The sequence below is a fragment of the Camelus ferus genome, chromosome 15, assembly GCF_009834535.1.
Source record: "Camelus ferus isolate YT-003-E chromosome 15, BCGSAC_Cfer_1.0, whole genome shotgun sequence".
Lineage (NCBI taxonomy): Eukaryota > Metazoa > Chordata > Mammalia > Artiodactyla > Camelidae > Camelus > Camelus ferus.
The window spans coordinates 6,623,922-6,762,310 of record NC_045710.1 but is presented as its reverse complement, the minus strand read 5'-3'; the positions used below and the strand labels follow the sequence as shown (position 1 = coordinate 6,762,310).

The 138,389-nt window shown below is 41.8% G+C and overlaps 1 protein-coding gene across 2 annotated transcripts; it reads left to right on the top strand.

The window, feature by feature from the left end:
* Positions 1–28,332: 28,332 nt before the first annotated feature.
* Positions 28,333–114,203, top strand: NOL10 (nucleolar protein 10). Of its 2 annotated transcripts, none has more exons than XM_006191857.3 (21): positions 28,333–28,519; positions 30,560–30,605; positions 32,658–32,756; positions 35,190–35,267; positions 36,478–36,515; positions 37,781–37,917; positions 38,648–38,713; positions 40,166–40,226; positions 42,120–42,205; positions 43,528–43,606; positions 44,841–44,990; positions 47,857–47,923; positions 55,089–55,141; positions 86,991–87,117; positions 90,690–90,769; positions 91,096–91,194; positions 92,215–92,304; positions 98,675–98,848; positions 99,109–99,356; positions 108,481–108,583; positions 113,382–114,203. In XM_006191857.3, exons 1-21 carry the CDS (start codon positions 28,454–28,456, stop codon positions 113,499–113,501), a joined length of 2,067 nt encoding a protein of 688 aa, XP_006191919.1. In that variant the 5' UTR covers positions 28,333–28,453; the 3' UTR covers positions 113,502–114,203. The 2 variants fall into 2 exon arrangements, with proteins under 2 accessions (XP_006191919.1, XP_032352914.1); XM_032497023.1 differs by having other exon boundaries at positions 28,394–28,519; positions 30,574–30,605.
* The last annotated feature ends 24,186 nt before the right edge of the window (positions 114,204–138,389 follow it).

Genomic DNA, 138,389 nt, shown 5'->3' with positions numbered 1-138,389 from the left:
GACAGAAAGGTGACTTTTAAGGTCACAGCAGGATCACACTGCAATCCTATTGTGGATTTGGGATTGGCAGCTTGGAACTCCTAGCACCTGCACTCTGCATCACCGTGATTGGGACACTTGGGTACATTAGTCAGTCCTTGCAACACCTTCCTGAGGGAGGACACCTGAAACCGAGGGATGAGGAAATCCAGTGCATACAGGAAGGTTAAGTGGCAATTCCAGGGAAGGAGTGGCCTGGTTGGACATTGTTGTGGGGTCTCCGATTTTGGACTTCATGTGGTAATGCCATTCTTTCATCAGGGAAAGCATAATCTAGAGCTGAGAGCAGACCTCATTTACCACGAAGAGTAGTGATGCCCACAGAGGCTGCTTGAATTGCCAGGTGCCACACAACTGATAAATGGCAGAGCTATGAGTGGAACTCAGGTCCCTGATCCAAGTCCTGGGTCCTTCCCACTGCTCCTAGCAAGGCTGCAGGCCTGGGTCCTGGCTCTGGGAGAGAAGTCCTGCTTCCCACTTCAGCCCACGTTTCTGTAGCCTTCCACGTTTAGAACCAGTGACCTGGGTTCTCAGAGATTGGGCAACCCATTTAGAAGTGTCCCCAGCTATGCTTACAACCTTCTTCTTTCTATAAATATGGTTTCCTTACACAAGCTTGTTTCATGAAGTAAGAGTCAGACGCAAAATAACACCCGAACATCTGATTAAGAAAAGAATAAGAACTGTAGTGTTCCTTGTCTTACTCAAAATCTACAATCTTTCTGGTCTTTCACATTTTACGTTTCTGGTTAACTATTGGAATTTACAATTCTTGATATCTACTGCTTTAGGGGTTGCTTGATTTTTCTTCAAATAACCTTTTTACCTCCCCACTTGTAAAGGTATTTCTATGCTTCTTGTAAAGAATTTGGAGAACATAGAAAAGTATAAAGAAGAAAGTAAAAAATCACCTATATTTCCATGGTCTGAAAATAACCACTAACATTCAATTTCTCCTTGTTATTGTTTCATGTATATTCATATATATGGGCTTTCTGGCATGACTGAGATTATATGTTCTATATAAACTTTGGCATCCTGCTATGGATTGCTTTTTAAAGATAAAAAAATTATCAAATCTATCTTATCAGTTAAGGATAACCCAATGTCATCAGCAATTTACCACAGCTCAGAACTTGAGTCAGATCCATTTGATTTCAAAAGCAAATAAAGAGATCTTGTCGGTCAACTTACATCTTGAAGAGAGAGAGGAGAGAGAGAGAAACACCACTAACTTGCCCAGGGAGGGGTTTGATGTGCAGTTTTCAAAGCGATTATATGTACTTACCAGTTTTGAACTAATTTGTATTCTGCTCTCAAGTTTCCCTGTAAACTGAGCTCAATCTTTAACACAGAGAAACAGGGAGACATCAACCAAACATTGTGGAGCCCGATCCTTAGGGATGTTAGGAGGAAGTAAAACAGCGTTCCTACCCTTTATGGAAGAAAAACGGTTCTCTTGCTTATATCAGCCTGAAGCAATGCTGCACAGCCCATATTCAGTTTCTCCGACCACCCCCCACACTCCCAAAGGCTCTGAAATCTGCAGCTAAAGGACTACACATTTAAGTGCCTTCACCATCACTTTTAGAATAACCCCAGGTTATGAAAAAAAGTTCACAGACACAATCTTGAAAGAACCCAGGTCATAAAGAATGCCACCTCTTCCTCGGAATAAAGGCTGGGGAGGAAATGCCATCAGCCATGAATCATTTCTAGCTTGCTATTAATTTGGCTTTGGCTAGATATTCCAGAAATATTTATGCAGCTGGCACTGGTTCTGCATTGAGCCAGCTGAAGTGTGCAGGATGGAACAGTCCCATCAGGTTTGGGAACCAGAAGGATGAAGCTGGCCTAGTTGGTCTGTTGTCCACTGGCCCCTCCCAGATGGCACCCTCTTGGACCTCTTTAGTACAACACGGAGACAGCCCTTTCAAAGATGCTCTTTCCAAATTAGCGCAGACACATAATTCCACCTACAGTCATCTCAGGTGGATTTTTCTAGGCTTTGCTGAGAAGTTTTTCTACAGGGACAGCTCTCTAGTGGAGCAAAATGTAAGCCGAGTTGTCCCTGAGTGTCAGTGTGGTGCTGTAGAAAGATTATGCTTTGGAATCAGATAATCGGATAAGCTGCTCAAGCTTGCTGGGCTGCAAGGTTCCCCTTTGAAAAAAGGAGGGCAATTAAGCCGCCTTTTAGGCTTGTTCTGAGGATGAGAGCAAATGGCATTTGAGGCACCAAAGACAGAGCCTGGGAACTAGTCATGCTCAGTAAACATTCCTTTCACCTCTCACCCCCCTCTCCTTTCTTAGATGGTCTTTGGGGTTTCACACATTACTTCTGACACATTATCATAATCCCTGTGTCACCCAGCATCTTTCTCCAAGAGTCCAAAGGACTTTGATCTAGGTGGACAGTGTCCTGATGGTGGTCATTTTTTGGTTGGAGAAAATAAGGTTGCAGAATTCTCATGATTCATTCACTCAAGTATGGACAGAAAAGAAGAAGTCTCCTGTTCCTTTCCCTTAACAAGTTTTATTTTTTATACCCCAGTATTTGCAAGCTCCTGAGGGATTTGCAAAAAATAAAAAAATAAAAAAAATCAGTTTCCAGACCTATGGTAGAGCAAAGCAAGTATGGTAAACAGAATTCTGAGCCGTCCCAATTCACTAAGGTATGAATACAAAACACTGAGCAGGATGTGATCCATGCATAAAAGTAAGATATAAACATTCAAGAAATGCCATGATCCTCATTTCACAGATGAGGAAACAGGCCCAAGGAGATGAACTGATCTGATCAAGAGCGCAGTTAATGGTAGGCCTGCGATCTGAACTTCATTCTTCTGAATATTGCACAATAAGGTCTAAACTCCTCCTCTGCTACCCTGGCCAAAGAACTAGCTCCCAGCACACTATCTGGAGCCAAATTCCTGGCTTTTCTACTCATCAGCTGAGTGAACCCATACTGTTACTTGAGTTGAGCAGGCTGTAAAAGGGAGATAATAATAGTTTCCTTCTTAAGATCATAGGATCTCACTTACATGTGGAATCTAAAAAAAATGACATGAGTGAACTTATTTGCAAAATGGGAAATAGACTCAGGCATAGAAAACAAACTTATGGTTACCAAAGGGGAAAGGGCTGCAGGGGGGATTAATTAGGAGTTTGTGATTGACACATGAAAAATAGATAACCAACACAGGCCTACCGTCTAGCCCCAGGAATGATAGTCAATATCTTGTAATAACCTGTCATGGAAAAGAACCTGAAAAAGAATAGATTTATATATGTATATATTAATATATATATATATATACATATTATATATACAATGTATAACATATATAATATATAATATATATATCTGAATTACTTTGCTGTTCACCTGAAACTAACACAATATTATAAATCAACTATACTTCAATTTAAAAAATAATCAATAATTTAATCAATAATAATAATAATAATGTAATAGTTCAATCAATAATAACAATAATAGTTCAATAATAATAATAATAGTCCCTGCCTTATAAGGGTTTTCTGGGGATTAAATGATGTGACGGAATGACTGGTCCACATAAGTCATCAGGCAAAATATGCTCTGAGTATCAGCCACTTTAAAAAGCTCCACTCCTCTCTGGTTCTTTTTCTCCCTTTGTTTCCAAGTTCTTTTTTCTGCTTACAGGTTTCCTTTGGAAGACACTGATTTTGCCCTGTTGCAGACACATGACCCGCCTGTCACTCATGCATTCAGTCACTTCAAACATGTCTTTGATGTAGTTAACCCAGTAGGAAGGAGCATTCAGCAAGTGCTTGGGGAAGAATCTCTGGGCTCCAGCAAAGAGCACCCGCGGGTGTTTCCAGCTCTGCTTTGGCATTCAGAGGATCTGGCCTCAAGTCTCAAGTTCTGTCCCGTATTAGCTGTGCCCTTTCCAAGTACCCAATCTCCCTGTACTCCAGTTTCTTCTACCTAAAAAATGAGGAGGTCAAGCTCTTTCTAGAGAGTTACAATGAAAATGGAATGAGATGCTAGTATGCTGGTTTTTTCCCTAGAGATTTATAGGCTTCAGGGAGGCAGGGACCACACTTGCTTCATTCTTTGTCAATGTCTTAGATGCTCAGTGAATATATTTTGGATCACCTGAAGCAAGGAACCTAAAAGCTAGAGACAGCCTGGTGAATCCAGGGAAGCCAAGTGGGAATTTTTTTGCTCTTCTAAACCTATTCTATTTTAGAAGTTTCAAGTGTTTTCAAAAGGTCATGAAGATACAAGACTGTAAGTAATGGGTATGTATGTTAAACATGAGTGACATCCTTGGTCACTCAATTATGCTTATAAGGCTGAATATCAGAGACAACATATATGCCGGACAAAAGGGGACTGGACAGGTTAATAATGGTATAATCATGCTGTTGTTAAAAATGTTTTGGAGGAATATTAAATTGCATAAGAAATAGTCATAAAATTTTAAGTGGAAAATCCACAATGAGGATTGCAATTTTGTAAGAAATCATATGTAAATCGAGTAAGTGTAATACATAATCTAGATCTATCTTAAATGGGAACACAAAGGTATCAAGATGTTAAAAGAGGCTATTGCTGGAGACTGGGACTATAAGTGTTCTCTTTTCCTTTGAGCTTTATATTTTCAATTTTTTAATAAAACAAGTGACGTTTAAAGTAAACACAAAATAGTAGTACTAAAATTGACAGCCATCCAGAGACCCAGATGCCAATTACTAAAGAGCATCAGTGTCTACATTTTCCACCTCCCATCTCCAGCTCTGAAATCTTCCACCGTGTCACTGCTTCTGCCCTACCCAGCTTGTAAGCTCAAAAAATCAGAAAGAGACTGCCTTCTTTTCCTTCGTTACTTTTTCCTGATCCTAATATTCCCTTGTGTATCTGAATATTCCCCTGTTCTCAGAAATGCAGAACATGATCAATATTTTGTTCCAGGAGGCCAAGTAGTTCAGGCAGAGTTAAAGAACTTTTTATCAGCTGCATAACCTTGTCTCTAATTATTCAACCTTGCGTGATGATCCGTTGTTTGCTTCCTGACTGCTAAATTTTAAGTGCCTTGGATTACCTTTTCCTTATTGTGTATTCTTCATCATCATCATCATCATCATCATCATCATCATCATCATCATCATCATCATCATTATTATTATTATTATTATTATTATTATTATTATTATTATTATTATTATTATTATTATTATTATTAATTTTATCTGCCCCCTCATCAAGGAACCTGGAATGGGCCTGGCATATAGCGAACATTCAAAGGTTTAACTATTGAGTTCAGCAAGTATTTGTTGCAACCAAAAAAGGCTCTCTTAGCTTTATTACAATCTTTTAAAAACATGAAGTAGAATATTTTCTTGGGTTCCATGCCATTCTGTAGTTCTTCATTTAAGTAACTTCCTAAAAGCATGCCCTACGGGTTCTATCTCCAAAGTGTGTCTTGAATCTGTCCACTTTACTTCTTCCCTTTGACTCTTCTAGGCTATTATCATCTTTACTTTCATCTTTTGTAGTGGGTGGAACGGTGCCCCACCCCATCCCAAATTCATGTCCTCCCAGAATCTCAGAAGGCACCTTATTTGGAAAAAGGGATTTTGCAGATGTAGTTAGTTAAGGAGATTGAGACAACCTCATATTGGATTTGTTAGGAAGAGGAGAGGACACAGACACACACAGGGGAAAGACCGCGTGAAGACAGAGGCACAGGTTGGAACCACGCAGCTGCAATTCAAGGGCGCCAGGATGGCTGGGAGCCCCCCACAAGCTGGAAGAGGCGAGGAAGGATTCTCCACCAGGGCCTTCACAGGGAGCATGGCCCTGCTGATTCCTTGATTTCGAGCTTCTAGCCTCTGGAGCTATGAGAGAACATGTCTCTGTTGTTTAAACCTTCCAGTTTGTGGTACTTGGCTAAGGCAGCCCCAGGAAACTAATGCATCTCCCTGCAACCCAGAATGGTAGTTTGCAACACATATCAGATCAGGTCATTCCTCTGCTTAAAATCCTCTAATCATTTGCTATTGCTCTTACTTAAAATAAATCCCAAAGCCTGCATCGTGGCTTACAGATGGTCATGACTGGTGCTAATTTCAGTCAACTTAGACATACCACCCACCATCCTGCTTTTTATAGTGGTCTACAGACCCCAAGTAACTCCCTCTCATTCCTCAAAGATTTTAGCTCCTCACTCACTGTCATCCCATCCCTTCTCATGTCTTAAATGCTTGGTGGTGGCACCATATACTGAAGTGATTCCGGCCACCCCTGGTCTATCATTACCTTGAACCCTTCTTCTTCAGTGATGGTGTCCATCTGCTCTTTACTCCAGGGTCTTACCTGGATGCTATCAGTACCACCGACTGTGACCCCTCACTGGTCTTAGTGCCCTGTGTCTCACCCTCTGACCACCGACCACTGGAAGGGTGAATAATAGAAAAACTGAGCTTTCCCTGTTGCCCAGAGAGAAAGAAGCCTTTCCCTTCCTCCCTTTCATTAGAGCATTTGCTGGAGAAAAGAATATTTGTAAACACTACCTCTGTCCCTTTAAGATGTGTATAAATCTTTTTAAAAGCCCTGGCCAACATAATAGCCCAGAGGTGTTTTTCTTAAAGGCCTAGGATCCACCTCTTTGAAATGTAAACATCAAAGATGACACCTTCCTGTTTACTGCTTGTCATAGAAATTTGAGTAGTTTTATTTTTCTTTCCAATAAAGGCAATTAACTAACACAGGTGGCTACCCCAATTACCAGGTGAATTATTTTTTCCCCAACACAAACACTCCCATTTTTCCACCTTATTTCCCTAGTACCCACCTGTCCACCCCACTGGGAGCAGAATCCATCAGTCCTGCCATTGGATCTCTGGCTGTTACCCTGTCACGCCCTTAGAGAAATACAGTCATTAGAGAAATACAAACAACTGCAATGAGATACCACTTCACAGCCGTTAGGAAATAGCTATACAGTACTATTTACAATAAAAGACATGGAAGCAACCTAAATGCCCATTGACAAATGACTGGATAAAGAAGATGGGGTATATACACACAATGGAATATTACTCAGCCATAAAAAAGAATGAAATAATTCCAATTGCAGCAACATGGTTGGACCTAGAGATTCTCATATTAAGTGAAGTAAGTCAGACAGAGAAAGACAAATATCATATATCACTTATATGTGGAATCTAAAAAAAATGACACAAATTCTACTTACAAACCAAAAACAGACTCATGGACATAGACAATAAACTATGGTTACCAAAGGAGAAAGGGCTGGGGAGAGATAATTAGGAGTTTGGAATTAACAGATACACATTACTGTATATGAGATAGATAAAACAACAAGGACCTACTGTATAGCACAGGGAACTATATTCAATTTCTTGTAATAAGATACATTGGAAAAGAATCTGGAAAGGAAATATATCTATGTGTGCATAACTAAAGATAAAGAAATAGCTATAATTAGAAAAAGAGGAAAACAGCAAGTGTTGATGAGAATGTAGACAAATTGAAACTCATAAATTGTTGGTGGGAATATAAAATGGTGCAGCCATTTTGGAAAACAGTTTGGTAATTTCTTAAACGTTAAACAGATGACCAAGCAATTCCACTCCCAGGCATATACTGAAGAAATTAAAACAAAATCCACACAAAAGCTTGGACACCATTGTTAAGAACAGCATTATTCATAACACCTAAAAAGTGGAAACAACCCAAATGTCCATCAGCTGATGAACAGATAAATAAAATGTGACCATATCCATGTGGCGGAAAATTATTTGGCAACGAAAAGGAATGGGGGTCCTGATGCATGCTTCAACAGGGATGAACCTTGAAAACATTGAAGCCAGTCACTAAAGACTATATGTTGTATGATTCTCTTTACATGAAATATCCAGAATAGGCCAGTCCATTGAGGCAAAAAGCCGATTAGCAGTTGCCTAGGTTTGAGGGGAGAGTAGGGAATAGGGGAAGAATTGGAGGAAAATGGAAAGCAGCTACTATTGGGTATGCAGTTTCCTTTTGGGGTGATGAAAATGCAAAATTGATTGTGGTGATGATTGCATAACCCTATGAATATACTAAAAAAAAAAAAAAACCCAGTGAATTGTACAGTTTAATGGGTGACTTGTATGGTATGTGAATTATTTCTCAATAAAGCTGTTAAAAAATAGAAACAAACAAAGCCGCCCAAGCATGACCTACCTGAGAAACATTTCCAGATTCTTGTTTGGATTCTCATCCTGCCTTCCCTCTCCCATCCCGCTGCACAGCTTTCAGTGTGGAAGCCTGCAGTCCCTCTGTCCTCCTGGCTGGACTGGGTACTACCAGAGGGCAGGAATCATTCATCACTCTTCTCTGCATCTCCAGTGCCCAGCACATGCCTGGCATACAGTAGGTTGCCGGTAAATGTTTGTTTAATACGTGAATTCTTATCATCCTCTTGATATATATTATGATGTTTCTAAAATACACCAATCAGATATTTAATGATTTGATAAATACATATGTTCATTGCCATAATCCCTTGATTCATAAACAGTGATGAACATTGCTGAAACTGATTCTGAGAACCATGCTCTAATTAATAACTTCAGTGGTCAAGAATGTCAGATCCTCTGAATACTTGACCTCTAGTTTGATCTCAGCACTCTGCAGCCAGCATTTTGGGGAGCAGGCCACAGTGTAGGTGCCTGGAGTGCCTGGGGCTTGGCCCTGAACTCCCCAGCCTAGCTGCCCATGCCCTGGCTGGCCCTCAGCCTGTAGCCAGATCTGGAGATGGTCCAGGTCCTCTCGTTAGACCCTGCTTCTGAAACACCTCTGTGCCCCTGGTGTGGGCACAGTGTCCACATGGACTGGTCCTCAGGACGGCTTGCACTGTCGGTATTCCACCTGGCCTGGTCCCCGAGACCTGTGCTTAACCAGCAGGCCTGCAGGAGGAAGTTTGCAGGTAGAGGCAGGAGAACACAGGTGACAACGGTGGAGGAAGTGGCCGGTCCTGTCATCCTTGTCCTTTCCCTCCACTGAGAGCCTGCTGCCAGCCAAGAGTCTATGCCCCTTGGCTGCACCCGCAGGGAGGACATTGTGGGTGGTTATTAGGGTTCAAATGAGGCTCCTGCCTGGCGATTTCTTAAAGAGGTTTTAAAAATCCCTTTTAAAACTCCTGATAGCACCTGTGAAAATGTATACTGCTCTGTACAACCTCCTTCTCTCTCTGTGGATGTATTTGGTGAGAGTAACACGGTGATAGTAACCATTTGGAAAACGAGCTCTGCGATCATAGGGAATTTTAAATAAGAACGTTATCAAGGAGCAATGATTCTCAGTACACATAACCGCCTTGGAAGAGCAGCATGAATTTCCCGCAGGTCTCTGCTTTCCGGAAGCCTGCTGAACCTGTCGGCAGAGTGGAGCAGGTCATATGTATCAACTGACAAAGCGGGGCTTTCCAGGTGTTGGTGAAACTGGTGTGTGCAACCTCGAGAGAGTGCTGTGGGTCTGGGTTGGGTATGACCCTGAGTCATGTGTCCGTGAGTGTGGAATGTCCTTGGGGACCCTCATTTCATCTCCACCCTGTTTCTGAATCATCTCTTGGATGGCAACCCAGCCCAGCCCACTCCGCTCACTTCCTGCTTTTCTGCACCTGCTCTCCTCACTCCTGTTCCTCCCAGGGTGCTCTGGGTCCTCCCTCTGATCCCAGGGCCTCAGGGCTCCCTGGAACCATCTTCCAGGGCAAACACACATTCCTCCTTCCTGCTGAGTCCTTCTATGGGGACACCCGTGGGGAAATCGATGCTGCCAGAATGGATGCCTCCACATCAAACCGTGAAGCTCCTGCCCCCAAGGCTCCAGCAGACCACCAGCCTCTGCTCCTGGGAAGGAAAGCAGGAAAGCAGACACCTGTGTGTGTGGTGATGTGTCCTTGAAGATGACCAGGGCCATCAGGCAACGACCTGTGTCTGCCTGGTTCACCCTGAGGGCAAAGCAAATCAACAATAAATATCCCTTGAATGGGGAGCGGGGAGGGTGTAGCTCAGTGGTAGAGCTTGCACTTAGCAAGCACGGTCCTGGGTTCAATCCCCAGTACCTCCATTGAAATAAACAAATAAAGTAAACCTAATTACCCCTCCAAAACAAACCAAAATATTCCTTGAATGAATGAGTAAAACGTCATTATCTGGCCCCTCCCCCTTCCTCCGTGAGGACTCGGGCACCTAACTTCTGTCCAGTCCAAATGGGGTGGCCTGAGTGTCTCCATGGACATGGTCCATCCCCTGCCTCTAAGCTCTTGGGTCTCCTCCACTCCAGGGACTTTCTCTTTAGTCCTTGCAGCGGCCTACTCCTGTGGCCACGCCCTGTATCTTGTCATCACCTGAAACTGCTCCACCTCTGAAAGCTTAGATACCAGTATCCCAGTCTCCCTCCACGGCCGGCTGGCCTTCCCACTCCCCCTGCCCACCTTGCTCCGGCCGCAGTCCCGTCTGCGCGGCACGCGCAGGCGCACTCGCGCGCACACGCGCCTCTGCTTTCTCCCGCTCTGTCGCCTCCTCCCGGTCTGGCTTCTTTTCCTGCCAAGCCTGACCGTCTGAACTTCCCTCTTATCAGCACCTTTGATTCTGTCATGTTCGACTCGTTCCATGAGTCATCTCCACCTCGTTTCAGCAAAACCGTAACCTACTTGAAGGTGAGCCTTCCCACCGACATCTGGGCAGCTGCGCAGGGCGGGACATGGCCCCACAGTGCTGCCCTCACACTCTTGGCACGTGGCCTCCTTCCCCGGGCTGTTCCTTCCTTTCAGTCACTCACCTGTTCATGCTTTCAACAAACGTGCATTGAGCGCCTGCCAAGGGCCAGGGCTGTTCAAGGCGATGGGGATAGGGTGGTCAAAGCCAGGCCGGGTCCTGGCTTTCAGAGACCTTCCCTGCTGGTAGGGGACGCAAGACATAGAGAAATGACCGTGAAGGTGATTTAGCTGGGTTAGCATCGCTGTTCTGCTGGAGTTGCTTCCTCGGGCTTTGCAGTCATCATTATGTAGACGACCTTGCCCCTTGCTTGAAAAAAAGTGCTGCTCTTGGATGCCATATCACATCTCATTCTGCCGGTCTGTGAATTCACCACCCTACATTCCATCACCCCACTGCAACCTTTCTCTTCTTGTGCAGAGAATGTGAATGTCCTCCTCTTAGAGGAGTGCGTGTGCACCGACTCCCTGTGCTACCCCCAGATCCTCCCCATCTCCCCTACCGTCGTCTTCCGGTTTTCCTTTATCTCACACTGTCACTAGAGGATCCTTCCCCTCAGCCTGTGAACAAGCTCAATTGTCTTCTGTCTTTAAACCACCCTCCTTGGTCTCCAAGCCCCACTCAACCAACCCCAGTCCCTCTTCTTCCTTCTAAACTTCCCAAAGGGAGCTCCTCCGGGTCCTTGTATTGTTTGCTTTACGAGGGTGAGGTAATTAGGTTTATTCATTTATTTCTGCTTGGAGGAGTACCGGGGATTGAACCCAGGACCTCTTGCAAACTGAGCATGCGCTCTGCCACTTGGGCTATACACTACCCCGTGTTCATGTCTTGACGGCCATGCACACACGTTCCCCTGACAGTGGGGGACCTACTGTGTGCTTGAGCCTATGCTCACTGCTGGGGCAACCCCAGGGCCACGACAGGCTTATATTCTGGTGTGGAACGCAGGTCACAGGCAAGTAAACAGGTAAATAAGAATGAGAAATTCACCTATTTTTTAAAGTTCTATGAGGAAGGTAAAAGGGGGGTAGTGATACTGGGAGCAACTGGGAAAACCCACTTCAAAGACGGCTTTCCCTGGAGAACTGACAGGACCTGAGAGCATACAGTGGCCCAGATATGTGAGGGGTGGAGGAGCAGGCAGGGACAGGAAGAGCCATGCCTGGTGGGAGGAGCCTCCCGGCTGAGTCAGGGACAGCGTGTGTAGGCGGGAGCCTTTCCCTCCTCAGCCCACTGCGTTCCGACTCTGCCCTCCCCACTTCCTCAGAAACAATCCTTCCCTCATTTGGAAGCCCAGGAAACAGGTGCAGTCATGTTTATCAGTGCTCTTGCTCCAGGTAACCTTGATGAATTCTCTCCTCTGCAATCGCCCTTCTGGGGACTTGCACGACTCCATCCTCTCTGTGGTCCCTCATTTCCAGGCTCCCTTCTCTGATCTCCCTTTATTCCTGTTGTCCCCAAGACTCCATTCTTTCCCCACTCTCTTCTTGCTCTACCCTGGAGGTTTATGATTTGGGGGAAGTGGGGTCTCAGACACCTTTGATTCTCTGTTGGCTCTCTCCTCTGAGAAAAAAACAAGTGCACATTACCCATACATAGGATTCTTTTCATATGATATTATCAAGGGGTGTGTGGGTCCCCCTAGTGTCATGGTCCAGATCAAGAAGCCTCGTCTATACACTTTCCTAGAGAGATTTCATCCACTCCCACAAGACCATCTGTTCTTCATAACTTTAAAAACTTGAAGTGTAGTGAAGAGGGAGGGATGAATGGGCAGAGCATAGAGGATGTTTAGGATAGTGAAACAACTGTATGATATTATTATAATGATGGATTCATGTCATTATACATTTTGTCCATACCCACAGAATATACAACACCAAGAATGAACTCAATGGGGAGGGTATAGCTCAAGTGGTAGAGCGCATGCTTAGCATGTGTGGGGTCCTGGGTTCAATCCCCAGTACCTCCATTAAAAATAAATTAAATAAATAAACCAAATTAGCTCCCCGCCTAAAAACAAAAACTAAAAGGGGAAAAAAAAAAGAATGAACTCTTTAATGTAAACTGTGGACTTTGGGTGATAATGTTATGCCAATATAGATTCATGGATTGTAACAAATAGAGTATTCTGGGTGGGGGGGATGTGGACAATAGGGGAGGCTGTATGTGTGTGGGAGCAGGGGATTTATGGGAATTCTGTCATTTCTGTTCAATTACATTGTAAACCTAAAACTGCTTAAAAATTAATATCTATTATTTTAAAAGATGACCTTAACATGTATACAGAAAAGAGAACAAATTATAAGTATACAGCTCAATGAATCAGTGGTGGAAACGCTCATGGAACCATCACCCAAGTCAAGAAGTAGACGATTAGTAATGTACCAGAAGCCCCCTTTACCCTCCCCCATTTGGTGTTTCCTCCCACTCACCGAAGGAAATGCCTCTCCTGACTTCTAATACCATTGATTAGTTTTGCTGATTATACATAGAATCACATACTATCTACTCTTTTGGTGTCTGGCTTCTTGAATCCTACATTATGTGTGTGGGGTCGATGTTTTTGGGTGGAGGAGTGGGTCATTCATTTTAATTGGTGCACAGTGTTCATTGTTGGGTTATCGCAGTGCATTTTGGTGGACTTCTGTCTCAAGTTCTGGGTTATTAGGAATAATGCTGTGGTGAACATTCTTGCATGTGTCTTTCAGCGAGCAGGTTGTGAGCACTGCTGTTGAATGTGTATCTAGGAGTGAAATTGCTGAGTACTGAGGTTAATTTGTATTTAACATGTGTAGATAACTCTAGTTTTCCAAAGTGATTGCACTAATTCACACACCCACCAGCAATGTGTGAAAGTTCCTGTCACACCACATCCTCATCAATACTTAGTATGGTCAGAATTTAAAATTTTTGCCATTCAGACGTGTGTGTGGTGACAGCTCATTGTGGTGTTTTTTTTTTTTAATTTTTTATTGAAGTGTAGTTGATTTACAATGTTAGTTTCAGGTGTACAGCAAAGTGATTCCATTACACATGTACATACATACATATATTTTTTCTTTTCAAATTCTTTTCTATTATAGGTTATTACAAGAAATTGAATATAGTTCCCTGTGCTTTATAGTAGGTCCTTGTTGTTTATTTCATATATGGTTATGTGTGTCTGGTTGTGGTTTTAATTTGCATTTCCCTGGTGACTAATTATATAGAGGACAATTTCATGTGTTTATTCATCATTAATGCAGTTTTTTATTGGATTTTTTTTCATTACTGAGTTGTAGGAGTTCTCTGTACATCCTGATACCAGTCCTTTGTGAGATATATGTTTTGTGAATAATTTTCTCCCAGTCTGTGTCTTGCTTATTCATTTTCTTAACTATGTCTCTTCATGATTAGAAGTTTCTAAGTTTGATATGGTCTAACTTATCAATTCCTCTTTTATGATTAAGGATTTTGGGGACCTAAGAAACCTTTGCTTGTCCCCCAAGTCACAAGAAATTCTCCTATGTTTCCTTTTAAAACCTTTATGGTTTTAACTTTGGTGTTTAGATCTACGATCTAGTTTGAATTCATATTCTTTTGTATGAGGTGAGGTTGAACTCAGGGTCTGTTCTCCCCATATGGATATCCAGTCATCCTAGCGCCATTTGTTGAAAAGAATTTCCTCTCCTCACTGGATTGCCTTGGTGCCTTTGTTAAAAACCAGATGATTACATAAATTGGGGTCTATTTCTAGGTTCTCTGTTCTTTCCCATGATCTGTTTGTTGATTCCTACTCCAGAAGCCCTCTATTTTGATTGCTGTAATTTCACAGTATGCCTTGAAATCAGGTAGTGTACAGCCTTTTTTTAAAAAAAAAAAAAGTGTTTCGAAAAAACCTTTTGTATCATAACACATTTTAGAATCAGCTTGTCAATTTCTACCCAAAAAAAATCCTGATTAAATTTTGACTGGAATTGCATTGAATCTATAGATTAATGTGGTGAGCATTTTTGTCTTAGTGGTAAGATCTTGAATTATTTATTTATCTCCAAGTTTTCCCACATCCCCCCTCAACCTGCTCTTGTGCTGTGTACTATCATGCCCGACCCTGAAACTGGGAGGCACCCTTAAGTCTGACCTCTCCCTTAGCCCTAACAACAATCATTAAAGCCTGCTGATTTTCCTCCTCTGTCCCAACTGCTACTATGCTGGTTCAGGCCTTTCTCATGACTCACTTAGATCATTGCAACACTATTTAATTAGCTGGACCCCACAAATGTAGCTCGTACACCAGCCTCAGAGAGACTGCTTTTGCAAATCTGACCCTGCCACTCTGGCTTGAAACTCACTAGCTCCCGGATGAAGTCCCAGTTGCCTTAACTTGAAATGTACCAGTTCATAATCCAGCTCCTTCTTACCTTTTCTGCTGCATTTCCTGATATTTGTTTGTCCCTTACGTTTTCCAAAAGCCTCCCCACACCCTAAATGAGTTGGGGCCCCTCCCTGATACATCCATCATGTCCTGTACACAGAACTGGAAAAATAACACAGAGTCCCCTTGCTCAAAAATTATTAAGAATTCAAGACGGCAACAGCAGAGTTTTAAACCAGGTCTGAGGCTTTTCGGAGCATGGGGCCCTGTGTGACTGCACGGGCCCTTTGCACGTCCTACACTTGTCATTGTCTCTGTTCCTCTGGAGCAGGAATCCCCAGAGCTCTGACCAGCCAGGGCAAGTCATCCATGAAGTGAGTTGCTTTCTTCCAAAATCAATGGCTTTTGTTGTTGTTGTTGTCGTTGTTGTTGTTGTTGTTGTTGTTGTTTTTAAATAACCTGATTATGTTGAATGCTCCTAGAAGTTAGAACATTGACTAATATTACAATCCAGCTGCTCCATTCTGAAAACTGAGTCAACAAATGATTATGTTCAGTGAGACCCACTGAGATCAGGGCATTGCAGGCTCTGATGGAATGTATTTGCTACATCAGCCAGTAGTTCCATCATGAAGGTGGAGGCTGTGATAAGCTTTCAAGTACAGAGGTCACTGGTTTGTATTCTGTGTAGTATAATTAGCCTGTGCTCATTCTCAGTAAACATTTGTTCTTACTCAAAGGATTCTATATGGTAAACACTCCCCAGTAGCTCCTTCAGACAGACTGGAAATGCTTGCACGTGTATGTTTGGTATTATTTATAATGTGTAAGTGTGTGATTGAAAGAGGAACTGTGCAGTGAGGTAGCATCCTACGATGTGGGGCGAGGTGTAGGGTGTTTATTGTGGTCTGGTTTGGGGCCCAAATCCTAGTGAGGGTCTTCATGGCCAAGTGTAAGAAATCTTCCTGTCTGTCTTACTGCCAACTTCCCTGGCTTGATTTCTCTTCCTCCAGAACTCCTTGGCCATGTGGACTATGTCCTATGCAGACATATTCCTATTGTGCACAAGGTCTGGCAATAGTTCCAGTAAATGTTTGGCTGATGAATGAAAGATAAAGGACGAAAAAAGGAGAGAAGGAAATAGAAGGGAGGTTTCAGGGTTGGAGTCTATTATCTTAGGTGGAAATAAGATAACGCGTATTACCACTTAGAGCACCACCACCTAGAGCAGATAAGGAAACAAAACACAACCTTACTTAATCCAAAGCTCAGCTTAACTTTGTCCATAGTGTAGACAATAACACATTCTGGTTCATTTAAGACAGTTAAATGCCCATATTATTAATACTAATGACAACAATAATGAATTTATTTCAGTAACACTTATGAAATATTGTTTTCTTAATAACATGCATATAGCTTCTACCATTTTAAATTTAGTTATTCATTCATTTATTTATTCAACGGACGTTGAATGCCCATTTCATTTTTTTAGGAGTGTTTTAAGTTGTGATATAGTTTTACTATCGTCCTATCCATATTCTTTTTTTTTTTAAATTGAGGTATAGCCAGTTTACAATGTGTCAATTTCTGGTGTATAGCATAATGTTTCAGTCATACATATACATACGTATATTCATTTTTATATTCCTTTTCATTATAGGTTACTACAAGATATTGAATATAGTTCCCTCTGCTATGTAGAAGAAACTTGTTGTTTATCTATTTTATGTATACTAGTTAATATTTGCAAATCTTGAACTCCCAATTTTTCCTTTCCCGCTCCCTTCCCCCCAGTAACCATAAGATTATTTACTATGTCTGAGTCCGTTTCTATCTTGTAGATGAGTTCATTCATGTCTTCTTTTTTCTTTTTTTAGATTCCATATATGAGTGATATCATATGGTATTTTCTTTCTCATTCTGTCTTACTTCACTTAGAAACTTCACTTAGCATGACAATCTCCAGGTCCACCCATGTTGCTGCAAATGGCATTATTTTATTCTTTTTATGGCTGAGTAGTATTCCACTGTATAAATATACATCAGCTTCTTTATCCAGTCATCTGTCAATGGACATTTAGGTTGTTTCCTTGTCTTACCTATTGGGCTATTGTATACAGTGCTGCTATGAACATTGGGGTGCGTGTAGTCTTTGACATTGAATGCTTATTACATGTCCTAATGAGGGGATAGATTTCCGTGATCAAGCATTCTGCAGTTTATTTCACCAGTGGCCATTTGTGGATTTAACATATTAAAAAAGTTTATCTTTTTAAAGGTAAAAATATTACCTGGATATTCCTTTCTCTTTCTTTCCCAAGTTGCATAAATTGGACAAAGGGCATAACACAAGGTCGTGTGAATACAGAGGGCAGCGCCAATGTGCAAACTACATATCATCCCTGAAAACGTTCACATTATCTAATACACATCCTGGAATCTGTGAGCCAATTCAGCCCACAGAGAAACTCTTACATAGTAACATCTTATTTCTATATAATAATGTCATCTGCAAAGCATTTTCAATGCATAATTTCCCTTGAAACCTACCTTCCAGAAGCTTACAACCTAAAGCAGACATACTGACAAATGTCTAAACCATGCCTGACATGTAGTAGTAACTCAATAGATATTTGTCAAATGAGTGTATGAGTGAATATAGTTATAGGATATGTGATCAAGAGTAAAGAAGTGTTTAAAAAAAGAGTAAAGAAATATTAAAATAATACAAAAATTTTACAGGAAGTCCTCAAGGCATTTCCATTCAATTCAAACATGTTGTCTACAAGTTGTAGCGGCTGAATACATGTGTGCGTAACTAAATTTAATTTTTCAAATCTTTGCTGTGTGCCAAGAATCTGTTGCATGGAGAGAGGAGTGATTCTCTTTTTCCCTCATGGGAAAGATAACCTGTACTGGATGATGGTGGTGGTGGTGGTGGTGGTGATGGTGACGACAGCATGTGTTGTGTGTGGTGCGCAGAATTCTAAGATGACCCAATGACCTTCATCTTTGCATAAATCCCCTCCCTTGTGAATATGATACGATATTATGTTACATTACATGACAAAAGAGATTTTACAGATATAATTAAGGTTACTAACAGGTTGATCCCACCTACTCACCTCCTCACCTAAGAGCCCTTTAGAAGAGTCTTCTCTGCTGGATGACCCACCCTGGCCAGCCTCAAAGACAGCAAGTGTCACACTGTGTGCTGCTCCTGAGGGTTACGGAGGACCTGAGAATGGCTTCTGGGAGCTGGGAGTGGCCCCTGGCTGGCAGCCAGCAAGGAAACAAGGCATCTCCATCCTACAACTGCAGAAGACTGAATTCTGCCAACAAGAAGAATGAGCTTGGAAGCTGATTTTTCTCCAGAGCCTGTGGATCAGAACTCAGCTTGACCGACACCTTGGTTTCTTTCAGAGAACCCAGCCATGCCATGCCAGACTTCTGACCTACAGAACTGTGGGCTACTATTTGTTGTTTTAAACTGCTAAGTTTGTGGCCATTTGCTATATAGCAATAGAAAATGAATCCAGTTGTTAATGGTATTTTTAAGGTGTGGAAAATTCCTCTGCTGGTTATGAGGATACCTAAGTGATGATTCAGAGAAACAAGGAAATGGGTGGGCTTGGCATCCTGGGCTGCGAAGGGTGTGGTTAGCCATCAGGCATTTCAATATTCTGAAATAGGGTCTGATAGGCAAGAATGAGACCACAGGATCCGCAAGAGCCTGGAAGACAGAAACATGATCTTTGGTGATCACTTAGATTAACACTTTCCTCTTTCATTCATTCAACCAGTATGTTTATTTGTTGTATTCTCAGTGTTGCATATAATGGCACATACTTATAGCAGTCAGATGGAGATGGTCCCTGTTCTCACAGGGCTTACATTCTATTGAGCCTGGAGGAAACAGAGTATAAAAAATTTGAAGTGTCAAAGAGAAAAGTCACTTCAAGTGATAAATGCACGTGGATGTGATGGAGGCTCCTGGGGTTGGGAAGGGGCTGCTGTGAGGCAGAGAAGAGATCTGGCGTAGCAGGGTTGCATTTCAGCTCAGATCTGGATGCTGCAAAGCCACCAGCCATGAAAATGCTGAGGTCAGAGCGTTCTGACAGAAAGAACAGCAAGTGCAAAGACCCTGAGGCCAGAAAAGCAAGAAGATAGTGTGACTCCCATCACAAGAGAGAGAGACGTAGGCTGAAGACAGGTTGTGGAGGATCTTGCCGGCTTCAGGAAGGAGTTTGGATTTAAATGCCAGTGCACTGGGTTCTAAGCAGGGGAGCGAAACTTTCTGATGCGCTATTTTTTTCCCCTGATGCACTATTTTTAAAAGATTGCTCTGAGGGCTGTAGGTCAGCAGAGGAGTGAAAGCTGGGACATCAACCAGCAGCTCTGGGTAGACAGGCAGTCGTAGGTGGTGGTGGCAATGTAGAAATCTGGAAAATCTTTGTAGATAAAGCAGAAAGGATTTTCTGGTGGATTTGATTTGGCGAGTGAAGAAGTTCTGCTTACCAAGACAGGGAGAGCCAGAGGTGAGGGGCATCGTAGGTTCTGGTTTTCTAGGTGAAGCTGGGAAATCTATCCACAAACCTATTGTCATGCTTGATAGAGAGAAAATGAGGAATCAGGTTCTAGAAGAACCATGGTGCTTCTAGGGAACTCGATGGGCTTGGGGGGAAGGGGCAGGCTGCAAACCTCACAGGCTGCAGTGTGGGGTGCGCTGCCTGGCCAGGTGGGTGTGCAGGGGGGGTGGGGCTTGTTCCCTAGGCCCAAACCACGCAGGCCTTCCAAACCTTACTCAGTCCTAACCAATCCCTGCAGGAATCTGATGAGAATTCTGTGTCTCTTCCAAAGGAAAATGAACACATATACATATTTTGAGTCAGTCTGGGGGCGGGGGTTAGAACTCCCTGAAGCCCATCTAGGGAGTCCTCACTGATGGATCCCAGGTCAGTATGCTGAGCTAGGAGGGTCTGCAACAGAATCATCTAGGAGAAAGGCATCAAGAAAACTCACATTGACCGAAGGCCTGGAGTGCACGTGTGATGGACATTTATCATCTGCTGGGGATGGAGCCCAGGACCTTGTGCATGCTAAGCACATGCTCTACCACTGAGATGTACCCTCCCCACCAGGCATTTGTCATCTTTGACTGCCAAACATTTGACCCCACCTCCAAGTCTGTAGACCCAGTCTTGGTGCAGAAGCTGAGAACACCATATGTCTTGTCTCAGCCTCCCATGGAACTTGGGTATGGGCCAGTGACCTGGGTTTGGCTGGTCAGATGGAGACTGGGTTCTGAATTGGGATTCATCATGTCAAGAAGGAAGAATGGGTGCATCCTTCTTGGAGGTGGTGACTGTGTAGCAGCAGAAATGTCCAGTTTTCAAGGGTGGCAAACCATGGAGTCTGGATTCAGGGGCAATGGCAGCAGGGGCCTCAGTGGGAGGGTCCAGCTTCCCTTATTCCTTCTTGGTTTCTGAGCTAGCTTCCCTGCTTTCCAGAGGATTCTGTGAGTCTCTCAACAGCCTTTCTATAAGGTCTTTTTCCTTTTAAATTGAGCAGAGTTAATGACAGTTGTTTTCAACTAAGAACCCTGACAGATATTGGATGTAACCTCAGAACATGGAAAAGGACAAAGAAGCGGAGGCAAAGGGGAGGAAGAGGAGGAAGAGGAAGTGATTTACAGTCACACAGATGGGGTTTGCATCCTCCTCTCTCCTGCAGCCTGGGGCAGATTTGTTTGTCTTGTCTTGTCTTGTCTTGTCTTGTCTTGTCTATCCTTTTTATGGAGGTGCTGGGGATTGAACCCAGGACTTCATGCATGCTAAGCACATGCTCCACCACTGACCTAGACTCCCCACCCCCTTGTTTGTTTTTCTTTTTAAACTTTCAAACCTACAGAAAAGTTGAGAGAACTGTAGCTTCAATGACTCTCATACCCCTTACATAGATTGAGCGCTTAATAACCTCTTTGGGCAGGTTTCTCTTTTGTGAACCTGTCTCACTTTCCTCATTGGTAATCTTGGAAAATCAATAGTATATCCCTCATAAGGTTTTGGTGAAGGTTACATGGGGCAACTTGTGCAAAACATTTCACTTAGAATGCTGACTGTGCATTCAGTGAACTTTGGTGATTTTATTGTTATTAATTCTCTCAGTACATACATACAGAGCATCTACATGGGGTGAGATGCTTTTGAGGCATCAGAGATTTGATGATGTATCTTGCAATTTTGGAAGCTATGCAGATAAGTAAATTAAAAATTACAACAATAGACAGTGTTCTTTACCATTGAATAATGTTTAATCATGAAAGTGGAAATCTCAGACTCTCAATGTTAGCTTAACCTTAAAAAAAAAACTTTTATTTTGAAATAATTTTAGATGCACAGTAAAGTTGTAAATACACCGCAGAGAGTTCCGAAATACACTTCACCCAGCTCCCCCATTCTCCTCACCTGACATAACCATCGCGTGTTTATCAAAGCTGAGAAATTAACATTGGTACAGCACTATTAACTAAACTACAGATTTTATTCAGATGTTATCAATTTCTCCACTAATGTCTTCTTTCTGTTCCAGGATCCAATCCAGGACACCACGTTGCATTTAGGACTTAATTCTTAATTCTTTTTAGTCTTTTACTTAAAGATGTGCTAATGTAAACCTGGCTATAAGTTTATTATGCTTTTAGCTCTTGTATTACTATTCACTGAAACAAATGTACACAGTATGTTCATGCAAAAGTTTAAAACTTCAAGTAGATATAATTCAGACTATGGTGATTGCTATTGTTTGGATGAAAACCAGTTGCTGCTTTGCTGGATGAATATACAGCACTGTGATGGCATGAGTTCTTTTGTGTTCTTTATCCCTATCTGATTTATTTCTTCCCACCACCGTCCTTTATTTAATCAGCTGCAAAACCACAATAGGCCGTGACATCATTGGACTTTCACCTGGCTCCGGCCTGTCCCTATCATATTACTTCATACCATCCCTCCCCTTCTAATCATTGAACTGAGACAATAAAAGTAGTGGCACGTGGCATCAGTGAACTGGAAGCTCTAGTGCAAACTCGGCACTGATATGAGTGATAGTACTTTTCAGAAGATGCCAACCAGATAGTCAGAGACGCTTATATCGATTATTAAAAAGATTATTGTCGAAATAGGAAAAAAAAAAACCAAAATGTTATTTTGCAAGTACAACTGTAAGCCCCAATTTAAGAAACTGCAGTGAGATTTTATACCACGTGTGATGAGGACTTGGATTTTTAAGGGCTTCCAGGGGAAGAAGATGGATGAACAGGTTACTGAGGTGTGCAGAGAGAGGTGTTAAAAGTGCTCAGAAGAGAAGTTGCAAAGACTCAAAGGAGGTGTGAGAGAGGGTCTCGCATTTTTCAAGCTGTGAGTAATGCAGCTGGGAGAGCCTAGGGAGTGAAGGTGGGGGTGAGAGAGGAGACAGGAAACAGGCAGCATCAGGCACAGTGCAGGGAAAGTCAGAAGGGGCCGGCAGAGGTGTTCAGATATGTTCTAGGTTTGGGGAGAACCAAAGAGTTATGAAGTAGAGTGCTGACATCATCAGATTTCCCTATTGGAAAGATGACTTTGTCTCCTGTGGAGACAGATTTGAGGCAGGAAGACTAGAATACAAGGGTTGCAGTGGGCCAGGGTGGGAGAGATGAGGTTTGAACTCCTCTGGCTGTGGGAACAGAGGAGAATGAATTTGACATCTGAAAGTTAGAATCAAAAGGATTTCGAGATGGATTGGCTGTGGAGGTAAAGAATTGGGAGAGGAATCTTGAACGTTACTTGAAGGTTTCTGGAATGACAAACCAGTAACAGAGCATTTAAGGTTATTTGGAGTCTACAGCTTTCCTTTTTTCTTAAACAGTTTTTAGTGTTTTGGTTCCCAGGAGTAAATAATAATAACTATTACATAGTGCTTACTATATCAGCAACTAAGGGCTTCATATGTTTTGTGTTTTATTCAACCCTAAAAGCCCATTAACTAGAAGATGCACCATTACCCTATGTACCATTAGAAGAAAAAATTCTGTCAATTAAATATGCATAACACACAAGACACATCCTGATCTCAGGGATGTTAAAAATAGATATCCTGTGGGGGAGGTTACAGCTCAAGTGGTAAAGTGCATGCTTAGCATGCATGAGGTCCTGGGTTCAATCCCCAGTAAGTTCTCTAAAAATAAACAAACAAACAAACCTAATCCCCCCCAAAAAAACACTCCCCAAAACAAACAAACATAGATACCCTGGACTCAATGATTTACAGCACACACTCATTTTATCTTTACAACAGCCCTTAAGGTAGGTACTATTATGCTCATTGTTCAAATGAGAAGACAGAAGCAGAGAGATTACATAAAATTGCTCTATCCAGCCTCCATCCAGGTGACCAGTGGTAGAGCCAGGATTTGGACCCGTGATGTCTGCCTTTGAAGTCTGTACTCTTAGCTCTAAGCTTGGGATTGAATAAAGCACCATATTCAAGTTCACTACAGTCTAGGGACTGAATGCGTGTGTTAGAGATGAAACTAGAAGCACCTGAGAAGCTGCCCCTGCTTTGTCATGCTTTGTCGTTCCATCCTCAGGAGAAAGCAACCTTACAGTACAATAGGTCAAACCCTCAGGCCAGGGACTGTAGGGAGGGTGCTGTCCTGACACCAAGGACCGAGAACAGCTTGTTTTACTTGGCAGAAAACACCGTGTTCCTTTGAGTGTGGTTTCTGACTCTAAGCTGTGACATTTCTTGTTGGAGAGACAAGACGTATGAATGGGTATATTGGAAACAATAACCATCTGGCACAAAGCTATGTTGTTTTCAATGTTACCAAAGGCCAAAGTGTATGAAACAAAGAATTAGGACTTTGGGTCAGGATGGGGAGTGATTCATTAATTGATTCATTTTTTCATCAAGAAATACTTACTGAGACTGGGAAGGGCTGGGCTGTGGTTACTGTGGCTGAAGGGAGACAGCCCGAGCGGGTGAGGAGGTGGGGAAAAAAATTTACTGAGACTGTGCTCTATACCAGGCACTGGGTTAAGCCCAGGGAACTCAGAGATGAATTAAGGTCCAGTCCTGTCATCAAATCTAGATGGAAGGGGTGGTCAGACAAGTGCATTACAAACCACAAAGGTAATTGCCACGGACTTATTTCAAATCTTTCAAAATTATCCAAGGATGAGAGAGTGGTGAGGGTGTAGCTGAAACATGATGGTTCATGCGTGAATTGTTGAAGCTAAGTTGTAAACACGTAAGTTCGATATGCTAGTACACTTTTAAATATGTTAAAACTCTCCTACAGTAATAATAATAAAAAAGAAAATAATGGGTGAAGAACATGTTCAAAAGTAGCCCATCCCATGTTTAACAAAAAAAAAAAAAAAGAAACTTTATGGGCTCTTTAAAAAAAAAAAATGACATTTTAATTAGCCTTGAGAGACTGTGACTTAAGGAAACCAGAGTGCCCAAAGGAAACTGCCAAAAAGAGGCGTCTGGTAGAGCATGGCTTCCATGTTCATTATTTTTGTTTGTAGGACAACATGTTAAATTACTGTGTATTTTGGCTAATAAAAATCTGCAAAAAAACGAGGTATTTGTTCAGCACAGTGAAAGCACAAGAGAATGAGCAAAATATTCAAAAGGTGAATTTTGAGCAGCTGGTGGGATTTGGATATAACGAGATGGGGAGGGCACTCCAAGATCCAGATGAGCATCAGCAATGATTCAGAACCAAAATAATGAAACTGATGTTCATAGACAGATGGCGAGTCTAGAGGTCAGTTAGTGGGAAACAGGACTGCATAAGGTAAAGTGAAATGGTCAAGCCCTTTATTATCAAAGTTAGGAGTTGGTTTTATCTTTATATCTTATATCTAAAACACTTACATGGCACTTAACACATGACAGATACTGTTGTGTTTTACAGTCAATGGGCCTTTACAATACCTTCTTGAAAATAATAAAAGTAATATTTTTGTGCATAAAATTTTTCAAAATGTCTTGAAAGTCATTCTGCATATTTTGGAAAACAAGTGTTTTCTATTTTTTTAAAATTGAGGTAGAGATGATTAACAATATTATATTAGTTTCAGGTGTACAACATACTGATTCAATATTTTTATAGATTATACTCCATTTAAAGTTATTATAAAATATTGGCTATAATCATTGTATTGTATAATATAATCCTTGTAGTTTATTTTTTACGTAGTAGTTTGTACCTCTTAATCCGGTACTCCTATCTTGCTCCTCCCCTCTCCTCATTGGTTAACAACCACTAGTTTATTCTGTATGTCTGTGATTGTTTCTGTTAGCGTTTTCTATTTTTATTACTTGCTTAAAAGGTATATTTTATTATCTCTATGAAGCCCATGACCTCTCTCTACCTTGGCACACTGCCTCCCCAAGGACGATGGCAGTCCTGCATATTTTCTCAAAGAAAATCTCAGGCAGAGGGAGAATTTGGACTGGAACTTTAGGGACAGTTACAATGGGAACAAAATTGCTAAGCCCTGAAGTCCTTACTCTGCCATGAACAATATAGTTTGTGCTCAAAGTGATCCACATCAGTTATACATGAGTGAAGTGACTTCCAGTTTCAAAAGGACCCGTTTGCACAGTTAACCTGCACTTTCCCCTGAAGTTTCAACTAACTATACCAAGAATTCTTAAGTCCTCAGATCTGGGTAACAGGAAAGGCAATTCTCTATGTAATTGTATGATCAACACAGAAAGTTTGTGAACTTCCTGAAAATGATACTTAAGGGAGAGGCTAGGCCTGCCAATACTGTGAAACACCCACCTCAAAAGATATCAGGTTCAAATTCAGTTCTTATTTCCTTACTCAGTGGTTTGCTGGGGAGCCAATCTGCCCTTTTAGGTTCTTCTGGCTGGTCTAAGAATTAAATTGACATAGACATTAATAAGAGAAAATCAAACAAAAGTTTAATAACATATATACCTGAGAGAGACCCAGGAAATCTGAGTAATTCACCAAAATGGCCAAAACCCTCACCTTAAATACTATCTTCAGCTAAAGATTGAAAAGGTTATTTGGGGCAGTGGTTTGGGACTTCAAAGGCAAGGAAGGCAATTGACATTGAGATTAAAAAGCAAATGTTTGCTCCAAAGAAGACATATAGATGTCCAACAGGCACATGAAATATCGCTAATTATTAGAGAAATGCAAATCAAAACTACAATGACATATCACCTTACACTGGTCAGAATGGTCATCATCAAAAAATCTACAAATAATAAATGCTGGAGAGGGTGTGAATAAAAAGGAACCCTCCTACACTGTTGGTGGGAATGTAAATTGATGCAGCCACTATGGAGAGCAGTATGGAGGTTCCTTAAAAAACTAGAAATAAGATCCAGCAATTCCACTCCTGGGCATATATCTGGAAAAGATACATGCACCCCAATGTTCATAGCAGCACTATTTACAATAGCCAAGATGTAGACTCAACCTAAATGTCCATTGACAGGTAAATGGATAAAGAAGATATATGATACATATACAAACAATGGACTACTATTCAGCCATAAAAAGAATGAAATAATGCCATTTGCAGCAACATGGATGGACTTGGAGATTATCATACTAAACGAAGCAAGTCAGAGAAAGACAAATATCATATGATATCATTTATATGTGGAATCTAAAAAATTGATACAATTGAACTTATTTACAAAACAGAGATGGACTCACAGACATTGAAAACAAACTTATGGTTACCAAAAGGGAAAGGAGGGAGGGATAAATTAGGAGTTTGGGATTAACAGGTACACACTACTATACACAAAACAGTTAAACAATAAGGACCTACTGTGTAGCATGGGGAACTATATTCATTATCTTACAATAATCTAAATGGAAAATTATCAGAAAAAATATATGTACATACATATAACTGAACTACTTTTCTGTATACATGAAACTAACATAATATTGTAAATCAACTATACTTCAATTTTAAAAATGTATTAAAAATGTACATAAAATTGTTGCTAGAATTGGCATCTCTGAACCACAACCTATGGCTGTTTTATTAAACACCAGAAGAGAAGAGGAATGGACAATCAGACATTCAGATATTCTGTCAACATGCTGTTAAGTGTAGAGATGTTTTAGAAACATCCAGTGTTTGACAATTTTATTCCCACAGCTGTTTAGTGTTGCATAGGCACAGAGATGTCCCCTTAATCTGAAGACCCTAATCATCTGTTAGAGCAGTGTATTCCATTTGTATACCACAGCCCGTATTTTATATCATGGCCCACTATATTTGTGCATATATTCACACCTGCATCCACCCCCCACAAATGTATAATTGAAAAAACAGCTTCAAAAAGTAATACATAGCCTTATTACATGTGATGAAAAAGAAAAAGCAAATGCTTGGTAAACAACTGCTAGCTCTGGGCCTTGCATAGGCAATGGGACAGAGAGAGGAATTTTAACAGATTTTGCTGGGTTCCTGTCTACCACACCTAGTTCATACTATAGCTATCTATGGTGACAGCTCCCTTCTAGAACAGGTCTTCTATCTACATTCCTTTAGGCAGTCAAGGGGAAGGCCAAAGTTTCTCCTCAGTCTTTTGGACCTGTTTTTACCTCAAAATAATCTGCATGCCAAAGAGACATTTTGGGGTGGCAGATTTGGGTTCCCTACAGGATGAACCTCAAACAAATCCAGGTGAAAAATACCATTTAATACACCAAATTTTTAAAATATTTATTTCTAATGTAATGTAGCAGAAACACTGGCGAGAAAGGAATACACTTTCATTCTGAATTCGCTCAAAGGCCACACTCTCTCCATAGGTTCCCTGACGGAGCTCCCAAGGACCTGGTTCAGCTCATCCAACACCGCCCTCCCTGGGTCGGGAGCCTTTCCGTCCGAAAGACCCAGGCACCGGACCTAAGGGCTTCCTGACCCTCCCTGTTGAGAAGAGGGAGAGAAGTTTTTGGCTGTCCTCCATATTAAGGTGGCCCCCCGGCCTCTCTACCTCCCTGAGCCTCAAAGGCTTTCCTTCCAACCGCTGCTCTTCCCTAGCTCAGCCACTTTCCCTCTTCCGGGACCGGCGCTTTTCCCGCGCCCGGAAGTGCGTCATCAATCTGCGCCCCACGCCGCCGCGGCGCCCATGAAAGCGCTTGGTTTCTGATGCTGGCGTGCGCTGCGGGGAGAGGGTCCTGGACTGAAGCAGGGGTCTCCGACCCTCGGCGCCGCCGCCATGCAGGTCTCCAGCCTCAACGAGGTTAAGATTTACAGTCTCAGCTGCGGCAAGTCCCTTCCCGAGGTGAGTCCTTCTCCTCGCCGGGCAACCGCCCCTCTCCTCGGCCCTGTCCCGGGCTTGTTTCAACTGGGCCCGCGCCGGCCTCAGACTTGGGGAGGCCCGCAGGCGAGTGACGGTGCCCGGCGGAGCTGGTCGGTGCTGGGAGACGAGGACATTTCTGTCACCTCGGCAGAAGCTAGGCCTAGGAGGTGACCAGAGTCTATGAACTTTGCTTGAACTTTTTTTGGCTAAGTTTCTCTAGAAGAGAAGAGGTGTTCCTTTGGGTCTTTATGGATGTTCACAGCTACTGCCACACCGAGGAGGAAAACGTGGACAGATTGGATGGCAGATATTTATCTCCCGTTTTAATGCCCCCTTATCAGCTGTTTATTGAATTCCTGTTATATGCTAATTTCTGGAAATACAGCAGTGAAGAGAAATGCGTACTTTGAGTCTGCTAAATTTATGGTGTAGACGGCAGTATTTTTGAACCTTGCTGAACTTAACTTGATTTCGTGGAGTCTTAGGACGTCAGAATTGGAAGATGCTTGGAAAATCACTGATTCTCTTCCAATCTTTTCATGTTTAAAGTATGCAAAGGATCCAGCGAGGGGAAGGGTGACTTGTCCACTGTCAGACACATAGGCTCTGAAGCTTGGATTTTATTTCTTATTAACGACAGTCAGTCAGGCCACTCTCGAAGCACTGCCCTTGAGAGGAAACTTTGCGGAAGCTCATTTACGTTTTGAGACTACCTGTGAGATCGTTGATTTAAAACATGCCGCTTTCTTGCATGCTGGTGTGGGTCTGAGTCCTGCTCTAGGGAATCAGAATAAATGTAACTCTTCCTTGTGTCTGACTCTAAAAAGCTTTGGAGCCATGATTAAGTTCTTCTCAGAATTCAATTTAGGCAACTCCTTGTTCTCCAGCTGTTTGTCACACAACAGGATCTTTCTCATTTTAGTACTTTCATGCTCGCATTTGCTCAGAAGTGAATGCACGCAGGCAGCCGGTTCTGTGTTGGATACATGATGAACATGTCAGATAAGGGTCCCTGTTGGGGAAAAGAATAATAAATAAGCAAGTAGAAGAACTTCGGATACCGATAAGTGCTTTGAGTGCCAAGTGTCTATGAGAGCTGTTGTGGATGAAGTGTTCAGAGAAAGTGTTTGGACTGAAGCCTTCAGGGAAGGCCTCTCTACCAGAGGTGACATTTGAGCAGAAACTTGGATGATGACAAGGAGCCAGTCATGTGAAGATACAGGGAAAGGAAGAGTTTCAGTGCTGAGAGAACAGAAAGTGTAAATGGCCCACAGTGGGAATGCACTTGGCACACTGGAGAAACAGAAGAGGCATGGTTGTAGCAATGATGTGCTCAGATGCCAGGAGCACCCACCCCTCTCTGTTGTGGCAACAAAATATGTATTTAAGAATTGCCAGGTGCCCTTTGGGGGCAAAATTGAGGTTGAGAATCCTTGCTTTAAGGTAATCATAGTTGTTTAGTGCTTCATCATTGGCACCTGTTCAGGCAGTGGACTTCCTGCTAGCTAAAATGAGGTAATTACAGAACAAAATCTGGTATCAGTGAATATGACTTTTAAAAGTTTCATTTTTTTATTATCAAGTGTCAGCTATTTGGTTAGTTATTTATCTGGTTCTATTTTTTGTAAAAAATATATTTTTAAAGAAACTTTCTCCATTTAATGTTTTGCTTTTTAAAGTTTCAGTTAAATACAGTTGTTACATCTATTAATTATAACCCATAATATTTGAGGCTTACTGCTTTCCCTTAGATTGATCAGATGAACTAGTTTTCTCTCGTGCAAAACATAATAGTTCTAAAAATTTATTGTCTAGTATATATAAATATATACCAAAAAAAAATCCGTATACCAGGATACATTAACAGTAGGATTAGGATTATATAGAGAGTATTTTCATTTTCTATGCTGTATATTCCTGTAAGCTTTCAATTTTTTTAATATAAGCATGTGTTATTTTTGTAAGCAGAAAAACAGTGCGAGTAAATATGTTTGAAAATAAAGTCTCTTCATTTTCCTTAAGTGGCTTTCTGACAGGAAGAAGAGAGCCCTGCAGAAGAAAGATGTTGGTGAGTATTATTTTTTTTCATTTCAGCTACGTTTGTGGTCTGTATTATACTGCTTTTAACTCATTTATTGTTACCATATTTAGTGAAAGCTTACAAAGATGCAGTGGAATTAATATAGTAGAAAATAAACTTTTGCTCTTTTCCTTCTCAGGAAATGTTCTGTTGTGGTTGATACAGTCCTGTGGGTGTAGTGTTTAATTTTACCTACTTACATAAAGGTAATAGTGGCCTGTTACTGTTTCATGGATAATAGCAGAAAACTTAAGACTCACGGGTCAGAGACAGGGACTACATTACATGCACAGCAAATGGCATGAGTCCTAGCATTCTTCTCTTAGCTCCCCTTGCCCTGAGTTCCATGGCAGTACTCGGTGTGGCCCAGGTGGATGCCCTGCATGCAGTGGGCTTGTGTTGCAACTGAGGACCACTGAACTCGGGAAGTCACTGCCTTTAAAGCAAGCAGTAAGCAGGCCTGGTTTTTGTCTAGAGAAGGCTCACCTGTCAAGGTTCCCAGCTGCATAAATTCCCTGAGAAATGGTCAGGTTAGGGAGTAGCCAGGACTTGCAGTCTTGCTGTACCTAGCGAGATGTGCCGGAATGCAAGAGGTCCTAGAAGGACTGTCTCTCTTAATGGTTCCATGCTTGCTTTGTTTCCTAGTGTATCAAAATCTTTGTCCATCTGTTAAATCTACTTGTCAGTTTTTGAGATATAAAGACAATGAACATTTTCTTTCTGAACAAAGTAATTTTACATAGAAGACATGTGAACATGAACAAAAGAAGATCATTGTAGAAGATTTTGATTCTTTAAGTTATGATAGCAAGGAAGATAGGTTTGTAAGATTAGTTTTTAACTTAAATCATTTTGGACAAATTTCATTCAACTTTCTCTATTACAATTTGTCATATATGAAAGCTGACTTAGCTTCCCATATATTTTGTCCAAATTATTTTCTAAAAATCAAAGACCTTAGATATTAAAGCGTCTGGATGTGAGATAAATACCCCAAAGCAAACATCTTGGAAAAGTGCTTTATATAGTAGTAAAATTAGATAATTAAAACTTTAAATTGAAGGAAAACACTTGTTTTAGCAGTGCTTACTCATTTTGATTTCTACTGATTCTCTCATTCTACTTCAGTGTTCTAGTGTGAGAAAACAGATTCAGATTATTTGATGGAAAAAATTAATCACTGACTGTTCTAACCCATCTCAAAATTGTCATGTCTTCCAAATTGAGTAGGCCATTCCTGCTCAATTGGTTTGAATCTTAACGGATTGAATGAACAAGGCAATAATGTGTCATAGAGTGATAAACAGCCCTTGCAATGGGCACATTGTTAGAATAGCAACCAGCAAGAACCTGCACTTTCTTGTTGCAGGGAACCAGTTTTTGTGAGAGTACGTTGTGGTGTTTTGATCCCAGACAGATTGTTCCAAGTCTTCTTCTAGCCTGGATCCTCTTGGCTGCAGACCAGTGCTGCCAAAATTAGGCAGAAGTCAGCTTGGTAGCATTTGCTTATATAAACTTAAGATTTTAAAGGTTTAAACTTCTTTTTTTTTTTTAATTTTTAATGATGGTGCTGGGGGTTGAACCCACGACCTTGTGCATGTTAGGCATGCACTCTACCACTGAACTATACCCTCTCCCCTCCAAAACTTGTTATTATTTAGGAGAAAAAAGTGATAAAGATTTTTGTCTTAGACATAATTGGATAACAATAGTGGTTTAATGTTTATTCTGGTCTCTCTTTATCCAGGGCTTAAAACTGGATGTTTGATGCACTTCTATGGGCATTTGTTTTTTCAGTTAAAGATGATACTTTTTCCTTTTTGAAAAGTAAAAAGTAAAATAGTTTAGAAAAATAATGTATGAGCTAAGAGAAAACGTCACTGTGTAGTGAGCGGGGCTGTGTTGTGTGCTTTCCCAAGGCTTGGAAGCACTGGGACATTGTTGACCTGTTTGTAGTGACTGCTCTGAATACTTCGTCTTCCTGTGATACAGAATAAGCACCTGATAGTTAAACCAGTTACTTATTTTCTTTCTTTGTAGATGTCCGTAGAAGAATTGAACTTATTCAGGATTTTGAAATGCCTACTGTTTGTACCACTATTAAGGTGTCAAAAGATGGACAGTATATTTTAGCCACCGGTAAGCATCTTTTTGATTATGATATACATACATTTCATAGCAGGAAATGCTGTGGTGGGAAAGATCATTTTTTAAAAATTACCCTAATGTTTGATTATTAACATTTTTTAAACATGTGGAAATATTGAAAAAATTGTAGAGTGAAAGACCATTTACTTACCTCCTAGATTCTTCAGTAGTTTTCTGTATTTGCTTTATCATGTATCTGTCTATCCATCTCTCTGCCGTCCATCAATCCATTCTGGTTTTTTTGATGCATTTCAGAGTACATTGCAGATATTAGTATATTTCACCCTGAAATACCTCAGCATGAACATCATTAACCAGAGTTTAGTATTTGTTTATGGTTCTTTTTTTTTATAGGATAAATTTACATACAGTGGAATGCACTGATTTAAAGTATTTCCTTTGATGAGTTTGAACAAATGCATCCACTTGTGTAGCCCAAACCCCTCCAGAATGCAAAACATTCCTTTCACCCAGAAATCTCCTTCATGCCCCTCACAGTCAGTCCCTGCTCACACCCATACATAGCCAGCCACTGCGGCGATTTATTTTTTCACTACAGATAAGTGTAGCTGGTTTTAGAACTTTATGTAAATGCAGTCACACACTATGTATTCTTTTTGTGTAAGACTTACTTCACTTAGGAGTTCGTGTTTGAGGTTCATTCATGTCCTTATATGTGTTAGTAGTTTGTTCTTTTTTTAAAATTACCAAATAGCATTTCCTTACAGGAATATGCCACACTTTGTTTATTTAATGTTCATTTGATGAACATCTGGGCTGTCTTCCTATTCTGGCTGTTATTGGTAAGGCATTATGAACAATCTTGTACAAGTGTGTTTTGAGGACGTTGCTCTGTCATAGGGAAGGTGTATATTTAGTTTGATAACAAATTGCCAGATGTTTTTCCAAGGTGGTCAGATCATTTTATACTCCCACCAACAATGAATGAGAATTCCAGGAAAGGTCACTTTTATCATAATGATTTTCTCTATTGTGTACTAATATTTTTTGTATCACTAATATTTTATGTTAACAGTATTCATCTGCATCAGAAAGCCACAAAATATAGGGAACTTTTAATGTATTACAATTTAGAGGAGCATTTACTCAACCTTTTTTGGTTGTGATTTTGATACTTATATCCTGTGTATTGTCTACATACATTTTTTTTGCTGGCTTATCATTATCCATCTATATCTGTTTTCTAAGCACTTTCTTATTTGACAGAACTTTTATACATCAATGTGCCAGTCTCTTTTGTTCTGTGTCAGTGGTTGTCTCATTACTCACACTAGCACATTTCTTAGCCTCCAGTTTTATGTTCAGAATATAGATTATATATATAATATGTATATAATATAATTATATATTATATCTACTGTATATAGAATATATGTGTATATGTATACTGTATACTATTTTTAAATGAGATCTTGGGGCTTTGATCCATGGCAGTAAACATAGAACTTCTTCATTCCTTTCTTTTAAAAGTATGCTTTCTAGCTTTAAAGATCAGTCCTTTCCTGATTGCAAACAAGATAAACTTAAAAAAAAATACAAACATTATAGAAATATGTAAGATAAAATGTGAAAGGCCCTAAGATTGCACTTCACTGCGATAAAAGAAGTCACTGCTTATTCCTTTGCTTTTTCTGTGCAGGGTATGAGTGTTGCCACTGCTGAGTCTGACAGACGTGGGGGCACATTAGAAGCAGTACTTTGCAGAGCTCACCCGTGCTCACTGCACTCAGTCTCCCTTTCACTTTGTAATACATTTTGGCAGCTTTCCATATCAGTGGTTATAGGTCTGCGTCATCCTCTTTATGAGCTATAGAATGATTTACCATCATCCATTTAACCATTGCCCTATTAGTGGACATTTCATTAGCTTTCAGTTTTTGGCCATTTGTAAACAATACTGCAGTGAACATTCTTCATGTCTTTGGTACACTTGTGGGTGTGTTTCTGTAGAATAAATTTGTATAAGTTGAAATACAGGTTTAAGGTGTATAAACATCACATATTTAAAGAGATTGCCAGATTGTGTTCCAAAGAATTTTTAAAAATTTATACTAATCACCAGTGTATGAGAGTAGAACTTTTTTTGCGCCTCCACCACAGTGCGGATATTAACCATCTTTTCATCTTTGCCATTTGATGGACAAAAACTGTTTTATTGTTTTAATCTCCTTTGTTAAATTATTTGTGAAGATTATTAGTAATTTGTGTTTCATTTTCTATTACTTGCTTAGAAAAAGCATAAGAAAAACCTCTGGGGAGGGCTTCTTTTAAATTCTTTTTGTTCCATATGTGTATAATGAATCCTGCTCACCTCTAAACAAAAAGTATACTCAGCATATCGGCAGGGTGTTGATAGCGGAAAGTATGTTCTTTAGGTTTTACATCATGTAACTTTTTTTACAGGAACATATAAACCTCGGGTTCGATGTTATGACACCTATCAACTATCCTTGAAGTTTGAAAGGTGTTTAGATTCAGAAGGTAAGAGGTTAAATTCGAATTCATGAAAATAGTTTTTATATTTGATTGCTTCTCTGCTTTTTAAAATGTGAATAGGTTGTGTATTAGTTTTCTTTGATGTGTAACAAATTACCATAATGCTCAGGTTAAAAAAATCCATTTATTAGCTCATAGCTCTGTACGTGAAGTCCACCCAGGCTCTGCTGCATTCTGTGCTCAGGGCTGAACTGGAGGTGTCAGCCATTTGGGACTCTTCTAGGGCCCCTGGGCAGGTTCTTTTTTCAAGTTCAAATTGTTGGCAGAATGCAGAGTTTGTTGTGGTTGTCAGACTAGGGTCCTGTTTGCTGCTGACTGTCAGCCTGGGACCACCCAGCTTTAGAGGCTACCTGCCTTCCTCCTCACCTGGTGCCCTCCTCCTTCAAGCCAGCAACAGCTCACGGGATCCTTCTTGTGCTCTGAATCTCTCGGATTTTCCCTTCTCCCACCAGCCAGAGAAAACTGCTTTTAAAAGGCTCATGTGATTATAAATCTCTCCTTTGCTGTATAATGTGATGTAATCACAGGAGTGGTGTCTCATCACATTCACCAGGTCCGCCCACACTCTCCAGAGAAGGGGACCGTACAAAGGGGAAGGTCAGTGGGAGTCATTCTTAGAATTGTGCCTGGCACAGGGAGCAGGTTGAAAGGGGGAGGCTCAGGTACTTTCAGGTGGCCTCACGTTTGAGATGGAGGGAAGAAGTTAATGGGATACGTGTCCTCCTAACTTGTTTCTCTCTTTCTAAAATCAGTACAGGCTCCATGTGCCGCTAATCGTAACTGTTTGCACTCTACTTTTGTTTAACATGTATGTTATGAATTAGTAACTGTTTATCTTTTTTTAAAGCAATAATTTTTGTGTTTTTAATATCTGCTGTTTTACTTTGAACATCTCGGAAAAACTGTAGCAGAGTTTAGAAGTCATTATGTTTTTTGAATTTATCTGTTATTTGCTTCAGAAACAATAATTGATCTATATTAAGAAATTATAAAACTTTCAATTTTCCGTTTGGTGTTTTGGGGACAATATCATTTGGCAATTTTTTCTTGTTTTATGTAGGGACAAAAAAGAAAGAAAAATCCAGCATTTGTACATAGTATTTGTGTTGAATTAGAATCTTTGCTTCAAGTCTGTGTTTTTATTAAAAACATGAATTGATAATTGTATTTTTTCTTACTGTTTCTTATTTTACAGTTGTCACCTTTGAAACTTTGTCTGATGACTATTCAAAGGTATGCTTTATCACATTGGTTTGTACTGTCATATGCTCAAGAAATGAATGAGTGGAATTTATTTTTATGATATGTATTTTTATGATGATCCCATTGTTAAAAATGACTGTATAGTGAAATAAAACCTATCATTTATTTTATGAATATATTTTTAGTTTGTCATATGTTTGTGATAATAGTGATAGATGCAGCCTTTGGCCAGTCTAATATCAAAATAAATTTTCCATAGCATGTATGAATGAAGCCTTAATTATATTTTTAAGAATTGGTAGCAGTCATCTTTTTAGACCATCTTACATTCTAGATATGTGATTTTCACTATTGCATTTAAACTAGGGTTATTTGCCAGGATGCTTTCATTTTCTTATTCATATGTGAAAAGAAAAATAAAGTGTTGTATGCTTAATTTCCTTAACCCTGCAAATAAGTGGTTGTGGCATATTGTGAAACAGTTCGAGACACAGCTAATATATATACATTTTCTTTTCTTTCTGTTTTGGTGCCTTTAGTGTATCTTTCAACTCCTGTGGTAGTTTTCAACAGTTACAGGATTGTCTGTAAAGTGTCTTACCCAGTTTGAAATGAAAAATTTTTAGTGATGTCATACGTCATCTTGAAAGAGAACTGAATTTTCAGAGCTGACGTGCTTTATGTATTGTCTTCAATTCTGGAAGCTGTGGAGTACAGTTTATCCTTCTGCCTATTGTAGCCGTTTATCATCTGTTTTGGGACATGTAATTTTATTATGTATTTTCTCTAGATATTGATAACTTTGCTTTTAAATACCATTTGCAGATTTTCAGATACCTTTGTAATACATTAAAATCAAATTTATACAAGGTGTTTATCAAACCTTGTGTAATAATTGTGAGATTATTAAAATGTGCTCTTAAGTAAATAGAAAATTACTCATTGAAGTTTCTGAGCAGTGCCCTGCATTATAAAGTGCTTGTGCCAGACAAATGAAGGGCATTTGTTCTAAGTCTTTTTGGTTAGAAGGTAAGACTTGCAAAAAAAAAAAAAAAAAAAACCAGAACTACCTAGAATGCAGGAAGGTATTAAGTAAATAATGGAGAGGTTTGATTGTTAAACACATTCCTTAATCATGACGGTGAGTTGTATGTATCCACATGTGTGTTTATACAGAGAAAGAAGGAGGGTGAGAGAACAGAATTCTTCTTGCTTTGCCAATTGTAATGATGATGATGAAATAAACACTTTACCTAGAATCCTAAGCAAACAAACTTTTCTTTTTTCATTTTCAGATTGTGTTCTTACATAATGATAGATACATTGAATTTCATTCACAATCAGGTTTCTACTATAAAACCAGAATACCAAAGTTCGGGAGAGATTTCTCTTACCATTATCCATCCTGTGACTTGTACTTTGTTGGCGCAAGGTATTGGTCTAATCACCCCTTGTTTTTTCCTTTCAACTTCCCCAAGCAACTTCTGTTTTTAAAATAGAGGAGAGGGATTAAGAGAAGAGTCAGACATTATTATCCCTGCCTTTTGGTTGCTCAAAGGATGTTGTTCCAAAGTGATTGGCTCATTTAGGAATTACATCATTGATTTATAATAGCGTGGTGGTATAAATCTGGAGATACGTGGGTAACCTAATAGGGTAACGATGGTGTGAAGTCAGTATCTTAGCCTCATTGCGTGCATTTTAAAACTTTTTATTCTTAAATACTGCCTTCTTTATAAAAATAATACATACCCATTTTAGAAAATTGGGAAAAAATAAAGTATAAAGAGGAAAAGAATTACCCATGATTATGCCACCCAGAGGAAACCCTTATTAATATTTTGTTATTTCCGTGTAGTCTTTTCTTATATACACTTATAGATACATTTTGGATCCTGTATTTTCTGTGTTGTTTGTAAATAATATTCTACTTAATTACTTCATAATATTTCCTTGGCACATGGGTGGTTTAAATCACTTTTATGCATGAATAGACTCATAAACGAGATAATTTAATTTTAGGTTTAGAATGCATTCTTGTTACCAGTTTTACAAAGGGAAGTGATGCTTTTTGAGAGACACATATTTTGAAAAATTATATTTAGTTGAAGAAAAGTTCATTGTCATTTAATGGATTTTTAACTTTATTAATTGTTTTGCAGCTCTGAAGTTTATAGGTTAAACTTGGAGCAAGGACGGTACCTGAATCCTCTGCAAACTGATGCTGCGTGAGTATTTTGTTTTAAGAAAACTGCTGTGTTTATTTTGGCCAGGAGATGGAGCCAGATGCCCAAGCTGTTGTCAGATAATGTGCATTTCAGCAGAGCTCTGGGCAATTTAGGTAAAAGAGTAACATTGAATTTTTTCTTATACAAAAAATTCACTGAAAGACCTGGTGATGTCTTAAAATTTAAAACAGAAGTTTTTTTTTAGTATCTGTGAAAAATTTTAAACTCACCCCTAAAATTTAACTTATTATTTTTTTGCAGTCTTCTTTAAATTTTCATTCATAATTTAGTTTTATGATATTTTCTTTAGTGGAGAAATTTTGAATTAACTTAAAGTACCATCTTTTAATTTTTTATATTTTTGCTAGTGGACATTTAAGGTTTTTTCAGGTTTTCCTTTTATCATATGTAATAGTCTATACTTTAGTTTTATTCAGAGAAATCCTTCAGGAATGGCTCTGTCATAGTATTATTGCTGAGTAATAGCAACAAGAGCAGTGGTTGTTGAAAGCACTTACTATGTGGCAGGTACTATTCAGTATTTTATATATATTAGCTCATTTTAATCTTAGAACAAGTTACAGTTGGTACTATTATTATCTCCATCTTACAGATAGGACAGCTGAGGCCCAGAGAGGGTGAGTAGCTTGTTCAAGGTCACACAGCTTATACAGAGTGGAAGCTGGGTTATTTCTCATCTGTGTATTTGAAGAGCTTGTTGGTTTTTCCTTGCTGCTTTGAAAGGGATTTTTAAAGATTGGAGGAATAGGTAGTGATAAAAATGAGGTAAAGTCTTGGTTTTTTTTGGTTTGTTTGTTTGTTTTTTCACGTTGGCTTGAAATACTGTCATTTTCTTTAAAAAAAAAATGATAGTAACTTCATGATGCATCATTGAATAATAAAAAGTTAGCTGCTCTTTAGCTGCAGAATTTCCTGTTTATAGTAACAGCTTTTATTTATTGAGTGTCTTGTAAACTTTAGATGCTGTGCTGAACATTTTGTAGTTTTTCCGTTTAATCCTCACAATGACCATATGAGGTTGGTAAAATACCACTCTGCAGAAAAAGAAAATGAGCTTAGGTCAGTGTACTCCCCTCAAGCTGGTCACGTCTCAAGACTGGTGTAGTGACAATCTGTGCTTTCTTTGTCTTGGGAGAAAATATATTGAGAAGTTTATTCTCATGGTGGTGGAATAGTATTTCTGAAGAAAGTCCTTCCTTGTCTCATCTCCCGACAGATAGAGTGTTACCCTGCGGGCCCGAAGCTCCTGTGACTGTGTACCAGGCACTTAACCCTTTGATGCCTCTATGTTTTTCATAGGCTGATGAGTGAGACGGAATCTGCATGTCTTTCTCCACAGAACTGGGTTGACTGTTTCTTTAGAAAGTTTACTGAGTACCCCTCCCCCTAAAGTAGGTGCTGATCCTCTCCCTCATTGCTTTACTATTGTAGGGAGAATAATGTTTGTGACATAAATTCAGTGCATGGCTTATTTGCCACGGGAACAATAGAGGTAAGCATACATTGACTTTTTTTTTTTTTTTTTTTTTAATATTTGCTCTACATCTGATAACCAGTGCAGTTTTATTTAAAGACAGGGTTGCTTGGTTCCCAGGAGCAGGGTGCTGATGAAGCAACAAGTCTCTGGTTTGCTTTCCATGTGGTCCCACCGAGACGTGGCTGTTCGCCACTGCAGGCCATGCCCCTTATGCTCCGGTTCGGCCTGCTTTGGCGCTGACCATCGGGAGCTGGGTGCGAAGTCGCTGCTGGATTGCCTGCTCCCGGGGGGCAGCGTGACAGCCACCCTCGTTCATCCTTGGCCAGTACGTCGTGGAGTCCCAGCTCCCTGCTGCTTATTAGTTTTATGACTGAATTACTTTCGCTGAGGCTTATTTCTCTCACTGGTGAAATGGAGATCGTAACACTTAGCTTGCCAACTTTATAGAGGTGCGGGTGAGGGTCCCATGAAACAACCTGCATGAAAACATGACCAACTGTAGAGGTGTATAGGGTTGTGTTCTGCACGTCCCGTATAGGAGCATTTAGTAAACATGCATTTTCCTTTTAAACTGCAGTACCTTTGAACCAGTGTCCTTCATACTTGTCAACAGTTTTTCTAGATTTGCATGTTTTAATTACAACACTGTTAAATACTCATGGTAGAAAACAAAGGATAAATGTGTCAAAAAAAAAAAAACAAGAATAATTAAAAAAGTGCCCTAAGTGCCTTCCAGTCACCTAATCCTACAGCCAGAGGGAACTCTTGAATGGCTTGCAGTTTTCTCTCTTTCTTGTTTTTCTGTGTCTGATATGTTTTTTTAAAAGCTTTTCACAAAATTAAAATTATATTATACCGTGGTTCTTTTGCTTTTTTTGAAAAAATGGAATGGCATATAATGTACGTCTGTATACATTGGTACTTCTAATCACTACAAAGTTAAGCTTATTTTTTTAAACTGATGGATAGGATCCCGTTGTTTGAATGTACTGCAGTTTATTAAACTAGTCCATAAGGAGGAAGTTTAGGTTTTCTTTATTCAGATTGTTTTTATTTGGAAAGAGTAAGATTTGAAATGGGACATGAGGTTGATTTAATGGAAATGCATAAACCACGCTGACTGTGTTATAATACTGTCATGCCCAAGTCAGGCCATTGAAGCATTATCTTGCTAATTACTTCTCTTGGGATTACCAAGGGGAAATTTTAAAATAATTTTCTTGAAAAAAAGTAGTTTTTTTATTGAATAGAGTCCCTAACAGAGCAAGCTGGGCTGTATACCAGGAAACACGCTCTGTAAGAAAAGTTCTGTTTGAAAAGGCGTCTCTTTCACCAGCTGTTTTAAGACCAGCCCTGAGACATGTGAGCCGGGGGCAGACCCCCCCAGCCCAAAGGCTGGGTTCCTGGAATTCCTTGATTATTAGGGGCTTGAAATTTGGTATGCACTGTCGGACCAGACTTTAAAACTTCATTTTTAATTAATTTTTATTTTATATGTTGGGTTTTGATTTCTTCTGTGACAGTTATCGTAATAAATATATTAAATATTTAATACTGATACAGTAATATTTGCTTATTTAAATTTTCCCAGTTATATCAAAATAGCTTTCATAACTCCTCCCTATTCCACCCCACCAGCCAAATCAAGGTCCAGTCAGGGGTGGTCCATCACATTTTAGCTGTTTTTTCTTAGCTATTCTTTTTTTCTTTTTTCTATTTTTAATTATAAAGGAAATGCAACTCATGATGAAACGTTCAGCAGTTCTGAAAAAGGGTATACGTAAAAAGTTAAATTCTTATTCCCCATGAGGTAATCAGTGTTAATAAGGCTTTTTTTGTTGTTGTTATTTGTCAAAAAAATTTTCTAGTAGCAGCTATTATTTAAAATTATTGGGTTTTTTAATTTAGGGTCGAGTAGAGTGCTGGGACCCGAGAACGCGTGGTAGAGTTGGCCTGCTAGACTGCGCGTTAAGTAGCGTCACAGCTGATTCAGAGTAAGTAGAATTGAATTTGCAGTTTAAATATTCGTCACCTTCTGATTTAAACAAATGTCTCACTACTAAACTAAAATCAGTTGCTGAAGGATGAGACTCTCAAGACATATCTGTCTGAGATTGTGACTTTGTGATTGTTTTATGTAAAAATCCTTTCCTGTAAAAGCTCACTAAGTGGCTAAGCCAGTTGGAATTCCTTTCTGAAGTACTAGTGTAGAATGCCTTATTTATTTAGTTGCCGTGTCATTTTGTTAAAACAAACACACTGCAGGAACTTTTATTTCCAATTCTGTAGGATCTGGTGATGGAACCAGAAGTCCACCACTCCAGTTAACAGGCAGAAATACGTGCTTTGAATTTTGAGGTGGAGGGAAGCAATGTTTTTTGATATTTTTTTTGTTCCTGTTTGCTCATACCTACGTTTAAAACAATTGGAAAAGTAATTCACACTTGAGGGATGAAAACGTCTAGATGCTTGAATTAAGTAAGACGTATAAGCGCCTCTCCTTTCTCCACTCACCAGAGTATAGTAACTCTTGCACCTATGGTACATATGTTTTCAGATATTTTTATATTTTCGTATTAGTACAAATACGGATTTATCACTGTCTTGTCGGGTCCTTGGCATAGGATTAGTTGCTGTAATCAGCTCAGGAATGCCTTTTCTCTGGGGTCTTGATAGTCAGGGAAGTGTCATTTTACTAGTATGAAATCAGGACTGTTGTCCACTTCTGACTTGTCGTGCAGGACCCTGCCCACTGCAGAGCATTACTTTTGGTGCTGATACTCTTGGTTACTGAGTCAGAAGCATATTCCAAATGCATAGCCATGAACATCCATCATTCTGTTACGTTTAGAGGTTCTAGCTCCCCATTGGGGACTAGTTTTTATTTCAGCTTGACATAGCTGACTTTAGAAATGAAAATGGATATACCCATGCCCGAACATAAAATTATTTCCTCTTAAGCAAAAAAGGAGATGTTTCTGTAAATACCTTATCCTGGCTTAATCACAATAAAAAATATTGTCATAGTGATCCTTTCCCATTGGTTTTATATTTTCAGAAACTTTTTTTTTATTTGTAGCTGCTTTGAGAATACTTCTTACAGTTTTTAAAGACGATCATATACAGATTTTAAAGGTAGTTTATATTTATAAGTAATGGTAATTTTTTATTTTAAGAAATTTCGGATATAATTACCTTTCAAACAGAAGACTAAAAATGTGATTTTCCCCATTATAACTGAAGAGTAATAACGAATTTGTTACTTGGAAGGAGGTTTGGCCATATATGCATGGAACACAAATATTTTGCTTCGCAGGATCAACAGTTTACCAACGATCTCTGCTTTGAAGTTTAACGGTGCCTTGACCATGGCGGTTGGAACATCCACCGGGCAGGTAAATATGTTTAAGTTGGAAACTTCACACTTAAGTTACTATTTCAGAGGCGTGTATGTATCATGGGAAGCATCCACATATCTGTTCACTGTGGAAACAGAAAATGAGGCATTATTGTTTTGGCTGGAGTAGAGCGGGTACTTCAGAATACTGTGTTCTTTCAGTACCTTGAGAAATCTGGTTCTGGCCTGATGGTTGGTCTGAGAGGCTCTCAAGCTGGAGCTGCAGTGGGATATGCCTTAAGTGTTCTCTTGAGTGTGGTCTGGAACATAGTTTCCTGGAGTGTGTGGAACAGAGAGAGTTCTATGGTCAAACAAGTTTGGAATTCTGTCAGATTCCTGTCCTTCGAGATTTACAGTGCATTTAAATATATATTGAAGGCTCTGAGAATTCCTGTAGACAGGAAACGTGTTCAATAAATATTCCCGAAACTTATTTATCGAAGGGACCTTTGTTTTCACCTACTACTCACTATTCAGCACATCCTATACAGTGAGCGGTCAGTGGACCATACCTCGGCATTTGCATCTTCAGCATCTAAGGAGTCAAATGAAATAGCTTCAGAGATTTAATTTCACCGTTTCCCTCCCCTTCACGGCAGAGCCCACACACCTGTAAGTTTGTTCTGACCTCAGCACAGGTGTGAGCCCTGCTTCCAGTAGAGTTGCTACCTCTGTCATCCAGGGTCTAGAGAGGATCTGTCACCTGGGACTAAGTTCCAGCTTCACCAGGCCCCTTGCCTGTCGTAACAGGGCTCGGAAGAGACCTCCCCCTCCCCCCCCCAAAGTCAGAGCCTTGCCTCCACCATCTGTCTTGAATCTGCCAGGACTGCCTTCATTCTTGCTTCTGTCAGTAGCTGTGACAGTGCCTGGTACATAGGAGGCCCTCAAGGTGTATGTTTGTTGAATTCACAAATGATATAAATTCTTGTGGACTTTCCCTTTTGGTTCCTTTCTTAGTGTATCTAAGTAGTTCTCAATCTTAGTGTGCCTAGAAATTACTCTCAGGGTTCAATTCATAAAACCATGTATTGTGAGTGTAATTTAAGAGATTTTTCTGGAGTATTTTTGCTGTTTGACTTTAGAATTTTTGTACCCTGAGTAAAGGTGTTTATTGTGTTGATAAAAAGGTAATGAAACATATGGCAGCCATTATTCTAAGTTTTAAAAGTTTCTTTTTAAGATAAAATATTTAGTTTGCTTAAACAGAAATAACTCTTTTTTTCCCCCTTTAGGTTTTATTGTATGATCTTCGGTCTGATAAGCCATTGCTAGTTAAGGACCACCAGTATGGGCTGCCCATTAAGTCAATTCATTTCCAGGATTCCTTAGATTTGATTTTGTCTGCTGACTCCAGAATTGTCAAAATGTGGAATAAGAACTCAGTATGTATTTTTTGTTGTTGTTAAAATTACTTATTTGCATATTTTCCTAATTTTTTTTCTTTTTTTTTAATTGAAGAATAGTCAGTTTACAATGTGTCAATTTCTGGTGTACATCATAAAGTTGCAGTCACCCAAATACATGCATATATTTGTTTTCATATTCTTTTTATTCTAGGTTACTGCAAGATATTAAATAGAGCCCCCTCTGCTCTACAGAAAAAAAACTTGTTTATCTGCCTAATGTTTCTTTTCTTTCTGTTGCCTTTTTTGAATTATGTGGGTTCTTGAGAAAGAAATACTGGGTATCCATTTGGGAACTTAGTTGGAAGTTAGTTACTTCAGGATAGATGATACTCATATTCAAAGTAGTCAGGATTGTTTTCTTCCTGTTAAGACATTTTCCTGATTTGCTAAAACTGACATTCACTTTGACATGTTCAGTTAAGTAAGAAAGTAAATCATTGTTTAAAAAATTGATCTGTAAGAAACCCCTAGACCTTGAGGCTCTCTTACAACCTTAGGAAAGTTTTATGAGCCACTGCTGTTTCCATATTGGTATTATTATACACCTCAATTTCACACCCTTTCCCCATCGCAAACAATTGGATTTTAGATATGATACCTTTACAATAATTTAGTGTTTTTCTTAAAAACAATATTTTTTTAAGAGTAATTGATATTCTCTCCCCTTATAAAGTGTCCTTGAAAAAAGTAACAAAACCCTGTGCTGCTGACTTAATCTGCCTCTGCTTTTCCTTTTTCATTTTGAAACCTAAGTATTTTGAGAGAATAGTAAAAGGTTATTTCATCAACTGGGAAAAAATTCTTTCAGTGTAGCAGTTGCTTTTAAGAGTCTTTGCATTTGTTGATTACAAACTTAGCATCCTTAGTCAAAAAGTGTCACTTTTTAATATTCACTTTTGAGATGAAGGGGGTGGGGCGTCCAGCAGCCTCAGCACTGGTCACCAGAGGGTGAGCGTCAGTCTTGCCCGGGGGTGGGGAGGTAGGGGGTAGGCTCCTGTGCTCAGGGTGGAGATGCTGCCAGCAGCCCCGTCACGGGTCGACTGCTGATCAGAATCCCTGGCTGCTTGGACCATTACTTTTTTTTTTTTTTTTAACATTTTTGTTGAGTTATAGTCATTTTACAGTGCTGGATCAAATTCCAGTGTAGACCATAATTTTTCAGTTATACATGAACATACATATATTCATTGTCACTTTTCTTTTTTGCTGTGAGCTACCACAAGATCTTTGGACCATTACTTTTGTTTTTAATTTTCATTTTGTTAACTCTCTAAGTATTACCCTTACTTCATGCCCTGTCCTTTTCCCTCTGGATCTGTTGTGGAGATTCAGAGTTGTCCTTGGGGTGTGTGCTGTCTCTCAAGCCCTGTTCCCTTCATAGCTCCTGTGACAGTTTGTTAGGGAGCAGAGGGAGGGCTCTCACCTTTCCTCAGTTCTTGGAAGAATTACCCTGATGATCAGTCGCCCAGGAACTAACGTTACTCCTTTGAGCTGGGAGGGTTCTGAGGACTTTCTTAAGAAGATTCATGTGTCTTAGGCTCAAATTTTCTCAGCTGTTTTCTGATAATCCTAACTAATGTAATTTAAAACTATTTTTTGTAATACTACAAATAAAGACATTTTGTTTTTGAAAGTTCATAACATACTAATAAAGTAGAAGTTGTCCTTGACCTGCCTTCCATCCTGCCCAGAGGTCGTGACTTATCAGTGTGGATGTATCCTCCCAAGCCCTCTATCTGCTGTGTAGTTTTCCATAACGTGGATTTCTGTGAACTGTGGCACCTTTTCTTTTTTCTTCCATGCTGTTTTTATTATTTCCTTTTCCCCTTCCTTTCTTTTCCCTCTTCCATTTTTTGTTTCAATGAGAACTTGAGTTGAGAAGGAGGTAGCTGTGTGAGTTGCAGTGTTTGTTGTAAATTAGAATCTGGCTGCTGTTTTTCATTGAGCATGAAATTCGTTTTTTTATCTATTCCCCTCCTTTACCATGGAGCCTGTAATAATGAGGAGCCTCTAATAAGTGCAAGACCTGGCAGACATTTTCAGCATGAGTTCTTGAAATCATGTTGTAGTTGCCACAGTAAGTTGCATTTTAGCGTTGTTGTAATGACTAAATACGCCCTTCTGACCAACACCCAGATTACTTGGTTTTGCTTGACTTCCTTCCCATGTTTATCTTTCTCATCACCTTTTCCCATTTCCATCTTCTCATCTACTTTTTTATTTTACTTAACTTCTCTTAATTTTTAAAAATATAGCCCACTTCCCCCCACATTTAAAGCAAAAATATGTTAGCCTCCGCTGTGTAACAACTAACACTTTTCCTGTATTTGTAGGACTTTGTTTTCTATGTTCGTTATCTTATTTGCTCCCTCAGATCCTCGCGACCTAGGGATGGTGGATACGGTCTTCATCTTACCGTGCTGAGCATCTTTTTTGGTTTCTTTGAGGACAAGTTTAACTAGAATGTATTTTCCAGATTGTGAGAATTTTTTTAAGTTGATGTACAACTTTACTTTAAACTTTACCCTTTCCACCTGTGTAGACACTATTGTTAAAAGTTGGTATTTATTTTTTTGGGGTAAGTCACCTTTCCCCCTTGAGCCTCAGTTTCTTTGTCTCTAAAACAGAGAATTTAATAAACTGATAAAACGAATTCCCTTAAGAATCTTTTTAGATTCTATGATTTCAGTTGGGTAATTTTATTTTTTCACATAAGCGGGATGTAGTGGCGTTATGCCTCCAGTTTATTGTCTGTATATCACATTGCTGAAAGTTGTCTTCCTTCAACTGTTCTTTTTTTCCTTTAACTATTTTAATAATTCCTTTTCGCTTACTGTTTTAGGGAAAAATATTTACTTCCTTGGAGCCAGAACATGACATTAATGACGTCTGCCTTTACCCCAACTCAGGTATGCAGTACATAGCAACGGGCCATTCAGTGATATAATTACTGCAATACACTTTACTGGGTCTTAAACTCATTTTATTTCTTAAGATGGGTTTTGACTTGGTTAGGACAATTCTTGGATATTGTATTTATGTGGAAAATTAAGAACAGGAAGTGGTGTGGATGATTCAGAAAATGACACTCTCAGTGACTCAGTCGTCAGCCTGCCTAGCAATTAGTAGAAGCTGGTTAGAGTCTGTGGGTCGGTGGCAGGTGAGGTGCTATTTTGGTGTGCACTTTAGCTCTTTTACATGATTAGTAATTGTGAGTGGAAGTTGACGTTAGGGATTTGGAGAAGGCTGGAGTTGCCTGATGATACACAAGGCGTAATATGAAGCCACGGGTTTGGTGTATTCTATGTTGTATGCTGTTCAATAAATTACATGGCAGGTTTCAGGGTTTAACGATACCTTCCAGGCAAGTCCGTACAGAATTTGGGGGGATAAGAGAAAATGAGGACAGTTTCCACTCTTAGGCAGAGTTGTACTCTGAGTACAGATGAGCACGGATAATTTTGATAGACGGACACAAGGCAAAGCAAGGAAAGCTCTATCATGTTCGTACGCACAGAACTGAGATGCATGAGAGAGAGACGGAGGGGGTTCAGCCAAAGCCATGAGAGGTGAGCGTAGAGGAGGCCTGGGTTTGCCCTGGGTTTGGAGCGCCAGGTGAGATGTAGTCAGTGGAGTTGGGAGTGGTCCACGTGAGGGAACAGTGTGAGAAGGATGGGACAGGATGCAGCGCCATACATGGGGCTCGTTTGAGGGAGCAGAAGAGCCTCGTGTGCCAGTGCCAGGGTGGCTCTGGGAGGAGTGGGGGGTGCACAGGCTGTGAGGTCTGGAAACGGCCCACTGAACAGCTTGGCTCTGTGTGTGGTCAGGACCTGCTCAGACTGTGCTTTCAGAAGGCAGTTCTGCTCACCGTGTAAAAGGCAGGTCACTTTTGAACTAAAATGAGTAGGAAGTGACACTTTGAACTGAGATTGGGAGCACAGGGGAGAGAGCAAATTTGGAGAGAATATATTTTCTTGGAACGTTTGAATATGAGGAGGCATTGGGGCAGTGGCAGGGTCTGGCAGAGAGCCTTAAACCTGGCTGCCCACCAGCTTCACCTGGGAGCTTTTTAAAAAGTACAGATTCCTTGGCCCCATACCAGCTGTACTGACTCAGAGTGTCCAGGGGGAGTGTTATTTATAAAAGGCATCCCAAGTGATTGTGAATCCCTGCCCTGCCCCACAGCTTTACCCTGGGAGCCGCGTCCAGTGCACAGTGGAAAGGGTGGTCTCCAGAAAAGTAGGTCTGCAGACACAGAGTTTTAAGGCATGTAAATAGAGGTTATTGCAGAAGTGGGAGTGAAGGAGATTAGCGGTGGGAAAAGTGTGTAGAAACAAGAAGAGAGCAGGACCTGAGTCCACTCAGAGGGAGATGAGAAGGAAGAGCCAGCCAAGATGCTTCATAGGAGTAGACAGGGTGAAGGTACAGGAACCAACAGTTGTCGAAGAGAGAAGCTGAGATGGGAGCGATTCTGTGGGCATTGCTCAGCGAGTATGAGTATCATGGACATGGAGGCAGGAAGGAAAGAGCTCAGTTATTTAATGGTCTAAGTGATGGATGCTGTAATCTTAATTTTTCATTTCATCTTTTTATAACCCTGTATAGTTAGTAGTACATCTTTTCCTTCCCTTCCCTTCCCTTCCCTCCCCTCCCCTCCCCTCCCCTCCCTCCCCTCCCCTCTCCCTCCCCTCCCCTCCCTACCCATCTTTCTTACATCTTAAGAGATGGGAAATTGACTTATTTGCCCAGGGCTGGCCTTGCAGCCGGCGTGTGGCAGTCTCAGTTAGAGCCAGCCGTTCCCGATTCTGGAGCCCGTGCTCTTTCTAACTACGCAGTACTCTCTGGAAAACGATAAGAAACTCTGGATCCTTGTTATTAGCCTTTCATCTGTGACAGTTGGGAAGATTTTATTGTAACAGTGGAGGTGAGTCAAATCATGATGAGTTCAGGAATTAATTGCAGGTGAGGATGCTAGGGTTCTAGTTCTAGAGAATTGAATGGTCTAAAATGGGGTCTGGGCCAAGTACAAAGATGAGTAAAACCAGGTGAAATTACAGTTGGAACAAGGGTTTGGCTGGATTGAGGGAGTGAGAGTTTGAAGGGTGCAGATAATGATGAGAGAAAGAAGTTCTCTACCTGTTTGGGGCCACCAGCCACATGTGGCCACTGAGAACTTGCAGTGTGACTCATCAGAATTGAAATGTGCTCTAAGTACAGAATACACATCAGATTTCAAAGACACTGAAAACAAAATGAAGTAGATCATTAATTTTTTATATTAATTACATATTGAAATGAAAATATTTTGGACTTACTGGTTAATAAAATATATTAAAATTAATTTTACCTGTTGAAAAAAATTTTAATGTGTCTATTAGGAAATTTTAAGTCACGTATATGGCTTGTATGATGTTTCTTTTGGGCAGCACTGGTCTAGACTTGGAGATGTTTAACAGCCTAGGATGCAGATTAAAAGTCAGCCGCAGGCAGAGTGGAGCTTCATCTCCACCAGGTGCCGCTTTAATCTCACTGGAGGAGAGACGTTCTTCTAATATCAAAAATGCTTTTATCCCTCCTCATAAGAAAACAGTCATTCTCTAGTCTTACCTTTCATTCAGTCCATTTTCAGATTTCCCTGATTGTCCCCCAGATGCCTTTTTTCGTCCATTTTTTGGAATTAGGCTATAACCAAGGTTGTGTATTACATTTAGTTGTGTCTTTTGTTTCTTTCAATCCAGAATAGTCCCCCATCTTCCCCCCCCCCCCTTCGTGGCAGAGTTTTCCAAGATCAGGTCTGTAGTCTCGTAGGATGTCCCATGGATTTCTGTGATTGTTTTCCATGGTGGTTTAACTTGTTCCTCCAGCCTCTGTATTTTTCCAGAGTAGAAGTTAAATCTAATGCTCAGTGCACCGTAGGTTAAATATTTTGGCCAGAAGTGGTGCACAGGGCTGCTGGGCTCTCCGCGTCAGGTCGCATCAGTCATCCCAGGGCCAGGGAGGAGTGTGGTCGCTGTTTAGGTGACCACCAGAGAGCTCTTCGTTCCAAAGTTCACTTTTCTGGAAGGTGGAAATTTTAAGGGTGATGTTTTGGACAGAGGAGTGACTTTACTGTCAAATAACTTATAGGAAGTTAATCAAACATAAAAACTTGCTCAAGATTTATTTCATGACAGCGAGCCCAGTAAAGCAAGCCCCTCCACTGCTGCTTCGGGCTTTGGAGCCGAGCGCGGCTGCTTGGCGTGCTCTGCTGTCTTCCCCTTGCTTCCCGCTCCTTTCCCTCTGACACTGGCTGCCCTTTAGGGTTTTCACTTAATCACTAGGAGCTTAATCATATTTTAGAAAAGCTAAAACGTTCTTTTTTTATCTTCTCACTTACTCATTTTGGAGTAATTAAAGACAAATCACAATGACTGTTCTGTCATGTTTTTCTGATATTAAGGCTGCTCAGAACATTGAGAAATGGTTCTGCCTTCCCAGCTCCTTTCAGCTCCTGCTCTCTTTGCTCAGTCAGCCTTCTCCACATCAGGCAGCCAGGTCTGGGCGCTGCGGGAGGCCCAGCCTGCCCAAGGTGCTTGGGGACCCCCCCTGAGACCCGGGGAATCAGCATCACTGGTCTCAGAACCACCGGGAGCGGGAGATTTCCGTTCAGAAAGACCTAACTCAGGCTTCATAATTATACCCAGCCTGCTTCTCACCCGCCTTCCGTGGCTGCTGGCTGCTGTCTGGACTGTGAGATGTGACGTAGCCTTCTATTCTCTGTCCATCACCTCTCAGTACAGAGAGAAAGCTTTTCCATCATCTGTAAATATCCTTGGCTCCCTCTGTAGTAAAATCACACGCTCCACACTTACATCAGGAGTTGACCACGTGGGAAGCAATGTCCTGTTCCTCCAGCACAGGGCTGTTCTCACAACTTGTCTGCTCTGAGTCGCTCGAGGCTGTGACCTGATGCCGTAGGGTTTTCCTACAGAGCTTCTCAGATGTGTCTGGTGAGGGACCAGGGTTTTGTTTTTTGTTTTGTCTCTAAATTTCCAATCTATTGCAGATTGATACTTGTGTAAAATATAATAAAAGTGAATTACTAGGAAAAGGGTCACACATTTGCATCTCGCTGCAATGTCAGATTGCTGTACAGGGTTCTTCATACACTCTTCCTTTCAGTTTCTACACTTATCTCCCAGCTCGGTGGCATTTCTCAGACTGGCCCTGGGAGCACACTTCGGCAGAGAGCCTTGTTCCTTCTTTTCAAGTGTGACCTTCAAAGAGTCCTTTAGCCTCCGAAGCACATGCAGGCGAGACTTGTTCCGTGCATGTTTCTGTTTCTGGGGCGGGGGGTGGGGGCACTGTGGCTGCACCAGACAGCACAGCGCCTCCTGGGCGCTGCTGTTCCACACCACAGTGTGTTCTCTTGACTCCCAGTGCTGATGACCTTTGCCTTCTCTTTCACAGTTCATATTTTTATTGTTGAAACCGCAATAAATATCAGCATAAAGGAAATTTAAAGGGAAAAAGCCACAGTTCTAGAGTCTCTTCACAAGTATTACTCTTTTCGTTAGAGAAATTGTTTTAATTATGTGTTCATGTGTTTTAGATTGTTGTCCTCACACCATACATATGTATAATGTCTTTTGGTTTTTAGCTTGACATTATATTAAAAGCATTTTTCATGTTGCTTTTTGGTCTTTATATTTGTGCTTTTAAATGGTTTATTTGATTGTGCATGAAGCCTTTTCATTCTGTCTCCATTGTTACTGGAGTTTCGGAGCCTGTATTACCTGGGCTTTGGAGTCGGAATATCAGCTACTCGACTTACTAGTGCGTGGTGACCTTGAGCAAATGATCTGACTTTCTGGGGCTCCTTTCTTGTCTCTGGATGTAACATGCCAGCACAGTACTTCACAGTCTCCTCCCGTGCCTGGGATCATCTTAATTTCTGCTGAACTAACTCTTTCACTGGTTTGATTTTCCAGCTTCTTTCTTGTTAGGAACTTCTCACACTCCTTGGGCTTTGTAAGGTTGTTTGTTTTTCTCATTTATAGTTGGTTTCAGTCCTGACCTTCCCTGCTTTAGTTTGATAGTAGGCCAGCCTGTGTCATTGTCCATATGTGGCCAGGGGCTATCCTGCTCCATTGTAGAAAACAGTCTGCTGCACCCAGTCTGAATTCTCCTGTGTAATTAGATTAGAGCCTTTTCTGTCGGTTTGATGGGTTCGGTTATGTTTCCTCGTGGAACGCTCACTGCTCAATGTTCAGGACTGAGTCACTGAAGCTAAGCTTAGGGGGTGTCTTTGGCAGAAACCTTCTTTTTGGGGGTACTCTGTCTCTTCAGTCCCTACAACTTCTTTAATCACGTGCAGAGGTCTAGGAAGAGTTCTGGCAGTGTCGTTAGGGAAACTTGGGAACACATGTCAGTACAAGTTGTTACTTCCCATCACGGCCTCTGAGCATTTGTTTCCAGGGTCATCAGAAGTGTCCAGGGGAGAGATCTTATAGAGGCCGCAAGCTATGAAAGTGTCTCTGATTTTTTTTTTTTTTTTTTTGCTTTAGTTTAGATATACATTCTTACTTTCCTCGACTTCACTATCGGCTGTATGTATTTTGGTGAAGGTTGGTCCCAGTTAAGGGCTCGCTCCCACTTCGGAGCTGATGTGCACAACGTGGTTCTGCTGAGAGAGCGTTGATTTCCTGCTTTCTGGTTATTAGTTGCCCTCGTCTATCTCAGCGTTTTATTTCCGTAACAGCATTAAATATCATCACTTTTGCAAGCTTTTGTTTTAACAGAGGAGCAGCAAAAAGTACTTTTAAATCACAGAATCAAATCATTGTTCTTAACATTTAGTATATTTAACTATGATTATATGGTCTCATAATCCAAATGTCTTCCCTCTGTGGATTCTTCTATTGTATTTTACACATAGATTTTAAAAATAAATAAAATTGGGTTGATATGTAAAGGTACTTAAAAACAAAAGCTCTTCAGTTTGAATTATGGCTCTAAAATTTTCTAGCTTGTGATGGGACCCTCAGTACATTTGAGCTTTATCTTTTTGATCTGTAAAATAAGAATGATATTTCTTACTTCAGAGAGTTGTTGCGTGTTCACTAAAGTAAAATATGTGAAAGTGTTTAGTGAATGATAACGGACTCTTCAAATGGTTGCTGGTTTCAGTGTTGTTTAAAGTGCATCAGTCTGGAACGGGCTGTGAGGATTGGAGCTGCTTTCGGAGACTTTAGGAGAGGAGTGGCTTGCACACATGACACAGAACTGAGAACAAAACTGAGACATCTGAATACTCTGGTTCTGTACCAACGAATAATGGATTCATATGTTCTGTTGCTACTGGGGTTAAAAGGAAACCATTACTGAATGCCACAAATTTGCCCTTTACTTCATTTTTACTTTCTTAAAATGCCAATCCCCAGACTAAATTACTAACCACTCTTTTGGTTGAATCTGTTAAAGTTCCCTTGTGAGTGATTCATTTTGGTATAGTAAAGGCTGTTAGATTCTTTACAGGTCTTTTCTAGTGTAGCTACACACACATAGCCTTCCCTTTAAGTCGTTTTGTTTTCTATCAGGGTGTAAAGTTTAATTCAAACATTAGAAACTAGTTTGCTGTGACATTTTGTGGGAAATAGTTTACCTTGGTTCTTTAATTCCTGATTAACAGAAAGAAGGCTTCCTTTCTTAACTTCCTTATTTTTATTATAATAAATAGTGCATCAAAACTATATTTATGATTCTGAAGCATAAAACTTTCCCCCTTAAAAATGATGGCAAACTTTATATAGACCCGAGCACTTCATGGTGGGAACCGCCCAGTTACTTAGCTCGTACACCCGAGCATTTTGCAGATTGGGAAGCTGGTCTTTCTGACACTTAAGGTGCCTCACCTAGGAAGATCAGGGACTGAAGCCCGCGACCCGACCCCTAGGGTGCCTGGCTGCCAGCCTGGGTCTTCTGCCTTAAACACTGTGTTCTCAGCACCTCATGCATTTCAGAATGCAGAACATGTAGAAAAGGGTACTTTTCTTTTCCCCATGTGTTTACTGTTTTCACTGTGTTTATTTTTAGGAATGCTTCTTACCGCCAATGAAACTCCCAAGATGGGCATCTATTACATTCCAGTAAGTAATACAAAAAGGAGTTATGATAAAAATAGAACAAGCAAAGACACTGTATTTTTAAACTGGCTGCATTGAGGGACTCTGGGTCTGCATGTGGCTATGTAAGTTAGACACAGTGGTTCACTTGTAAATTCACTTTGCTTCCAGGAGGCAGTAAAATAATGCTTGACTGTTCTTTTATGGAAAACTACTTAATATCCCATTAAATTTTGATAGTAGAAATTCATCTTTATTCTTCAGGGTTACATTTTTGGTTGTTTATTTCAAAGGGTTTCAGAGTCTTAAACTTTCAGCTACTAGTGATCAAGGGATCTAGCCCTCTTAAATAAAAGTCTAGTACTTCCCCAGTCATCTCGTTGTAGTTTATTTCTTGTAAAAATAAGCTACATATGAAAGAATCTGTTAGATTGCCATGATCGGTGATGATGTGCCATTTACAGTCCTGTCCCTTTTTTTCTTTCTTAAAGAATTCTTCTCTTGTATGTCAGAAGCTTCCCTACCTTTACCTAAACAGAAAAGCACACAGTGCAAAGTTGGCATTAGATTACAGTCAGCAGACATCTCCATTTTCAAGGATTTGGGGAAAAAGGGTAAGAGGTGTGGGTGGTGAAGAGCAGAACTTTAGGGAGGTGAGCTCTCTGTAATCACCGTTAGCCTCCAGCTATGAAAATGCTTCGTATTTATGATAGCTCAACCATGTGTGTATTTCCAAAAAGTATTCTTGTTGCTGTTGACTTTCTGTGGTTTCAGGAAACTGATAATGTTGTTGAAAGCACTTTGAGATGTTTCTTCTGGTTGATAGTGAAATGAAGGCCATTCAAACAGCAGCTTTTCCGTTTTTCTAAATTGTCCTTTTTTTCCCTTTTCCCTCGGAGTCTCACAGATACCACTTCCATATTCCTTTCAGTTTATATCTTTCCTTGTCTTCATTGGATCACAAATATTTATTGATTGCATCAGCCGTGTGTCGGGCACAGTGCTATAGGCTAGTGGTATAACAGTGTATAGGGTACTGCTCCTTTCTTCAAGGAGTTCATTATTAGAGAATAAAACAAGAAAGTAGAAGATTTCAAGTCAGTGTGCTAAATGCTGTAACGGAAGTAAGAAAGGGTACTTTATTAGAGCATGTAGGAAGAGAGACACTTAACCCATCGTGGGACTGGAAACTGGTGGGAGGTGTGGAGGGTACTTGGAGAAACCTTCTCAGAGGAGTTGATTTCCAAGGAGAGACCAGAAGGATGGTTCTCTATCCTGGAGGAAGAGGGTGGGGTGCAGAATGGGAGAAGGAGCTCGGAAGTAGAGGGAACATAGTGTGCAAAGATAAGAGAGGAAGGATTCCACCCGACCAAGCTTAGGGCTAGAGGGATGGGGATGAGCTCCGCAGCCAGGGGTGGGGGTGCAGGGCAGGCTGTCCTGGAAGAGTTTTAAGCAGGAGAGTGATATGATCAGATTTGCATTTTTGAAGGATTACTTTGGCTGCCATGAGGAGAATGGATTAGATAGGATCTAACCTGGAAGCAACAAGAACAGGCCATAGCAATTTGCAGGAAAGCTGATAGTGCCTGGGTACCTGTGCCAGGCCTCCGTTTTCAGTAGCTGGAGCTTTGGGGATTCTGGGGTAATTTTAGAGAAGTCTGATCTGGCTGGCAGTAATTTCAGAGGTCTGTTATCCTTGAGTAGCCAGATGGCATGTCTTGGAGGTGTCCACTGATGAAGACTTGTGTACGTCACAGGTGCCTTCCCTCAGTCCTGCGTGACCTAGTCTCCCAGTGTCAGCCCCTTTGGGAACGTCAAGAGAGGCAGAATGTATCAGCTCCCCCGTACCCTTTACTTCTCCTCGGGAAGAGGTCTCTTTTTGTCTTAAGTGCTTATTACTATGTTTTGATCTTCAGCTACTGCCTGTAAGATGTTGATGTCTTGAATCAAAGATCCTTTCCCCATGTCAGAAGTGCGTGGAATCCACCAGCAGGAAGGGAGAAAGCACTGCCAGATAGAGCAGGGAGGCTGCCTCGGGGTCTGCTTCACTGACAGGAGCCGCAGGCTGAGAGTGCCTTGGTGTGGAGCTGGGCAGGGCAGTTCTGAGTACTTTTGCAGTAAGGCCATCTTATCAGCTTGTGCCAAGATGGTAGCAGAGGTTGGAAAGAATAGAAGGATTATTAAGGTTGTAAGATCGACCTGGTAATGGATTGGATGTGGGAAATAAGGGAGAGGAAAGAACCAAAGATGACAACCTGCTTCCTGCTTGATAAATGTGTGGACGAGGAGGTCACTCCTTGGATCCAGGAGGAGAAAGGGGAGTATTAAGCATATTTTCCCTTTGGTATTATGTTCTGCATTTTATAAAATGATCTTTAAAAGAAACAAACAAAATTTTATTATGCAAACAGTGTCTGCATATTCCTGTTTATTCTAAGTATTGCAAAGAATAAGAAAATAAAAACCACTCATTCCCACCTTGATCATCTTTTTTTTAATTGTTTTTTTAATAGACTTTATTCTTTTAGAGCAGTTTCAGGTTCATAGCAGAACTGAGCAGAAAATACAGAGTTCGCATGTAGCCCTCCCCATCTCAACATCCCTCATCAGTGTGGCATATTTGGTACAACTGATGAACCAACCCCACCTTGGTAATCTTATAAGCATTACAAATATTTACTTGGATATATTGCCTTTCATATATGCTTATAATGTTATATGTGTGAAGTCATCTTTTTTATACAAATTTACATTCTGGTTTCTTCAGTTAACAGGCGGTGAGAAACTGCCTTCTTGACAAATGTTAGCTTATCTCATAGGATCTTTTTAGTTTCAACCCTATAACTCAGATTTAACAGAGAGCTGTGGAAAAAAATCCAGAAACTGCTCCCAGATGACCGCGCGTGTGTGGACAGTAAGCGCAGATGTTCTTCTTGCTCAGCTGAGCACTGTGCTGCAGCTGGTACCTAGGGGTTCCCTCCTGACCTGCCTTTCTGCCCTGCTGCCTTGCGCGGAATGATGTTTACTAAAGTGCTGCTTGTCTTTGCTTGGAACCTACTCTTTGTGATACTCCTTCAAAACAGAGAGAGCCCAGGGGTCTGAAAGCCTGCCATTTTCCTAAGATTTTATCACATCCACCAAGCTGACACAGAGGTTCATTTGAGGCCTGTAGAACCAGAGACGTGTGTGTTGAATATATAATCCATGCCGAAGCTAGGGTCTTGGACTGTGATTTGTATTATCATCTTACGAAGCAGGTATGAAAATTCTGTGTTCCCTGCTTTGGGGCAGTACTAAAAATGAAGACAGCTTAATGTTCTTTTGACTTGTTAATTTTTGCCTTTCTGTCTGATGCCATCTTTCTTGAATACTTGAAATCTTTTTGGATTAAATGCAATTCCTGATTTACCGACTCTCTGCTACCTACATATCCCCATAGCAAGCTAGTCTTTGATGGCCAAATGGATTTTCTCCAGCCTTTCCCCCATTTTCTCAGTTCTTTCTTTTTTCCGCTCTTAGAGGCCAGAATCTGTTATTTTGTTTGTTTACTTGCTTTTTCAAAATGCCAGAAATAGTTTTTCAAGTTTGGTTTTCTCTAGATAGAATGTAATTTAATCGTAGATTAGTTCTTCAGCATTAACACCTTTCACAACTACGCAGACACCAGAGGAGATCCAGGTCCTGTGGCACCCAGCCTGGATCCTGCCAGTGTGCCTCACAGCGTTTCTGTTGGAAATGCTCCTGACTTCCAAGCCCACTGTGGGTCAGCGAGCGCCCGAAACCACTCATCACCAGATGGCTGATTGCTTGTGTGCTTGATAATATGTATGGATGTGTAAACTTGAGGAAAAGATAATTATTACTTGTTTAGGAAGTTATTTGAATTACAGTAAAAGTCAGTTGATTAAGGATATATGGCTTGGTTTGCTTTTTTTCTTTTTTTTTTTTAACATGTAAATTTAAGCCACTATAAAGATAATATGCAATGTCACTGAACCTAACTTTCAATATTGGCAGTTAGATTATTTTATTTTAAAATATTTTCTTGGGGAAAAGAATTACTTATGTTGTTTCTGTTGCAATGTTTTTATTCTTTATAGAGAATCAACAAAATGTATTAACTAAATAGTTTAACATTTATTATTTAATTTAAAATTATATTTTAAATTTGGAAAGTGCTTTTGGAGCTGGAGTACCACAGATAGGGCAGAGTTAAAAATGTAAAGGGTTATTGAACCTGCACGACTGCTTCTGTTTCTCTTAGGAAATAGCACTTAAACTTATCCAGCATAACATGTAAAACCTACAAGACTACCTTTGCAAATAGGGATGGTACATATTAAGAAGCATATAACCTCAAGAATACTTGCTTCACTTAATTGTAACACAACACACATATCCTCACAAAGGCATGTAAAGCCAAAGGAAGTGCAAAAAAATTAGTGAAATTTAGTCAAATTTTATGAAATGTAATGAAAAATTCAGTCTAATGAATGTCTGTAAGTTTCTTAACTCCAGTGAGTTACCACTCACCAACCTGAAAGGTCTGCGATGGAGCCCAGGTCTTCACTTACCATCACTGGGCTCACTTGCTGCTGTCTTCATGGGGGTTTAGTCTGGTGTAGGTCAGACACATGTGCTTCAGTCCTCAAGGGGGCAAGAGGTCAGTAAAGGCTGCATGGTTTGAGGGGTAGTCAGAGAGGTGCTTTTGAAATAAATTTATAGCGTCTGAAAGTCAGTTTTACAGCAAGTGCCATGAAAATTTTTTAGTAAATATGTGGATGTTTTTCATTTGGGCAGATTTTGGGTTTTTTGCTCAGTAAAGAGTTAAAAATGAGTATCATAGTCTTTTCATCAGTATTTTTTTCTCTATGGGCTTTTGTGACTAAAAGTTACTTAGGTATGAACAACTTGACTGCTCTGTCTGTGGTGAATTGAATTTGTTGGTCTTGTTCTGAACTCAGCCACTGTATTAGACTGTCTTTTATCAAGGTAGTTCTGGATACTTTTTGATCTTCCATTATGTGGTCTCCCTCTGAGATGGCATCTTTTTTTCAAGTCTAATATTTCAAATATTACTGCTCAGATATGGTTTGGCATAATTTTCCAGAAGGCTTAAGAATATAGCCATACAGTGCTTTCTAACAGCTGTTCCTTACCTTCACCTCTTAAGAAGGTAACATATTTATCAGCCGTCTAACTTGTAAATATGTCATTATAGTTTAACATTAAATTTGACAGTGTCTTAAAAATAAATGCTTAAATTCCTAGGTGGATGACTTCTTTGCTCTTACGCTGATGAGTATTTTTGTCTTTTCCTGCTTTTAAAAAGTAAATGTAGGGGACCAGCAAGTGCTGTTACTTATTCAGCAAGGCAGTAGTGGGCGCTGTGCAGGAACCGGGGATATGTTGATGAATAAAAGTCTTAATACCCTTCCTACGAGTTACAGATGGGGTGTGGGGTGGAGGTTGATGATGGACAGACCTGCTGCTGTGAGAGCCGCGGGGACAGAGCAAGTGCTGTGGCAGGAAAGGAAGATGGTTAGGGCAGCCAAGGGTCAGGTACTGACCACCAGTCCCCTTTTTTTGTGTCTCCTATTTATATGGATATTATCTTCCCCATTTTAATTTTAAAGTTTAGGATTAGAGACCTGGTCTTGTTTTATGATCACACTACACACCCGAGGACAAAATGGGGAGTGACAAGTGTGTCTCACAATGTCTAGAAAGAATGCAAATAAACAGAATTTTGGCCAACAGAGAAAGTTCTGCTTTTCCTTGCGAGTCAGTTGTACCGTCAGGCACCTTTTCTAAAGTACATTCCATCTGCACATATTTTAACTTTATCTCTAGGCAACAATTGACACAGTTGACCAGGCCTGCTTGAAATGCTGTGTCTGGCTCCTGGGACACCACATTCTCCTGGTTTTCTTCCCATTGGCTGATTGGCCCTTCTGTTTGGTTGTCTTTGTTGGCTTCTTCTGCTGGCTTGGGCAGGGCTTGGGCCTCAGCTTTCTCCCCTTGACCCAAATGTTAGTGAGCCCTGGGGCTTAGTCCTTGTTGCTTTTGTTTAAATTCTCTCCCCAAGGAGCTCATCTGTCCCCAAGCTCTGTAAGACCCATGTGCTGATGACTTCTGAATTTGTCTCCAGCCTTCCCTTCCCCTTGGAGCTACAGTTATATACCCACTGGTCTACTGGGCTCCTCCACTTGGATGTCTAATAGACACATTATATTTAATTCGTCCACAACAGAATTCTTGATCCCAGCTCCCCACCCCCCACCCCGTCCGCCTCCCATTTTAGCAGAGGCACCATCATCCATCCAGTAATCTAGGCTCAGAGCACAGGAGCCACCGTGTTTCCTCCCCACTGCTACCTCATGCCTCCTCATCCAGTCCTTCAGTAAGTTGCATCAGTTCTTTCCAATATTGGTTCAAATCCAGACATTTCCCAGTACTTCTGCTCCTACTACTCATCCAGATTACCATAATGGCCTCTTAACTGATCTTTCTTTTACTTTACTTTTACTTCACTGATCTTTACTTTTACTTTACAAAAAGTGAAAGTAAAAGATGCCCCATTCTGTTTTCTACACGACAGCCAGATTGCTTTAAAATACAAAAATAAAAACAAGACAAATCAGAATACATCACTCTTCTCCTCAAAACCGTCTAAGGCTTATCATTTTGCTTAGCATAACATCTTAACTCCTGTCATAACTTAAAATGTTCTACAAACAGGAAAAGCCTAAAACACAGGAGTCTCCATTTTCTCTCACTGGTCAGAGAGTAGATCTCTGTAAACCACGTGTCCATTCACGGGATCACCAAATGGTCAGAGCGTGAACCCAAGTCCCCAGGCAGTGCTGCCAGCAAGGGAGAGTAACTTCTAGATTGTGAATTAGCCAAAACCAAAACACGAAATTAGTAGAGAGGAAAATTAAAGTTAGAAAAACAGAGTCAGAAACGTTTGGCTGCCTTTTTGGATTCATCTGGAGCCAAGGCACAGTGCCACGCCTGGCTCCATCAGCCTGTGCGGGGTGTGCTTCTCTGGCCATGAAGCTCACCTGAAGCTGTCAGGTGGATCCGCTGGCCATCTTGGTGAGATCTCCAAAACTGTTAATGGGTAATTTTCAAAAAAAAGGTGGAATCATGACTTTCACATAGATACCAAATAAACATGTGGTAAAAATTTCACTTAACCTATTAAATAAGGGAATCAGGCACATGTCTTCAAAGGTGAAGTATAAAATAGCACAGACTTATGTTATACTGGGAGTGTGCACATGGACATCGATTGGCTTTTCCAAAGGTATGTCAGGACAGAGTTCATTTGCATGACTGTAGACACTGATCCTGCATTGCTGTCAGTTACTGACTACAGAGTTGTGAAGTACGTCCCGTAGAATCAGAATCAAATAGTCTTGTAAAAGTGCGCTCTAGACCAGGGGGTTGGCAAGTTGACTGGATATCTAACTAGACACCAGCTCCCTGTTTTGTAAGTAAAATTTTATTGGAACACAGTGCGCCCATTCATTTATTATGTATTGTCTGTGGCACTTTCTGACTAAAAAGGCAGAGTTGAGTAGTTGTGGCAGAGAAAGACCCTTTGGTCTGGAAGCCCTAAAATCTTCACCTGGTCATTTAAGAAAAAGTTTGTGGACCACCCCCATTCTAGATTATGCATAGCCTTCTACTGAAGCACAGACTTTTCCTTATGTTTATTTGTTATTTATAAATTTATATATAAATAAATTAATAAATTTATAAATAAGTAAATAAATGTGTATCTTTGTCCCAGTATAAAACATGGACACAGGGATATTGTTTTGTTCTTTTCATTGTTATATCCTCAGCACCTAAAACTGCCTATTACACTGTAGATATTCAATTATTATGTGCTGAGAAATTAATAAAATAAAAACATATGAGAGTAATCTGATAACCATAATTTGAAGAATCTTTGATAATGGTTATATATTTTGACAGTGGCTCGTCTGCAATGCTTTTTAGCTGTTCTTATACCACATTTGAATTTAGCATTGGCCTTTTTCTGCTAGTGAAGTAAACAAGTGGAGATCATGACTCAAAAGTGCCAGAATATGATTTTAATACAGTAAGATAAGGGTCGGTTCCTTCTCTGACGATTTGTTCTAATCAGCAAGATCAGAGAATCTTAGGGAGATGCACTCTTTGTGTTTGGGTGTGCTGACAGATTTCTAAAAGAAATGCCTGTCCAAAAGGTTTAATAGTGGTGCTGCTCCGAGGATGAACTCTTTCCTAGAAAAATATGAAAGTAAGGACATTTAGCTTTTGTTGTACCACTTTTGAAATTCATGCAAAAGTTGGCTTTGCCTCTAGGATAGGAAGGACTTGTCTGTTTTAAAGACTGGAAACCATGCCATCGTTTTTCTTCCCGTACTTTTTAAGCTGAAGTCCCTGGAAGTGCCATGCCTGCTGCTCCCTAAGACTTGCCTTTGAATCTGGACCATGATCAGTTCAGTTGATCCACTTAGATTCAGAACCAATACTGAAGGCTTTGTGTTTACCAGTTTGACACCAGAGATTCCCCAGTTGTGAGATCTCTTTGGCCCACTAGTGTATATGGAGATGGCCCCGCATATATTAGTGTCCATGTAGAATCCTGAAAGTGATTGACCATGTTTTCCTTTAAAATGCTCATTTAAACAGAGAGCTGTTAGACTTAGTGACAGAAGTAATTTTACTAGAAATTCCTACATATATTGCCAGTGACAACATATTCTCTTGGTTTAGGGAAGTAGAACCAGATGCAAAGAAAACTATCCTCTGGGAAATTTGCCAACATGCAAAGGATGTACAAGACACAACGTAAACTAGACAGATGGTTGCTGAAATGTCTTCCACGATAAAGGGTTTTTTTAACATGCTGTGAAGGAGCAGGGGAGGCTTTTTGAAGCACAGGACACTAGAGCAGGAAGGGGATTTTGAGGTCATCTGATGCAGCCCCTTAGTTTATAGCAGAGGAATCAAGTCATTGGTTCAAGGTCAATGACAAGTCAGTCGCAGAACTGGATCTTGAAGGTATTTCTTCATTCCATGTTGTTTATGAAAAGAATTTTGAAATTAGTCCTACCTGAGTTTGAATACTAGTTTTGCCACTTGTAAACTTTGTGACCTTGAGTTAAGTTACTTTTCCTATCTGAGCCTTAGTTTCTTGAGCTGTAAAAAAAGAAGGGTATAAGGCAGCTGTGTGCGATAAATACACGTTTTCAGTCATTCTTATGGTACCTGGTACGTAATAGATGTCCAGCTGATTATTACTGTAATACTTTCTTGCAATGAGTAAAATGGAATGGGTCCAGTGGCGAAGAGTATTTATACTTAGCATTGTACAGACCAGGGCTTTTATGTAGCTTTTAGGAGGAATGTGATATTGAGCAAAATAAAGATATACTGAAAAGGTTGTGACAGAATCATAGGTGTGAGTGAGGAAAGTGACTGTTCAGAAATATGATTTGGGATTGTTCAACCTGTTACATATATAAAACGTAGGTTAAGAAGGAACTATTGAATGTTGGTTTTGCTGTTGGTTATTGAAACAGAAAGCAGTGATGAAATCTGATTGTTAAAATTAAAAATCTAATTTTAATTTTATTTGTTTTAAGTTTTTTTGGGGGGGGAGGATGGGCAGTAGTTAGGTTGGTTGGTTGGTTTGTTTGTTTATAGAAGAGGTACTGAGGATTGAACCCAGGACCTCGTGCATGGTAAGCATGTACTCCACCACTTGAGCTATACCCCCCCCCAAAAATCTGATTTTTAAAAGTAAAGTCCATTTCCCCACATTATATCATTAAAGCACACTTTTAATAGAAAACAGCAAATTTCTGTTTTTTTTTTTAATGGTTAAATACCAGAAAAAAAGATGAAAAATTAACTATAGTCTCAGTCAGACACATTCTCGTGTTGTGGAAAAAATGTGTTAGAGCTCGGTGTTATAGCTCAGTTGTGACAGCAACCTGGATCTGGGTGAGAGACCAAGCAGCACTTAGAGAGTTGGAGAACTCAGGTTCATTACACCAGCAGGCCCAGAGGAGTTAACACTCCAAGCTCTGGACCCCGTCTGTAGGTTTACACAGGCCTTTATAGGCTGCCGGTTTTACACTTTGCAACATCATATGCAAATAAAGTATAACAGAAGTTGACCAACCAGGAACAAACTTGGTAGGAATAGACCAATCAGGAGTCAGAGTAATAACCAATCAGGAGTGAAGGGAATAACCAATCAGAAGTGAGCTCAGGGAACCAACAGAATTTTAAGGGTAAGTAAGCCGTTTCAGAGGCAAAAAGTGAGATAGAGCCTCTGGGCCAGGGAACCGGATGGTGCTGGCAGGAGAGTAGTGGCCCTGCTTAGGGGTCCTGCCAGTCTTTTTATGGGGCTTCCCGCCTCACTTGCTAATACTTCTGTTCCATTTTCTTTGCATTTGGGAATGTTTTAGTGGCTACTGATTAGATTTGCATGTAATCCTGTAATTATGCCTAAGTTTATACTCATTTAAATAGAAATCTTTCCAGGGAGGGTATAGCTCAGTGATAGAGTACATGCCTAGCATGCATGAGGTCCTGGGTTCAATCCTCAGTACCTCCCTTAAAAAACTTTATTTAGTCTTACCTGTGTGACTTTAGAACCTGGTCTCCGTGTAAGAAGTTAAACCAATGAAATTACAATTCAGAAATGGTAAATGCAATGGATAGAGTAGGAGAAGGGGAAAGATTTTTAAAAATATAGCTAGCAAGTTCAGAATGAGTGAGATGGCGCTTAGCAGCAGCATCTGTGAAAAAGATTTGGGGGGTTTATTCAGCTGTTAAGTCAAAGGAATAAATGTTACACAGAATGTTGGCTCTGATTCCACTTGTGAATGGAGTGGGGCAGGACAAGGTGGTACAACAAAGAGGTGATCTTGGAGATGTTAATGTGGTGAATGCTCACTGAGAAATATTTCACAGGCTGAGGATTAGAGAAAGGTCAGAAACGAGTTCAGGCATTGTTATCAGGCACCATCCAGAGAAGACATGTTTTTAGGATTTAGGGAAAGTAAAAGTTCATAAAAGGAATTCACCCCATGTGAGGTAAGGAAAATGAATATTAGAGTATGGAAGAAAATTTTCATTATTGAGTGTGGGAAGAGCTATCAAAATATAGGAGGGAGTGAAGGACTGACCTTTTAGAGCTTCTGAAAGGAAGAAAAAGACAAATTTAAATGAAAAATAAGACTCATTTTAAATTGAGTTCAACTTAGAGTTCAAAGATGCATATTTTTTAGATGTCTTGATTTATAATTATGCAAATGGGACATATGCTTAATTTTGTTCTCCAAGAAAAGCATTTTGAAGATAAAGCCAAGCCCGTAAGAAAGATCTGGAGGAATAAGACATCTTACAGAAGGTAATACACCTAATTTTACGGAGGAAAAAATGTGAGATACATACAGGCAGAACATGCACATTCGTGGAAGAGTTAGATTCCAAATTCCATGTATTATCATTACCTTTCCCTAGTTAATAAAAAAAAGAGAGATGAAAAGCAGATACATTTACTTTTAGTGAGCTTCCTTTCTAACCCAAGCTCACAGCAGATCTATTTTAACTGAATTTCATCTTATGTATGAAATTGCTTTATAAGGTGCTGTGATCAATTTGTAATTTTTCAGTTATATGTTCATAACTGTGAAATGGGAAGTAAGCCATAAATGCAGGTGGCTAATAAAGTATTCTGTTCTAATACAAACAAGTTGTTTGTGTCTTTTCAAAGGGGAAATGTGGACTTCCTATTTTAATCTAAACACTTTCAGGCAGTAACATAGTATCTGTGGCATTTTTCTCAACAAAGGAAATCCTCTCCATTTCCCATCACAATTTATTGGGTCACAAGAATAGCAGACACAGAAAGCATTAATGTGTGACACTCAGGAAGTAATTTTCTGAACATCCTGTCACATTTTCAAAAGTTAATTTCAGTTCTGGCTAGGTAAAAATGAATAATTTCCATATGGAAATATTGAATGCACGTATGACATTTATTTTATGATATTAATATGTCAGATGATACTTATTTTTACTTAAATGGTTAAACATCTGGCATGCCCATTTTCTTGAAAGTGAATAACAACTTCCTATTCAGATGCCAGTTTGTCAGTTTTGACTCAAACGTTGACCAAAGATCTTGTCTCCCATCTCTGACAGTTACCTCCATCTTGGCGCTTACCAAGTTGTTCTCTTTGTCAGCCTTGTTTTGAACAAGATAGAGTTGGAAGTAAATCTAGTATCCCTGTGTCCTCGTGCTGTGGTCACATAGGTGGTGGTGATAAAATATAGTGCTCACAACCAGGATTAGTTTTAGTTTCTGAGTTTGCCTGACTGCCTGAATCATGGCGCACTTTCTTTGATTAATATGCCAATCACCTACTGACTTTTGTTGTGTTTTGTTTTGTTTGCCTTCAAAATAAAAGGCAAGTTATACAAATAGGCAAGAAATTTGGGCTACATTCTCTTAAAAGGTCCAGCTAATACAGGAAATGAGAAGAAAATTCTAGGACTTCGACATTCTTTACTTGGATTCAGTGTTCTCTCCAATCCCAAGCAAGTTTGTCTTCTAATGCACGGGTACTAAGCTGTAAGTACCATAAGAGCAGGAATTTTGTGTGTTTTACTTTTTGCTGTGTCCCTGGTATCTAGAGCAGTGTCTCATACTTTGTGGGCTCTCACTGAATACATGCTGATTTGAAGGAATGAATATTATTGACATTTCATTAAAAAAAATTTGTTATGGAAAATTACAAAGTAGAGGGAAATATAACAAACCTCCATCTATCAAGTCTCCTTGCTTCAGTATCATCTGCTTTTCCTCCATGCTTTTTTTTGGGGGGGTAGTGATTTGACTTGTATTATTAGTCCTTTAAGTTGCTCTGGAAGTTTGTTGTTGAAAATTGTTAGATGGAAATGAATAATTCATCTTCACATTGGCTAGGTTGTATATTTACCTTCTTGAGGAACAGAACATTATTTATGGTTGGAAATAATATATAAATTATAATAGGTGTATAGAGAAGTTAGATCTGCTTATCTGTGTTTCTTTCGTATCTGCACATGGTTGTGTCAGTCAGTCAGTCGTTTACTTGTATGACTTTATTTTTTTACAGCAGTTTTTAAAAGTTCACAGCAATATTTTGTGGAAAGTAGTTTCCATATTCCACTCATACACACTTGTGCACGAGCTCACGGAATGTACACAGCCTCCTCCTCCATCAACAGCCTGCACCAGAGAGTCCATTTGTTATAACTGATGAACCCACATTGACACATTATCACCCAGAGTTACTGAGGTTCACCCTTGGTGTTGCACATTCTGTGGGTTTTGACAAATGTATGATGACATGTGTCCACCATTGTGTATCATACGGAGTAGTTTCACTCCCCGAGCCCCTGGCAACCACTGATCTTCTTACTGTCTACATTGCTTTGCCTCTTCCAGATGTCGCATAGTTGGAATCATATTAGCCTTTTCAGATTGACTTCTTTTACTTAGTAATATGCCTTTAAGATCCTTTCATGTCTTTTTGTGGCTTGATAGCTTATTTCCTTTTATTGCTGAATACTCTCCCAGTGGATGGATGTACCGCAGTTTGTTTGCCGTTCGCCTGTTGAACTTGTTGCTTCAGGTTTTGGCAGTTACCAGTAAAGCTGCTCTGAACATTCACGTGCATGTTTTTGTGTGGATGTAGGTTTTCAGCTCCACTGGGTAAATAGTAAGGAGTATGATTGCTGCATTCTCTGACAAATGTATGTTTAGTTTTGTAAGAAGCTGCCAAACTATTCTAGTGTGGCTGTATTCCCACCTGCAGTGAATGAGAATTCCCATTGCTCCATATGCTTGTCAGCTTTTGGTGCTGTTGGTGTTCTGGATTTTAGCCATTCTAATGGGTATATCATAGTATCTCATTGTTTTAGTTTGTAAATGTCATTTTTTCTTACATTGGTCACTGGAGGAAATCCCACTCTGATTTTTGTCTTTGTGGGCTTGATTTCATGGTCTCTGTTGACTAGTTTCCAGTTTGAGTATTTGGGGGAGCTGGGTCATTCATTGAAGAAATACTTAGTAGGCACCTTTCATATGCCTGCACTGAGGCCTGGGATATCAAAGACCTTTTATTTGTTGCCTTGGAGCTTATAGTTTTGTGAGGGAATAGACAATACAGTTGATAAATAGTTGTGCATACAAGGTCTTACAGCAGCGCATTGTCAAGTCACCTTCCCGTAGGCAGGAGGGTTAGAGGGAGTGCTGATACTTGAATTCTGAAGAACATACAGGAATGAACCCATGAAGAGGTAGGAATGTGGATGATGGAATTAGGGGGATCTTTCTGCACACAGGGAATTGAAACAAGACACTAGAGCCTGAGATCTGTTCAGTGTGCCTAGGAGAAACTTAGGTTTTCCAGGGGCAGGGAGGAGTAAGAGAAACAAAACTGGAGAGAGAAGGGCCTTAAATCTAATCCTTTTGTACTGTGTTAAAGTTTTTGCTTTTGATTTAAAGCAGAGTGGCATGCCTTTGAAGGGTTTTATTCAGGGGAGTGAGATCAGATATGTATGTAAGATTATTCTGCCTGTAGGCAAACTCATTCTTTCTAATAATTGTGCCGTATTTCATTTTATAGATATGTCATAATTTATTTACCTAGCTTCCACTTGGTATCTCTATCTGGCATTGGAAGCAGGGACAGGCACAGATTGTAATTGATCAGGGGAAGACCTGAGGGCTCCATCTAAGGCAGTGGCAGTGGGCGGTGAAGGAAGAGACAGATATCCTTAGGGTCTGGCGATCATTGGGAGTGGAGACTAAGACAGAGATGGGGGACTGAATGAATGAATGAAGGTACCATTCACAAAGATAAAAGCTACAGAAGATGGAGTAGATGCTAAAAAGGACCTTTGGAGATGTTGAAATGAAATTGAAATTTTCTCTCCCATGTGTGTGATTTTAAACTCTGAAGCTTCAGATAATGCTCAGCTGCTTCCTCGGAGGGAGTTGTGGTCTTTTGGTTTTTGGTTCATCTCAGCAGAAAGGATCAAAAGTTGTGAGTGAGTTAGATTCTTGAATTTTTGGAGAGAAAAAAGTTCTTTTATACTTTCTTAAAGTTCTCTTCTCAGTATCACAAATACCAATCAAGGTGTTCACGAAGAGCCTCAGTCCTGGATTCAATCCTGGATTACAGGCTGGTGCTCGCTCCTCTATCAAGATTATCTGGAACAATTGATGTTTTAGTTTGGCGTTGGAGGGGGCTTATTTATCACTTGATATCTCTGTCTGTATCTGTGCTTCTGTCCTTTTGAGGATGTTGTTTTAGTTTAGGAAAAATGCTCTATTTAAAAAAAAATCAAACATTGTAAAAATATATAACTTAGAAACAAGAAGCCCTTTATAACCACACCTCCCACTACCATTATTAACAAGATGGTGCACATTCTTTGCAGAGTAAAGTCAGTTCTCCCATCCCAGGCCTCCCCCCATCAAATACACTAACGTATTTCAGCAGAATTGGGATCTCATGATGCATACTATTCCAAAGGGTTTTTTAGTCACTTAACGTTATATTATTCTGATCAGATCAGATAAATATAAAGCAAACTCATTCTTTCTAATATTTGCACGTATAGATATGTCATAATTTATTTACCTAGTTTCCCATTAAAGGATATTCACCACTCATTTCTTTCAGTTTTTTAAACCAGCACTGTTCCATAGAACTTTCTCTGACGGAAACGTCTGATCTGCTCTGTCCAACACGGCAGCCACCAGCCATGTGTGACTGCTTTGCATGCCCAAGGAGCTGAATTTTACGTTTTATTCCATCTTAGTTAATTTAAATTTAAATAGCCACATGTGGCTAGTGGTTACTCTGTTGGGCAACACAGCTCTAAACTATTTCAGAGTCAAGTTAGGTCATCAAGCTGCTTGCTTGAATCGAATTACTTAGGCCTTCATGAGTTACAGTCTAGTGGTGTTTCTTTGATGCTTAACAGTTATATAAAGTTTCTTTTGTAAACCACTTTTAAAGAAATATTGTTCAGTGTTAGAGCTCCTTAAAGAAAGATCTATGAAATCCTTCTCGGGTTTAGTTCCAAGAAGGAGTTTCTCTTTCCAGACATATCAGCATACTTCTCCTTATCAAGGAAATGATATCTTTCTACTTTATTACATGTCTCCTTTTGCCTTGGTTGCCATGGAATCCACAGTTAAAGTTTTGGTTCAGTTACAGCAGGTGATGTTGTACCTCTCATCGCTCCTGCCACCAAACTGCATAGCTTTCTTTTTATTCTGAGTTGAAAGATTTCATTATGTGTATAATTTTCCTTGGAAAGCACTTCTCTTTTTAAAAATAATTAGATTTACATGAAGTTTTTGGAAATCTGTCCTAAGACTTCACAAAGAAAAAGATTGATAGAATATATACACTACTTCCCTCCCCTCCCACATACACACGCCATATATCTTACTGGGGAATCCGGCTTATCTTCACAGTGGGAAATACACATATTTAAACTCTGAAGTAGACATTCTGCCTAGAGTTGTAGAGAATTACTTGAGTACTTTATGGTTAGTTATATTTTATTCAATTATGAGTCAAAATTGAGTTCTTTTACCCTCTTGCTCTGTATAATGCTATACTTTGACTTTCTTTGGGAATATATGGGAAATCTTATTTCCCTTGAACTTGAAATGTATTCTTCAGGATTTCCTAGTTCTATGTGTGGCACCCTGCAGATAAATGTTAACTGCTAAATGGTGGCAAAATATTTTCTGACCCTCCTGGAATAGCACTGTTAAGGTGTTATAGCCTTAATTTTAAAATGTTTTGCTCTTCCTTTGTTTCTGCCAAGTTTCCATCCATAGATATTTTTAAATACTAAAATACTCTTAGTTTTACATGGACTTAAGAATTAAGAATTGGAAAGCATGAGAGTATGCAAAAAAATTATTAATAAATTCCTTTGCCTGTAAGGAAGTGGGGTAGAACCAGGAAACTGCTGATGTGGTTACCAGGATAACACACTAAAACCAGCTGTGTACCTTTTGGCAGGAATAAAATGACAAAACAAGATCTTGCAGAGTGCACATTACCAGGTGTGTGATCAAAAAGATAAATACATTCTCAAATGGCAAAATTGGCCTAGTGCCTTTAGCACCCATGGGGCTGTTGTGTGTGTGCATGTATGCAGACAGAGCCATCAAAGTTGAGCATTTTTAGCACAGTTAGGGGATTGGGAGAGGAAAGGGCTGAAAGTAGAGGACTTTAACATTGCTTAGAGTCATTGTATCTGCAAACTCTGAATGTGAACTTGAGGAAACTGTGTGGGATGTCAAGTGCAACATGGTGATAAACATCAAATGGTGATTTGCAGCAGAGGTGCAGAGCCAGACTCTTCAGGAAAGAATAAAGGGGAGACCTTGAAAGAAACATATTTTTCCTATTTAACTGACAGTGACTTTGAAAGACAGGGGCCATATTAAGTTATTCTTTCCTTTTTCTTGAGAATTGAAGGAACATGGAAGCTGGGGACTTTTTCATGCTGTTTAATGCATTATTTGTAGTTTTCATGAAAAGCAGATAGAAATGTAAAGCTTTTCATTCTAACTCAAATTAGAATTACTTAGATTAAATATAATACAGTTTTGAATACTTAAGAGAACTTTAAGAGATTTGATTTATGGAGACATTTCATTCATGGTTTTGAATACGAGTTTTGCTCTCTTAAGTTGCAGTGATCATTTGAGAGTCATTCTGTTTCCCCCTTTCTTCAATTTAGCACGGACTGTTTGGTGGTTACTAAGCTTGCATTTCTGAATGTCACCAAGCTCAAAGTCAGTAAAACTCCAGTGGATATATGCATTTCGTTTTCAGTAAATTGTTACTTTGGTTTCCCAGAAGCTTTCTTGATGTCCCAGCACCTCAAATAAATTTAAAAGGAGTGGTATGATTTTGTATGTCTTTTCTTTGGTGAAATAACAAAATAGGAGAGTCTGCTTTCAGATACATTTGTCTTTGTCTTTTCACAATGTGATTTTGCTCTGTTGAGGTGTGGATCTCTTTGAATTTGTCCTACTTGGAGTTGAGCTGCTTGGATGTGCAGATTAATGGTTTTTGCTTTTGTTTTTGTTTTTACCAAATTTGAGAAGTTTTTGGCCATGATTTCTTCAGATACTCTTTCTGTCCCCTTTGTATCTCTTCTTCTGGGACTCCTGTTATGTGTGTGTTCATCTGTTTGATGACATCCCACGAGTCTCTGAAGCTTTGTTCAGTTTTCTTTTTATTTCTCAGACTGGATAATCTCAATTGACCCATCTTCAGATTTGCTAATTCTTTCTTTTTTTTTTCCTTTTTCAGTTTTATTAGGTGAAATTATTACAGTTTGCACATATATGTTATATTGCATGTAAATACATATATACAATAATATACTGCACTTTTTTTTTTAGTTTACATATATGTACTGATCATTGTTTCTAAGAACAGATTAGAGCTTTAGCTTTTGAAACTTACATAATTATCAGGGGAATAAAGCCAACCACAAAAAAAGAATCAACAGAATGTGGTAATCCAATCATAAAGGACAGTTAAATGTGCTTACAACATATTCAAGAAATCAGTCATCTAAGTTACAAAAAGTAGTTCATTTGTATCATTATTATTATTATTATTATTATTATTATTATTATTATTACTTTAGATTCCACATATACGTGATATCATATGGCATTTTTCTTTCTCTTTCCAGCCCACTTCACTTAGAATGACGATCTTCAGGTCCATCCATTATTGCTGCAAATGGCATTATTTTATTCTTTTTTATGGCTGAGTAGTGTTCCATTGTATATATGTACCACATCTTCTTTATCCAGTCATCTGTTGATGGACATTTGGGTTGTTTCCATGTCTTGGCTATTGTAAATAGTGCTGCTATGAACACTGGGGTGCATGTGTCTTTTTTAGTTTTATTTTTCTCTGGGTGTATGCCCAGGAGTGGGATTGCTGGATCATATGGTAAGTCTATTTTCAGTTTTTTAAGGAACCTTCATACTGTCCTCCACAGTGGCTGCACAAGTCTACACTCCCACCAACAGTGTAGGAGGGTTCCCTTTTCTCCATACGTTCTCTAGCATCTATCATTTATAGACTTTTCAGTGATGGCCATTCTGGCTAGTGTGAGGTGATATTGTAGTTTTGATCTGTATTTCTCTGACAGTATTGCTGAGCAATTTTTCATATGCCTGTTGGCCATTTATATGTCTTTTGATCATAAATGGATGTTGAATTTTATCAAAAGCTTTTTCTGCATCTATTGAGATTATCATATAGTTTTTATTCTTCAGTTTGTTAGTGTGGTGTATCGGATTGATTGATTTGCATATGTTGAAAAATCTCTGCATCCTTGGGGTAAATCCCACTTGATCATGGTATATAAACCTTTTAATTCATTGTTGGAGTAAGCTTGCTAGTATTTTTTTGAATATTTTTGCATCTATATTCTTAAGTGATATTGGCTTGTTATTTTTTGTGTGTGATATCCTTGTCTGGTTTTGGTATTAGGGTGATGATGACCTCATAGAATGAGTTTGGAAGTGTTCCTTCCTCTGCAGTTTTTGGAATAGTTTCAGAAGGATAGGTGTTAACTCTTCTCTAAATGTTTGGTAGAATTCACCTGTGAAGCCATCTGGTCCTGGACTTTTGTTTGTTGGGAGGTTTTTAATTACTTATTCAATTTCAGTGCTGGTAATTGGTCTATTCATATTGTCTATTTCTTCCTGGTTTAGTCTTGGCAAATTGCACCTTTCTAAGAAATTGTCCATTTCTTCTGCATCATTGTTTTTGTTGGCATATAGTTGTTCATAGTATCCTCTTATGATCCCTTGTATTTCTGTGGTATCAATTGTAACTTCTCCTTTTCCATTTCTGATTTTATTAATTTGGGCCCTCTCCCTTTTTTTTTTTGATGAGTATGACTGGAGGTTTTATCAATTTTGTTTATCTTTTCAAAGAACCAGCTTTTAGTTTCATTGATCTTTTCTCTTGTTTTTTTTAGTCTCTATTTCATTTATTTCTGCTCTAATCTTTATGATTTCTTTTCTTCTACTAACTCTGGAGTGTTTGTTCTTTCTCCAGCTGCTTTAGGTGTATGGTTAGGTTGTTCAGTTGAGATTTTTCTTGTTTCCTGAGGTAGGATTGTATCGCTATAAACGTCCCTCTGAGGACTGCTTTTGCTGCGTCCCAGAGGTTTTGGATTGTTGTGTTTTCATTTTCATTTGTCTCAAAGTATTTTTTGATTTCCTCTTTGATTTCTTCCATGATCCATTGGTTGTTTAGTAGCATATTGTTTAACCTCCATGTGTTTGCATTTTTTGTAGTTTTTTTCTTGTAGTTTATTTCTAACCTTATAGCATTGTGGTTGGAAAAGATACTTAGTACGATTTCAATTTTCTTAAATTTGCTGAGGCTAGCTTTGTGGGCCAGCATGTGGTCGATTCTGGAGAATGTTCCATGTACACCTGAGAAGAATGTGTATTCTGTTGTTTTCGGATGGAATGCTGCATAGATATCAATTAGGTCCATCTAGTCTAGTGTTTTATTTAGGGGCTGTATTTCCTTATTGATTTTCAGTCTGGATGATCTGTCCATTAATGTAGTTGGGGGTGTTAAAGTCACCCACTATTATTGCATTATTGTTGATTTCTCCTCTTATGTCTGTTAACAATTGCCTTATATATTGAGGTGCTCCTGTGTTGAGTGTATATATATTTACAATTGTTATATCCTCTTCTTGGATTGATCCCTTAAGCATTATGTAGTACCCTTCTTTGTCTCTTGTAACAGTTTTTATTTTAAAATCTGTTTTAACTAATACAAGTATTGCTACTCCAGCTTTCTTCTGGTTTCCGTTTGCATGGAATATCTTTTTCCATCCCCTTGTTTTCAACCTGCATATGTCTCTAGCTCTGAAGTGGATCTCTTGTAGACAGCAAGGGGTCTTTTTTTTGTATCCATTCAGCCAGTGTATGTCTTTTGGTTGGAGCATTTAATCCATTTACTTTTAAGGTAATTTTTATTGCTAGGTGTGTTCTTACTGCCATTTTGTTAATTGTTTTGAGTTTGTTTTTGTAGGTCTTTTTTTTTCCTCTTCTTTTTGTTTTCTTTTCTTGTGCTTTGATGAATAGAGAAGTTCCTTTAACATTTGTTGTAAAGCTGGTTTGAAGGTGCTGAATTCTTTTAGCTTTTGTTTATCTGTGAAGCTTTTGATTTCTCCAGCAAGTCTGAATGAGAGCCTCGCTGGGTAGAGTATTCTTAGCTGTTAAGTTTTTCGCTTTCAGCACTTTAAATATATCATGTTACTCCCTTCTGGCCTGAGGGTTTCTGCTGAAAAATCAGCTGATAAACTTATGGGAGTTCCCTTGTAGGTTATTTGTTGCTTTTGTCTTTCTGATTTTAATATTCTTTCCTTATCCTTAATTTTTGTGAGCTTGATTACTATGTGCCTTGGTGTATTCCTCTTTGGATTGATCCTGTGTGGGACTCTGAGCTTCCTGCACTTGGTGACTGTTTCCTTTCCCAAGTTGGGAAAGTTTTCGGTTAGAATCTCTTCAAAAATTTTCTCAGGTCCTTTCTTTCTTCGCTTTCTGGGACCCCTATAATGCAAATATAAGTGTGCTTCTTATTGTCGCAGAGTTCTCTTAAACTATCCTCATTTCTTTTCATTCTTTTTTCTTTTGTCTGTTCTGCAGTAGTGATTTCCACTAATCTGTCTTCTAGCTCACTAATCTGTTCTGCATGATTTAGTCTATTCATGGTTCTTTCATTTCAGTGTTATTCATTTCAGAATTTTTATTCTTCAACTCTGTTTGGGTATTCTGTATATTTTCCAGTTCTTTGCTAAAAACTTTGCTTTGTGCATCTATACTCCTCCTGAGTTCTCTAAACATCTTCACCCTCATCATTCTAAACTTTCTCAGATAAATTGCCTATCTCCTCATCACCTATTTCTCCTGGGATTTTATCTTGTGCCTTGTTCTGGAAGATACTCCTCTGCCACATCTTGTCTGTCTTTCTATTTGTATTTTTAGGTAGGTTAGTTATGTTTCTTGACCTTGGAGAAGTGGCCCTCTGTGGGAGATGTCCTATGTGTCTCAGTAGTACACTCCTCTCACGTCACCCAAGGGCCAGGGTCGAGCTGGTCCCAGTGTAGAGTCTGGCCTATGTTTGTGGATTCCTTCCACAGGCTTTGGGACTATTATTTTCTTGTTTCTGGTATCTGCCCCCTGGTGGATGAGGCTGGACTAGAGGCTTATGTAGGTTTCCTGTCAGGAGGGGTCAATGTCTGCCCATTGATTGGTGAAGCTTGGCCAGACCTCTGGTGTGTAAGGCCCTGTCTAGAGGCTTTTGTAGCTCAGGAAGTCTGCTGATGGATGAGGCTGTGTTCCTACTCAGTATGTTGTTCGGCTTGAAGCTTCACTGCAGGCTGTTGGGTGAGGTTGGGTCTTGGTGATAATGATCCAACCAAGATGTCAGCCTCCAGGAAAGCTCATGCAGATAAACACTCCCAGAATGTCCTCCACCAACTGTTATGTCCCCTGGGTGAGCCGCAGCAGTCCCCTGTCTCCCCAGGAGAGCTTCCAAAATGAGCAGGCAGGTCTGGCCCAGGTTCCTACGAAATCACTGCCTCTGTCCTTGGACATGGTGCACATGAGATCCGGTGCACACTTCGCAAGCAAATGAAGTCTCTGTCTCCCCTAGTCCTATACGGCTCTTGAGGTGAAGCCCCACTGGCCTTCAAAACCAGATGTCCTGTGGTTGCCTCCTCCCACTGCCGAATCCTGGGCCAGGGAGCCTGACGTGGGGTTCAGAGCTCTCACTCCTGTGGGAAGGCCTCTGTGATTTAATTGTTCTTCAGCTTGCGGGTCACCCACCCGGGGGGTATGGGGCCTGACTATATTGTGAGCACGCCCCTCCTACCTTCTTTCTGTGGTTCCCTCTCTGTGTTTCCAGCTGAAGCAGATCTTTTTTGCCAGGCTCCAGTCTCTTTTCCCGATGACTGTTCAGCAGTCAGTTGTGGTTTTGCTGTAGTTGAGAGGAGAGGCGAGCTAGTGGTCCTACTGTTCCACCATCTTGCCTGGAAATCCATCTCAAATTTGCTGATTCTTTCTTCTGCCAATTTACATATATCTATTGAGCCTCTCTAGTGAATTTTTTATTTCAATTACTGTATTTTCCACCTCCAGAATTTTTTTTCATTTTTCAGTTTAATTAGGTAGAATTTATTTACAGTTTGCACATATGCAATATATTGCATGTAAATACACATATACAGTATACTGCATGTATTTTAAAAATGTACATATATGTACTGTTCATTATTTCTAAGAATGTTTAGAGCTTTAGTTTTTTAAACTTACATAGTCCAAAGGAATAAAGCCAACCACAAAATAAGAATTAATTCAAAAAGATATATACACCCCACTATTAACAGCAACATTATTTATAATGGCAAAGATTATCGAAGCATCCTGAGTGCACATCAATAGATGAATGGATAAAGAAGATGCAGCATATATGTGTAATGGAATACAGCTCACCCATAAGAAAGGATATTTTGCCATTTGTGGCCCTTCACAGAACTCTTTTTTTAATTGAAGTATGGTTGATTTATAATTCATTTACAGTATTTAGTTCTTTTTTAAAATTTCTATCTCTTTATTGATATTCTGTTTCATGAGACATTTGTTCTCATACATTTTATTTGTTCTTTAGACATGATTTTTTTGTTTGTTTTTTGGGGGTTTTTTGGTGGTTGTTGTTGTTTTTAGTTCTTTGTGCATATCTGTAATAGCTGATGTAAAATCTTTGTCTGGTAAGTCCAGTGTTTGAGTGTCCTCAAAAAAATAGGTTCTGTTGACTCCTTTTTCCCTCCTGTGCACGGGCCTTGCTTTTCTTTGCATGTCTTGTAATGTTTGGTTGAAAACTAGATGTTTTAGATAATGCAATTTGGGAGTTATGGAGCTCAGATCACCCCTACCCCAAGTTTATTGTTGTTGCTGTTTGTTTAGTGACTCTCCTGGACTAAGTCTGTAAAATCTGATATCTTTGTTATATGTGGCCACCAAAGCCTCTGCTTGGCTGACTTAATTGTCAGCTAATGACAGCTTTCCTGGAACCAAAAAGTCTCCCAACCTTTGTGAAGGGATCCTTGTAAACACAAGTTGGATCATGTCACTCCTCTGCTCGGACCCCTCCCATGGCTCCCATCTCACTCAGAGGAAAAGGTAAAGTCCTGCAGTGGCCTGTGAGGGCCCGTCTGATCTAACCCCCTACTGTCTCCCTCGCACCCTCTGTTCCAGCCATGCTGAGTTGGTCTTTGTGATGATCCCCAAACATGCCAAGCAGTTCTGACCTCAAGGCCTTTGCAGTTGCCAGATGTTCTCATGGTTTACTCCCTTCTCTCCCCCAGGTCTGTATTCATTTGTCACTTCAACATGGGCTTCCCCGTCCACCCCTCTTCCCCTTCCTGTCTTCTCCATCACCCTTCACTGCTTTATTTTCCCCTCAGCTCTTACCACTGTCTGTCATACTCTGTATTGTCTTTCCTTTGTTTATTTATTGTTCCCCTTTCTGGAATGTAAGCTCTTTAAAGGTAGATATTCTTATTTTGTTCACTGCTGTGTCTACAATGAAGAGAAAAATGCTGGATGGCAACTATTTATTAAATAAATGAATGGCGATCTTTGGCATTCTACTCTTAATTTAAGAATGAGGCACTAAATGTGATTGGAAGCTCTTTGTATGTGGTGGTCTTGCCTACTGGTAGTTTTCACGCTAACTCGTCAGCTAATGACTCCAGGTATACCTCGGAAATGACACAGGTTTGACTCCAGATTACTATAATAAAGTGAATATTGCAATAAAGTGAGTCACACGAATTTTTTGGTTTCCCAGTGCGTATAAAAGTTATGTTTACATTATACTGCAGTCTGTTAAGTGTGCAATAGCATATCTAAAAAGCAACATATACACCCTAATTTAAAAACACTTTATTGCTAAAAGAGTACTGACCATCACCTGACAGCTCAGGTTTGCCACACACCTTCAGTGTGTAAAGAACGCAGTATCTGCGAAGAGCAATAAAATGAGGTCCACGCCTGTATTAGAGGATTCCCAAATGTTAGCATCGGGAAGTCTGTCTTTGGGAATCTTTCATTTTCTACAGAGAATCCTCAGTTTCTTTCCAGGAATGTTAGGGGTTTAGAGCGGCAGGAATGGAAGCACAGCAACATATGCTTGGCTCCTTGCACTCTGGTTGCTGAGAAGGGAGCTAGGGTCACCCCGTTTGATGTGTAGGCTGCCATTTAATTGTGCTAATTTCAGCACCTCCGCTCAAGTCAGCTGTGTGCGTACCCACTCACGTGGAGCAGCTTTCCTTCACTTTCTCCAGAGAATTATCCTCTGGCTTCCTAAGGGGTGGTGGAACGTTAGGTACTCCTCGGCTCTATCATCTCCCCTCTTGTCAGGCCCATCTTCCCAGATACGTGGAGCCTCCCAAGTCCTCTCAAGGCCTCTAAGGGAAGAATCTACTCCCCTCTCTCTGTGTTACTCATCTCTGTTAGCACCCAGCATTTATACCGTGTTAGATCCCTTCACCACTGTATTTTCTCCTTTTGTTATTTTTTTGTCCTTGAAGGCTAATACTTTTTATATTGATTTATTGTCATTTTAATATTCGTGGGAGGGAGAAGAAATAAAAATACGTATGTAGGGTGCCAGTTAAGTGTTCGCTTGGGGTGTCCTGTCTCCCCTAACCCTTTGCGCACAGACACGCCAGGACCTCATGCTTGTTTGTACTCACAAGGTGTTCCGCAGATGAACTGTTGGTTTAATCAGCTGATGGTAAGAAAATGGCATAAACAGTCTTTTATTTCCCATTTGGCCTTATTTTATTATCATTTAATTTCAGTGCCTAAACTACTTTTCAAAAACTAAATCAAAATTGAAATCATGGCAGATAATAATTTATAAATATTTTAAAGTGCTGAAATTAAATTGCTCTTTTGCTAATCTGATGTTTAGGAGTGTGAGAACAAAGCGCTACAAGTAGAGTACCTTCAGATGACTCATAATTACTCATGCAGATGCATGTAAACCTGGATATGCAATTAGGCAGCTCATTATGTTGCAAATGCAATTACATGCGTAGATTCATGGCCACTCCCTCGGCTCACCCAGCTGTCTCTCTTGTCTCAGGCTTATGATCAGTTATTATTAAGCCCCAGTTGTCAGAATTTGAAAATACATGCTGGTGCTAGTGGTGCCTTTCAGCTAATAATGGAGGAAAAGTTTGAAAAGAAAATTTTCGTTTGAGTTTATACATTGCAGAGTTGGCAAAACCCCATTTTCCTTCTGGAGAGCAGGCTATCCATTTAGAAAAGTTATCATTAATCATAATAGTAGTTAATGATATTTACAGTATAGTATACCTCCATTGTCTCTGATCTGCAATTCTGAAATCCAAAAAGCCCTGATTTTATTTTTTTTTAATTAAATAACTCATTGGTGGCAAAACCTGACCTGCTTCCTTAGGACTCAGACCTGACAAGTAATTACTAGGCTCTTTCTAGTCTTTATTTATCCAAATCACTGGCGTGAATATGTATGGATTTTCGGAGAGTTATTAATATGTTTGATTATGGACCACTGCCCCAGACTCCCTGAAGATTTTACATAAATACAGTCTACATACAGTGTTGCCTTTTGAAAATGCAGAAAATCCTGAATTTCAAATGCTTCTTTGCCTCAATAGTTTCTGATAAAGAGTTAAGGCCTTATGGTAAGAGTAACAGATTTCAAATTAGATGAGTGTTAAATTCTGGTAAGGGGTGGAACTCCCCACCGCTTAGAGCGTGAGCTCTGGGCTCGCACTGCGGTTGTTAATTTTGCTATTCTTATCATTGTTTTTATTACTGTTCTAGTTCCAGAAACTGATATTTATTTTTACATTTAGAATGTCCTGAAAACAGTTCTGTAACAAAATAAATAGATCATTTACATGGTAGCTCAGTGGTAAAATTATTTTTTATTTCAACTCCATTGTAGCTTATCTGTTCAGTGGTGTCATTATAACCTAAATAATGTTTAAATTGAGTTTCTAGGATTATAGTGGTATAAGATCACTAAAAAGTAAAATTGATAATTCTTCTAACAAAGCATCTTCCTTATAATTAATAATGAGTAAAATATATATTAATTTTCTATAACATTAAATTCTATTTGGTATGGCAGTTGTTTTACTGAATACAAAATCATAACCCCTTACCATTTTTCAAGGCCTAGTTCAAATGTCTCCTTCAAAGATATATCTTGATCTCCTGCCTCAGCAGATAAAGGGCTCCCCAGAAACATTCTAGAATTTCTCTTCTGTGGCACTAATCACATTATGTTGTACTTGATTGCTTTCTAGACTTTATATTTGACAGTAAGCACTTAGCTTTTAGTAAGTTTTGGAATGAATGAGTGAAGTTGAGGAAATTAAGACTCACTAGTCCTTCACACAAGTGTTGTGTGTGAACTAACGTTTCCCATTTGGTTTCATTCTGCTACCTAATGTTACAGAGTATACTGCGCCTGGAAAGTAACAAATGTGAAACTCAAATATGTGATGAATGAAAATTGAAGTAAAATCTGCCTCCTTACATTTAGCGGGTCTGGTTGTATTCTCTGAACTTACAAGAATTCACCATTCTCTTTTCAGTGTTCACTCAGACCCACTTCACACTGTATGCTGTAATGCATTCTGAAAATTGTGTAAAAGAATATTTTTTAAAAATCAGCTTGGGGATCTTACATCTTACATACTTCTGTGTGTTCTAATATAATTATATATCAATTAGAGTTTCTCATGCATAAGCCCATTTGGTTCAAAGTTATTGTGGGGAAAAAAAAGTTATTTATTGTGTGTTGATACAGTTCTACCAAATGGAGTAATTAAGAATTTTCTTAGTTTTAAAGGTTTTTAAATTGTTTTTTAAATCATTAGTTTAAAACTCAAGATAACAATTTCATATTTAATTACCATTTTATATTATCAGTGATTTTCATTTTGATAGTAGGAAATATTCAGTAGCGTTAAAAGTAAATAGGATACATTATAGCATTTATACTGAATTAGTACAATTTGGTTCTTTGTCTCTAATAGTACTTTGTTGTTATTTTAATCCCCCTTGATCTGTTAAAAACCATCCATCCAGTAATCCTCCATACTTATTTTTGCCTTAGCACAACTTTGTGATGTGGCATAGTGGTTTTTCAAAAGTCAAATGGGGGCAAGGGTACCCTGCTCTATCAGCCCCCTAAGAATTTTAATATTCATTGTCTTTCCTCCCCACTCTTAGTCATATTTGTCCATTACCAGAAAATATGAGAATTTTGAATTTTTAAATTAAGCAAATATAATTAGCATCTTAAAGGTAGATTGTAATCATAGAGGCAGATGACCTTGGGTACGTGGCATGTATTTTCATGTACTTGAAACTTGGTTCTTCTGCCTAAACGGATTAGAGCAAGTAGATACTTGGCTGCATTTGAGTCAAGGCTTTCCTATAGCATGCTGATAAAGATTCTTTCCTGTTTTGGAGGATGGAGTGTTTCCATTTAGATTGATTGATATGATTGTCATTAAAGTTGCTGAGGGACTCACAGTATTCCTTGATAGCAGTTTGATGAGTCAGATATCCAATTCCTTACGTTTACTGGTGTGTGATTTTAGGAAATTCTTATGCATAAAAAGTGGAAGATCATTAACAAACAGTAAAAGTTTAAAACAGATCAGTCTTCATCAAGTTTCTGAAATAAAACTCTTATGGTGCATAAAAATGTAGACAATCAAGCGGTAAGTTTTTACTGCAGTATAGTATGTAGCAGTATAATGACAATACAGAAAACCTAGAAAGTTTTGATGTAGTAGTAATAGTATACGAGTTGTTTAAAAACATGTTGTCTTCAAGTTGTAAAGCCTGAATGTAAGAATAAATTAATATATTTTAAGTATTAGTTGAAAGAGGAATGTATTTATGAATAGAGACAGCAAAGAATTTTTACACAGTAGTTAGTGTTGTGGTCCTTATAGGAATATCAGAACTTTGCACATGGTTGACCCTTCCTTATTGGTTAAGCTGACCACTGTTTTGCAACTTAATGGTGGACCTTTGAGGAAAGCTCTAATGTGGATAAAACCTGCAGTTAATACCAGTTAAATCAGTAATTTCAACTTTGTTATGGTTATTCTGATATTTTTTTCTCTGAATAGGAAGTAGGGAAATGTGATTAATAAAATCAGCCCATTAGATTTAATTTTGTTTTTGATGGAAATATTTCCTCCTATAAAATTTAATGGCCATGAATTTGATTGCAGAGATTGTTTACCATAATCAGACCTGTCCCTGGAGAGGCAATTTAAAACAATTCCGTTAGAATCCAGATAACTAATCAAAAAGGATGTTGTGGAACATTATAAAAAAGGTCTATGTGAAAGTAAGATCTGGTCTGGTATTATGATATTCCTACCCCTCACCCCCCAAGAAAAGTCAGTAAACACAGTGTAATAATCTTTCCATTGTCTTTGAAGCCCATGTTTAAGACTGATGTAAGCTTTAAAGGTGGAACTACTTTATTATGAGGCCCTTTGGTAACCAGTGCTCCCTTGCATAAAAGGCAAAATAAATCTGACTTTCATCAAAAAGTGTTCTTATATCCAGTAGTTTTATGGTGAGGTATTTGAGTGTTTTTATCTGAATAAGGACAGTTAGAGAATTCAAAAAATACTTTCACCAAACAGGACCCTTTGAGTCTTAATAGTTTGTGCAATGAAATTCATGAATGTATTCATATGTGCTTTATATGTGAATGGATTTATTTATGAAACATTTATTGAACACCTACTACTTGGCAGGGAATGTTCTATGTACTAGAAATTAAGCACTTAAAACAGATGAAGCTTAAACCCTCCCAGGAGGACAGTATCTTGGATCTTACATTCTAGAAAAGTGCTAGTAGTGTATTTTCCTCCTCTCTAAAAGAGGAGAAGGTGGCTGTCCTCGGTTGTATGCCAGTATATGATAGAGCTTTGCTTTTGCAGATTTATGACTGACAGGAAGCAGATACCCTTGTAGTTGCAGGTGCCTAAACTCTGACTCTCAGAGGGTGCCCCATGGTTTTCCTAGCTTGCTCATGTGTTCATTCCAACCTGAAGTCCTTTCAGATATACTTACTGGGTACCCCAGCAGAGCCTGTTTCATCCAGCCCTCACCCGTCTCCCCCATGGACTCAGCACAATCTCAGTTCATTGCTTTAAATGCCTGAGCGTGTATGCGCACGCATAACGTCTGCTCAGCTAGGTTTTTAACACCTGGGGGGAGAAGAGAATGGTCGGGGACTTTGGTTTAGTGCAATGCTTTGTATGTAGGAGCAATTAATATCAGTATTTGTTGACTTCAAGCTACTGTCCTAAAATTGCTTAAGATAATAGCAATTTCTTTAAAGTGGTCTACACTGAATTTTTTTCAATGCCTTGCATTTCTTGAAGGTTTGTCTTTGATGGTCATTTCTGTTTTTAAAAATTGTATAGATTATACTATTAAGAAACTTCTTGATGGGACTTTTTAATGCTCATTAAGAGTTGTTTTTCGTGTTTATGAGCCCCATAGCCTTTGGTGGGAGTGGCGGGGTCACCTTCTCTAATCAGGCAAAGTAATATAACTAAATTCGAGTGGCACTATCTAACATCTACTTTTTTTCTTTTTAATGATTGAAGAGGGTATTAGGGTCTGTGTTTCTTTGTTATAACTCTCTTTTGCCTACCTTTCCTTCTCCAAAAAGGTTAAGCTAGATTTAATAATTTCCCTTACGAGTTTTGGGGTTTTTTTTTCCTGTATAATTGATTACTATCAAAATACATAGGCAAGCAGTCAGTGGAAGTTCCATTTTGTAAGAGCCCAGTGCTCTCGTTTCTGAATGCCTCCCCTACGAGAGAGGATTTCAGTATTGTGGCTTTCCCACTGAGTGTTCCTTCCTTTGGGATATGCATTGACCTCAGTGGGCAAAGCATCTGCTGGGAAAGATTTGTATCAAGGTCAAAAAAGCAAAAAGCAGTCACAGTATTTTATGGAACTAATTGAATTTCAAATTGAAGTATTCATATTTTATTACGTGGTTATAAATTCTATTCAACCCTTTGTTCCTCAGCCTTTCACTGGGACTAATTGTGGATCCTTGCAACCCATTTTAGATTAAATCTGAAGAATTCTATATACAGAAATTTAATTTTGAATGAATTAAGTGAAGTGGACCATATAAGATAAAATGTAATGATCAGGTAGTTAGTTGATAACCCTTAAATTTTACATTTTACACTTTTGTTTGTCTTGAGTGGCAAACTTTAAAAATCTGGTATACCAAGTATGCTTTTGGGGATGCTAGTACTGTTTTGAGTGAAAGAGATGATAGAAATATGGATGAATATTATTATTAGTACCTGAATTACTTGTATTTTCATAGTTCTTATGTAAGAATATTCACTGATATCATTGTATCCCAACCTGAGATTTTATTCCCTAATAAGCCTAAGTTCTTCCTACTTGGTTTATTCTCTTTCATTGTAGACTTGATTATGCACATTGCAGTTGTTTTTCAGCACTTGTGATAGAATCCAGGGTTTTAAAATTATATTTAAGGAAATTCGGTTGTAAAATAACGAGCTCCTAGTTGACATGGTGAGAGTGTACGTTTGCTAACCTTTTAATCTGCAGGTTTTAGGTCCTGCTCCCAGGTGGTGTTCCTTCTTAGACAACCTGACAGAAGAACTAGAAGAGAATCCAGAAAGCACAGTTTATGATGATTACAAATTTGTCACCAAGAAAGACCTTGAAAATTTAGGTAAAAAAAAAAATTATGAAATGTTTATTAACTTATTTCTACTTGGTTTTTTTTTTTTTCAGTTTTGAACATTAGAAATGATGGAGTCACACTTGTCTGATATTCCAAATCTTCTCTTTCTGACAAATCAGATATTAAACATAGTATGCATCGTCAAGTTTATAATCTATGCTTAGAAAAGATTCAGATAAATTCAGTTTACTGAAGCTTTTTGTATCTTAAGTGAGGAATAATTTTTTTAACCTACTACCTATGTATAGGAAAAACATCAGTCAAGGAAGCAGTGATTTTTTTTTTCAAGTATTATCTGAATATAATAAGATTTTGAGAAATTTCAGAAACTGCAAGTAAATGATTTTTGGCTCCCTTCTAGGTTTGCTTATTGAGAGATCTAATCCAAAACTTAGAACCCGTAGGTTGAATTCTCAAATACAGAGAACCTTAACAGTGAGCTAGGTTTAAAGAATACAGACAAAGAAATGTTTCTTAATAACCACCAACACTTAAATAGGGCTTACATGCGCCGGGCAATATTCTGAATGTTTTACATACAACTCATTTAATCCTCCAGCTATGGAGTGGATGTTATTATGATTTCATTTTAGAGGTAAGGAAATTGAGGCACAGAAGGATTAAAAGTATCTTGCGAAAATCTTCAGTGGTCGTAAATGTGAAGGTTAGAATTTAAACCTAGAGTCTGTGTTCTTAACTTGAGCCATACTGACCCCTCTGAAGAACAGATTTATCTTAGTTGACTAGTCCTAGTTTGTAGGATAATGAGAATAGATTTTACCAATCTTGTTCTATCGTTGGGAAGAGGCTACTTAGCAAATTGTTGAGAATGGGAAGACTTAGAGGAGCCATTCTCCACAAGTCTAGGCAACTTAGTTGTCTTTCAAACAAATAGATGTACAGCAGCAGCTGAATGGTTAAAAAATAGAATCATGTAACAGATTAATAGAGAGATTCTCAAACTTTATCTTTAACCTATATCTTACAGCACAGTTAATCCAGGCAGAATTATTTTCTACCATTTAACCACCAAAATAATCCTTTAAATTTGAATGTGTTTTGAAAGACAAGAGTTGTATTTAGCCTTTAAAAAAACGACTTGTGAGTGAAATAGGTGTTCCTACTGAAGTGGCTGCTTAAATGTCTGCAACGTGATTTTTGCAGTAGGTTTGTCACACTCACCTACATTCTCAAATTGGAGAATAAAAAGTCATTGCTATTTTGTGGATTTTTAAAAACTACTGTGTTTAGTGTATTTTCGGTGCTTTTTCAGTCTCTTTACTTTGTTTACTTTGGGTGAGGAAGGCAGTTATAAAGATAAAAAATGATAAAATACATTCATACTGCCTAATTTTAAAACTATGGAAATAGATATAGTATTCAACAAAGTAGTTATACTAGAAATTATTTTTAGGTAAATTAATATCTTTTAATTTTAAATGAGCCATTAGTTATTTTTCAACAGATTTTACCATCATATATAGAACCTTTAAATAACTTATGTGAAAGTAAAAATTAGGCCAAATAATTTCCCTTATTTCTTATGATTATAGCATTGAATACTTGCAAGTTCTGACTTTCCCCAGCTGTGCCCTTTAGCAGATCCTATAGCATGGTTTCGTGGACTGCTGCTTCTGTAAGAAGTGCTGGATGGGTAGCACCGTGGCTGATGTCATGGGTGTCAGAGAGAGGCTGACCTGGGTTTGCATCCGTCCTTTCCCACTGTATCTGTATGCCTTGGCCAGGTTTCTTAAGCTCATTATGCCTTGGTTTCCTCATATATAAAATGGCAATAATAATAGTTCTTACCCATAGGGTTGCCTGGAGAATGAATCAGATAATGCCTGAGAAGTACTCAGCACAGTATCTACACGTAATACATGGATGTTACCTATTACTTTAAGAGATTTGTGGCAAATAAGTTTGAGAAATGCTATGTTAAGCAAAGTTAAATCAGTTTCTTTACTTATGGACTTCTTTGAGCCTTCACTGTCACCCGACACTATAAACCTCTGGGAGGGGGAGGAAAGTATGAAACGTTTCCCAGACTTAATTGATCATAGAGCCTCTGCCTCCTCAAAGATGTCTTAGTGTTCTGTGCAGCCAATGATGAGAAAAGCTACCTGTCAGAGTCTCTGTTTAAAATTGTTTTAACGTGAAAACCTGCTGGTTTTTATTTATGACCTAACTTGGAATAATTCTGGGCCATGAAAATAAGTTTATATACTTGATAGAGGAAACACAAATTATAAATACCTGTGCAGGCAGCTAAACGCAGATCGCTATGCATTTGGACATTTCATTAAGGTTCAGCTCCCCCGCCCCTACCTCCCAACCCCGGCTTTAAGTTTCTACTTTGAAAATCCAAACCCTGTAGTTTTACTTACTAATGTTTCTATTAAAATTTTTTTTATTTTTGGGGGAGGGGGGAAGTAATTAGGTTTATTTATTTATTAATTTTTAGAGGAGGTACTGGGGATTGAACCCAGGATCTTGTGCATGCTGAGCACGCACTCTACCACTTGAGCTATACTCTTCCCCAAAACCCTGTACTTTTATTAACCTAACAAATTCTTAAGAAAGTATTTTTCTGACCAAGTCTTGTAATTACTTTTTGAGATTATCCTAATTTTTGCCTTTTGATGTTGTTCTATAGTGTATACTGTGTTGTGCATCTTTGTGATTTTGCCTAGTACATGATTTTTAGGTCTGGAGGGATGTTGATTTCAAAAATGTGGGAATCAGGGTAATATTTTCCTTGGAAACATAGTCACTTCGTGTTATACCAACTAAAGCTGCTGTTCATGTGAGTATATCACAGGTGGTCTTATTTTGAAGATGAATATTCTCATAACCTTTCTCTGTAAATATTTGCAATTTATAATTTCTGACATAAGCAGAGCTTTCTTATGTGATATGACCACCACTAATTGTGAATGAAATCTGCTTAATCTTGGACACCCTATGAAAGGTATTGTTTAAAACCAGGCTCCCAAACACTGATTAGCAGTGAATTTTTCATTTATCCACAATGAAGTATGTGTGTATATAGTATTTATTTTGATACAGACTTGCCAACTGTTCTTTCTTGAGAAAAAACATGCTCTTTCTACACTGTTGTTGTGACAGTGTTCTTTGGTTCTGGAAGTTACGGGTGATCACAATGGTCTTCCCTCACTGCCATCACTGTCCCTCCTTGGCAGTATAAAAGTTGACAACTCAGTGTTGATCCAGTATTATTTTTAAAATTGAACTGGTTTGTGGAATCCAAAAATCTTGAGAACCACTGGTATAGGGAGCTCCCCACCTTTTTTTTTTTAACCAGTCTGTCATAGTTCATAAAGACACTTCCATTGTTTTTATGCTTAGTGTTGATATTAAAAATAAGATGATATTGCTGAAGTAGGTTAAAATTTTCTTCACAGTTATTGAAGATTAATAATTCTAATCCTTAAATTTTTACTCAGAAGTGAAATTATAGTCAAATTGTCCATGAAAAATTGTTGAACTTTAATCGAGATTTCACAAGGGCCTGCCCTCTCCTGATTAACTTTTCCCAGGGCTCACACATCTCATCGGATCACCTTTTCTCCGGGCATATATGCATGGATTTTTCATGGACATAAGACTCTATCACAAGGTAAATACAGAACTGCAGTCGTTTAGGTGACTCAGGAGCAGTCTATAGCCATTTCTTTTTCTACTTACTTGCATTTTAGTAAAACATACCTAAGATTTGTAATAAGCATAAGACTCTATCACAAGGTAAATACAGAACTGCAGTCGTTTAGGTGACTCAGGAGCAGTCTATAGCCATTTCTTTTCTACTTACTTGCATTTTAGTAAAACATACCGAAGATTTGTAATAAGAAATCTGTCTATTCTTTGGCTTAATATTCATGGTGTATATGAAACATGCTGCTAAATACAATTCCCTTATTTTTAATTTTTTTTCACTTTGTAAAGGTGAAATTGATGGTAAATCCATTTGCTTATGAAGAATATAGGAAAGATAAGATTCGACAGAAGATAGAAGAAACACGTGCACAGAGAGTCCAATTAAAGGTAAATATTGACTCATTGTTGAATTTACTGGAGAAGAGCACTTCGTTTTCATTTTGTTTATTATTCAAAGAAAGCTGCCGTCCATTTCTTAGTTTCTCCGTCCTTAGTTTACATCTTTTATTAATATTTTTGGTATATTTTATTTGTTGTGAGGGTGGATACTCTACAGTTGTATCATTGTGGACTCTGTGCTAATGTCATTGTCGAAAATAATGCCAGGTGAACTGATACAGTCAGCTCTACAAAGAAAATCTGATGCTGTTTTCAAATAAGTTTAGATTTTGGAGTTTTGTGGCTTTGCTAATCCCATTTCTTACTGATACTTGCCCACATCTTAGGCTCGCTGCTTGGATCATGGGAAGACGTCATTAGACTATGTCAGGGTCCAGACAAGAGTCAGACCACACTAGTTCTATTAATAGAGGAATTTAATGTAAAGAATTGTTGCCAGGTATTAGAGACTGAAAGGGCGGAGACACTGAGGTATTGATAAGAGAGGCAGCGGCCGGGGCAGCCAGAAGGAGGCAGCCTGCGGAGCAGAGTCCAGACTCCGAGGAGGACGAACAGCTGGCAGTGGGGTCCTCCAGGTGGAAGGAGGCTGTTCCTCGGGCGAGTGGGAAACCGCAGACTGGGCTTTCCCTCTGCTGGGGCCACCTGTTGTCACCGAGGCAGAGAACTGTCGACGTGGGACGTCAGCCCAGCAGCATGCAGACGGGAAAGGGCAGACCCATCTCCTTCTCCTGCTTCCAGTCTTGATTAAGATTAACTACCATGAAATACAGTCACTTCTAACTGAGCATCGGTTAGAACACATACACCCACACTCATGCTTTCAGTACAAAAGACTTGTGACAGGTTTTTCCTTTTTCCAGATTATTTGTTAAGTTTTTAAAAGTGGTGAATGTGTGTGTGTTGGCCAGGGTAGACTGGGACTTGGAGGACTTTTGTTCCTGCTCTTTACTTTAACCTTTAAAGCTGAATTACAGGTGTTTCAGTACAGCTTTTTTTTCCCTCTACTAGAAATTGCCAAAAGTGAACAAAGAGCTGGCACTTAAATTAATTGAGGAAGAGGAGGAGAAGCAAAAATCTACATGGAAAAAGAAAGTTAAGGTAAGATCATAAGCCAGAGAAAATGTTGATCGTTTCTTGATATTTTTTGGATAATGACTTGTATCTTTTTTCTTTTCACTTTAAAATGCATTTAGTTTTCTTTCTTTCTTTCTTCCTTTCTTGCTTGCTTGCTTGCTTGCTTGCTTGAAAGATAGTATATGCTCAATATGGGAAGTTTGTAAAATAAAAAAGAATATAGTCACTCATACAATTCTGCCAGGGAAAGGCATCATTAATATGTTAGTGAATTTCCTTCCTGTCTTTTTCTGGTTTTTTTATTCATTTATTTTTATTAAAGTATAGTTGATTTACAATGTTGTGTTGTTTTCTAGTGTACAGCAGAGTGATTCAGATATATATGTGTATGTGTATTTTTTTCTTTCTCAGATTCCTTCCCATCCTTTCTGCCTTATTTCTCTTAAAATTATAAACTCTGATAGCAAGATACTATTGTATCATATTGTATATGTAAAATATTTATCCTAGTTCTATAAAACAACACAAGTGGCTTCCCATTTTATTAAAAATTCTTATAAATATTTTTGAGAGCTTCATATTCTATCTTGTGGATGTATTTTAAATTGTTTTTTTTTTCTGTTAAATATTTAGATTGTTTATTACTTATTGTCAAACTAGGTTTGTTTATAACTTTGGAAGTGACCAGTTTTCATTTAGACCTGGGACTATCGGGAATGTGCACTCTTACAAATAACCGCTGTCTGCCCTCCTTTACTGCTGTGGAATAGACCAAGATCAGTCATATAACCTCCATAAAGGTGACGCTGATGTTGTCAAGACAGGAGGAGATTTTTCTGATTTTCCCAAATATGTGAGGGCTTTCTCATTCCTCCCCAGTGCTGCTTGGATCAGGCAGACAGATGGCCAGGCTGGGCTCCTCTCTGGAATGAGCTGTAGAGATCAGCTCTCTCCTGAGAGCCTGCAGGACCTGCCCGGGTACATGGCCCAACCTGGTACCTGGGCCAGCGGTGTGGCGCTCCCAGGAGGCTCTGTGTGCTTGCTTATGCTTTCTCTGTTCTCTCTCTAGTTTTTAACCAGGTAAGTGAACGGGAGATAAGTGAGCTCTTCGTGTGTTTATTTTTGTACCAGTCTCCCCCACCACGGCAGGGGACTGCAGCTGAAGGGTCTTGTGTCTGGCCCCCTTACTAACTAGTTATGTTGTCGTGGGCGACCCTCAGCTTCACTGGGTCATAGCGTTTTCTTCTGTTAAGATGCCGTGATAGGAGCAGGGAGAGGCATTCTTGGTGCTGAGCTTTCTCAGTGGGTTCACACTCCCTGCTCCCTGTGTCATCCTCTGCTTCCTCAGCCTTTTGCATCTTCTCATCATGCTCTGTTATGTCTTCTTAATGTATTGTTTAACTCTTGGAGAAGCCTTCCTTACGTAAATACACGAGTAAATACATAGATGGCTTTTACGTTTCCATTTTTATTACGTGAGTAGTATGACAGTATTGAGACAATTACTTAAGCTTGTTATTATATAAATTTACATATCTATGTGCTATGGCTGTGCACCTTCTAATTTACATCAATGTGTTAAATGTATGTATATACTTAATGTATATATGTATATTTTTTTTCTTAAAATGTTTCAAATGTAAGTGCTTCCAGCTACCGTGACTTTCTCCTCAGAGTATTCACATTGATTTTCTCGTTAGCCTAGCCTGAGGAGGATTAGAGAGGTAACCTTTCAGCTTCGTAATGTCATTCTGCAAGTGTAATGAAAGTGATCTTTGGATCATGCCTTCCAGCTTCAGGAGGAAGAGAGAGGAGCTGATTTGGGCTGCAGATGTACTCAGGCCTGTCTGTGTTTTATGCTTATGAGTCTTTATTACATTTAATGTTACAGAGAGTAGGACACTTAAATTAAAATTTAATTTTGATTGTGTGTGCAGCGTGGTATACACACTTCAGGAGCCTTTTTAAAAGATCTTACATGATTATGAAGATGTGGGGAAAGCCCCCTTTCCTCACCATCCCCTCTTTGTTGCACAGACTTCTCTTGAGGTTAAGGGTGGCCAGAGATGTAGACCACTGGTGGTCCGTGCTGCACGGTGGTGCAGGATGGTGAAAACGACCACGAGAGCTGAAACCGTGCTCAGTGATCTGCAGGGTCAAAGGGAAAATCATGGTTGTCTGTACCTTTTAAACAGTTTTGGTCAGAACATTAATAGGGTCATCCGGTAAGGAACCGCCAGACGTGCACTGCTTCTGCTGCAAGTGCAAGAAGGAGGAGCCCTAGAAACCCTCATCTCCCCCCTGTCCGGCACCCTCATCTCCCCCCTGTCCGGCACCCTCATCTCCCCCTGTCCGGCAGTCGTTTCCCCTCAGCTGTTGGAAGCTGGAAGCATGGTGTTTGTGGCTGTGTAAACTGAAGAATCCTGCTAGAAAGTCATGTTTGTAAAACGTGCTCCTGGTTTGCTTTCTAGAGGCTTGCTGACCCAAATCAGACCCCTTAATCAGAGCTCAGTTTCTTTCCAGAAATACTTAAATATAGTCATCAAAAAATCTGATGCTGTTATTAGACAGTTTGTATGATTTTTTGTTTAACAGTTTTATCTAATTAAAATGACCTTAAAAACCATTCATGAATTAAGGAAAGAATCCTTCACTATAATTGTAAAGAATACTTGAAAGAATTGTTAAATCCATCAGCAATTCATTAGTCTTGCCTTTGAACTCAGCTCTTCAAACCCTCAAGAGCTTTAATAGCTCTGATAACTCCTGATTTGAAAGTCTGTGTGGTGCAGTTATGATCTGCTTTGGCTCCAACTGAAATTTCATGGAGGCAGACAGTGAAATATGTTCCCAGATATTGCTACCACTGACAACAGAATTAGATTCTAATAAGATGTTTACCGTTGAGTTGATGTTGGACCTACAGTGGCAAATGACTCACCGCATAATGTCAAGAAGCAGTATCTGGACCGTATCCAAACTTAGACATTTGGTGATAATAATTCTAATTGATTCACTTACTCTCTCAGCAAATACGTATTGAGCTCTCAGGGTGCAGAAGCAGAGGCATGCAAATGGTGACCCATTTGACTTGTAAGGGTCTGAGTAGTGGTTTGAACCACCTCTTTTTACAAGTGCCATTTCTTGCCTGTTGGCCTTTTCTACCAAATTTTCACTGTTGATTTGAAGTCTTTTATGAACGGACTTTCCTGGGATTCTGCAGCAGCTGAGCCAGGTATTGTCATGTCCCATCTGCAGGCCGAGTGGGTTCTGTGGCCTGGGGACCCTGGATAGATGTCTTAACAGCCTCAGGGATTATTCTGTACCATGAGCAGTTTGTATACAAGTCATTATTCATCTCGCTAGGGGAAACGTGTAATCATGCACAGATGCTGGGTCAGATTAGATCATTTTTAACATCCAAAATATTATTTTTAAGGCCTTTTAGTACCAATTAAAGATAATGTTTTTGTTTGTCAGCTATCCCTCTGTCCTTCTCTGTAACCCCCTCTCCTCCATCTCCTATTTTCACATCTCCTGACACTTGCCTTTCTAGCTGATTATTTTGGTGTAGAACTCTTGTCTCTTACTATTGCCCATAATGGTGCTTTTTGACTTTTTAAATGTTAGGCACTGCTTTTCGATAACCTTCCCTTCTAGTAAAGTTATCTTGTGATTTTGGGTAAGGCAGTATTCAGCATTTATTTGGTTACAAGTATGCAAATACTCCTTACCACCTGAGTTGGAGTCATATTTCCTGCACAGCCTTAGTCTTCCTGCACTGAGTAGTTGACTTTTTGTTAGCTTTCTGTGTAATTATCACTAGTTAATTCTCAATTCTTTACCAGTTGTCTAAATCTCATCTCAGGATAGTTATATGAAGATCAGTTGTCAGATTAATTTTACTTCTCCAAGAAGTCTCTTTGACATCTTCCTGCCAGCTCCATTCCAGAACCATCATCTTCAAATACTGGTTCTCAGCCAGCATCCTGGCAATTCGCTCCACCTCACGCCCATGTGAGACACAGATTATAAAGGACTTTCAGTTTTCTGAAGGAATATTGTTTCCAGCCCAGACAAGCATTCATTGTAGGGTATAGTGAAGAGATTTGCAAGCACGCACGTTCTCAGCAGCCGCAGCGACACGTTACCCCGACATGCTACTTTTCCTCAGGAAATTCCTTAGGATTTTCTCCTGCAGGATACGCGAGTCAGGCCAGAAGGAGGAAGAGTCCAAGGAAGTCCCTGGCGTTGGCTCTGTGCTGTGCTGGGGACCGTTTTCCAGCCAGAGACCCGGCCTGCAGTGCTGGCCGCCCAGCGGGCCCTTTTGCTCCAGGGACTTCGGTTCTTCAGTGCTGGGACATTTTCTTGGGGGAAAAAAAAATGTTTTAAGTAGTTTTTCGCTGCTGTGATCCATAGTCATAATCTTGAGTGGAAGCTCTGAGGTGGAGACAGGGCTCGTCAGTCCCTGTGTGCCGACCTGGCCGAACTGTTTACCTGAGGAGGTGCCAGATGGCAGGATCTCTTCAGGCTTTCTCTTGCCTGGTCAGATTCTCCTGCTTCGAGAGTGACGGCTTGGCTGCCAGGATTCTGAGGGCTGAGAACTATCATCAGGAGGGCTTGGGGTGTGGGGTGAGGTGGCATCTCAGCCCCTCGTGTCTGGATGCTTCCCTTCTTGCCTTGCGGCCCCCACTGGCCACCTCCTCCCCTCCAGAGAAGCCTGCGGTTTGAGTGGGTGGGTCCGTTTCATATCCTTCTCATCCTTAAGGGTTTGTGTCTTTTTTTAAGTCCCCTTTCTATTGTTTTCATGGGGTTTTAGTGAAGATTAGAAGGAGATGCTTGTGTTCAAACCACCATCTTTACTCAGAAGTCTGCATTGCCTTAATTTCATAGGTATCATAATATACTTCTTTGAAGCAGGGCTGTGGTATGAGCAATACTTTTAAGATGTTTTCCAAATTTTAATGGCAAGTAGTTTAGCATCTGTACATGTGTATGTACAGGGCAGGTGACGAGCCAGACACTTGTAAACTGCTGTAGAACATCGCTACTTACATCTCATCCTGCTTTTTTTTTTTTTTAAAGACAGCTGTGAAAACAAACAGACTAGGAAAAATCTCTGGGGGAAATATTTTTACAGCTAGGTTAGAAGAGTTTTTATTTTATATTTGTTCATCCAAGGCATACTTGTCTTTAGGCAGTGCAATTTATTTGTTTTAAATTAAGGGGAAAAAAAAATACTAGCAACATATTCTTTCTTAACATGTTTCTCTGTTGTTTATTAAATATGGTTATTTAATAAGTACAGTAAGATGAAAGAGAAAAGATTTCCCTTGGGTTTTGTATATGTATTTCTTTTAACCTAGATTCTAATAGCTGTTCATTTGAAAATATTTGGGTCTTCAGCAATATCACCTATCCTGTACTTACAGATAACTCCAGAATTTATCCATTGTAGCCCCTGCCTTCTCTCCTGAGACCCGGTGCCTCGTTGCAGGCACCTAATTGTGTCCGTCAGAATCCTGATGTCAGTCTCCTTGTGCCATAGACCTAACCAGTCTTAAACGGAACATAACTTCTTTTTTTTCCTGTTAACTTTTCTCAATCACTGGATTTTTTTTTCAAGACTTAAATTTTTTAGAATAGTTTTAGGTTCATAGCAAAATTGAGGGGAAGATAAGAGATTTCCCATATACCCTCTGTCCCCACACCTGCGTAATCTCCCCCCACTATTGAATATTCCCCTAGCAGAGGGGACATTTGTTACAGTCGGTAAACCTACATTAGCACATCCTAATCACCCAAAATTAAATGGCCTAGAGAGAAAAAAATGGATGAGGCTATCCTATAAGGGAAGGAAGTATCCCTTATGTTTCCAAATAACTCAGTTGGAGGCAGTAAACTTACACCACCAGCTCCCCACTGTGTTAATTCATGACTTACTATCAATGTGTAGTTCCTCTCCCAGTTTTCGAATATGCAGTCAAAAGATTCAGTAATTTTCATTCAGTACAATAGCTATGTTTAAAAAGCCATGTTTCAAACACATAAATTTCCTTGAAAAATGTTTTTGCATCAAAAAATTTTAATTGAAGAAAATTCTTTCTACTCTGTTAAGCTTAAAGTTAGCCCAAAAGACTCATTCTTAGTTCATTATGTGTAATGGCCAAGTAATATGTATTTTCCGTGAAATAGATTAATAGAATTTGTTTGTGGGTAAGAGATAAGGAATTAGAAAGTTCCGGAAACTGGTTCTAAAAAATTCTGTAATAATTTATGTAAGTTATGCCTTTTGCAGCTTCTTAACTTATTATTGAATGAACTGTTTTTAAGCCATCTTTCTGGTCAGATTTTATTGATATTAACTTTAAATTTTGCATTCTTTGTCTTACAGAGCCTTCCTAATATTCTCTCTGATGATCGGTTTAAAGTTATGTTCGAGAACCCTGACTTCCAAGTAGATGAAGAGAGTGAAGAATTTAGGCTTTTGAATCCACTTGTTTCCAAAATTAGTGAAAAAAGGAAGAAGAAGCTAAGACTCTTAGAGCAACAGGAACTTCGTGAAAAAGTAATGTTCTCTATATCATTTAGAATTTACTCCTGTTTGTTTAAAGTTTTCTGTCTAAGTTAGAAGAGTCTTTGAGTTAACTTGAACTGGAATTTGTTTGACCTTCAGCTTAGGACTATACCTTATTTAATTAAAGACGTTTTTTTCCTGATGCATGCAATGTCACATGCTCTAATGGGCTAATGCTGTTTAAAAGAGAATAATGGATCAGTGTTTTTGGTTGGGGGAAAGGAGCTGCTTCTTACTATTTTTATTTTCAGGAAGAGGAGGAAGAACCAGAAGGAAAACCAAGTGATGCAGAAAGTTCTGAGAGTTCAGATGATGAAAAGGACTGGGTTGAAGAGGTCAGGAAACAGCGCCGACTTCTCCAACAGGAGGAAAAAGTGAAGCGGCAGGAACGACTCAAGGAGGACCAGCAGACGGTCCTCAAGCCCCAGTTTTATGAGATCAAAGCAGGCGAAGAATTCAGAAGCTTCAAAGATTCTGCCACAAAACAGAAGCTAATGAAGTAAGTAATGCTGCCCTCAGTGGTGGCTCCAGGTGGTGGCCCAGCTTTCCTTTTCCTCGCCCGGCACCTTGCCCTCAGGGTGGCATTTGGATCTTGGGAGTAAATGTGAGGGAAGGACCACAAGGCCTGAGGGGAAATACGCTGGTCTCTATTGTGATTATTTTTAACAACGTTTTTGAGGTGTGGTTACATACATAAGATAACAGGGTCTGGCCCCGAGTATTGGTAAATACACACATTAGAGCACTTTTATCCTGCAGAAGCCACGCTCTTAAATTATAGTCGTAATTAAGAGATAATCACTTCTTTAACAAAAAGTTGTTTTTAAAAATTAGAATTTCAGTTACGTTTACACTCATCTTGGTTTACACGATTATTAAAAAGATCACTTGGAAATTTTGCTAGAAATTTTAAGCCTTTTGTAGATAAATTGAGAGATCCGAAAGAGTGGTATTCTGGAATAGTCAGATACAGAGAGGGAGAAAGTAGAATGGTGGTTGCCAGGGGTTGGGGGGGTGAGCCATCACTTAAGGAGGTACGAGTGTCAATTTGGAATGATGAGAACATTCTAGAAATGGATGGTGGTAATGGCTGCACAAGAGTGAGTGTCCGCTGAACTAGGCACTTAAAAATGGTTAAAATGATGTTTTATGTTATACATGCTTTACCACAATAAAAAAAGTCAACTTTAAAAAACAATATTATTTGGACAGTTACAGCTGTCAGGTGTCTAAGTTAGGAACAAGCTAGGTACTCAAGTCCAAAATGTGTGTAAGCTCTAAGTCGTGTAAGTCTAGGCTGAATATTGATACAGAAGATCTGAATGGGAATAGAGTAGATGATCTTGAAAGAAGAGCCCGGAGGCCTAGGGAGCCCAGGAAGATGGAGGAGGAAGAGGCGGGCAGGCAGATGAGGTGTTAGGTCGGCTGGTGCTAGCTCTGTACCTGTGCTTTTTGAGCTCCCAGCTCCCCATTTAGAAAAATGTGGTTTTTCAGACAGAGGAAATATCCGAGGGGGGAACTTCGATGGATGGGCTGAATTGTTTCTGGAAGGAGATATGCTTATTCATCTTTATTTTGCCAGTTTTGGCAAATCTGGGACACCAAATGTTGAGTGAATCCTTCACCTTAGATCCAGGATCATCTAGAAGTTCTGGTTCTGACTCACAAAAGTTGCAAAGAATCCAGTATCTTCTGAAGAAATTTTCTTTACCTGCCAGCCTCACTCTTTTATAACACCTTTCTTGAAATAGAATTTATGTAACATACAATTCACCTACTTAAAGTGTGCAATTTATTGGTTTTTAGTATATTCAGAGAGTTTTGTGCAACCGTCATCACTGTCAGTTTTAGAACATTTTCCTCATCCGCAAACAAAATTCCTTACCCCACTAGCATTTACTCCCATTTACCCCTGCCTCCCATCCCCAAGCAACCACTAATCTATTCTCTGTCTCTATACATTTGCCTATTCTGACATTTCATGTAAGTGGAATCATACAACAGGTAGCGTTTTGTCTGACTGCTTTTACTTAGCACAGCGTCTTTAGTGTTCATCCATGTTGTAGCGTATGTCAGTACTTCATTCGTTTTTATTGCCAAGTAATATTTCAGGGCGTGATATATATTGTATTCATTTATTTATCAGTTGATGAATATTTGGGTTGTTTGCACTTTCTGGCTATTGTGAATAGTGTTGCTGTGGACATTTGTGTGTAAATGTTTGCATGGACATACGTTTTCCTTTCTCTTGGCTACACACAGTAACTTTATGTCTGACTTTCTGAGAAACTGCCAAACTGTTTTCCAAGGAGGCGTCTCCATTTTGCATTCCCAGCAGCAGTGTGTGCATCCTCACTTTTTATGTAGCTGTTGTTCTTAGATTTTTACTTGGAGTCCTACTCAGAAGCAGTGAAAAGACTGCTTGTTTCCAGTGTTCCAATTCTGTGGGGTGCAGTTTTTTTATTAGATTATCTATAGGCTTTGTCTTGTTATTTACTTTATAACCTAGTTCCTGAATTAGTCCCTAGACCTGGATAGGCACTTGATAAATCCTTATTAAAGTGTGAATCTTCTGTGCCTTGGCTACATGTCAGGCAAGTCTGGAAGTTACCATTTCACGATCTGCTGAAAAAGAACTTATTTACCCCCAACCCGCTGACCAGGGAAACCTGGAAGCAGCAGTTTTCAATGTAACCATGGCAACAGAAAGTCATGATTTGGGGGTGGGAGGCATGACTTAACTCACGAACATTCTTGTTTTGCTGTGGGTTGTAGTAGGATATTAATGTAAAACACAAAAGGGTTGAAAATTTAGTATTTAATGAATAAATAATAGCTAAGTTAATACACTGCAATTACACATTCTTACTAAGTTAAGCAATTTTTTTGAGAAGAAGAGTTATCTAAGTGATGATACTTACATGAACTTAGAAGAAAAATCCTACTGCTTAAATAACCCCTTGGTATGAGTAGCCTGCAGTTTGCTGGCATTTTGGCACAAACTGCTTATTGAATTCTAGTCTTGATTGGATTATTTTGGCAAATCCTAAACCTTGCAATATTTTAATATTATTTAATGAATATTGAACTATTATCCTTCAGACAGTTAAAGTGACTCCTTATGTTTTTTCTGCAAGTCGCTACAAGGCAGTCAATAAAGCACATCAGAATCGGGTGTATTATGTTTAAAAGTACCCTTGAACTTGCCCAGCTTCAAAACTATTTCTATGAAGGGGAAAGTGAAGAATGAATCCTAAATCGGTGCTTGAGTGAGTTCTCTTCTTTGCTTGGCATAGTAACATGGCTTTAGATAAATACACATGTCTGTCAGCACATTTTTATATGCCTTACAGTACTTGATTCGTGAGTTTATTCATCCACCTGTCAGCCTCTCCACCCACCTCATCAATCAAACATCCATTGAGTTCTTTGTGTGAACAGAGTGCTGTTCTAGGCCCAGGGGATGGAAAGGAAAAGCCAGCTACTGTGCCGTGGCCTTGCCGCCCTGGTTGATGCTCTGTGACCCGGTCAGAGGTGTGGGGACGTGTCTAAGGAAGACAGGAGTGGATTTTTAGACATCTAAGGAAGTCTTTGTAAGAGATCATATTCAGCCTGGTCTTTTGAAAGAAAAAAGATGAGCACTGAAAGCAGGGTGGGAGAGATGTTCTTCAAGGCAGAGGGAGCGGCGTGGACGGAGGAGTGCTGTGTGAAAGTTGAGGGAAGAGCTCGAGAGCATGGAGGAGGTGGCCAGAGCAGAGGGTGAGCTCGAAAGCCACGTTGGTCCCAGAGCCAGGCCCTGGCTAGCCAGGGAGGGGTCGTGAGCTAAGATCAACATGATCAAGTCTATTCTGTCTCCCCCCCCCAATTATGTAAATACTTACACAGTAAAAGCAGCACTTGTTGGTTGTAGAAAGTAAAAATAAAAACATACAGATATAAAAAGCCCCTATTTTCCAGAAACTGTTAGTAAAATGCCTCAGTTTTAGAAGATGCAGGGAGAAACCGGGCACATGAGATCAGCTAACAAACTAGTTCCAGTGGGGAGTGATGAAAGCCTGAACTGCTGGGCGGAGAAGGGCAGACAGACTTAGAACCAAGTTATTCATAAGAAGGCCTAAGATGAGACACACTACAACATTGTTTGGTTACTCATTTAATATTAATGGAGAAATGAATAGTCAGGGGTGAGGTTGAAATGTCTAGCAATGTTGAGATAAAGAATACAGAATAAAAAACAAGTTTAAAGCTAAAAGTATTGAGCTGGGTGTTCAGCACATTAAGTCTACAGGACCCAAATGTGTTCCTGGTAATGTTCAGTAGACAAATGGAAATGTAAGAGGTGGCCCGGATATACTGGTTTAAGAAAGATACCAACGTCCTTGTGGGATTGAAACCACTGTGTTAAAAAGGCTTCCTGTAAGTGTGCTGAGGGAGATGAGGGCTAAGGGTAGAGTCCTTGGTTAACAACAAATATTTTTGAGTGTGTGATGAAAACCATACACCTCTCTAAAAATGTGCAAATGCATGCAAAGTAATACATATTGTAGAGGTGTCAAGAATATACCAATACCAGTAGCAATAGAATTCTGATGTTGGGCGCCGGTGAAGGAGAAGATGGGCAGTTAACATTATTGAGGAGTTGCCCAAAAGTTAGGAGGAAAACTGGAAAGAGCCAAGAGAATGTCATAGAGGTATGACACCATTGTCAGATGGAGCAGGGGGGCCCGCAGAATGGAAGCTGAACAAGGCCGTAGGAAGATTGTCTTGTTGGGATTCATGTCTCAGTCCTTCAGCCGTATGTCTCACTGCAGTGGATTGATGAAGGAGAGATGTAAAAACATACTGTGAATAATTAGTCAAGATGGTTCTTTTGAGCCATTTGGCAGTGAGAGGAATCAAAGCCATAACTTGGTAAGAAAGGCTTTTTAGGCTTGAGAGATATGACTTGTTAGTATGCAGAGAGAAAGTAACCACAGAAGGAAAGGGGAGAGGGAAGAAATGAGAGATTGGACTGAATGGGCAGAACTGAACTGAGTGAGCGATCGGGAGTGAACAGGGCCAGGAGCACCTGTTAAAGAGCTCTTCAGAGACAAGGGAAAGAAGTCAGGGTGGGTGGGAATAATTACAGTTATAGATAGAAAGACTGGGAAGTTCATGCTTGCTGGCTTCAGTCAGGAATCTGGGCACATGAGCCTCTCCTGCTATGTGGGGCAGCAGTGGTCTGCAACGCATAATGGAAGTGTTGGAGATAATCTGTTGGAAAACCCTGGAGAAAGAGAGCTTGGAATAACTTTCTAAATCAGTAGCTGAGGAGATCCCCTCTTCTTGGGTAATAAATACTGCCTGCTGGGTGGCCCTTTCAGTTCAGTTCATGAAAGCATTCTTTGAAGCACCTACCCTGTGGTAGGTCCTGGAAATGCAAAGATTTCTGAGCCACTTTCTGCCTTTGAGGAACTCACACCTTCTTCACCAGGTACTTTAGTAGCTCTTGGTGAGCCACTTACCATGTCTGCAACATTATCCACTCTGAATTAAACAATGATGGCCAGTTTTTACTCTTCAGCTAATTTTCCTCACTGATAGTGGGTAAGAACTGAAGGAATGCAGCCTTAATTTAATACAAGCATTTTTAAAGTCTAATTTTGAAAGCAGTTTAATTCCAAACCCACACTTTGAAAGACATAATCTTTTATTACTGAAGTAATATACAAGCATATCATTGTAATATACAAGCATCTTATCATTATCATATACAAGCATGTCATTGTTGTAATGCTCAAGAACACAGGGTGAAGGGTGAGAGTCTCCCAGCCCACACTCCCCCCCACCCCAAGGTAACCACTTTGGGTGTCCTTTTAGAATTTGGTCACCCTCGCGTATGCGCCCACTCACCTGTACAGTTGTAGCTCTCCTGTCTTTGGTGTGAATAGATCATACTGATCATGTTGCTGATTCACTTGCTCTTTTCATTGAACAGTAAATTTTGAAAATTTTTCTTTGTAAGTACATGGAGGTCTACCTTATGGCTGCATAAATACTTCCTAAGATGGTTGGGCCATAATATCTAATTTTGGATGTTTCAATTGTTTCTTGATTTTCTCTTCCTTCTTTCACAGTTATAAATATGTACACATGTGCAAGAGTTTCTTTAGAATATAATACCTAGTGATGGAATTTGCTAGATCAAAAGAGGCGTGTGAGCAATACGGCCAAGTCGCCCTCCAGAAAGGCCTTGGGGGCCTTTGCACTCTTGCCAGGGTGCCTGTTTCCCCACATTTGCAGCAGCAGTGGGTATTAGGAATCTTTTAAATTTTTAACTGTTCGGAAAGTTGAGATAACAGATCTCATGGTTGCTTGTGCTTACATCTCCTGAGACTTTGAAGCAACATTATGCAAACTGAAAGCACTGAAATAGTTTTCAGTAACTTTTGCAGTGTGGGTAAATATTTATCAAAGTTGTATACTTAAAACAAAGTACTTAACATTTTTAAGTGCTTAAAATTCACCATTTATCTGTGGATTCCATTTCTCCATTCTTTTCTTACTCCCTTTGATGTAGGTGGTTCCTTTCTTTTAGGTTAATTTAATCCTTCTCAGTGCTGTACTAAAGCAGGTGCCCTGATGTATATTTTCCACTCCCCTCCTTCCTTTTCCTCACCAAGTGATTTTTAAAACACAGTTGAAGAGCATTACTTTTTAAAATTTTTTCTTTTTTTAATGGAGGTACTGGGTAATGAACCCAGGACCTTGAGCAAGCTAAGCATGTGCTCTACCACTGAGCTCTACCCACCTCCCGAGGAGCGTTATTTTTAATTAAATGTTAGCTCATGTGTGTTTTAAAGCCTCAAAGAAGTGTATCATTCAGCCACCGTGGGGCATCTGTTGAGTATCTAATTTGATTTTTTCCCCTTGTAGTGTGTGCCCATCTTCCTTTTTTTCTTTCAGTAAAGCCCTACTGATAATTTAGGTTCTTCCTCAGATGGCCTCCCCATCCTGCACTGAGTAATTCCTCCCGCTTTTCACCTTCTAAAGCCTGAATCTGTCGTCTTAGCAATCCCCACAAATGTGGGGAGGGAGGGTGCAGGTTGTTCATCTTGTATCAGTGAGGATTTTTTTCCTTAAAATTCTTTGCTATCAATGACAAAGTAGCCAGAAGCCAGCCGACCTGAGCCAGGACAGGGAGAAGGGACAGGATGGGGCAGGCCAGCCCCTTCCCGCCTCCCACATGGGCCCACCGGTCCTGAGTGAATCACCAAGAAGGACGGGCAGGGTTTTCTGCCTTTTCCTCTTCCGTTACGGTAGACAGTTCTCAGGTGTCTGACTTCTTGACTCCTCTCTGCCGGAGTGGTAGCAGGCTGTGGAACTCTGCGTTCCAGAGCTGACTGTGAAGGGAGGGAAGTGGAACTTGCTTTCATGTAGAAATCTCTCCCTCGGCGTGTCTGATCTCTTGCCACGGCTCCTTCTAAAGCTCAGCTGTCTCTCCAAGGAGCCGAGACAGAACAAGTTTCTGCAAGTGCACGTCAAGGTACACTGAGAGGAGACCAGAGCGCCTGCACCCCATCACGGAGGAAATAGGTCATTCTTAAAAGAGTAGTGATTTCCCACAATTGTCTTGAAACGTCTTTTTCTTCGCAAATTAGTGTTTTCTGTGTACCACCTTGTCTCAGTGGCTCCAGAGTTATTCAGAATTAAAATCTCACAGTTTATAGCTCTGAAAGGAAAGAACAAAAATGAAATGGACGGCTGGAGGAATGTGCTTAGGCTGGCATGAGTCACATGCATGCTGGAGTCGGTTTACACTTCACTTTTGAATTCTTGTTGTGTTTTTTTTTTCAAAGGCAAAACCAAGTCTTGATTTCATTGTTTGTCATGTGGAAGCTTGTCATTTAGAATCGTAATACATTTCTGCAACAAAACTTTATAAATCAACCATGGTCTGACACACGCCTGGAAAGCAGAAATTCTTAGATCGGAATCCTGGTTTTAGACTCAAATCCTTATGTGGCCTGGGGCAAGGCATAGAACATCTTCCCTGCCTTTTTGCCATCTGTAAAGGATAAATACTTCTGTCTCAGGGATGTTGAAAGGATTAATTAGTTAGTCTGTTAAGAACTTTGAAGATGAAAAGTACTTTAAAAGTGCTTCTTAATAACATTATTGCTTAGAAAAGAGTGCCACTTTTATGCTAACCACTTTATGTCTCAAATTATATAAAGAAGGTATATTTAGTACTTACTGGTAGTCATAAACTAGAGCTAGATCTCTCAGAGTGTGAACATCAAACATTGGCTTCAGAATTTCAAAGGAGCATCACTCTTTAATGGATCATTTAGGAGTTGTGTTCTACTCAGTAATTAGTTACAAAGATGGTATTTCAGGAAAAATAAGACCCTTTCATACAGTGCACCCCCCTCTTTTTAATTCAACCAGGTTTTTCAAATACCAACTTTAAAAGGGGTGCATTCAGTTTTAAGTTGGTACAAGGAGGACTGGAAAGTACATTTACTGTTTTTTGAGGAGAGAACCAAATAGAAGAGAAAACCATATTCTTCTCTTCTTCCCTCTCCTCTCTCCTCCTAGTTTCAACCTAGGGATATGAAGGTGTTGCTTTTAGCCTTTCTAGAAGGATTAGAGCTAACATTAAAACTTACTGGATGTGTCTATCTTAAGGCAATAATTCTGTTTTTTCCCTCTAAACCAAGTTAACAATGATCTTATTTTATAATAAAACATTATTATAAGAACATGCAATGAAGTCCTGTATAACTGGTACAAGATTCAAGTTTAACATCTTGATTGTTGCAGATGGCAGTGAATTGCAGTTCACATACAGCAAACCATGACAGGGACAAAGATTACAGAAAGAGACCTTAGAAAAGCTAGGAAAACGTGATCAAGAAATGAAGTGAAAGTTAAATTTGGAGTAAAGTGTGTCAGAAAGAGGAATTCAAGGAAGAGATTGAAAGGAAAGACACCAGGAGAAGTCACAGTGAATAGGGCTGACTCAGCATTTACCCTCAGTGTAACTGCTTTTGTTTTCTCTGTGTAATCAGATGATTTCATGTTTCAAGTTGCTCCAACTGTGGGTGTTGAGTCCAGTCCAGTGAGCTAAGCCCGAGTAAAGGAAAAGTCAGAATCCTCGTAAGCACTTCTCTGTGGCTTGACTGGAGGGCTTCATTTGCGTTCACGCCTTTGTAGAAGGTGAATGAGTTGCTGAAATACTCACATACCTAACTTACGTGTGGTGTAAATATCAAGTGCTCTCGAAGCATAAGAGCCACTGACCATTGCAGAAAATTACAGGCTTCAGGAATATTACTCCTTGTATTTTGGCTTCAGAAATATGATTTAGTAAGGTAAGTAACAACCATTGAAATAGGTGGAACCACCACTCAAAATATGAAATCAGTGGGTGTTTGGGGCAGCCATTGTTTTCACTGCGCATCTATTGAGTATGAGTAATGACTGAGTGCTTGGGATTCTTTCCATTGATTGTGTTGTATGAATGCCATTTTTTGTCTTTACCACACAGGTAAAAGAGTCAATTCTAATTAAAACTTGTGTCAAATGGCAAATCAAAACATAATGCTAATTAACGTGTCATTCTCTTAAATTTCCTACAGTAAAACCCTTGAAGATCGGTTGAAACTTGAAGCAAAAAATGGGACATTGAGTGTATCCGACACCACGGTTGGCAGCAAACAATTGACATTTACATTAAAGAAGGTAAGTTGCTTTTTAATGTTCTTTTTTAGTTCACGGGAGAAAATTAGCCTTCCAGTCATGGTGTGTCTGTGTCTGACCTCAGAACTGCCTTCCCATGCTTTTCCCCTGCTGAGGAAGCTCTGTTCCTGTTCGAGCATCTTCCTTACTGCCAGAGCCCCTCCTGGGCTGAGAGCACACTGCTTGGCTTTGGCAGAGCAGGCCTGTCTCCGGTGTCCCGAGGGCCCTGGTGACCCCAGAGCTGGTACTGTTGCTGAGGAACCAGCAGCGTGATTTCTGGGTCACTGGGCCACCTGAAATGTGGCCTTGTAAAGCGGAAGTCCTGACCACATATGGCTTTAAAAGAATAGTTGAAGCTTATGTGGACTTCAAAGAAACTCAAGAACTGGTGAGTTCCTGACGTTCCTGGCGGTAAGAGCAGCTTGCCCAGGATGTGTCGTTTCAGAAGAATTTCTGTCAGTAGTAGGTCCTATTCTGAGCTGACTCACAAGAGTCGTTTCTTTAGCCAGTTTTAACGATGCCTGGCATGTATTAAAGGAGGAATCAGCTGGTTTAAATATTTGCTATTAACTGATGAGCGAAACTGCATGGTTTTATTCTTCAAAAAAATTTATTCTCATTTAGTTAGTTTCCTTTAATATATTTGTCATTGGGAGGGAAAGAATGACAAAGACTCCACCTCCATTTCTTTTTTAAAATTGAGATATAATTCACAGATAAAGTTCACCTCTTTCAAGTGTACAATTCCCAGTTTTTAGTATAGTCACTAAGCTGTGTGATCGGTACCACTATCTAACTCCGAACGTCATCGTCCCCCCAAAGGAAACCCCCTTTTGCAGTCTCCTTGCATACTCCCATCTCCCCAGCCTATGGATTTGCCTGTTCTGGACATTGTATATAAATAGAATCATACAACATGTTTTCTTTTGCAACTGGCTTCTTTCACCTTATGCTTTCAAGGTTAACCCATGTTGTAATATGTACAGGAACTTTATTCCTTTTTGTGACTGAGTAATACTTTGTTGTGTGGATATATCACATTTTGTTTGTCCTTTAATCTGTTGATGGACCTTTGGGTTGTTTCTTTTTTTCTTTTCTTTTTTGTTGTGAATAATACTGCTATGAAAATTCAGGTGATGTTTCCGCATGGACACATGTTTCTGTTTCTCTTGGGCCTGTACTTAGGAGTGGACTTGCTGAGCCGTATCATGACTGTTTACCTTTTAAAGGAACAGCCAGACTGCTTTCCAAAGCAGCTGCGCTGTGCGGCATTCCCACCAGCAGTGTGCACGGGGGCCGTTTTCCCATCCTCACCAGCCCTTGCTGCTGTCGGTCCTCCTTACTGTGGTCCTCCCGGTGAGTGTGAAGTGCTGTCTCATCGTGGCTTTTTGATTTCCATCTTCCTGATGACTAAGGATGGTGGAGCATGTTTTCATGAGCTCATTGGCCATTTGTATATTTTCTTTGGAGAAATGTCTGTTCAGATCCTCTGCCCACTCCCTTCTGATCCTTTGACAGTTCTCTGATGTCATCAGGAGGCTTGCAAATGATAAGAACATTTTTTTTTTAGTTAGTATCCATTATCTTATATAGATACAATAGAAAGAAAAGGCAAAATTAGAAGAAAAAATTGCTTTTTCCTTGTGCTGAGAACTCTTCAGATTGACTCTCTCAGCAGCTTTCACGTAGATAATACAGCAGCATTAACTGTAGTCGTCATGTATACGTTACGTCCCTTGTACTTATGTCTTATAGCTGGAAGTTTGTACCTTCTGGCCACCTTTCTCCAATTTGCCCTCTTTCTGTCCCCCAAAAGAAGTTTTTATTCTAAGTATAAGAAACTTTTCAGTTAAATCTCTCCCCGTTTAGAGCAAGTTTGCACTCTTTCACTTCTCACTTAAATAAACCAAAACTGGGTGTGTGTTCAGAGTAACTCACTGTGTATACCTGGTTTCTTAGCAATTTTCTGTGTGGTTTCAAACGTCTCCTGTTCCCCTCTGAAGTTCAGGTCGCCAAGTGGGTGGCGGGCGCAGGGCAGCTGTGGGGGCACTTCCGAGGCATCGGGGCCTCCCAGGCCGCTGGGCACTCCCTCTGCTGCTCAGATGAGCTTTCAGGAGGATGCGAGCACATTCCTTTCCCACCTTTTTTTTTAATGGGAAGTTACTGAATTGAATATCAGTTTGTAACTCATGGTAAAGTGAAAATAAGCTGGCTCTGTTTTTGTTTTTTTGGTTTTTTTTTTGCTAAAAACAGAAGCACTAAGTAAGAAACACTTAAAACAGCCTCATAGAGTCTGGCAGAGGCTTTGACACTGTCTTTGGGAACATCAGCTGGGGTTTGACTTAGGCCAGTTTTATCATTTGATTCATGAAATTTTAACTATTAAATCTTAGTTTTATTTAAGAACATTTAGGGTTTGTTTGTACATATATTTTCTGATACAGATCTCTCTTTATACTAGGCATGTGATACACTCAGGTAAAATCCCAAGTTTTCCCAGTTTTTCATGTGTACTTTCTAACATGTGAATCAAATGAAAGGAGAAAAACTATGCTTTAATATTATTTTTAAAATGAATCAGTCACATGACAGCGACATCTTCCAAATGCATCCACTGTTGAGAGAGAGGCTAAGAAGAGTTTTTTTTCTGGGCGGAGGCTTGTCTGCAGGACGATTGCTGCTGCTTGCAAGCTCCTGTGTGGGCTCCAGCCTTTGTGGGGTCCGTCGGGCAGGGCCTCCCAGAATGCACTCTGGGAGCCATACAGGGACTCCTGGAAGGTTGCTTTGCCAGCAGACACGTGAGGGAAATCTACGACTGGTGCCCATACTGGAGGCGCGTAACAGCCTCGACTCAAAAGCTGCAGCCCACCCTGTTTACCTTTACTTAGTGCCTCGCTTCTCATCCAGAATTATTTGGACAAGAAACATTTTTCTTGGAGATACTTTTTAACAGGAAGAAACAAAATATTAAGTAACCAGTGTTCACTAACTTTACAAGAGTCTTGATGACAGCATTATTTTGTCTGCTAAGGAGCGTGCAGTTTCCCTCGGGGTTTCTGAGTTTTCCGTTGATGAATGTGTACTATACCTGCTCTGTGCCATGTGCACAGACACACAGGACAAGACAGACGTGGTCCTTGTCACAGTCCTCAGTCTACAGAGAGAGGTACGCAGACAGTAACATCATTGTAGTGTGGTGAGGGCTCCCAGGGAGGACCGAGGGCTGGGACTGTCGGGGCCTGACCTGGAGGGGAGGTTGGGGGGTGGTGTCAGGGAGGGACACCTGTGGAGCCTACGTGTGTGAAGTAGCCGTCAAGGGGAAGGAAACTGTGGATCAGATGTAACCGAGAAGGTGCACGTGGAGCTGTTCTGCAGGGCCTCGTCAGAAGGGCGTGTTAAATTTTAACCTCAATCCTAAGAATTGCGGAAAGTTGTTAAAAAGTTTTAGTTAGCAGAAGATTGACATACCATTTTTATTTTTAAAAACTTACTGTGGCCATTGCAAGAGTAGCAGACTGAGGGGATGGAAGAGGAATGGGCCCCTGCGTGGTCCCCTGGAAGGACAGAGCCCCGAGTGGAGCCCAGGGGAAGGATGAATATCCAGGGCAGGCTTGACTTTGAAAAGGCTCTGAAAAGATGATGATAATCAGAAAAAGAAATAATTCTGTGTAAAAGTTTCCTAGAATAGGGTAATTCACCCCTTTGGTTTTTACAAATTGCTCCTTTCTCACAATTCCCTCACCTCCCAACTCGCTAACTTTCAAATATTGAATAATACTATCTGGAAGTAAATATGGAGACTTTCTCTTCAAGACTAAAAGACAGACAAATATTTTCAGGTGCATAGGAAAGTACAGACCATAGGCAGGCAGGCTGCAGGGGGTCTGAAAGGCAGTGCTTTTCAGCTTTAGAACTTATGCCCTTCGGGGGTCTTCCCAGTTTACCTCCTGTCAGCTCCACCAGCTAAGTTTGTTTGTTTGTCTGTTTTTGAGCTTTACAGTTAGTAGTTTTTATTATCTAAACCCTCAAATGTGTTTTTAAAACTGCACAACTCTTACCACCATCGTGGATTCAGCGTTGATACTCTTCTGAGAATTTCTGCTAAAAGTAGTGGAACTGTTTGGAGAGGAACTGGCTCTCCCCTGAGTGTTGAGAACAGTGCCTTTAACGCAGCCAGCCTAGAACCCACGAGCTCATCCCAGCCATGAACTTGGGACGTGTCTGCCTAGCATTTGATGGTAGATCTCTGCCTTTCAAGGGGAGTTTGATTTTTTTGGAAATAGCTGAAAATTCTTTGGAACCAGCTCTGCTGACTGGATGCTTTATCATGGGTGGGTTATTATACATTTTCAGTACACCGAAGTATTTTTTTGTTTTTAAGGTAATGTGAGTAAACTAATGAATGATGCTGGCTTAGAAACAAAAGACAGTTCTACAAGATACGTCGTGGACATTTTGAAAGCAGTAGCATCTTCTTAAGTTGGCTCCCTTGCGAGGGGCTGTACCTTTGAAAACGCCACACGAGTGTTGTGCGTCAGTTGAAAAGCCAGACTTTGTGGTTCACACTGATGTTTCCAGGCCCTTCTCTTGCCCCCGGGTTTAGAATTCAGGTTTTACTGTCCCTGTGAAGGTTGGCCCTCATCCTGCTGTCTCCGCTGGAGCAGTGTCCAGGGACAGGCCTCGCACATTTCTCCCGCAGCAGGACTGTGATTGGTGGTCGTGCTGTTGGCATTCTGGTGGTTACAAAAAAGGGGTGTTAGCGTTTTCTCTCCTTCTCTCTTCGCTTAATTTTCTCTTTTAGTCTGAACAGCAGAAGAAGCAGCAGGAGGCTGAGAAACTGCACCGACAAGAGAGGAAGACACTCCGTCGTTCAGCTGGTCACCTGAAGTCAAGGTCCCGGAGAGGACGGCTGTTCCACTGAATCTGGAAATGGTCCTCCACGCGGTTTAGAGGGAGCATGTCTCCCCTGGTGATGATCATTGAAGTGTATCAAACACAGACGGGAGCGCACGTTTCTGAAGTTCCACATAAATCCTGGCTGTGCCTACAGGGGCGGAGAGCTGGTCCCTGGCCCCCACCCCAGGTCAGACCGTCAGGCTGGTCTCCTGGCCCGCGCGGCACCCCCAGAGAACTTCTGCACGTTGTCGCTCCTGCGGACATTATTCTTTCCCCCTGGTTTTAATCAAGTAAAGCAGGTTGTTTTTTAACGTTGTGAAATGCACACCATGAAATGAGAGGTTATCCTGTGCTAAAAGCCAGTACGGATCGTCTTCTCGGAACTGTCTTTCTTGCACTGCCTGCTGCCATCATGGATAAACTGCCCAGAAATGCATTCCTGTCATACCTTCCCGTGGGCATTGGTCGTGTGTGTTTATAACTATATGCAGGCAGGGGTGTTGCTTATTTATGTGTTAGTTTGGGATTTAAAAAAAATTTATTTTTATACCAAGACAATATAAATTAATGGCAATACAATTGGAAACAAGAAGTAGAAGCTACTGGGTATTCTTTTAACTTTTCACAAGATTGAATACAGATTTTTTTTTTAATCTTTCTTAAGCACAGTTGGAGATATACTGGTGGAGAAAACATTTATAAAAATAAATGCTTTCTTTTGAACAGCTTTTTGGAGAGAGACCCATTCATTAAGTTAATTTGAAAATTAACTTTGGTTTTTTTAGTTTTGTAGGTGTGAGTGTGATTTTGGAGGTGCATTTCTTCATATACAACTGGATGGTAGATGAACTTGAGATGCTGTGAGCAAACAGGCAGATGTGTGAATTAACATAAACGGGCTGTAGTCACTGTCAGTGCCGTGGGCAGCCGGATGCAGGCCTTCCAGATCAGGCAGGTCCTCCCTTCTTTGTTTTCTCCCTCCTGTTTCTACGTTGTTCCTTGTCTCTTCAGGTCCCCCTTCTGCCTCTGCTTGTGTGCAGACTGGCCTGCTCCCCACAGCAGGCAACAGTGTGGGTCATATTGCTACCTCTGGTCTGAGAGGCAGAGTGTGTTTCCAGAAAAAAATGTGTGTGTGTGTGTGTGTGTACGTACAGACACTGTCACCAGGAAGAGGCTCTTGTTACCTGGGCAGCCAACCCAACCTGTGTCGTGGTACCAGCCCCTCCCCCCACCTGTTTCATTTCCTGGAACTTTCCTTTCTCAGCTTATCCCCTAATCTGTTCATGGGCCTTTCTTGTGACTTTCTTCTCTGTTTCCCAACTGCTCTGTTCAGGCTGAGAGTGTGAGAAGTTAAAGGAGGACACTGCCAGCTGGAGTTCTTCCCTAGGGGTTGAGGGTTGTGCTCCAGGCCTGGGGGTCAGGCTCTCCCACACCTCTACCTGGCCTTCCCAGACCCCTTTTTTCCCTCTTTCTTTGGGGTCCTCCCTGTGGTGTGGGGACTCAGTGCACCCTGTGTGAAATTCCAGGCGCAGCGGCAGCCGCTGGCAGGAAGGGGCTCACTGCCTAGGGCTCGTCTGAGTCTGGGCATTGGAGCGTCCCAGGTCTGAGAGGGTTGACCCACTCTGGATGCTTGGGACGCTGGCAGTGGGGCCAGCCTGACCCGGGGTGGGATCCAAGCCCTGTTGCCCACCAGTTCCGTAACCACTGACCATTTAACCTCTCTGAGTCTCATATTCTCCTGTCAGTGAGCCTGACACTTCATTTAGGTGAGGAGTAAACAGGGTTCGTCCGTAGTGAGCCTCTCACACAGTATGGGACCCGGGAGTGCCCGGTAAAGCATCTCGCTCATCAGCCACCCTCCGCTCCCCTCTGCACATACCTCGCTGAACTCAACGTGGTCTTTATAGTCTTTAATATCAAGGTTTTCCCGGAGCGAGGTGCCCTCAGCTTTTGTTCCAGGGGCTTCCTGAAGGGGCAAATGCTGTGACAGACATTCAAGAAAACCTTGAATAGACAGTCACAGGATACATCCTCCAGCCCCCACTGTCCCCCTGCTGATCCCTTGAACAGCCCCGCCTCTCCAGGGTGGAGACTCCTGGAGTACCTGCTATGACCACCATGTTTCTTTGAAGTCTTCTGTTTTAAAATGTTACACGAGTTTCATGCTCCGTAACTTCGCTGTTTTTCTAATATCTTCCTCACCAGCCCTGGGACAGGGCAGTGCTTCTCCCAGGTCTCCACCACAAGATGCAGGCGGGTGTTCGTGAGCTGGTAGGAGAGGCACCACCTAAAGATGGGCTTGGGTTTTATGGCAGGACCATCCTGGGCGTTACTGAGCGATGACTTCTCTAATCCTGCACCAGGCCCTAATCATTCTCTAGTTCCCCCGTCCTCATGCCTAAATTTCTTTTCCCCCAACTGTTAAAGAATTGAAAATTTCCCCCCCAACTACCAGAAGAAGAGAGGTTTCTTTAAAGTGGGAGAAATTCCAGCATGACTGCATGCTGCTAGGAATAGTCCAGGAAAAGGAAAAAGTGATGTCAGACAGGGGACAGTATTGGAGTGACACTGGTGAGTAAGTGTGGCAGTTGTTGCTGCTGCTGCGTAACAAATTACCCGCAAACATAGTGGCTTAAGATAACAGTTACCTAACAGCTTCAGTGGATCGGGAATTCAGGAGCGGGTTTGCTGGGTGGTTCTGACTCCTGGCCTTTCATGAAGGTATGATCAAGACACCAGCCAAGGCCACAGTCATCTAAAGGCTTGACTTGGGCCAGAGGCTCCCCCTTCCAAGCTCACGCCCACAGTTGTGGGCAGGAGGCCTCAGTTCCATGCCACACGGGCCTCTCCATAAGCCTCTGCTTGAGTGTCCTCCCTTCCCCCAGAGCAAAGGCTCCCAGAGAGCAAGAGACCAGGATAGCAGCCACAGTGCTTTTCATGACCTGGTATTAGAGGTTCCACATCATCACTTACACTGTCTCTGGTTTGTTACAAGTGGGTCGCTAAGTACAGTCACACACGGTGAAAGAGGAACTAGGCGCCATCTTTTTAGTGGCAGGGGTGTCAAGGAGGATTACAGATCAAGTACAGGGCACCCAGTTACATTTGAATTTCAGACAAATGACTTATTAGTATAGATACATATAGATACATCCCTAATATTACATGGGACATATTTAACATTAAAAACTCAACTTGTCTGAAATCCAAAGGTAATGGATGACTATATTTTCATTTGTTAGATTGGGCAACCCTAGAAAGAATTCGTAGACATGTTTTAGCTCCAACACGCTAGCTTGAGAGGGAACGGGTTTTAGAGCTCTGACCTCACACAGACACGCGAGGAGGCAGAGGACCAGGCAGTTCAGGCGGGCAGGCGACAGAGAAGCAGGTGGATGCAGAGCTTTTTTCTCACTGGAGAGGCCAGATTTGGGCCGAGGCGAGCTGCTTTCCCCGCTCACCTCGTCCTGAGCTTCTGTGCTTCCACACCGAGCACCTGCTTGGTGCAGAGCCCTTGTTCCGGGTGAGTGTCTTAATCCCCAGGAACCATCCGCCCAGTTCCTTTCTCTGCCTCCTACCCCGGGATTGTCTTTGGAGAACACCCAGAGTAATGAAACACGGGACACCGAGTTGAGAAGCCTGGGTTCTGCCTTTGCTTTTCTTCTGATTTTATTGCCTCTCTGAGTTTCCAAAATTCTACCTCAGTATTTTTTGGATGCTTTTTTCCTCTGTCCCACAGTGAGAAACACATTTGACAGGGCGACCCAGGACACGTGTGTGTCAAAAGTGTTACCACGCGTACCTCCCAGCATTTAAAGCAGGCTGGTGTTTTTCTGTTCTATCCTATTACAGTTCCTTTACCCCCACTCTCCTCCCCAAAATAAGTTCACGCCTGTTAAATTGATTTCACGACCCCACTAACGATGGCTCCAGCCCTGAGCTGGCAACCGCCACCTACCCTGACGGGTGAGTTGTGTCATTAGGCTCCAGGAGCATGTTGGCAAAGCCCCTAAAATTTGTCCCCCAACCTGTAATTGTTGCTGGGACTCCTAATAGCGATAAATTGTGTAGTGAGACGTTTTGCTGGAGCTTCTGTGTGAATTTTTTGAATGAAACACTAGATGAGTATTTTAGCTGCTTTTTTCCCCCGAAGTTCTATGTTCCGTATAAATTACATGCAAAATAGATTTTATAGGACAGTGTTAGTGGGTTTTTATAAGAAAATTTTTCAAGATTTTGTGGTTCTTAGGTGAACTTTCAATGCATTAAAAGTCTGGGTGTTTTATTTGATTGATTTTGGTTTTGAAATAGTTTTTAAACCTCACGTTACTTGTGTAGCCAGCCATGAAGTTGAAACAAAATCCTGCAGTTTATGCTGTCATTATTTTTAAGGAAATATAGATGTTGACAGTTACATAACTCTTTTACCCTTTGTAAAAGACCTGTCTCCATGTTTCTTGTTCGATGCAAAACTTGTCTCTTTTGTGTTGAGAATACTAAAAATAATCTCTTTTAGTCCAAGAAAAGTCCAAAGCAAATTAATGTGCTGGGTCTTGAAGTGACTGAATTCTACTCAAAACTTGGAAAGAGGGCAGCAAAGTATTAGAAAAAGTATACATGTAAATAAATATTATAAGTAGATACTTGATTATTTCTTTGACATCCCTATCCAAATTGGCATAAAATTGTTTTCTCCTTGGGAAAATACGGAATTGCCTTATATTTGGCGCTTCCTTACATTTAGGCCTATATAGCAGCTTGATTTAGGGAACATGTAGGGAAAAGAAATTCCAGTCCTCATAATTTTTATTCTTGAACTTCATCTTTTTATTCTCATAAATTTTCCAAAATTAGTGCAATAAAAAGGTCTACCAGTTACATTTGAACACATTCTTCGGGGGAATTGGGGTGCTGCCTCCTACTCAAAACACGTAACCATCACGAGCACATCCTGGGTGAATGGCAGTGTATTAACCAAAGTTCTGTCCTTGCCCTTGAAGATGCGAGCCAAGTGTCTGTGTGGCGTCCTGCTGCCCAGCTCCGGGCTGGACACCAGCCACACACTCCCTGTCTTCCTGCCCACTGAGCCGCACACACGCGTTTTAATTGAGGAGGAAGTTGTTATTCTCTGCCGGTGCTGGGTTCCAGACTCTGTGACAATTTTGTAAACCCAGATGGAACTTCAAAGTTGCAGGGCCAAACGCTTTCCTGTCGGGTGGGAGGGAGGCCAACTGTGTTTTTCTAGTAGCCTTGAGTTTCTTTCCGATTCAGGACAGCATCATGAATTCCAGACTCTCAGGACCTTCAACTTCAGCTGGCCTGATTGGATTTCCCCTGTTGTGTCCCTTTGAACTCACCGTCCAGTTTCTGCTAACACCCGGCTGACAGACGGCCCTCCTCCCATGTCAGATGCTCTAGTTGTGAGTTAAAATTGGGGGACTTGAAACCTCCTTCCTCCTCCTCCCCTCCCCCTCCCACCCCTGCTGGGTCTGCCTCCCAGGTTCCCCAGGGGCAAGCCTCCCGTCGGCCCGTCGCCCTGCTTCCGCTCCCCCAGCGCCATCCCCGCTCTGTCCACTCGAGGACTGAAGCTCTTAGATGAGGAAGGCTCACCTCCCGGTTTTGCCAGGTCTGAGACCCGCTCCTCCCACACTGCGGGGCTCCTTTGCATGCTGGGCACTGTCTCGCCCTTGGCTCATCCTCCCCCACCCACACAGGTGCGGATGTGCCCTGGGATTCCCTCTTCCTCTCACAGGACCACCTCTCCTACCACAGGGCCTCCGACCTCTCATCTGTGTGCCCTCCAGCACCTCAAGTCAACATGCCCGAAACACAATGCATTGGCCCCTTGCCCCACCCACCCAAAGACTTGTCCCTCCTCCCGCTCCCTCTCCAATAACCTGAGTCAAAAATCATGGTTCGTATCAGTACCTGTTGATCTCTCTGTGCAGGTGACCGAGCAAAGGGCTCTGTTCCCCTGGAGCTCACATCTCCATGGGGGGACAGACAACCTCTCAAGAGTAGTGGTGATGAGCACCGTGCAGGCTGGGGAAGCGGAAGTGGGAGGCCCGGACGGGACCCGTTACTGAGTTAACTAGGCTGCGCCAGGGTGGGCCTGGCTGAGAAGGTGGGAGTGGAGCAAGGCTTGAAGGTGGGAAGGGACGCTGGCCAGGGTGTCTGGGGGAGGAACATTCTAGCAGAGATACTGAAGAAGCCGCCGGAGAGCTTGTAAAACAGAGTTCCTGATTTAGTGGGTCTGAGATGGGGCCAGAAACTTAGTGCTTCTCGAATCACAGCTGTTGCTGCTGCTGACCTGGGCCCAGCTTTGAGAGCCACTGAGCAGAGGCCCCAGGACAGGGTTTTGCCTGGAGATTCAAGGAAGAACCTGTTGGCCTCTGTGTCTGGCACTGAGTTTTGGACTTTTGTGATTGAGGCAGGAGCAGCTTGGTGTCAGCTGTGTGCCCCTGCGGCCACACAACCCCCGGGAGCATCTGGCTGGGTCTGTGGAAACCACCCGGGCCCGTAGATGTTGGCTCTGCAGACTGAGTCCCAGCTGCAAGGTGCTGGTGGAGCAGCACTTCCTGCCCTCAGACCCCCGACGGCCCCACCTCCTCCTTCCCTCCCACCGGTCCTGATCCTCCAGGCCAGGCCGCTTTTTCTGCACAGGAATGGCAGCAAGAATCTGGGGTCCCCCAGCCATGCTGTGGGAAACTCTGAGCCTTTCATGATGAAGGGCTTTCAAAACCCAGAATGGAGTCTGATGAGCAGAGAAAACAGAAGGAAACAAGAGGAGCCCTGGGTCTGGCTCAGACTTGCTTGTGGTTAAGCTGCCAGTCAGTAGCCAAGTCACTTAACCCATCCGTGCCTTGGTGTCTACATCTATAAAATGGGTTTAATAGTATCTGTCCCCTAAAGACTTCAGAGGATGGAGCTTAATGAATGAGGTCCATTAAACTCCTCAGAAGAAAGGCGTAACTAAATATAAAGCACTATTGTAATTAGCTCTCAGGTTCTTTAAACCAGGTCGCATCTTGTTTTAAGAGGATTACCATGACAACAGGTTTGTTTGAAAAACACACGCCAAAAAAGTGCAGCTGTAAATCGTACAATAAGCAAACTTTATTTTCCTGGTTTCTATTGTAATTAGGAACCAAATAGCTCCCCACTGATGGGCTTCCACTGACAGCCAGCGCTGAGACTGCTAACCTCTGTGTCTTGAATGCCGCTGTGGCACGAACTGCGTGATTATTTCTTCTGCACACGTCATAAATGATGTTGAGTTAGTGAATTCACAGCGCCTGGCACTCCATAGGCTCTGAGTGTTTGTTGGCTGCGTAGAATGGAGATACCATCACGCCGTTAACAACATGGAATTGTATTAGTCAGGGTTCCCCAGAGAAAACAGAATCCACAGGAGATGTTATATCTGTATAAAGAGATTTACTATAAGGAATCGGCCCACATGATTACAGAGGCTGACAAGTCCCAAGATGTGCAGTCAGCAAGCTGGAAACCCAAGGGACCCAAACTAGGGTGTAGTTCCAGTCTGAGCCTGGAGGCCTGAGAGCCAGGAGAGTTGAAGGTGGTGTTCCAGACGGAAGCCAGCAGGCTGCAGACCAAGAAGAGCGGAGTTTTCAGTCTGAGTCCGAAGGCCAGAAAAGATCGATGTCCCAGCTCCCAGTCGAGCAGGAAAAGTTCCCTCTAGTTCTGCTGTCTTGTTCTATTCAGGTCTTCAGCAGACCAGATGGGGCCACTCACACTGGGGAGGGCCCTCTGCTTTGCTCAGTCCACCCGTTAGAATGCTTATCTCATCCAGAGACACGCCCACAGGCACATTGGAGATAATGTCTGACCAAATACTGGGCCACCCTATGGCCCAGCCGAGTTGACACATGAAATTAACTGTCGCACTGATGTTTGCCACCCCCTTACTGTATGCAAGGCTTGGAACCCTACACACCCCGAGTTGCTGGCTCAGCCTTGCTGAATGAATCAAAGGTCAGTGAACAGGTGGACACGGGGAAGACTCGCTGGTTTCAGCCAAACGCGGAACAGAAACCGGGTGTTATTTCAGGGCATCAGCAAAGGTTTGGGAACAGCCAGGAGGCTTGGGAGCAGGCATGAAGAAAATACTACAAATTCAGATTGGAAGATGAGGCTAAAAAGGTTAAGGAGGCTGGCAGAGAACACAACTTGAGTCATTAGCAATGAGGAAAATGATGAGGTTGGGTCTGAGGTGAGCAGAGGGCCAAGGTGTGTCCCAGCTCGAAGAACCCAGTGTTGGTTGGGTTTTTCCTCTCTCCTTGAATAAAAAATGTGCCGTCTGTCCATGAACTTCGAGTGAGAAAGCAAATCTTCTCCAAGACCAGAAGTCCTCCCTGGTGACTCGGCAGGTCTCTGTGCTTCTGGACTTGCAATCACAGGACTGTTTCTGTTCAGAGGGCCCGACCCAAGGCGTGTTCGCCGCTGCTACACCCACCCTCTCTGACTGACAGACTGACAGACCGACAGACAGGGGCTGCGTGCCCGGCCTCAGGGCTGTCAGGAACCCAGCCAGGCTTGGAGTCAGAGTGTGTGGCCAATTAACCTCCCCCCACTCCAGCCATCTCACCAGGAGAGGGGATCCAGAATCCCCAAGAGGTGCTCTGCACGCAGTGGAACCTGGGGCTACGGATCGTACCAAGAGCCAAGATGCTCCACCCACACCGAACAAACTGCCTGGAAAAATGCAAGCCCTTAGGGACACACCTCAAATTGTCAGAAAGGAATGGGTTTGGGAGAATCAGGCTTTGAAGAGAAAATAAAGAAGCTGGCAGAGGTGCATGAAAGAAAGACAGGAGGGAGTGACGTAGAGCGGGTACCCGTGTAGGCTGGGTGCGGGGCTCAAATCTGTGCTGGGAGGTTGCCTTATGGAGCCCAGACACCAGGCTGGAGGGCGACTATGGTAGGAAAACTGATGTTCCAGTGGGGACAGAGCCCTGGCTGGTAAGCGGCAGAGCCAGGCCTTGGAGGCCACAAGGCTAAGGGGCCAGCCCTTGCCCAGACTGGACTGGGGGTTCAGCCCCAGGGCTGGGACAGGCTGGGCTGAAGTGGATGGGCAAGGGGGACAGAACTGACTGTGGCCATTGGAAACCCAGGAGGGCTTCCCAGCAGAGGGTTCTTGCAGATGAGAAGCAGCAAGTGGCAAGAAGGTGTGATGAGAAGGAGCAACTGACAAACGCAGGACTCGGAGGTGGACACGTGGAAGGAGCCCCCCACCCCCCACCCCCGACCCCCACAGAGCTCCTGGCTGGCAGGGCCAGGCGGCCATGGCAGCTCTCGGAAATGGGAGGCAGGTCCAGACCTGTGGGCCTCTCTTCACCCATGAGGGCAATCCTCCTGCCAGAGGGGGGGATGGGGCGTTAAGAAATGGCTGCGGGAAAATAGTTAATTTCCTTCAGGGTTTGGCCTAGCAGGTAGGGTCATTGCCTCTCATGTGGTCAGGTACAGCCCACAGGAAGGAGAACCAGCATGGTCTCCTTTCTTCACGGAGAGCTGAGTGTCAGGTGCCACACGATGTTACACGGAGAAACTCAGGTTTGGGGACTACGACCCACCCGCTCACCCTCAGCCTGGGAAGTCCACAGGGGCCTCGCCATCTAAGGGTTCTGTGCGAGTCCCCTCACTCTCCATTCTTCCTGTCTCTTATTATTAATTTCTTAATCTTAGCTCTTCATTCCCAGGGCCATCCATCGTCTTTACCCTTAACCCTCCAATTCACTCTTCCAGCCCCAGCCATCTCCGGGGGACGGGCTGTGTCGGCCCCCAGCAGCCCCATCACAGCTGATGCTGATAAAGGGTGAGGGGGCTGGAACAGAATACACAGCATGCCTCTCACCTGTTCTGGGTGCTGCAGCATCTTCTGGTGACAACAGTGACATCAGGCAAGGCCAGGGTCGTGGGCTGAGAGTGCCCTCACAAAAGGCCGTCGGACTGGCCTGCACCTCTGTGAGCTTTATCAGTCATGTGGGTCGAGAGTTCCTCCCGGTTACTGGTAACCATAGCAACTACCTCTTTGATATGGACCACGCCCACCGCCGGGCCTCCCACCTGCAGAACTCCAGGTACCACAGGTTCAGAGGAAAACGGCCGGGTTTGCCGTTTACCACACCTGGAAACTTGGAAACTTTCAAACTTCCTGGAATTCTCTGTCACATGGGCATAATTATTTCTACCTCACGAGGGTGTGGGAGCATTTCGGGAGATAAAGTGTGCAAAGAACCAGACAGTGTCTAGAAAATGGTAGGTTGTTCAGCATCCCCCCTCTTCCCCACCCAGTCTTGCCAACACATTTGGCCCAGCATGAAGCCAGCTTGGCTGTAGGTGCGACACTACAGGAACATCCTTCCAGCGGGTTCTGTCCACAGGACAGTCATCTGACTGTGTGACAATGTGGCACTACCGAGGAGACTCAGCCCCAAATGAGGTCCCAGGCCCTACATCAGTGAAATGGGCTCGCACTTGGGTCACAGGCTTCGTTACCATGGAGGCAGTCGGTGGGGTCCTGGGTTCCGCTCCTCACTGCCTGACCCCGTTTGTACCACCACTGTTTCACCAAGGGGAGCCAAATCTCCAATGGATGGTCATTCCCTCTTCCTGATACAACCTGCCAGACAACTTCCATCTTGGAAGAGCTGTCTCCAAGGATGCTGTCGGTAAAGACCAGAAGACACTTCCTGCATGTGTTTCTCCTGCCTCCTTACTCATGCGGCTGGTGGTTGCCGTGGCTTCCCTTCCCTGCTCAGGACATCACTGAGACCCCTAATGAAAAAGTCCCTTCTGTCCTTTTCCTGAAGTTTTCTGGATGAGAATAAACCCCAAGCATTGGGTGATTTCAGACATCCTCCTGCACCCATTCACCCCTGTCCTTTCTCCCTCTGATTTCAGAATTCTAATCTCTTAGGTGTCAAATATTTGACTTTTTCCAAAAGCTGATCTGTGGTTTAAATAACAGCACACAATACAGAAATCTGACTTACAGCTCAGCAGTTATTAGAAAACATTTCCATCATTTCTCGGCTGCAGAATGTCTGCTGGAAACACCTCACTGTGCGTCCATTTCTCCCCGAGGGCCTTTGCTGGGCAGAGTGAATGGCAGGAGGCAGCCGGGGGGCGTGGGAGTGACTGAGGCTGGAGGAGAAGCACCCGAAGCTGGGGGCCATCAGGCCCTGGACACCTGACTTGGTTCACCTGCCTGTGTTCCCAGCTTCCCTTATGAGAACTTGGTCTCTAAACAGTATGTGGGGCTTCAGAGTTTATGTCAGTTATACTTGAAAAGACTTGTTCAATGAGTTTTCTCTTCAAATCCTACAAGCAAGATGTTTTCTGAGCCCCTAGGATGTACCTTGCGTTGTCCCAGGCAGTGGAGGGAAGGCAGGGGGCTTATAAGAGACAGATAAGACCATGTCTTTCCCTCCATGGGGACACAATTCAGCCAAGAAAAGCATAACAGGGCAATGCAGGGCAGGGGGGGTGGGGGGGAGGAGGCGGGTCTGAAACTCCCGGCACAGGGCTGGCCCGGGGAATGAGTGACCGCCAGCAACTCTGCCAGGAGGTGCCGAGGGCTCCCTGGGAGCACTGGGGACTGGGGGGGGGGGGGCTCGATTCTGGAGGAAGTACAACCGGGCAGCTTCTTGAGCCCAAGTATGACTTGCCCAAATTGAGCCCCTATTTCCTCTGTCAGCACATGACCACGCTCATTCCAACAATGGTTCTTTTCAGAGGCAGGGCCTGGGTGCCCAAAAGGCTTTAGGAGGAAGCTGGGGGTCATGGGCACGTGTTGGATTCCATTTATACCAAATGGCTTTGAAGCCCTCGTCTTCTCTGGCATCTTGGGGGGGTAAGGTCTGGAAGGAGCCAGGACACTGTCCTCTGGGCCCATCTTGGACCCAATGGTCATCCCAGGTAGCCACCCTGTATCTCCAGGCGGCAGCCTCTTGGCGTGTCCAGGGGGCAGTGAGGTCCACCTCTGGCGCTGAGAGGATCCCCCAAGGCCATGTTCTTAAACCATCAGGCCCCACCTCGCAACTCAATTTTACCTAACTCTTATTAGAAGAGAAACACACGCTGATTAATTTAAATGATTTAAACATTGTAGAAATGTAACAAGGAAGGTGAAATTCCCCAGAACCCCGTCTCTCCAGAGACGACCACTGTTTTTAATTGCTTGATCTTCATGGCGTTTGGACGTTTGCTGAGAGAAAGTAGCTCTGAGCTGGCACGTGAGCTGCAGCCTCCACTGTCCATGGGGTGCTCGCCGGGCAGAGCGGGTCCAGGGCCCTGCCAGGGGGCTGGGGGTGCTTTTTGCCCTTAAGGAGCTTTCAGTCTAAGGAAGGAGACAAAAATCCACAAGAAACTCTCATGACCAAGAAGAGCCTAAGGAGACATGATGACTAAACGTAGTGTTGGGTCCTCGATGGGATTCTGGGGCAGAAATAGGACATTAGGTGAAAAAACAAGAAAATCAGAGTAGACTCTGGACTCAAGTTAGTGACAATGTTTCCGCATCGGTTCATCAGCTGCAGCAAATGTGCCACACGAATCTCAGATTCTCATAATAGTGGAAACCGGTGCGAGTCCCTGGGGACACGTTGTACCACCTTCTCAATGTTTCTGTAAACCTAAATCGTTTCAAAAGATTGTGTTAAAAAAAACAAAAACATGAGATTAGGCAAAATGATAAGCGGTTTTTTGAGGTGGAAGGAACTCAAGGCTTTTGGCTCCGCAGGCTGGAGGCTCCAGTGATTGACTCAGGGACCCTGCGGGGTGGCCTCCTGGGTGGCGGGCCCTCCCAGCCACGTGGCGGGTGAAGGAAGCCAGTCGGATATTCCAGGAGAGAGCAGTCAGAGCTCCATCTGGACCCTGGTCCTCATCCTTCCCTGTCAGGGGCCTGGACACGCCCACGAGAAAGGGGACGGTAACTGGTACTGGGGGGACAGAAGCCTCCTTACTGCTCTGGCTCAGGCCTCCTCTGCCAGCCATGCAGGAGGGCTCAGAGGTGCCAACAGATGGATGATCAGTCGATCTGCAGATTCCCGGTCGTGTTTACAGTTGTTTAGTCGCCAGAGGTCAAGTCCAGAGAGCAGCTCTGTGGGCCCCACAGCTTCCTGCCCGCGGTTGGCCTCCGCCACCGTGTTCCTGTTAAAACGCTCGAGGGGTGTTGGAGCCGAGGGAATTGACCAGCAGACCCGGAGAAGCCCGGTTCCTCCTGGTTGCTTCCCCTGGACGTGTGTTTGTGAAGGTCTCTGCCATCACAACTCTTTGGAAAAGTCTAGAAATAGGAAACAAGAGTCCCAGCTGAGTGTCTAGCTGATACGAGAGTCTAAAAAGAATTAAAATCATTTCCTCCACGGTTGCCAAGTTTGGAAGCCCTACCCGGATCTGCACATCCTGCACATGCCTCAACTTGAATCTCCCTCCCTGTCCTCTACTCCAGCCCGGCCTGCACTCGGGGAGCCGGCGCCTTATAGTTGATGTACAATGTTGTGTTAGTTTCTAGTGTGCAGCAGAGTAATTCAGTTATATATATATGTATGTATATATATATTCTTTTGCATATTCTTTCTTTTTCATTATAGGTTATTTCAAGCTATTGAATATAGTTTCCTGTGCTACACAGTAGGACATTGCTGTTTATCTATTCTGTATATAGTAGGGTGTATCCCAAACACCCAATTTATCCCTCCTTCCCCCTTTCACCTTTGGTAAGTATTAGTTTGTTTTCTATGTCTGTGAGTCTGTTTCTATTTTGTAAATAAGTTCATTTATGTCATATTTTTAGATTCCACATATAAGTGATATATGATATTTGTCTTTGTCTGACTTACTTCACTTAGTATGACCATCTCTAGGTCCATCCATGTTGCTGCAAATGGCATTATTTCATTCTTTTTTATGGCAGAGTAGTATTCCATTGTGCATATATACCATAACTTCTTCATCCAGTCATCTGTCAGTGGACATTTAGTTTGTTTCCATGTCCTGGCCATTGTAAATAGTGCTGCTATAAACACTGGGGTGCATGTATCTTTCAGATTGGAGTTTTCTCTGCATATATGCCTTGGAGTGAGATTGCTAGATCATACAGTAACTCTACTTGTAGTTTTTAAAGGAATTTCCATACTATTTTCCATAGTGGCTGCATCAAACTACATTCCCAACAACAGTGTAGAAGGGGTCCCTTTTCTTCAACCCCTCTCCAGCATGAAAATACCATTCTTAATTCAGGTTAACAGTGGCCTGTGCTGTTCATGAGGAAGAATTACTCTGCTAATTAAACCATTTTTAAGAAAACAGTTCGGTGGCATTAAGTATATTCACATTGTTGTGCAACCATCACCACCATCCATCTCGAGAATTTTTCATCATCCTAGACAGAAAGTCTGTCCCCATTGACCTGATAACCTCTATTCTGCTTTCCATCTCTATGAATTTGCAATTCTAGGTACCTCATATAAGGGAAATCAAACAATATTGGTACAATATTTGTCCTTTTGTGTCTGGCTTATTTCACTAACCATAATGTTTTCCAGATTCATCTTTGTAGTAGTGGCATGTACTGAATTTTCATTCTTTTCTGTGGCTGAATAGTATTCCATTGAATGGATAGTTCACTTTTTTTAATCCATTCATCTGTTGATGGACACTGGGTTGCTTCCACATTTTGGCTGTTGTGATAATGCTGCTGTGAACCTTGGTGTACAAGCATATTTTTGAGTCCCTGCTTTCTATCACTTTCAGTATATACCTTGGAGTTGAATTGCTGAGTCATAGGGTAAATCTATGTTTAACTTTTTGAGGAACTGCCAAACTATCTTCCACAGTGGCTGGACCATTTTACATTCTCACCAGCAATCATACCAGGGTTCCAATTTCTCCATCTCCTTACCAACGCTTATTACTTTCTGTTTTTATTTTCATTTTTTTAAAAATTATTTATTTTTTATAATAGACATCCTGGTGGGCGTGAAGTGGTATCTCCTTGTGGCTTTGATTTGCATCTCCCCACTGACTACTGATTTGGCCATCTCTTCATGTGCCTGTTGGCCATATCACATTTCGAGAAATACCGATTTACGTCCTTTGCCCATTTTTAATTGGGTTGTTTGGCCTTTTTGTTGTTGAGTTGTAGGAGTTCTTTCTATATACTGGCTATCAACCCCTTATTCTATTTGATTTGTATCTGTGTGTGCACACACACTTGAGAGCAGAAGTTCACGGTGCACACATACGTGGGTCGACCAGGAGGGACATTCTTAGGCATTTCATACTCCAGGAAAGGGTGCCCAAGTTAAGCAGGTGTCTCAAGGTGCAGGACTAGGAACAGATGGGAAGGAGAGAAAACAGAGATAAGAGGTGGGGACAGAGCTCCATCCAGGGTCTCTCACAGCTCTGGCCTCCCACGGCTGATCTCCACAATGCAGTGTTTGGAAGGCTCTTCAGACACAGGTGAGCCTTCAGGGCCTCACCTGGAGGGCACCCCACTCAGCACAGCTCCCCCAGTCCTGCTAAAGGTAACTGCATGTCCAGTAAAACCAGAAAACCCCTGGGCTGTGTGGTCCAGATACCCTTCACTCCAGCCAAGGGAACGCTGCTCACAGGGTTTTTCTTGTTACCCCAGGTATTTCAGACTTGACTGGAAGAAGGAGAGGCATCCTTGTAAGCAGGAAGCCCACCTCTCACACTGCAGCCTCTGGCTGGCTCCAGGCAGAACCCCAGCCCCTGTTCTATGCCCACCTGCACGGGCTGAGGCTACGCCAGCTCTCATACTATAGGACAAAGGCTACTAAGTCAAAGGGACCCACGATTCTCAGGATGGAGAGAGTCCCCTTGGATGGAAAGTGTTGGCGGGATCTGGGTTTGGGCGGAGGAGGCAGGCACGGAGGAGAAAGAGCCCTGGACTTGGAGTCAAATGTGAGCGCAGTGACCCGGGGCAGGTCACACAACCTCAGGAGCCCGTTTCTTCACCTCCCAAAAGAGGGTGACGCGGGGTGAATGATCACGTGTATAAATGCACTGTAAACCATGTGAGCACAGGTCTATCTGGCTGATGACGTGGGGTTGCCTCTCGAGCTCTGGCTCAGGCTCGCAGGTGATCCTCAGATGCTGAGCACCTGTGCGTTCATGCATTAATGTGCACGCGATAAATCTGAATTCAGTGTAACTGACCAGACCATTTAGGAGGTTGTGAGGGTGAGTAACAGGCTTGATAACAAAGCCTGTCACTGGTGGGGCACCTAGAATATTCCAGACACTGTGCCAGTGCTTTTCCACTTGTGGAAACCCCAGGGGCAGATTCCGTCTCGCTTTGCAGAAGCCAAAGCCCAGAGACTGCTTGTCCAGGTTGTCACGTAGGGCCAGAGGTGGGACAGTGGCCCGGGCTGCGTGGGTTCCACACCTGCTCAACCGCACCCATCACTGCCGGCTGTGGTGGTGACAGCTGACTGTCCCCTGCACTCCTTTAGTAAAATGGGATGCTCCCAGTTTGAGGTGGGTGCACATCCTACACAAGGTTGCATCCTGGAGCCCCGGGAGGGATGTGAGAAGAAGTCACATGTGTTGTTTCCATGTCACCAGACTGAAGGGAAGTGCCCCACCCCGCACCTCCTCTCTGTCTCTCTTCCCGAGATCTGGAGCGTGGACGGGCTGCTGACCCAGCTGTGACCACACACGCTGGGGGTGGCAGAGCCATAGGAGTGAGGGGATCTGGGCCCCTCGGTGACTTCTTGCAGCTCGGCCACCCCATCAGCTCAGACGACTTCCTTACAGACCCCTCCAGGAGAGAAATACAAGGCTCTCTCCTTGGGCCACTCTCTTCTCCAGGCTTCTCGCCACAGCGGTTTTGCCCCAAGCCTCACTAATGGGTGTAAATGCTAAGTCAACATCCTTGTAGCCTTGCCAATAAGGACCCTGCCAGGCCCACATCAGGCTGGCTCCAGGCTCCATCTAGACATGTAAGGGTCAGAGTCTGCACAGCAGAATCTCATGACTGGGTGGTTAAATCCATCTCTAGGCAGCTAAAGAGAAAGGTACCCCTTCCAGCAAAATCTTCTACAACGTTGTGAGTTTCTTTGCTTGCCACAGTAAGTCCTGTCTTGAAGTAGAATTGGACTGGATGTGGCTGGTCGCTCTTTCTGAACAAGTCCTTCTTTGCAGCACCACGTTAAAAGTTTGAAAACAAAAACATAACCAACCAGACTCTGAAGAAGTCCCACCTCCTTCCATTCCTGAGGGAACATTCCAGAAGACCCTAGTCTGTCCTCACGCCTGTCTTAGTCCAATCCTCATCAAGTGGTGCTGGCCATACCCTTGTGTTCTCTTCCAACCACACTTCATTTTTCACCAAAGGCTGAGACTTTTCCAAATCTTCATGTTCTGGTTCCTTTTTGCTTAACAAATCTGTGTTCAAATCATTCGTCTCTTCTTGCACTTTTAACGTAAGCTGTCAGAAGGAACCAGGCAGCTCCTTCAACGCTTTGCTTAGAGATCTCCTCAGCTAAACACCCACTCCCACCGCTCACAAGTTCTACCTTCCGCAAAACACTAGACTGTGAACACAGTTCAGTCCAGGTCTTTGCCACTTTGCAGCAAGGACGGCCTTTTCTCCAGTTTCCAATAACATGTTCCTCATTTCCATGTGTGGCCTCATCAGACTGGCCTCTACTGTCCATGTTTCTACTCACGTTCTGCTCACGACTGCTCAGGAATTCCCTCAGATGGTAAGGACGTCCTCCCAGCGCTCCTCTCTTCTTTCCAAGTCCTCCCCAAAACCACCCTCAGCTTCCATATTTAGCTCGCACCTCGGAACTCTTGAAGCCTCTGCCCCATGACCCAGTTCCAAAACCACTTCCACATGTTTAGGTATTTGTTATAGCAGCATGCCACTTCTTGGGACCCCATTTTGGGGCCAGGATTCTCTGTCTTTCCTCTACAGCTTGACTGAAGTACGTGAACCCTGGTCAACCTGTTCGGGGATTGCCAAGGCGGAGTGAGGGAGGGCAGCCACGGCCCCACCTGCCCAGGACCGGCTCTTCTCGCCTTGCCCTGCCCATCACGCTCATGCATGAGGCTCCCCTCTAGTGAACACACACAGCCCCCACCCCGCCTGCCCACATCACCTCCTTCCCACCTGCTCAGCCCTTCCTGCACCTCCCTGTACCCATCCCCTCCGGGGGTAGGAATTTTGTCTATGATGCTTGGTGGATCTCTATGGATACAGTTTCATCATTCAGGGAAGCAATGAGTGTGGATATTAAATAATAGTTATGGAAAAAGAGAACAAAACCCACGCCAGTATTATTACACAAGGCGTGATGCATTCGACGAAGAGGGTAGACTTACCCATCTGAGTCACAGCCGATCTACTTGTCAGATTCCTCAAATTGTGCAAACATCCCAGTTCCTCATCTAATGGGTGCTTGCCACCCACAGTCAGGCTCCAAGGATTAGGGCCCTCCGTGTCACCACTTGGATTTGAGCTTTTCCAGGAGTGAACACCTCAGCGCCCCCAGGATCTGGGAGGAGGCAGTGAGCCACACGTCAGAGGGAAGACACAAGCCCAGTGGGATGGATCCAGGTCTTGGGCCGGAATGTGGGGCTCAGCACAGCCCGAGGGGAGGATGGGGCCTCTCGAGCTGCCAGGAGCGAATGCCAGCTCGGGCCCTCTGCTCAGCCCTGCAGGACTGGGGCTGGGCCAGCCCCAAGCCACTAAGCGTAGGTGCCAGGACCCTGTTCTCCCAAAGCTGCTGCTTGGCCCCGCTAATTGCCCCCGTCTAATTGCTGGTGAGTCAGACACACAGTGCCCCTTAGACCAACACCGTAATTTACCGTCACCTCGGCTGTGGTGGAGCTCAGCCTCTCAGCACAAAAGAACTTTGGGTGAATCGTAACCGCATCTGATACCATCTGTTTGAATAACTTTCCTGTCATTATGCCGGGTGAACTGCTCACCACAATGGGAAATCTGGATTTGGAGAACACTGAACAGAGCCATGTCCTCCAGTTTCCCTCAGGCTGGCTCTCAGCAGAGAAAGCTCTGAATGCCAGCATCCCATGGCCAGACTGGCTGCATCTTCGTGACTGCGAGCAGCTGGCTGGGTGGGGAAGGCCGAGGGACCCCCTCGCTCGTTCCTGCTGAGGGGAACCTCCAGCCTGCCAGCCTCACATCGAGGGGCTCAGGTTCTCAGCCTCTTGCCCTAAGCATGGGGGAGCTCACTTGCCCGAGGGGACCCAGCCCCCGGCTGGACGTGGGGACTTCAGCACCTGCCCCTGCCCTGAACATCCCTCACCTCACTTACCTGCCTCTCTGGTCTCTTGGTCTCCCATCACCTGGCCGTGGATTTTGGCCCCTTTGTTCTCCCTCTCGCTCTCCCTGGAGAACTTCACACGTCAGGCCACCTGAAGCCCAGGATTGAGCTGCTGCCCTGCGCCCCGGTGGGCCTGTGCCAGGAGGACCAGGATGAGGAGGAAGAGGCCGGCGTGCAGATGAGGAGACCGAGGCCCGGAGGGTGGACGACCGGCCCGAGACGGTCCTGGGCCCCAGGCCTGGAGGCGGGGAGATCTTGGTCCTTATCCCAGCTGCCTTGATGCCTCCAGAGGAATTTGCTATTTGAAGGCGTCTATGATTAATCTCTTCATAAAGCAAAGAATCATTCCATTTTTCTGTTGAGAATATCTGAGTTTTCATAAATAGGGATTGTCTAAAGCAAAGTTGCCAGTAAAAAAATAAACAGATAAATAAAAAGAAAGAAAAGGAAAAAAAAAAGAAATGAAAAGAAAAAGCCCAGGATGCCTAGTTAAATCTGAATTTCAGATAAACAAGTAATTTTTTAATACAAGTATATCCCAGCTCCTGCGTGGGACACACTGATACTCCCTTGTGACTAGGGGTCCTGTAGTTCACCTGCTGTTATGAATTGTGTCCCCCGAGATCCACACGTTGAAGTCCTAACCTCCAGTACCTATGAGTGTGACCTTATTTGGAAATAGGGTCATTCAGATGATCGAGCTAAAATGAGGTCCTTAGGGTGGGCCCTAATCCAAGATGCTTGTGTCCCTACAAAGAGGGGAAAGTTGGACACAGACACAGACAGAGGAGAAGGCCATGTGAAGATGATGGCGGGATTCCAGTGATGTGTCTACCAGCCACACAATGCCAGAGACGCCCAGCAAACCACCGGTGGCTGGGGGAGAGGCCGGGACAGATTCTCCCAGCTTGGCCTCAGAAGGAATCAGCCTTGCTGACACCTTGATCTTGGACTTCCAGCCGCCAGACCTGAGAGATGATGAACTTCTGTTGTTGAAGGTGTTCAGTTTGTGGTGCTTTGTTATGGCAGCCCTAGCAAACCAAACAGCCGGCATAGAGTCACTTGGTCTGAAAGAGTGGGGCTTGAGGGCCCAGAGGGAGGATCTGGCCCGGAGCATCGGCAGGGATGCGCTGCAGGCTCAGGTGCCATTTGCCGTCTTCAGCGTGGTCCTCAGGGGCAGCAGACAGAAAGGTGGTGCGTGGCTGATTGAGGCTTGCCTTATAAGCCAGACCAGAAGGGAGGGTCCTCGGGGAAGAGGGAAACTGAACCCCTTGGAGAAGGGCTCGAGCAAGGCTGCGTGTGCGTACAAGGCGAGCCTCGAGTGGCCCAGTGTGCAGACCTCTGCTGCATCTGGTTTGCTGGTGGGGCGTGGTGGCAGCCCCCGCAGACCGCTGCAAACCCGCTGTTTGGGGAAGGATACGTGCAACACCTCTTTCATGGCCTGGAGAAATCAGTGATGCCACAGTATTGCTTCCTGATCGTGCAGGCAGGGCTTCCTTCCCGTGAGCAGTGCCCCCGGAACAGCAGCCCCCTCCCTGGAAAAACGCTGCCGACACGTGTATCCTGGACAGCTGGCGTTCAGAGTATTTCCTCTCAATTGTTTGAAGAAACTCTTGGGGGTAAATATGGAAAAAGCTAGCCTGTGCGGGCAGCCCGCCTGAGCCTGGAGGTGTGGCCAGCCCTGGGGAATGTGGCCAAAATGTTGAGGGCCTCCCACCTGCACAGGGCCTTTTTTCCAGATGACCTGTAGAGCTATGGGGCTTGACAGGACAAGGGCAGCATCATTTCTTGGGGGGTCAGGGGCTCCCCACTACCTGCAGCAATGTGGGGGTCTGGAAACTGAGCAGGGGGCACCCTGCTGGTCCACCACCCCAGTGGAGCTGCCACCCAGGCTGGCACCCTGGTTCCCCCTGGGGCTGAGGAAAGCGTGCTATTGCTAAAGGTACTGGCAGACCGGTGGCCCTGGGGCAGCCCCCCCATGGCCTGCTGTCATTTCTGGGGCTGGGGTCCAGCTCTGCCCACTCACTAAGCATCGTCCCGTGCCCTGAGGTCAGCACAACTCTGTGCACACCTGGCAGAGTCCCATCTCAGTGGTCCCCAAGCCCCTCCGCCTGCCATGGAACCTACACTCCATTCAGGTTTTAATTTCATTTCATTATTCCCGGATAGAGACTGTGAGCCGGTTTAAGTTCAAGCTGCAGAAGGACCGTCTAAGTCAAAGAAATGAAAACTGCCTCAGAAGGTAATGACTGTGGGTCCACGGGTCTATTCAGACAGAAGAGGGGCAGCCGTGGGAGGAGGGCCACCAACATCACCTCAGGGCCTGGAGTGGGGACAGGTGGTCCTCCAGGCCTTCCAGCCTGGGCTTCTCAGAAGCCGTGTGACTGAGCAGAGCACGCAGGCCAGGGGCCGTGCATACACACTGGGCGCAGTGCAGGGGAGCCTGTGGCCCGGACGCTCCCCCGGCCGCTGCCCTCCAAACCCCAGCCCTGCCTTTACGCTTGTTGCAGGGTAGGACCCGCCATCCCCAACACCGCTTGCCCCTTCGCCCAACAGAAATCCCACATGTTAGCACCTGCCCTTCCGGAATAAAGACTGTGCTTCTCAGCCTCCCTGGGGCCAGGTGTGACCGCGTCACTAGGTTCTGGCCCAGGGGATATAACAGAAGTGACAAGCACCACTTCTGGGAGCCGATGCTTCTTAAGAGGGGAACGTCTCTTACAATCTCCTGCCCCTTTTCGGCGGCTGGAATTTCAGGGCAATGGCCAAGTTCCAGCTGCCATCTTGGGCCATGAGGATGAGACAAACACACACACACACACACACACACACACACACACACACACACACACACACACACACACGCCCATATGAGGCACTGAACGTTGGGAGGAGCCCAGATCCTGGTGATTTTGTGGAGCTCCTGTAGCAGCACCAAGAAGGCTATGGGCTGAACTTCTGGGACAGGAGAGGCTGAAGCTTTGGATGTTTGCCTCACAATGCCAAATCAGATGGCTAACATACCCAAGTGACAGTGATACCCATGACTTTACATTTCCTGGAAGGGAGAGACCAGGGTTTATATTTCTTTGTATTCTTTTCAGCACCTAACACATAGTAAGTGTTTTCGTTTGATTTGATCCATCCTTTTAAGTCCTGTTACCCAGGGAGTAACAAAATCTATACAGAGATTCCAACTGGGTCCAATAATACTTCTCTGTTTTCGTTCTAAAAACTGCCTGTTTTAAGTCCCAGACAGGCCTTTTTGAGGGATGCCACGCTCACTTCTGACCCAATTTGTGTTGATCACAGGTCTGGATTACATCACGTCTCAGATCCAATCTTTCCAGATGGGAAGTTCCCGCCAGTGGCTGCTGAATGAAGCCTTTGGCCCAGGCCATGTGTGGGTCAGCATCCTGGAGCGGAAGGGCCTCCAGGAAGGAAGGGCTGGGGTCAGCGGTCTGAGGCTGGGCAGCCCCTGGAGGGTCGAGCAGGCCTTCCGGTGCGGGGCCTGTGGTGTCCTGTGGACGGGAGCCACCCCAGCAGAAGGGAGGACAGGCCAGGCTGTCCGTGCTGGGGTCTAGCTGGAGCCGGGGTGTCCTGTCAGCCAGAAACCAGCCTTGTTGAGGAAATGAATCGTGTAGGAGTGAGAGAGGACAGAGCGTCGGGGCCACGAGGCCAACTTCCTTTGGGTGGAAAAGAAGCAGCCCTTTTTCTGACAGTGACAGTGTCCTCCTGGCTTGGGGCAGGGAGCCGGGAGGATCCTTCTCGTTTCCCTCTGCACACATTTGTATTGTCTCTAGGTCTTCAAAGCCTCTTTGTCTACTTCTGTCATTGAAAAGGAAGCATTTTAAATAGATTCTTAAGAAAGAAACTGTTAGAAGTTAAAGCTAAAGCCCCAGGAATGTCTCTCCACAGCCTTCTCTGAGAATGAGACTAGTTTCCAGCTGTGGGGTCAGCCGACAAGGGGCACTGGTGAGAAAAGCGGTGGGAATTCCAGTGGCAAAGGGAACTTGGCTTTGAGGGGACATGTGGGGATGGAAGCCAGCAGGTTCTGACTGGAGGGGCATCGACGTCCCTGTCCTCTGGGCACCAGGCGGGTCCCGGGTCCCAGCACCCTCCTCTGTCATCTGTCCCTTGACCAGGGATGACCAGCCTCACATTCAATTTTGTCTCCAATCTTTTCTTCCTGTGACATAAAGAGCCAGGCAGCAGCAGCGGGCGTGTGGCTGGGGTTGAGTGAAGGCAGGGGTTCATGGCCATTAAGTAGAGGGAAGGGCCAAGTGGCCGTCTGCATGGAAAGATTCCACAGGATCTCTTTCTTTCTTTCCCCGCTCAGTTTATTCCTGTAGCCACTAAGCGGGGCTCCCTTCAGAAAAGGCTAACGGCAGCAGAGCTCTGGGATGAGCTTCATGACAAGACACCCAGGTTAGAGGGGTAGGGGAGACATGCCCTCACCATGGGCGGTGCCTGGGCCCCTCACCCACTGTGGGCTTCGCTCCTTTAAGAGCTGGATACCTTGGGGGACTCTTTGGACGGGGTATCCATCCGCTGCTCACCCCAGAAAGCCAGTGTCTACCCATTTCGTAGATAAAGAAATTGAGGCTGACCAAGGTCCCACAGCCCCTGAGGGGCCCTGCTGGGGTTTGAATGGGGGCCTCTCCGTCTTCAAAGTTGACCTGGGCTTGCTCCAGGCTGGGGCAGTCCTGACAGCCCGCTGGGCAGGCAGACACAGAAAACTACCTCCTGAAGTGACCTGAGGGTGCGGGGTACTTAGGACAGTATATCGTGGTTCATTCATTTTGTATTTACTTATCAGGCACCTGCTGTGCACATGGCCTGGTGTGGCTCATAGGGGTAGCAAGGACACACAAGGCCAAGTCTTCTTTCAGGAGCTGGCCAGGAGGCTGGGAAGCAGGGTGGGGACAGCCCGGCATGCAGATTGTCAGTGCTGAGGGACCCAGGAGAGAGAAAAATCTCCTCTGGAAATAAAAGTGTCATGCAGGAATGCTTACTGAATGCAGCTAGGTTGAGCTGAGCTCCAAGCATGAGCAGGGCTTGAGTTGGTGAGAACAAAGGAAGAACATTCCAGAAGGGAGAAACAGGTTGAGCAGTGGGTCAGAGGCAGACATGTGGAAGGCATGCTGGGCAGCAATAGATCAGCCTGGCTGCAACAGCCAAGGTCGTGGTGGGGTCTGGAGGGAGATAAGTTTGGATGGTACAGTTCTGGCACGTGGTACAACGTGGATGAACCTTGAAGACATGCTAAGTGAAATAGAAAGATAATAATAAAGGACAAACAAACAAACAAGGGCCTCATCTACTCCATCTCAATCATACTTCTTTTCTAAATCCACTAATTGCACAAAGATTTTTTTTTTTTTTGGTTATTAAAATCTGACTAGTAACTTCCCATCTTCTCTATCTGTTGTTTTTGCAAACTAACCAGAGGCTTTAATTGTATCTTTAATAAATGTGTTCAAAATCCGCCAAGACTCTATTGGAAATTTTTGAAACAGGGGATTATGTTCCCAAGCGTTTTTGCTATTGTTCCCAAGTATTTAAAGTGTGCA

Excerpts from the sequence above, each read along its gene's own strand:
- NOL10 (XM_006191857.3), top strand. The coding sequence starts at position 28,454 with ATGCAGGTCTCCAGCCTCAACGAGGTTAAGATTTACAGTCTCAGCTGC. Across the intron at positions 35,268-36,477 it reads AAGGTGTTTAGATTCAGAAG|TTGTCACCTTTGAAACTTTG; the intron begins GTAAGAGGTTAA and ends CTTATTTTACAG. Across the intron at positions 108,584-113,381 it reads TGACATTTACATTAAAGAAG|TCTGAACAGCAGAAGAAGCA; the intron begins GTAAGTTGCTTT and ends TTTCTCTTTTAG.